Source organism: Acinonyx jubatus, chromosome C1, assembly GCF_027475565.1.
Source record: "Acinonyx jubatus isolate Ajub_Pintada_27869175 chromosome C1, VMU_Ajub_asm_v1.0, whole genome shotgun sequence".
Lineage (NCBI taxonomy): Eukaryota > Metazoa > Chordata > Mammalia > Carnivora > Felidae > Acinonyx > Acinonyx jubatus.
Window position 1 is genome coordinate 50810884 of NC_069381.1, and position 144179 is coordinate 50955062.

The 144179-nt window shown below is 36.3% G+C and overlaps 2 protein-coding genes across 7 annotated transcripts; both read left to right on the forward strand.

The window, feature by feature from the left end:
- The first annotated feature begins 15160 nt into the window (after positions 1-15160).
- Positions 15161-106133, forward strand: ATG4C (autophagy related 4C cysteine peptidase). Of its 6 annotated transcripts, none has more exons than XM_027059003.2 (13): positions 15180-15318; positions 22667-22767; positions 38770-38826; positions 39371-39509; positions 55380-55463; positions 63455-63688; positions 66243-66573; positions 68551-68621; positions 71153-71289; positions 76819-76897; positions 77553-77629; positions 84916-85035; positions 104985-106133. In XM_027059003.2, exons 4-13 carry the CDS (start codon positions 39434-39436, stop codon positions 105150-105152), a joined length of 1377 nt encoding a protein of 458 aa, XP_026914804.1. In that variant the 5' UTR covers positions 15180-15318; positions 22667-22767; positions 38770-38826; positions 39371-39433; the 3' UTR covers positions 105153-106133. The 6 variants fall into 6 exon arrangements, with proteins under 6 accessions (XP_014934342.1, XP_014934343.1, XP_053070155.1 ...); XM_053214179.1 differs by lacking the exon at positions 22667-22767 and adding an exon at positions 16152-16296 and having other exon boundaries at positions 15200-15318; XM_015078856.3 differs by lacking the exon at positions 22667-22767 and having other exon boundaries at positions 15161-15318.
- LOC106980787 (U1 small nuclear ribonucleoprotein C-like) lies at positions 41634-43151 on the forward strand. The gene has a single exon (XM_053214181.1). It carries the CDS (start codon positions 42446-42448, stop codon positions 42923-42925), a length of 480 nt encoding a protein of 159 aa, XP_053070156.1. The 5' UTR covers positions 41634-42445; the 3' UTR covers positions 42926-43151.
- Positions 106134-144179: the final 38046 nt, after the last annotated feature.

Sequence of the window (144179 nt, forward strand, 5' to 3'; positions counted from 1 at the left end):
TGGGGCTCCATCCTTCAGACCGTGAGGTCATGACTGAGCCGAAATCAAGAGTTGGACGCTTAACTGACTGAGCCACCCAGGTGCTCCTGAAGCTTTATCTTCTATCATTTACCAAAAGGAAATCAAAATGGATCAAAAACCTAAACATAAAGAGAGAGAGAGAGAGAGAGAGACCTAAACGTAAGAGCTAAAACTTTCATGTTCTATCATCCTACCTTGCCAAAAAAAAAAAAAAAAAAAAAAATGCTTTTATAACAACAAACTGAAAATTTTGCTTAAATTTATGGTTTTATGTAACTGAATGTCATCCAAATATCACAGATGATTGAATTTACTATTGTACATGTTTGTGCATCCTGTTGATGAGCTGGCGATGTTTGAATTAGTAATAAAAGAAATATATACCTAATTCATAAATTGTTGCATGCTGTATTAGCTTGCAAGGGCTGCCATAATAAAGTACCACAAATTTAGTGGTTTAAAGAACAGAAATCTATTGTTTCACACTTCTGGAGGGCAAAAGTCTATAATTATTTGAATTCCAGGTAAACTACACAATTTTTTCCTGAAATGCCCTTTTTACATGAAAAAGTAAGTGGCAAACTATGTTTATTCAGACTTTGGCATCTGACAGAATTTTTTTCAAAAACGAATGAAGTGAACCTGTTACTTACTTCAAGGAAAACTATGCAGTATTTTTTGCTGATAATAAAATTTGAGATTTTAAGTGAAAATTAGAATGCAGGAGAACTAGTTAGTATCTGCCATGGTGAGCTTGTCAGCTCCCAAATACTTACAGACCTTTCTGACAAGAAAAGTGCACGGTAAGGCACATTCCCACCTTAAGGTTTTGTGCACAGCCTGTCTCCTGTGACCAGAATGCTCTTCCCTCAGATCTGCTTGCCTTTATCCTTCATCTCCCTTAAGTTTTCATTCACATGTTGCCTTCGAAATGACGTCTACCCTGAGTGTCATATTTAAAATTGTAATCCACACCTCAGGACTCTTGAGCCTCCTTCCTGTTCTCTATTTTTCTTCCTCCCTCCATCTCCAAAGGACTTATCACTTTCTAGCATTCTACATAATTCACTTATTTTATTATTTATTTATTATTATTATTTTTAAGTTTATTTATCTTGAGAGAGAGAACCAGTGGGGGAGGGGCAGGGAGAGGGGAGGACAGAAGATCAGAAGTGGGCTCTGTGCTGACAGCCCCAATTATGGGGCTCCAACCCACGAACTGCAAGATCATGCATGACCTGAGCCAAAGTCAGACGCTCAACTGACTGAGTCACCCAGACACCCCTATTTTTAATTTTTTTTAAGTTTATTATTTGTTTTAGTAATTTCTACACCCAGTGTGGGGTTTGAACTCACAACCTTAAGATCAAGAGTTGCATGCTTTTTCTACTGAGCCAACCAGGTGCCCCTATTTTATTTGTTGTATATTCTGTCTTAACCGACTAAAATATAACCTCCTTGAGAAGAGGAATCACTGTTTTTGTTCACTGATATAACCCAAGCCCCTAAAATAGTGCCTAGCACATTGTAGGCAATGCATACAGATTAATTAAATTAACAAATGTTTGTAATATTTTATGTTAATATATTCATAAAAAGTTAAAGATTATATATCATATTCTTAGGGTTCATTATCTTGATTGTATTATATATTTCCTCAATGCCTGAATTTTTATCAAAGACTTAGGTTATTTTAAAAATCAGAATATACATGTGCCTACACATGTACGTATATGTATACACATATATACAAAAGTGCTTGTATATGTATATGTGCACACACACATGCACATATATATTTAGCCCAGCCCAAATTACCTTCTATTCCAAGATGGAATTAAAAAAAGTTTTTTAATCTTTATTTATTTTTGAAAGAGAGAGAGACAGAGTATGAGCAGGGGAGGAACAGAGAGAGAGGGAGACATAGAATCCAAAACAGGCTCCAGGTTCTGAGCTGTCAGCACGGAGCCCGATGCGGGGCTCAAACTCATGAACCTCTAGTTCATGACCTGAGCTGAAGTCAGATGCTTAACAAATTGAGCCACTCAGGTGCCCCACCAAGATGGAATTTATTCTGAGGAATTTACTCCTCTTGTATGTCACAGTAAGACTTTGTGTCTTTATTTAAAGTCTTGTTCACACTCTGCTTTGTTTTATAATTCATCGTGTGTATATGTTTGTCTCCCTCAGTAGATTTCAAGCTCCTCAACAGCAAGAAAATGTCATGTTCACATAGGCACCTGGCCAATTCAATATTTACCCATGACTCAAAGATTAAACATTTTCAAAACTAGAGTATATTTATTTTGAAACTGGCATTTGTCACTCAATAGTACAAACTTCATGAATTTAAGTAAATAATAATTTTCAACTAAGCACTGGGACTTAATAAATATGATCCTTCCTAGCTTCTGTGTTTCTGTAGAGAAGTCAAAAAGAATAAATATCAGGAGGTGTTCTCTTGTGGCAGCCTTTTTTTTTTTTTAAGTTTATTTACTTATTATCGAGAGAGACTGAGACAGCACAAATGGGGGAGGGGCAGAGAGAGAAAATCTCAAGCACGCTCCGCACTGCCAGCTCAGAGCCCAACGTTGGGCTTGAACTCAGAAACTGTGAGATCATGACCTGAGCCGAAGTCAAGAGTCAGACACTTAACCTAATGAGACACTCAGGTGCCCCATTGTGGTTGCCTTTTTACTCTAAGATATATCAGTCTAAGGGTACCTGGGTGGCCCAGTTGTTAAGCATCTGACTTCGGCTCAGGTCATGATCTCATAGTTGGTGAGTTCAAGTCCTACATCAAATGAGCTTGAGCCCAGCTTCGGGTGAGCACGAGCCCCGCTTTCGGTAAAAACACAAGCCCTGAGGGAGCCCCGCTTCTCTCTCTCTCTCTCTCTCTCTCTTTCTCTCTCTGTTCCTCATGGGATTCTCTCTCTCTCTTCTTCCCCTTGCTCACTTGTGCCCTCTCTCTTGAAAAAAAAAAAAGTGTGTGTGTGTGTCTCTCTCTCTCTCTATAGTTTAATATAAACTACAGCTTTTGTGATACCAAGGTTTAATATTAATATAAACTTATTATTAAGTTAGTAATCCCTTTATATTTATAAAATAAAATACAGGTTGTAAATCATTTGTAAATGCAGCAGGAAGAAAAAACATAATTCAAAATTTCATCATCTAAAGGCAACTACTGTTGATATTTTTACCTGCATTTCTTGATATTTTTCTTCTAAGTGTTGTTTTTCATTTGTTTGTTTGTAAGAGTTGTGATTATTTTACCAACATAATTTTTTAGCCAGCTTTTTTTTCACTTGCCATTAGTACATGAAGCACATTTCCATGTTATTATGAACTATTCATAAACATTATTATTTGAATCTTCTCCCAGTTCAAAGTTTGAGACCTGGATTTTGGTTCAAGCGACAAACTGTCAGTATTAGACTCTTTCCTCTTTCTCCAGGTTCGCTGAATTCTCAGTGTCCTAGCAGCCAAAAAAGTTAACGATTTTCTGTTAACAGAGATAGAGATGGAGAAAGAGAGAGAGGGAGGGAGGGGAGATAGAGAGAGAGAGGCTTTATATACTTATTTATTTATTAAGTGTTTATTTATTTTGAAAGAGAGATAAATCGGGGTGGGGGGGAGGGCAGAGAAAGACATAGAATCCCAAGGAGACTCCATGCTGTCAGTGCAGAGCCCGATGCAGAGCTTGATCCTACGAACGGTGGGATCATGACCCAGGCCAAAATCAAGAGTCAGATGCTCAACTGACTGAGCCACCCAGACTCTCTGACAGAGGCTATGTTTAGATTCAGAAGAATCTGAAATTGGGTCTGGCTAAAATTTAAACTAACAGAAATAATGTTTATGAACAGTATTTAACTTGCTGTCTTCCTGGAAAGCAGTGTAAGGTAGAAAGAAGAGCATAGGTTTTTTAAAAAAAAAATAATTGGAAAAATAGTTAATTTTCATAAGAATGGAAAGAATAAAAAGGAGAAAGAAAAATGTGAATTTTGAGGTCATACTGACCAGAGTTCAAATCATCTAAAAGTTGAGTAATGTTAGAGAAGGCAAAGAGTATAATATTTACTGCCTAAGAGGTTCCAGGTACCTTAAACACATCAGTTATGCAACTAGCCCCAGGCAAGAGGAATCATTGTTCTATGTCCCCAAGCCTTAGAGGGCTGCATATATAATGTACCCACAAAAACCATACTAAATACACAAAAGTGTCTTTATCATTCTTTAACTGGTTCTCAGCACTAACTTAGTAGGATCTCTTACCCATAATATTTGTTCTCATGACTAATATTGTTAAGGCCCCAAGGAAATGATTCTCACATCCTTTGCCCTATATAATGCAACAGTGTTAAAATGCTGTAATGGTTTTGAATTTTGCTGGTGGTAACATCAAAGACAAACACTGTCTCAGGGTATGGAGAGGATGTGAGTGGTAAATGCTTAGGTAAGAAAAAAAAAGACAATTAACTTGTTAAATACTTTCTCTCAGAAAGCATGAATGCAATAGATTTTTTTTTTTTTGCAATAGATTCTTGAATAGCAAAGAACCATTTCACCATAAAGCTAGTCATTCACTTCCTTGCTTCAGTTCGTATTGCATTTTGTGGTTCCAAGGTACTTAAGAATTAACATGATACTTGCAACAACTGTATAAGGTGACTATGGTAGGTATTTTTATTTTTTATTTAAAAAAATTTTTTAACGTTTATTTATTATTGAGGGGCAGAGACAGAGCATGAGAGGGGCAGACACAGAATCCGAAGCAGGCTCCAGGATCCAGCTGTCAGCACAGAGCCCAATGTGGGGCTCAAACTCACAAACCAAGAGATCATGACCTGACCCGAAGTCAGACGCTTAACTGACTGAGCCACCCAGGCACCCCTATGATGGTAGGTGTTTTTAAAACGGCCTCCAATGATCCCTGCTTCCTTGTGTGTATGCCCTTTTGTAATCGTCTCTCCTTGAGTGTGGGCTAGATGGAGTGGATTGTTTCTAACATGTAGAATACAACAACAGTAATAAGATGCTACCTGTATGACTTCCGCGGTGGCTCAGTGGGTTAAGTGTCTGACTCTGGATTTCGGCTCAGGTCATGATCTCACGATTTATGGGACTGAGCCCTGCATCAAGCCCAGCATCAGGCTCAGCACTGACAGTGGAGAGCTTGCTTGGCATTCACTCTCTCTCTGTCCATCTCCCTTTGGTGCTCTCTCTCTCTCAAAATAAATAAATTAATTAAAAAAAAGATTCTCTCTCTCTGCCCCTCTCCCCTGCTCACACACACTCTCGATCTCAAATTAAAAAAAAAAAGAAAAAGAAAAAAAAAAGACTATGACTTCTGTTTTGCTGGCAAACTCTCTAGTGCTTCTTGGCTCACATGTTTTGAAGAAACAAGATGCTTTCTGGCAAAGAAATGAGAGTGACTATGACTAATAGCCAGTGAGGAACTAAGGCCCTTAGTCCAACAAAGAACTGAATCCTGTCAACAACCACTGAAATGAACTTGGAGGCACATTCTTCCCCAGTCATGCCTTCAGATGGGTCCATAGACCTTGGCCATCACCTTGATTACAACCTTGATGGACATCAGGAAGCAGAGAACCCAGCTAAGTTATGCCCAGATTACTAATCCCCCCAAATTGTGAAATAATAACTGTTGTTCTTTAAAACCACCAAGAAATGGGTAATTTTTAATACAGAATACATAATTAACACAGTGGCTATTTAGCATTTTGTAATTTGAAACATTTTTTGTTACTCTTAAGTGTGTGTGTATATGTATATATATCTATATATGTAGGTCTAGACATAAAAATACATTTTAATTAGCATAAAATGTGATTAGTGATGTTGAACATCTTTTCATGTGCTTATTGACTACCTGTACATATCCTTTGGAGAAGTATCTATTCAATTTCTTCGCCTATCTTTTAACTGGGTTGTTGTCTTTTTATTCCTGATCTGTAAATTCTTTACATATTCTGGATACTAGAACTTTATCAGATATATGACTTGCAGATATTTTTTCCATCCTGTGGACTGTCTTTTCACTTTCTTCAGAGAGTCCTTTGATGCATGAAAGGTTTTAATTTTGATGAAGTCCAATTTACTTATTTTTTTAATTAAAAAAATGTGTATTTATCTTTGAGAGAGACAGAGACAGAGCATGAGTGGGGAGGGACAGAGAGAGAGGGAGACACAGCATCTGAAGCAGGTTCCAGGCTCTGAGCACAGAGCCCGATGAGGGGCTTGAACTCACAGAGAGATCATGACCTGAGCTACAGTCAGATGCTTAACTGACTGAGCCACACAGGCACCCTTCAATTTCATACTTTTAAAGGCTGAATAATATTGCATTGTATCTATATACATTTTGCTTATTCATTCACCTGTGTATGAACACTTGGGCTGCTTCCATCTTTTAGCTATTGTGAATAATACTGCTATGACCAGGGTATACAGCATGAACTGCTTTTTGTTAGAGAGAAAAAAAACTTTCCCCAGAAGCTCTCTAGCAAATCTTCCCTCACATCTCATTGCCTGGAATTGTGTCACATATTCATGCCTAAACCAAGAGAAATGGGCCACAATGTTTAATTCGGGTCTAAACTTTAGGCAAATCATAATTTATGTCTTGTAGGGTTTGAGGAGGGAGTAGAACTCCCCAGAAGCTCTGGGCTGTAAGGAGGATGGGGGGTTCCATTATAAAAGAAGGATGTCGGGGCGCCTGGGTGGCTCAGTCGGCTAAGTGTCCGACTTCAGCTCAGGTCATGATCTCGCGGTCCGTGAGTTCAAGCCCCGCATCGGGCTCTGTGCTGACTGCTCAGAGCCTGGAGCCTGTTTCAGATTCTGTGTCTCCCTCTTTCTCTGACCCTCCCCCATTCATGCTCTGTCTCTCTGTGTCTCAAAAATAAATAAACGTTAAAAAAAATTAAAAAAAAAAAAAGGATGTCAGATGTACAGATGGCCAACAGGCACATGAAATGATGCTCAACATCGCTCCTCATCAGGGAAATACAAATCAAAACCACACTCAGATATCACCTCACGCCAGTCAGAGTGGCCAAAATGAACAAATCAGGAGACTATAGATGCTGGTGAGGATGTGGAGAAACAGGAACCCTCTTGCACTATTGGTGGGAATGCGAACTGGTGCAGCCGCTCAGGAAAACAGTGTGGAGGTTCCTCAGAAAATTAAAAATAGATCTACCCTATAATCCAGCAATAGCACTGCTAGGAATTTACCCAAGGGATACAGGAGTGCTGAGGCATAGGGGCACTTGTACCCCAATGTTTATAGCAGCACTCTCAACAATAGCCAAATGATGGAAAGAGCCTAAATGTCCATCAACTGACGAATGGATAAAGAAGTTGTGATTTATATACACAATGGAATACTACTTGGCAATGAGAAAGAATGAAATCTGGCCTTTTGTAGCAACATGGATGGAACTGGAGAATGTTATTTTAAGTGAAATAAGTCATACAGAGAAAGACAGATACCATATGTTTTCACTCATATGTGGATCCTGAGAAACTCAACAGAAGACCAGGGGGGAGGAAAAAGACCAGGGGGGAGGAAAACAGAAGACCAGGGGGGAGTTATAGAGAGGGAAAGAGGCAAACCATAAGAGACTCTTAAATACTGAGAATAAACTGAGGGTTGATGGGGGGTGGTGGGGAGGGGAAAGTGGGTGACGGGCATTGAGGAGGGCACCTGTTGGGATGAGCACTGGGCATTGTATGGAAACCAAATTGACAATGAATTTCATATTAAAAAAAAAATAAAAGAAGGATGTAAGTGTAAGCAAGTCAGTTATACTCTCCACTGCCAAGAGCAGTGAAAGTGACACACACAGGTTAAGGTGAATCTCAGATTTATATAGAATTTCTGTTTTGAAACTTTGAGGCTGGTGAACATACCTCATATTCCTGTCATCCTTGGTCATCATCTTCCTTTTTGTGTTCTCAGCTGTGCTTCCTTTCCCCTAGCCCAATCCTCTACTTTTCTCCCTCTGAAATCTTTCCATTCCTTCTTTCATGCTCTAATTTGCTAAAACCTAGTTCTCCTCATAGAATTCTTATTTCACATCATCCTGGTTTTAATGAATGCTGACTTTTCTCTGAATTCGGTCTCCCTGAAACTTTCTTGAATTTATGTGGGTTGGTTTTTTTTTTTTTTTTTTGGTCTTTTTGTTCTCACTTATTCATGCACACCAGGTCCAGAGATGAATTCAGCTTTCTCCTCATTCTGTAATCCTCTGCTCTTATGTAAAAATCCTATTCCCTGAAGAATTTCGAGACATTTGTATACACCATTCTCTACCCTACCTCACTTCTGGCTAGGAGCTTACATCTCTATCTACCTAGCTCACAATCTTATCCATGCCCATGTTTTTTTTTTTTTTTTTCAATTGTTATTTAAAGTTAATCACTCCTAAAGATATATATATTCAGCTCAAATCTTCCTCTTAAACTTCATATCTAACTGTCTCCTGGACATAGCCATCTGACAACTCTTAAGCATTCTTTTTTTTTTTTTTAAGATTTTATTTATTTATTTATTTATTTATTTATTTATTTTTATTTTGAGAGAGAGAGAGAGAGAGAGAGAGAGACAGTGCAAGTGGGAGAAGGGTAGAGAGAAGGAGAGAGAGAGAGAGAGAGAATCCCAAGCAGGCTCCACACTGTTAGCACACAGCCCGATGTGGGACTCAAACTCACTAACCGTGAGATCATGACCTGAGCTGAAATCTAGATCAGGACGCTCAACCAACTGAGCCACCCAGGTGCCTCTATTTTTAATTAATTTATTTATTAAAAAAATTTTTTTTAATTTATCTTTGAAGGAGAGAGAGAGAGAGACAGAGTATGAGCGGCGGAGGAGCAGAGAGAGAGGGAGACACAGAATTCGAAGCAGGCTCCAGGCTCTAAGCTGTCAGCACAGAGCCCGATGCGGGGCTTGAACTCACGGACTGTGAGATCATGACCTGAGCTGAAGCTGGACGCTCAACCAACTGAACCGCCCAGGTGCCCCTATTTATTTTTTTATTTTTTAAGTAGGCTTCATGCCCAGTGTGGAGCCCAACACAGGCCTTAAACTTACTGCCCTGAGATCAAGACCTGAGCTGAGATCTCAGATGCTCAACTGACTGGGCCACCCAGGTGCCCCTTGAGATTTTATTTTTAAGTAATCTCTATACCCAATGCAGGGCTTGAACTCACAATCCTGAGATCGAGAGTAGTATGCTCTTCTGACTGAGCCAGCCAGGCGCCCTAAGCATTCCTAATTCAACATCTAGAAAATCGGAAAACCAGAAACTTAGAAATCTTTCTTGATTCCTTCTCCTCTTCACACCTCTTCTTGATTCTATTATCCTAATATCTCTGACCAATTCTTTTTGCTCTTTCCTTATCACTATTTACTTCAGACTTCCCATTTTTTAAACTGAATCATGAAAACAATCGCCTAACTGTTCTTTCCAGCCCAAATCATTCCCTGTAATACCACAACCAGCAGCCTAAAATGTCATTCCCTAAATGGTTACCTATATAACCAGGTTAAACTCCAAGATTCTTATCACAGTACACAAGACCCGTTTAAGGAAATAGCCCCCGTCTGTCTTTCCAGTCTTGTATTGGACCATTCCCTCCCTCTCGTGTTCCAACTATAATGAATTTATGTTATTCTATATTGGTTGAGCCTCCCTCTTCTGCAGCTGGTTAATTTTTTTAAATTTATTTTTTAAAATATACATCCAAGTTAGTTAGCATACAGTGCAACAATGACTTCAGGAGTAGATTCCTTAATACCCCTTACCAATTTAGCCCATACCCCCTCCCACAACCCCTCCAGCAACCCTCAGTTTGTTCTCCATATTTATGAGTCTCTTATGTTTTGTACCTCTCCCTGTTTTTATATTATTTTTGTTTCCCTTCCCTTATGTTCATCTGTTTTGTCTCTCTTTTTTTTTTAAAATGTTTATTTATTTTTGAGACAGAGAGAGGCAGAGCATGAACAGGGGAGGGTCAGAGAGAGAGGGAGACACAGAATCCGAAGCAGGCTTCAGGCTCTGAGCTGTCAGCACAGAGCCCGACATGGGGCTCGAACTCACGGACCGTGAGATCATGACCTGAGCCGAAGTCCGACGCTTAACCGACTGAGCCACCCAGGAGTCCCCTGTTTTGTCTCTTAAAGTCCTCATATGAGTGAAGTCATATGATATTTGTCTTTCTCTGACACTAATTTCACTTAGCATACTACTCTCCAGTTCCATCCACGTAGTTGCAAATGGCAAGATTTCATTCTTTTTGATTGCTGAGTAATACTCCATTGTGCATATATACCACATCTTCTTTATCCGTTCATCCATCGATGGACATTTGGGTTCTTTCCATACTTTGGCTATTGTTGATAGTGCTGCTATAAACATGGGGGTGCATGTGTCCCTTTGAAACAGCACACCTGTATCCCTTGGATAAATGCCTAGTAGGGCAATTGCTGGGTCATAGGGTGGTTCTATTTTTAGTTTTTTGAGGAACCTGCATACGGTTTTCCAGAATGGCTGCACCAATTTGCATTCCCACCAGCAGTGCAAAAGAGATCCTCTTTCTCCACATCCTCGCCAACATCTATTGTTGCCTGAGTTGTTAATGTTAGCCACTCTGACAGGTGTGAGGTGGTATCTCACTGTGGTTTTGATTTGTATTTCCCTGATGATGAGTGATATTGAGCATTTTTTCACGTGTCGGTTGGCCATTTGGATGTCTTCTTTGGAGAAGTATCTATTCATGTCTTTTGCCCATTTCTTCACTGGATGTTTGGTTTTTGGGTGTTGAGATGTGTTGAGTAAGAAGTTGATGCAGTGAAGGTCAAAGAGGTTTTTGCCTGCTTTCTCCTCAAGGATTTTGATGGTTACCTGCCTTACGTTTAGGTCTTTCATCCATTTTGAGTTTATTTTGTGTATAGTGTAAGAAAGTGATCTAGGTTCATTTTTCTGCATGTCATTGTCCAGTTTTCCCAGCACCACTTGCTGAAGAGGCTGTCTTTATTCCATTGGATATTCTTTCCTGCTTTGTCAAAGATTAGTTGGCCATACAGTTGTGGGTCCATTCTGGGGTCTCTATTCTGTTCCATTGATCTCAGTGTCTGTTTTTGTACTACTACCATACTGTCTTGATGATTACAGCTTTGTAATAAAGCTTGATGTCTGGGATTGTGATGCCTCCTGCTTTGGTTTTCTTTTTCAAGATTGCTTTGGCTATTCGGGGTCTTTTCTGGTTCCATACAAATTTTAGGACAGTTTGTTCTAGCTCTGTGAAGACTGCTGGTGTTATTTTGATAGGGATTGCATTGAATATGTAGCTTGCTTTGGGTAGTATGGACATTTTAACAATATTTGTTCTTCTTATCCAGGAGCATGGAATCTTTTTCCATTTTTTTGTGTCTTCTTCAATTTCTTTCATAAGCTTTCTATAGGTTTCAGTGTATAGATTTTTCTGGTTAATTATTTTCATCATTTATCTCAGGAATTTCTCATCTAGGGTCCCTCGAATTGAGAGTAACTGACAATCCTTATTCTCTTAATACCTTGTTCATACCTCTATCATAATGTTTATCACACTGTATCATGGACCATAATTTTCTATCTGAATTCTCTTCATATTTCCAAAGTGCTGGGTATTTAGTAGGTATAACCTGTGAATATAGATCCTGAGCTGCATTTTAAGATGAAGGTTTATTTTGCAGCACTTGCTGAATGTGGTTATGAAAGGAGTAGGAAGATGGAATAATACTGCATTTAGGAGGGAAGCTGAGTTCACTGAAGTTGTTTTCAAAATTATGGGGATTCTGTGCATGTTTGTAGGTTGAGGTAAACAGGGCAGTGAAGAAAGAGAGGTTGAAGACGTAGGAGAAGTGACAGAAATAAGGTCATTTGAGAAGGAGAAAAGGTTTTAAGTTATCCTCAAAATAATTTTTTAGCTTTTAGAGGCCTACAAGTTATTTGTCTCATTAAGGGCTGAGTTCATTTTATCTAAAGATAATATCCTTGATCAGGGATTTATGTTACACATTTACTTATTAAACAGAACTTTCATCTTTACTTGGGTCCAGGAGGGAGATGGATAAAGAACTATACTTGGTAGAAGTTAAGGATTAAAAGTTCACTAACAAAAATCTGGAGTTGTATCACAGCCAATGCTACTAGAATGGCTGGTATATTTTAAAGGACAGTATATGCCTGGGATATGATGACATTTTGTAAAGGTCTTGACACTTAAGATAAATGTTGTTATATATACCCATACACAGCAGTAAATGCTTTTCATGATTTTTGAGTGTACCATTCTGATTAATCAAATATTATGGTTTTAATACTTATTATACAATCTGAATTACTAATGAAGAAAATGAAACTCAGATGTTAAAAATATCTTATATTAAAACTACACAGTATGAATGAAGAGGGAGTTTCAGGGCCTCAGATACCACAGTGAACTCCCACAACACTTATGGAGAGTAAGTTACTCTGAACAAAGTACTGTGTTAGAGCTAAGAGGGACACAGGTGTTTAAGATGTGGCTCCTGCCTTTTAGAATGTGTATTAGCTCTTGCAGAGTTATGATTAACTGAATGCATAAGTGATGTTTAAAAGACAACGTTACACATATTTTACTTCCCACTTTCCATTCTGATAAAGCTCTCTTATCTTATTTTCATTTCCCTTTTAAATCTTTCCTGTGCTTCAGAAATAGACTTTAGTGGCTAAGCAGAGTGTTTTGTCCCTAGCAGTACTCACTGTGTATTTGTTGAACTCAGACGAATATCTTGTATGGTTTTGATTTTTGTGTGCTTGGCAATTGGCTGAATTGGAAAGTCAAAGACACAGTTAAAAATGAGAAGGGAGGGGTGCCTGGGTGGCTCAGTTGGTTAGGGGTCTGACTTCAGCTCAGGTCATGATATCACAGTTCGTGGGTTTGAGCCCTGCATCAGACTCTGTGCTGACAGCCCAGAGCCTAGAGCCTGCTTCAGATTCTGTGTCCTGCTCACTGTCTGCCCCTTCCCTACTCCTGTTCTGTCTGTCTGTCTGTCTGTCTCTCTCAACAATGAATAAACATTAAAAAATTTTTTTTAATGAGGACATTGCTGAGTACTGCAGCTGCAAGAATCTCTTTTAAAAACCTACAGTCTGTTACATAAATTATGTACTCTTTAAACTTTTTTCCACGTTCATTTACACAATTGATCACTGAAACTGCTTTAGGATATGTATATCAATTATTTAGCATATTTTAAAAGCTTCCTTAATAACATCTTTAATAAGTGGATGCAATTTTGTATTTACTGCAAACAGTTATGAATAACAGATAACCTAATTATAGTTTATCATTACCTCTAATCATTCCAATGGAACTGTTTCTCTCATTGCATTCATATTGTTTTGGTGCATGAGTATGGAAAGCAGCAGATTGTTTTCTGTGATCATAGATTTTAAATATTTACTTGCTAGTGCTGCATAATTTAGCACACTGGAGTTTTGAAGCAGTTTGTATGGTAGTGGGTGCCATGTCCGTGTTACAGAATACAATTACCCTCTGTGACTTCTATGTGAGGTTACAAAAATGGTAAGTATTCTACTCCATTTTTCCAACCAATTAAAATCTGTTTTGCTGTAAATCCACAGAAAACCAATGTTAATGGTATATGTCAATTTTATTTTGTAAAATTACCACATAGTTTAAGGATTCAAGCATTGTTTCTCATGGCCTATTAGTGCAAAATATAAAAAATAAAATACATTCATTCTTGGTAATTCAAATCTTTATGAAAGTAACAAAAAGGCATACAGACAGCTTGTTCAATGCATGCTATCTGTCCTAAGAAATCAAAACAAAGTTCTGTATTTTAAAATATGGAATCACAGACTAATGAGGCAAGATAAGTCAGTTTGTTAAATCTAATAAATGTTACATTTATGATCTTGTGTAATTGGTCACTTGGTTGCCCTACCACATAACAGAAAATAAATAGTTCCAGTTATCTGTTTTTGTAAGAATAATGAAAATAATCCAAACCATTAATATGTTAAAAAAGTGAAAAACACTAAAAAAATGTTTATTTTTGAGAGAGTAAAAGGAGGGGAGGGGCACAGAGAGAGGGGGACAGAGGATCCAAAGAGGGCTCTGCGCTGTCAGCAGAGATGTGGGGCTCGAACTCATGAACAGTGAGCTCAGGACCTGACCTCAAACGACTGAGCCACCCAACCACCCCAAAAGTGAAAAACATGTTAAAATTTAATTTTTAACTTTCAACTCTTCAATCTGAAAGGTTTCTTTTCCCTTGTAGGTACATAGTCCGGTAATACAGACTGTTAATTTTTTACTCCCAGGTCCTACTATAATTTCCTATGCAATTCAGAAGCATGCCTGGCAGACCTTGTTCCAACGCAATCTTTCAGTACTGCAAAACGACCTAGGATTACACTTTGCAATACTTTAGTATTTCCCTCATACTCCTTATGAGTATGGATAAAAATTTCCATCTCATAAAAAGCCTTTATACCGTCCTGTGTTTCAATCCTTGAAAAATAAAAGGAATGTGGAAAATCAGCGCACACATTCCTTAATATTTTATAACTTTTTGTCTATCAGACTCAACTACAGCTTGGCTTAGACAACCTTCACAACAGGATAGAAAGGAATATATGTATCTTTATCAAAGTGAGGCTTGGTAGGAAGGTCTACATTATTACAAGAAATTTAGTGACTCCTCTGAAAACACATCTGGGATCTCCGGGTGTCAGGTGAAAACTGAAAAAAGAGGGGCGCAGTGCATATTGGGTCTTGTAGTTCCGCGCCGAAGGAGGAGGCGTGGTGTGGCGTTGCATGCTGGGAGTTGAAGTCCAATTGTTCAGCGGGAACTCAAAGCAGACACAATGTGGCTTGTCTATTAGAGACATTGCTTACAGACACATACTTTCCCTTGGCTCTGCGCTTGCCGTATTGGTGACCTAGGGGTTGGGATGGCAAAGAGCGGGAGAAAAGGGATGGATGAAGTGAGTGGGTCGTGGGCCTGTGGGTGGTTGATATTGCTACGGCCAATCAAAAGGATTTAATGCCCCGGAAGTGGCTGACATACTGGGTTCGAAAGGGAGGCCTTTCCTCTTACTACGGTGGCCGGGAAGCTCGGGATTCCTGTGGCTGCGGCGCTGAGGTCGGAGCGTCTGCGTGTGTGAGGGCTGCTTTTGGGGCGGCTGCTGCTAGAGCTGGAACACTTCCCGGGTTGGTGGCTCTTGCACATTTTTTACACCTTTCCAGTTCTGTTTCGGTGAGGGGCGACTTGAGCCTAGCGGAATCAGGAGAAGGTTGGGACTTAGCGTCTCTGGTACCCAAATGACCGGGTTTTGGGGGGACCCACCTTCAGTGGAGATCCTGTGACCAACCGTTTACGCTCTCTCAGGGATTTGGCACCTCCCTCATCTACTTTTTAGTGTAATTTGCCTTCTGACCTCTTGCCCTACCCGGGCTCCAAACCTAACTAACCGTAAGCCTTCCTGTGGGCTGCTTGTTCCCCACTCTCCTTGTGGCTTTTTTTTAGGTATTCCAGATACGACCTCTTGTCCACTACGGTATCACATCCGTTTAACTTGTTTCCATTAAAAAAGAAAAGGCATGAAAAAAAAAATTAGATTCTCAAGATCTCAATCTTACCATTTCTAACACCTTATCTCCTTTTTGGCCTTTGTTACTGCTGCAGACCTTAACACTCGCCTGAATATCTTAATGCCTTTCCATCCAGAAATTAACGTTCACTCTATTTGGTTCTTAGTCACCCTCAACTCTAACACCTTCATCTACGTCTAAGGGCTTCATAGGCTGGAGGTTCGAATACATTCTTATGATGACTGGTGAATGTGAGAGATTTCAGTGGTCATCTCAGCATGACTGCTTATTGGGTTTATAATTTCTTAACATTTTTTGGCTTACATTTTCATTTTGTGTTATTTTCCAAGAGGTTTGATGCTACCTTACAGTTAAAGTAGAATACTTTGTCCTACAGCTTTTTTGTATCTGAATTACTTAGGTGGGATTTTTCCGCCTCTGTTCCTACTCAGAATATGTGTCCCTACTGGAATTTGCAATGATTTTGTGTCAGTTAATGGACACAACGGAGTGCTCGTTCCTTCTTGCTTGCTTGTGATTTGTAATTAGATTACGAGTCATTGAAAGTACCCAGAGGGATTGGAAAAGCTTTGAAAGGTAAAGTCTATGTATGTTCCAACTTACAAATTAATAAAGCCTGTTTGCTGAACAAGGAAGATTCTAATTCTAAGAGTTTCTAATTGGTCTAGTAATCTGATATTATATTCAATTATAAATTAATTCTCTGTAAAATTTGGGGAATTGTTTAAAGTTAATAAGTAGTCAGTATAAGGAATTGTATAGTTTAGTAAAAAAAAGTTTAACTGATATTCTTTCTGTAAAATAGAATGCAAATATGTTGAAAAGTTTATTTGTTGTAATTGTTTATGGTATATTTTTATATATTTTGATAAATCTGGTAAAACAGCATTGTATACTATTCATTAATGTTTTGTAGACAGAAATTTTTGTACTTCCTGGCTTTATGGGGACTGTGTAGCTCAAATAAGTCTGCAGCTTTTCTTCTATTCTGATTATTGCACTATGGAAATCCTAACAAAACTTTTGTTCTTCTTTAAGCATTTAAATACAATCTGTATATGTCAGTAAAATATAAATATTAATACTTGTACCCTGTCAAATGGGAATTATTCCTAATCAGAAATGGTTTCAGTCATGCTTACAATTTGGAGCTAAATATATAATATTTCAGATGTAATTCACTCATAGAATTCTTGATTAGATAAATGTTAAGGGGCTAGACATTACTCAAACTTTATATTTTTCTTGAGATTTTATTGATTTAGTAGGCATTCACTGAATATGTCTTACTATTTAGCGATCATGACAAAATCATCAAAACATTTATTGAGAGCATCCTGTTGTTCTCAGCTCTGTAGTAGATGCTATTAAAGCATTACTGCACTTAATCAATATAACAACTTCGTGAGCTGCTGAATATTATTTACATTTAGCAGATTGAGAAACTGAACCTCAAAGAGTTCAAGTCATTTAGTCCATTTAGTCCAAAAGAGTCCATTTTGACTCTTCCCACTCAACCACAGCTGCCAAGATGTATTCTCTACCCTGGAATATATAAGGAGCATTAAGTCAGTAAGTATTTATTGAAGCAGCTGTTATGTACCAGATACTCTTCTAGGTGCTGGAAATATAACAGTGAACAAAAGAAACAAAAGTAAGCTCTTGGGGAGCTTACACTATAGCAGAATGTATGGCATGTAAACCTTGCCTTCAAGAAGGAGCAAATATAGCCAATATGCATTAGATTTTATGTATTTTAGAATGTTAAAGTTGAAAAGAGAGATTAGGAAAGATTTAATGAAGAAGATGGGATTTAATCTAGAACTAAAATAGTGTATATAGAATTGGTAGGTAGAAACGTGAAGAAAAGTGATTTTAGCTTGAGGCATAAAAATAATAAAATTCTGAATTGTAGGGGAGACAGAGGAGAGGGAGGGACAGATAACTGGACTGCTTTTCAGTAACTTGCACACACAAGTGCACAGTATTGGTTGAATTTGAAGCAAATGTTTAAGTGAATGAAGCTATGACAAGAGTTCAGATATGAAGCAAAGAGGGATTAGATAGATCTACTGTTATTATAGTGGGACTGGAAGACAGGAATGCATTTGATAGCTGTTGATGAAAGAACCAGTAGGTTCTGTTAATTATTAAATATTGGGAGTAGGGTGGTGGCCAAAGGAGAAGGGAGGCTACATTACCAAGTTTGAACTGATTGGACCAGGTGTGTTGTAGATTTATTTACTTATTTCATCAAATCATGAGGTTTTAGAAAAAATTCCAAGATACACCTTTGTTTATGAATCACTATGAAAGAAGAAAATATTGCCAATTAAACAAAGATCGTCAACTATAAGTTGTATTCATTTTCAGAGTTAAAATGTGAAAATGTGTGATCTAGAAATGATGAAATAAAATACTCCTTATAATGGTTGGTGGACCTTATAACCATTTTCCCCCCTGTTTATAAATAAACTTGAAATCTTTGACATGCATTCAGTTATTTAGCATTTATTTATTAACTGGGCACTCTTCTCAATCACAATGATGAAATGGCGAGCTTCATCACAGAACTACCCTCATAGAACTTACTGTGTAACAGGGGAGGCAGACATAAATCAAATGTTCAAAGATATTTAAAGTTCCAGCTATTGTAAGTGCTATAAGAGAGGACTTGATGTTATACAGAGGAAAAACTGTTTACAAAAAGGACAGCAGTGTGGATGGGAAGAGGCCAGATTAGAGATGATTATATCTTGGGCCAGATGGTGGTGAAGATAGAAGTGATGGATTTAGAGATATTTAAGAGGTGGAACTAGGTGATGGATTGGACATGAGGAAAGAGGAAGAGGAAGGTGCTGCCACCACTAGGTTTTTGGCTTATGTAACTGGATGGATAGTGGTATAGTTCACTAAGAGAACACTGTAAGATGACCAGGTTTGGAGGGACATGGTTTGTTTGTTAATATTTTCAAGGTTAATTGCTTATTCTTTTTTTTTCTTTTATGTCATTGTTTTAATTAAGTATATTTGAGGAAAGATGTACCTGAAATAAATTTTTTGTTTTTGTTTTTTTTTTTTTCTTGAGAGCAGGGATAAACTTCTAGATGAAAGCATGTTGGCATTCGTTTTGAATTTATATGTAACATATTCAGCCATATATATGAATAGGTAACTGAGTCAGTTATATATGATCTTTATTTTCACGTGGGATTTGGCAATACATTGGGCTTCTGGTTAAATTCTAGCTTTTTCATTCAGTTAGTGTATATGTAAATTTAAATGTGTATTTGGGAAGAAAGGCATGCTTTTGATTTTTCCTTGAAATGGCTCCTTTGTGTAATTTTTCATAAATTTTGAATCAGTACAGTTTATTTTTAAAATTTTACATTTCATAGTAAAGCAGTAGAAGAGCAAAGAGCATGGGCTCTGGAGTCAGACTGCCTGGATTCAAGATGTGTTTTGCTATTTACTAGCAGTATAACCTTGTAGTAGTTATTTAGTCTTACAAGCCTTTTTTCCTCTTAATCTGTAAGATGAGGATAATAATAGTATCTGTGTTACAGAGTTGTTAAAAGGATTAAATGATATATAATACATGCATAGGTTAACAAAATTACTGATACAGAGTTTGTGTTTATTTTTATTAGAGATATGTGGTCTGAGATTATCTGTATATCTGTATTAACATTTTAATTTTAGAGATCCTTGTAACTAATAGATCCCAATTGGAGAAAAAATTTGTTTGGCTAGTCATATTTGGATTTGGAATAAATATTACTTAGCATAGTTTTGCTAATTTATAATTGTCCTAGATGACTTACCACATGTCATCTTTTAAGAATTTTCGTCAGAGATTATGTTTAGTCTACAGCTATCATAGGAAACTAATGGTGGCTTGGTTTGTAATTACTTATTATTTGTTAGAATTAGTACTTTTATTTTTAGCCAAACCTTTCTGAACTTCATACTTGATTTTAGCACTTATGGATAGGATGAGTAAGTAGTTAGACTTAATATAGCCTGATCAGCTATATGAAAATAAATTTAATTTCCACCCTACTTTTTCTTCCAACTTTTTTCTTTTGAAAGTTTCAAACCTATAAAAAAGCTAAAAGAATAGTACAGCAAATATCTGCACATCTTTTACTTAGATTCACTAGTTGTTAACATTATACCTCATTTGTTTTCTCTCTCTCTAAATACACACACATGCATGCTTTTTTTTTTCATGCTGAACCATTGGAAACTGAGGTTGGAGACATCATGACACTTCACTCCTAAATTCTTCGCCATACATCTCGTATGAATTAGGACATTTTCCTACATAGCTATAATGCTGTGGGCACACCCAAGTAATTTAACCCTGATTGATATTATTTAATGTATAGGCCATATTAAAAAATTTGAATTTATCCAAATGTTTATCAGTAATCTCCCTTATAGCTTAAAAAACATACTGAATCCAACCAGAGATTATGAATTTTCTTAGTTGTCATGTTTGTTTTATTCTTCCTCCTTCCTGTTTTTTTTTTCTTTTAAGACCGACATTTTTTTTAATTAAAAAAATTTCTTTTAAAAAATATTTATTTATTTTTGAGAGAGAGTGACAGAGTATGAGTGGGGGAGGAACAGAGAGAGGGAGAATCCAAAGCTGGCTCCAGGCTCTGAGCTGTCGTCAGCACAGAGCCCAGCACAGGACTTGAACTCATGAGCTATGAGTTCATGACCTGAGCTGAAGTCAGATGCTTAACCAACTAAGCCACCCAGGCGCCCCTCAAGACTGCTATTTTTGAAGACTCTAGGCTATTTTGTTCTGTAGATTTTTTTATTAAAAATTTTTTTCTTAATGTTTATTTATTTTTGAGAGAGAGATAGAGTGCAAGAGGGGGAGGGACAGAGAGAGAGAGGGAGAGGCAGAATCCGAAATAGGCTCCAGGCTCTGAGCTGTCAGCACAGAGGCCAGCACAAAGCCCAATGAGGGGCTTAAACCCATGAGATCCCACCTATGAGATCGTGATCTGTGCCAAAATGAAGAGTTGGATGCTCAACTGACTGAGCCACCCAAGTGTCCCCCCTCCCCCCTTTTTTTTTCTTTTTTAAAGTAGGCTCCATGCCCAATGTGGAGCTTGAACTCATGACCCGGATCAAGAGTCACATGCTCTACCAACTGAGCCAGTCAGATGCCTCACTGTTACTCTTTTTTTGATGATTAAATTATCTCAAATCTGATTAGTCCCTTCAAGCCAGTTCCTATGGCCTTTGCATATATCCATGTTGGTATTTGGGCATATTCTTAATTTTTTGTACAAAAGATGTTCCAGGCTCACCTTGTATATTCCTTGCTTAAGACCTGGAGTTAGCCATTTTGCAATGGAGTCCTGGTTCAATTTATTGGAAAACAGTACTCAGAAACCAAGATTTGGGCATTGAATATACTCACTGCTACTGGAGTATCACTGCTTTTAGGCTCTTTAAATAAATGGACACACATGCGCGCGCACACACACACACACACACACACACACACATTTTTTAAAAGAAATCATGAATTTATAGGATGCTTTCAATTCGGATTCAGAACCACAGAGTTTATCTTCACCTTCTGTCAGTTCATATTTGTATCTCCCTTTTCCTACAGGGAGAATTCCGATTCAAAACTGTATTAATATATTTACCCATCTATCCTATAAAACATTTAAGTTAGTTTTGGAATTACTATACTGATACTCTCCAACAACAGATTTACCACTTAAAGATTTCTTTGCCATTTTATGTCCTTAGACTATATTCCACTAAAGATGTATAGTCAAATTATATGTTCCAAGTCATTTGAATTATTTTTTCTGTGATTATGTTTTCAATTTAAAATATAAAGTTCTTACTAAACTAATTTTTTGTAGACTCTGTAAGTTATCTAGTAAAATGACTAAAGTAGCCATAATAATTTAAAACTTTATCAATAATATATAGTTATAGGGAGCTCCAGAATAGTTATATCAGGTAGAAAATATGCAGTTTTTATCTTTGTAAGGCTGTAAACTTGTAGCTCTATTTTCAAATTGATACACTATTGTTTAAAATTAGGAATGATGAGAAAATGACATCAAACAATTCCATTTATAAGCCAAAACAATTGTGTTTGTGAACATTTTAAACAATGCTCTTCTTTTGAGTGATGATACAATTCAAGCATTAATCTTTAACAATAGACATAATTGTTGAGGGTACTTTAACACATTCCTAAGGAATATGGCTAGTGTTATCCTCATTTATACCCAGAATAGTAAGATTTATGTTATTTGTGTGTCCTTGGTCTTTGTATTTGAAGAGTCCCAGTTGTGACTGTGTGTGATATTTTTCATATGTGAATATTCTCATTGGAAAGGGGGAAAATATTTCTCTGAATAATTCTAACATTTTATATTTCTACTGTGAGACATACCATGTTCTGTCTTGATTTCTGGTTAGTTACAAACATCTTTCATATTAGAATGTAAGTTTAATGGGGTCAGGAACTGGGTTTCATGGCTCATTGTATCTCCCATGGTTCCTTATGAAAGTAACCAAATACTTGATGAATGAATTAATGTGATATTTTGTGTTTAAGTGAGGTATAATTATTAGTCTCAATAATATGGATGCACCTTTTTGTAGTAGAAGTAAACTAATGGACTTGGAAAAGGTCTTATCCATATTTACATGTTAAACCTCAAAATCACTGTGTCTGAAATTGAATTTCCCATCTTCCCCTTTAGCCTTCTCCTGTTGGGTTAACTGTTTCTGTTAATGGCATTATTATCCTCCTAGACATCAGACCTGAAATCTCAGAGTCACTTTAGTGTTTCCTGTATGTACGTATATAAACATTCATATATTTGTATGATGTTGGTAGTTCTACCATCTCACCTTGTTGCTTATATCTCATTTCTTATCCCCTTACCAGTATTCTGACTGAGGCCCTCATTAACACTCATATAGCAGTCTTCTGACTAATTGAAGAAATTGAGAATATTTAATGTGGAAAAGAGATGATGCAACTGGGAGGTAGGTGGGAGGGTATGGGAGGTCTTTATATGATGGGTTATCAAATGTAAGACAGATTAGTTTCAGAAGGCCCAACCAGGATCAATTGGTAGAAATTAAAAGGATACAGACTTTCGGTTCCATATGTCTTTCAGACAAGTGAAGTTGTTTAAAATGAGCTGGAATGGGGTGCCTGGGTGGCTCAGTGGGTTAAGTGTCCGCCTTCACCTCAGGTCATGATCTCATGGCTCATTAGTTCGAGCCCCATGTCGGGCTCTGTGCTGACAGTCCAGAGCCTGGAGCCTGCTTCAGATTCTGTCTCCCTCTCTCTCTGCCCCTCCCCAGCTTGTGTGCACACACTCTCTCTCTCTGTCAAATATAAACAAACATTAAAAGAATTTATAAAATGAGCTGGAATAATATAGTTATATGGATACTCTAGAATAGTTATGTTAGTAAAGAAAAATAGTTTAAAACACTATCAGGCTTTTAAATTTATAGCTCAGTACTTAAAGCTCATTAAGTACTGAGCGCCCTGTTTTGGAGGTGTTCCCTAGAAGCTGGGTGAATGCACTTGGCTAGGATGTTGTAAAGGAGATCTCACTGCTATATAGGTGGTTGAATATGATTAATGATTAGTGAGTGAGTTTGAACCAGACAGCAGGTTAGATTCCGGTGAGTGGGAGTGTTTTGTTTTGTTTTTTTAATTTTTGAAATTCACACATTTTCTTTCATTGTACACTGTAGGTTAGGAGAGATTACTGATAGATTGGAGTGCATTATGTGGGAAAAAATGGTTAAGAACTGTTATTAATATTACTACTCTCTGGTTACTAGATACTTGGTAAATTCCCTTTGAATCCTGAGATTCTGAAATCCTTCCATACTTGTAGAGGTTAGGTTAATTTTGTCGATTAAATGATTTGACCCTGTATGTTCCTTCTTATATGCAGACTACATATTTAACCGCTTGCAAAGTTGTATTTTGAAGTATGGAGGCTCCAACCATTCATAGTTACCCCAGACTTACAGACCCCAGAGGTTATGTGATATTATTAAAATTTATTTATCAAATTATAGTAAATATTTTATGTTTCTTAGAGATAAGATCAAGATGAAGTATTATATGATCTTAGAGATAAGATCAAGAAGAGCCAAGGAATACTTAAGGCAGGCCAAATATCATTAATACTTCTTACTATAATTTTCAAGTAAATGATTGAGGTCATTTAAACTCCTTATATCCTGTTTAGATTGTTATGATGATGACTTTACAGTCTGAACATGTACTGCACAAATGGAGGCTTTTGCCTGTAGGAACTTGATAGCAAGGCCACATTTGAGGGTAAATGAATGCTCAGTACTTAGTGTCTTCTTTGTAATTTTTAGATTTAAGAGAAGAATGCATAAGTAGTACCTTTTATTTGCGTTATCATTGTAAAGTAGCTGTGCATTCATGTAATGTTTTTACCAGGAGGGTGTGATCCCGAGGAGTCGAAAGAATGTTTGTAAGATGTATCCTTGAGGCAAAACTATCTTATTAAAAATGGGTTGTTGTTGTTGTTTTTTTACTATTTTTGATAGAGAAAGGGAGAGAGCATGAGCCTGTGAGCAGGGGAAGGGCAGAGTGAGAGGGTGACAGAGGATCTAAAATGGGCTCTGTGCTGACAGCAGAGAGCTTAATGCAGGGCTCGAACTCATGACCTGAGCCGAAGTCAGATGCTCAGTTGACTGAGCCACCCAGGTGCCCCTTTCATCCTTCTTTTAAAAGCCAGTTTCTTAATATGTGAGTCCTGCCCTTATTATATATCTGTTCCTTTTCTCAGTCTTTTTTATCCTTATCTCTTACTATCATCTACTTTGCCTAACCCTTAGCTCTGAAAGGGGACAATCCAAATAAATATTACCAGTGTTTGCCCTTTCTTCATATTGGTGACTTTTTAAAAGAAATAAACATGCTAGGTTTACAAACAACATTGTTAGACTACCAAGTTCAGTGTAGGAAGATAGAAGATTGGCAAATATAGGAAAAGAGGGAATAGAAATGGATACAGTAATTGATGTTTCTGCAAAGAACTGAGATGGAGGGCAATAAGAGAGCAGAGATGACAGACCAACATATTGAGAGACATTCAAGGTCAGACAAGGGATTAATAATTTGTTACTAAAAGTGCAAGCAGGTAGAAAAGGTTACAGTAGATGAAAACTTAGAATGGACCTCACAGTTCATTTTATTTGATGGTATAGCTAAAAGCACATAAAAATTCTAAATCAATATCTATATTTCATTTTGCTGCAGAATACCGTTTGGGGAAGATGCCCAAGCATACGCAAATCCAGTATATCTGCAGTGTTTTTGTCAGTTGTACTATGTGACTGAGATATATTCTGTAGAATCAGTTCCTGAAGTTCTGTCAGGAGCTTTTACTTGGCTTTAAATTCTCAGTGGATAAAATATTCTGTCTATTGCCATATGAGAGAGGCTGATTACCTTCATCTGCCCTTCAAGGGCATTGATTTGAGTACCCTTTACATTTATCAGTTTATAATTTATCGACTGTCTTAATGCATGGTTATGGTTAGAAAAGTGACTCTCTAAAAATGACATCTGGGTCTCAATCGATGATTTTCATATCAAGGGTTGTAGCTCTGCTTTGCAAAAGAACTCTGCTTAGTCTTCACTCTGCTTTTCACATAATTAACAGTAAAGTTTAGGAATAAACCTCATCTGATAGCTTTATGTTTACTAAGATAAAATAAAATAGAATTTTCTCTTCTTTACTGCTATTTTTTAATTAAAATGGATTTGTCAGAATGTAAGTAGTGAACAGAAATATGGGAATGATGGATGGTAAGATTTATTGTAGTATGCACTAATAAAGTCTACTTGAAAAAAGTTACTTATTTCTCTAAACTTCAAGAAATAAGTATAAATCCCTTCTTCACAGTGGAAATTGGGAACAGTGTTATTTTGATGGTTTTCCAGACTGAGGCTCTGACAACACTACATAAAATAAACAAGAATTTTGGCATATTGTTTTGATCACTGCAGCAGTGAAACCAGGTATTTTAGATAACAAAAGAGATTGAAATATAGATAATGAGTAAATCATCCCTTTATACCTGATAGAATGAATTTTAATTAATTTTTAATTTTTTTTAAAAATTAGGAAAGTTTTTGGAAAGGGAATTTGTGGGTGAGGATAGTTTAGAATTTTGCAGTGAGACTGCTGTCAAAGTTCATTGTGGTTTTATTTATTTATTTTTTTGCTCATTTTAGTTAAACTAAAAGTACTGTTTGTCTTGCCTTTCCTTGGCTTATCTCACACAGATGTAAAAAAGACATTTTAATAGACTCAGTTATTAATTTATTCCTTTTCCTCTTTCCAAATCTATTATTTTAAAGAGAAACAAAAATTATGAATTAACTAGGGATTTCCTCTAATTCATTTTATTCAGCCAAAACTGCCATAGGGAATTATATTGAGGAAGTTAAGTTTTCTACGTGACTAAATAGCTGAGTGTGATGTCTTTAAGAACTGGAAAAATAAAATTGTTTATCTTAAAAAGGAAAAAGCACTCTGTCAGCATTTTATCTTTCTTACAGTCTGCTTAGGAATTTTGTAATGGAATGTCTTCTCTGTAGACTTCTTAGTCAAGCAATTTCAGGCACATTTGTAATGTTCTGTATTCAATTTTTAATGGGAGCATTTTTTTGAATATTTTGTTAATTTAAAATGGGTTCAATATAAACAGTTTGAATAATAAAGTACAAAAAATTAAGAAAATATGACATTTCATCTCTTAGAGAGTTCTACATTTAGTGTGGACTTCTAGACATTGTTTTTCCATATTTTGTGTTGTGTGCAATTCTATATACATATATAATACGCATATAGATGTGTAAATTGCATTTATACTATTCTCTCTTCCTTTATCTCTATATAAATTTAGTAAACTTTAACTTTTTAGGTTCGTAGCAAAATTGAGCAGAGTTCTTACATTACCTCCTGTCCCACAAAACACAGAACCACAAACCCCCCACCCCCAACCAACATCCTGCACCAGAGTGGTACATTTATTACAGTCAAACCTACAGTCACATATCATTATCACTCCAGGTCCATAGTTTATATATTAGGGTTCACTTTTAGTGTACATTGTATGGGTTTGGATAAATGTATAATAACATGTATCTACAACTGTAGTATTCTAGAGAATAGTTTCTAAAAATCTAAAAACAGTTGCCTAAAAATCCTCTGTGTTCTGCCTATTCATCTTTACGCCTACAGCCCCAATCTCTCACAAACACATATATTTTTACTGCTTCTGTAGTTTTTAAAACATTTTAAAAAAATATTTATTTTGAGAGTGTGTAAGAGAGAGGGCATGAGAGTGAGGGAAGGGCAGAGAGAGAGAGACAGAGAGAGACAGAGAGACAGAGAGACAGAGAGAGAGAGAGAGAGAATCCCAACTAGGCTCCACACTCAGCATGGAGCCCAATGTGGTGGGACTCCCTCTCATGATCTGGGAGATCAAGACCTGAGCCGATATCAAGAGTTAGATGCTAAACCAACTGAGCCACCCAGGTGCCCCTACTGTTTCTGTAGTTCTGCCTTTTCCGGAATGTACAGTTTGACATACAGTGGCCTCTTAAGATTGGCTTCTTTCACTTAGTAATATACATTTAGTTTTCTTTCATATCTTTTTATGGCTTGATAGTTCATTTAGGTGCCTGGGTAACATTCTTTTGTCTGAATGTATTATAGTTTATCTGTTCACATACTGAAGGAGATCTTGGTTGCTTCCAAGTTCCAATAAAACTGCTATAAACATCTGTGTGCAGGTTTTTGTGTGGATTGTTTTCATTTCATTTTGGGTAAATACCAAAGAGCACCATTGCTAAATCATATGCTAAGAGTATGTATAGTTTTGTAAGGAGCTGCCAAACTGTCTTCCAAAGTAGCTGTAACATTTTGCATACCCATCAGCAATGAATGAGAGTACATATTGCTTGACATCCTTGCCAGCATTTAGTGTTATCAGTGTTTTGGATTTTGGCCATTTTAATAGTTATGTAGTGGTATCTCATTGTTTTAATTTGATTTCCCGGATAGCGTATGTGGAGAATATATTCATATGCTTATTTTCCATCTTTGGTGAGGTGAATCTGTTTAGGTCTTTGGACCATTTTAAAATTAGGTTGTTCATTTTCTTATTGAGTTTTAAACATCTTTGTATATTTTACATAGCACACTTTTATCAGATGTGTGTTTTCCAAATATTTTCTCCCAGTCTGTGGCTTGTCTTTTCATTCTCTTGACATTGTCTTTCACAGAGAAGTTTTAAATAAAAAAAATTAATATTTATTTTTGAGAGAGAGATAGAGATAGAGAGAGAGAGGCAGAGAGAGGGAGACACAGAATCCAAAGCAGGCTCCAAGCTCTGAGCTGTCAGGACACAGCCTGATGTGGGGCTTGAACTCACAAACCACAAGGTCATGACCTGAGTGGAAGTCAGATGCTTAACTGATTGACCCACCCAGGTGCCCTGAGAAGTTTTTAATTTTAATGAAGTCCAGTTTACCATTTATTTTTTTTTAAGGGTTTGTGCCTTTGGTGCTATGTCTAAAAAGTCATTGCCATACTGAAGGTCATTTAGGTTTTCTTCCATGTCATCTTCTAGGATTTTTATAGTTTTGTGTTTCACATTTAGGTCTACAGTCCATTTTGAGTTAATTTTTGTAGAAGGTGTATGGTCTTGTCTAGCTCCTTTTTTTTTTTTTTTTTTTTTTTGCATGTGTATGTCCAGTTGTTCCAGCACCATTTATTGAAAAGACTGTCTTTGCTCCATTGTATTGCCTTTACTCCTTTGTCAAAGACCAGTTGACTGTATTTATGTTGGTCTATTTGTGGGCTCTCTATTCTGTTCCATTGATCTATTTGTCTATTTATTTTGCCAGTACCAATAATGTCTTTGTCCGATTTTGGTATTGGGGTAATGCTGACCTCATAGAATGAATTAGGAAGTATTTTATCTGCTTCTACTGGGAGAGATTGTAGAGAATTGGTACAAATATTTGGTAGAATTCAACAGTGAAACCATCTGAGCCTGATTTTTTTTTTTTGGAAGATTATTAATTGTTGATTCATATTTTTCTAATGGATATAGACCTATGTAAATTGTCTACTTGTGTGAATTTTGGCAAACTGTCTTTAAAGGAATTGCTTCATTTCATCTAGGTTATCAAATTTGTGAGCATAGAACTGTTCATAATGTTCCTTTATTGTCCTTTTAATGGCCATGGGATCTGTGATGATGTCCCCTGTTTCATTTCTGATGTTAGTAATTTGTGTGTTCTCTCTCTCTCTCTCTCTCTTTTTTTCTTAGCTAGCCTGGCTGTAGGCTTGTAGATTTTATTGATCTTTTCAAAGAATCAGCTTTGGTTTTGTTGCTTTTCTCTACTGATTTCTTTCTTTCTGCCTTAATTTTTATTATTTTTTTTTTTCTGCTTACTTTAGACTTAATATGCTCTTCTTTTTCTGATTTCCTAAGGTGGAGGCTTAGGTTATTGTTTTTAGATCTTTCTTCTTTTCTAATATATGCATTCTCAATGCTATTAATTTCCTGTAAATTTTAAGGGAATTTTGTGGCATATCACAAATTTTAAGTTGTATTCTCATTTTCATTTAGTTAAAAACATTTCTTAATTTCTCTTGATGTTTCTTATTTGGCCTTGTGTTATTTAGAAGTGTTTTGTTTAATCTCCAAGTATTTGGAGATTTTGCAGCCAACTTTCTGTTACTGATTTCTAGTTTAACTCCATTGTGGTGAGAACAAATCTATGGTTTCTATTCTTTTAAATTTGTTAAGAGGTGTTTTATGGCCCAGAATCTGGTCATTCTTGGTGAATATTCCATGTGAACTTGAGAATAATGTGTAATCTATTTTTGTTGGGTGAAGTAGTCTGTCAATTATGTCCAGTTGATTAATGGTCTATTTACTTGTTTTTAAAATGTTTATATATTTTTGAGAGAGAGAGAGAGAGAGAGAGAGAGAGAGAGAGAGCGAGCGCAAGCGGAGGTGGGGCAGAGAGAGAGGGGAACAGAGGATCCGAAGTGGGCTCCATGCTGACAGCATAGAGCCCGATGTGGGGCTCAAACTTGTGAACCGTGAGATCATGACCTGAGCCAAAGTCTGAGGCTTAACTGACTGAGCCACTCAGGTGCCACTGATGGTGCTATTTAATTCAACACTGTCTTTACTGATTTTCTGCCTGCTGGACCTGTATTTCTGTTAGAGGGATGTTAAAGTCTGTAACTGTAATAGAGGATTCATCTGTTTCTTCTTACAATTTTATCAGTTTTGCCTCACATATTTTGATGCTCCCTGAATATCTTTTTATCATAATAAATATAGATCTATATCATAATATGCATATACCATAATTTAGTCATCAGCAGATGTTTGTGTCTATTAGCACACCAGTGTGCTAGCTATAAGGATATAGTAGTGAAGAAGACACATTCTTTGCCCTCATGGACTTTATTATTTGAGAAATAATTATGTAAAATGCTTGTTTCTTCAGACTCACCAATTTAATCTCTTATGATGATGAAAAAAATACGAAACTCCTTTAATGTGCATTACTTAGATTTAGTAAGTTTGAAAATATTTTTCTGTGTTTATTGGCCTTTTTCTTTGGAATGCCTGGATTTTGGGGGGGGGTGTGTTTTTTCCCCTTATTGATTTATAGGAGCTCTTTGTGTATTAGAAACATTCATCCTTTTTCTATGTAATAGATATTGAAGTTTTTCCTAATTGAGGAATTGTAATTTAACCTAGTTAAAGTTCTTTTTCTTCTTCCTATATTGAAATTTTCATTTTTATGTGATTACAGTTTCCTTTCTGATTCCTAGTTTTGTATACCAGGCTTAGAAAGTCCGTTTCTTCAAGATTGTTTAAAAAATTTTAATTAACACTTCTCTGGCGTATAAGCACATGTGCCAAGTGTGTGCATTTGTGTTCAATTCTTTAACTTGTCTAGAATTCATTATCTGTGAGGTAGCTTTATTAAACCAGCTAGCTTATTACTCTAGCACTGTTTAGCAAATTAGCCATTTTTTCAATGATGTGAAATATTTCCTATGTTATTTCTTTTCTCCCTATTATGTTTTATTCAGTGTCATCCTTTGCTAATAATAATAAATTTAACTTTTAGTAAACTTTAATTACTCTAGTTTTTTTAAATGTTTGTTTATTTTTGAGAGAGAGAGAGAGACAGAGATCGTGCACAAGTCGGGGAGGGACAGAGAGAGGGAGACACAGACTCCGAAGTGGGCTCCAAGCTCTGAGCTGTCAACACAGAGCCTGATGTGGGGCTCGAACACACAAACTGAGATTATGCTTGAGCTGAAGTCAGATGCTTAACTGAATGAGCCACCCAGGTGCCCAAATTACTCTAGTTTTGTAATGTGTTTTAATAGTCAGTCAGGCAAATCCTCTCCTTATTTGGAATTTTTGGTTATTCCCTTTTTTAAAAATTTTAAAATCTTTTTATTTAGATGTAACTTTAAACTTAGAGAAAATATGCAAGAATAATAATAGTACATAAAACACAACTAAAATCCTTTACCCAGATTAATCTTATATATATATATATATATATATATATACACACACACACATACATATATATACATACATACATACATACATATGAAATTATTTTTTGGAACCATTTGAGAATAAGTTGTATTCATTGTGACCATTTATGTCTAAATATTTTATTGTAGATTTCATAACAATACTACTGTCATCTAGTTAGATCTGTCAATCTAATACCTTTTATAATTTTATTCCTTTTCTCAGAAGCAGGTATTACATTTAGCTTTTGTGTTTCTTTCATCTCCTTTGATGTGGAGAGATTCCAAGCCTTTCTTTGTCTCACACGACACTGACATTTTTGAAGAATATAATTCTCCCTCCCCTTTTGAAATACATTGTTCCTCATCTGGGGTTAGAGTGATGTTTCCCCATGCTAGATTCAGATTTTGCATTCTAGGCTGGACTACTGTATTTGGTGTACTCTTCTCAGGACTCCCCTCTGAAGGCAAAGAAAAGCCATCTGTTCCACGTTGGCAAAGTAATTGTTTAATAGACATTTTTACTGAAGTATAATATACATACAGAAAAGTGCACAGGGGTGCCTGGGTGGCTTAGTCGGTTAAGCATCCAACTCTTGATTTTGGCTCGGGTCATGATCTCATGGTTGTGAGTTTGAGCCCATGTCAGGCTCTGTGCTGTCAGTGTGGAGCTTGCTTGGGATTCTCTCTCTGCCTCTCTGCCCTTCCCTTGCTCACGCTCTCCCTCTCTTTCTCTCTCTCTCTCAAAATAAATAAACTTTTAAGAAAGTTAGAAAAATACACAAATAATAAATAATAATAAATGGATAGCTCTGTTATCACAAAGTGATCATACCTGTAATTTCACCATAAAGATTTTAATAGAACATTAGCACCCCAAAGCTTACCCTTGTGTCTCCTCTTGGTCACTCCTTCCTCTTTCCCCTTTTCTGAAGGTAATCTCGAATCTGACTTCTAATATAGATTAGTTATGCCTATTTTTGAACTTTTAGAAAGGGATACATATATGTGTGTGTGTGTGTGTGTGTGTGTGTGTGTGTGTGTGTGTGTGTGTGTTGTTTGGCTTCTTTAGCTCAGTATTATGTTTGCAAGATTTATTCACATTGTTGATATAGTTGTAGCTCATTCATTCTCAATGCTATATAACATTCCATGTAAAAAATGTACCTTTGGGGCATCTGGGTGGCTCAGTTGGTTAAGTGTCAGTTTAGGTCATGATCTCATGGTTCATAAGTTCAAGCCCTGCATTGGGGCTCTTTGCTGTCAGCACAGAGCCTGCTTTGGATCCTATGTCTCCCTGTCTCTCTGTCCCTCCCCTGCTCATGAGACTCTGTCTTTTGAGAGTATTTTTGAGAGTATTTTTTACATACTGAAAAAAATATATACCACAATACATCCATTTCACAGTTGATGGACATTTGAGTTGTAGCTTGGAGCTATTAAGAATAGTACTGCTATTAACTAACTAGAATTTAAATAGAAATTTGAAAAAAAAAGAAGAATACTGTTATGAACAGGTTTACACATACGCTTTATTGAATACATGTATGCATTTCTGTTTGGTATATTCCTAGAAGTGCAGTTTCTGGGTCAGAGGCTATGAGTATGTTCAGCTTTAATAGATATTGCCAAACATTTTTGCAAAGTGGTTTCGTTAATTTTTAACCACACCAGTAGTGTATGAGTTCCTTATACATCTCTCTAACACTTGTAGTTTACTGACTTTTTAAGATTTAGCCAATCTGGTGTGTCTGTAACACAATCTCATTCTGTTTTCAATACATGTTTTCCTTTTTAAAGACCTTTCTTAGGCATATTGACCATTTGGTCATCCACTTATAAAATCATAAGTGTCATCCATTTATAAATAGAAAGTTCCTGTTCAAGTCTTTTGTGTATTATTCTACTCATTTTGTTATTGACTTATAGGAGGTCTTTGAATATTCCATTTTTATTAATTGAAATATTGACATACATAGTTTCAGGTTGTACAACATTGATTTAACACTTTGGAAAATAATCACCACCATAAGGCTAGTTGTCTGTCACCATACAAAGTTACAAATTTGTTTTTCTTATGATGAGAACTTTTAAGATTTACTCTTAGCAACTTTCAAGTATACAATACCATATTATTGACTATAGCCACGAATGCTGTTCATTATATCCCCACTGGATATTTATTTTGTAACTGGAAGTTTGTAATTCTTAATCCCCCTCACTCATTTTGCTTACACCCACACCTCCTACTCTTTGGCAACTACTGTTTTCTCTATGAGTTTTGTTTTGTTTGTTTAGATTCCACATGTAAGTGCAATCATACTGATTGCGTCTTTCTCTAACTTATTTCACTTTGCAAAATACCCACAAGGTCCATCGATGTTGTTGCAAATGGCAAGATTTTCCTTTTTTATGGTTGAATAGTATTCCAGTGTGTGTGTGTGTGTGTGTGTGTGTGTGTGTGTGTGTGGTGTGACTTCTTTATCCATTCACCCATTGATGGACACTTACGTTGCTTTTGTATCTTGGCTATTCTAAATAATTCTGCAGCGAGCATACAGGTGTATATATCTTCAGTTAGTATTTTAGTTTTCCTTGGATACTCAGAAATGGAATTGTTGAATCATATGGTATTTCTTTTTTTTTAATGTTTTGGTGAACCCGTATACTGTTTTCCAAAGTGGCTGAACCAGTTTACATTCCCACCAGCAATGCACAAGGGTCCCTTTTCTCCATGTACTCACCAACACTTGCTATTTCTTGTCTTTTTGATAATAGCCATTTTGACAGGAATGAGGTGATATCTCATTGTGGTTTTGATTTGCATTTTTTTGATGATGAGTGATGTTCATGTGCTTGTTAGCCATCTGTGTGTCTTTGGAAAAATGTCCATTCTGATCCTTTACAGGTTTTTAATCCAATTGTTTGATATTTTGTTATTAAGTTGTATGAGTTTTTAATATATTTTTGATATATACCCTTTATTGGATATATGATTTGCAAACATTTTCTCCCATTCAGTAGGTTGTCTTTTTTTTTTTTTTTAACGTTTATTTATTTTTGAGACAGAGAGAGACAGAGCATGAATGGGGGAGGGTCACAGAGAGAGGGAGACACAGAATCCGAAACAGGCTCCAGGCTCTGAGCTGTCAGCACAGAGCCTGACGCGGGGCTCGAACCCACGGACCGTGAGATCATGACCTGAGCCAAAGTCGGACGCTTAACAGACCGAGCCACCCAGGCGCCCCTAGGTTGTCTTTTTAAAAACAATTTTTTTAATGTCTATTTATTTTTAAGACAGACAGGGACAGAGCATGATCAGGGGAAGGGCAGAGAGAGAGGGAGACACAGAACCCGAAGCAGGCTCCAGGCTCTGAGTTGTCAGCACAGAGCGCAACGTGGGGCTTAAGCCTGCAAGCCATGAGATATCATGACCTGAGCCAAAGTCGGATGCTTAACTGACTGAGCCACCCAGGCGCCCCCATTCAGTAGGTTGTCTTAACATTTTGGTTGGTTTCCTTCACTGTACAAAAGCTTTATAGTTTGATGTAGTCCCAGTTGTTTGTTTTTGTTTTTGTTGTCTTTGCCTTTGGAGTCAGATCTGGTTATTCCCTTTTTATAGCATTTTGATTTATACTACTTTCCAATATGGTTCAAGGGATCATCTTCCAAAATCTTCTCTGCTCTAAAGTTAGTATTCTTAGAAACATCCGTTTAATTTTTTTTATGGATATAAAGTGGGTTTCTGTCTTTATAGAAGATTGGAATTCAATTTTAGTTACATGAAAGTAACTACCATTGACTCTTGAACAACACAGGTTTGAAAGGCATAGGTCCACTTATACATGTATTTTTTTTTTTTTTTCGTAAATACAGTACAGTATTATAAATTTATTTTCTCTTTGATTTTTTATTAACATTTTTTTCTAGCTTTATGTAAGAATATAGTACATAGTGCATGTGACATACAAAGTGTGTATTAATTCAACTGTTTATGTTATTGGTAAGGCTTTTGGCTGACAGTAGGCTATTAGTAGTTACATTTTGGGGGAGTAAAAAATTATACATGGATTTCTACTAAACAGGGGTCAGCACCCAGCCCCTGCATTGTATATCGTTCAAGGGTCATCTGTATACCAAATTATTAAACCAGCAACAGCTTAACGAGTTTGACCTTATAATTATAACTTAATTATTCTCATCTACCCTCTGTATGGTGACAATAAAAGTATTCTTATAGGATAAGTCAAGGATATGTTCCAAAAATGTTTCAAATGTTTCACATTTGGGGGTATAGTTATTCTGAGTGAATAATCTATAGTAGCAGGAATTTTGAGGAAAAATAATAAAAGAACAACTTCACAATTTATTCTGCTCTAAGTTCCTTTAGGTTTGAAAGTTTCTCATTAATTTCTGAATCTGTCACAGCATCTTACCTTGGCTATTTATTTTTTACTAATTTATTTAGGAGTGATTAAGATACAGACTTACCTCATACAAAATGTCTCACTTTGTCTTCATGTTCCCCCCACCCACTTTAAGGCATTAATTTTACATTCTTGCCAAAGACTATCCAGAGTATCCCTGGTAACCAGTGTTGTGAACTATTTGAACCAAAGTCTTCCCCATGGTCTACTTTCTTTCTGACTTAGAAAGAAAATACATGTATGTACGTTATCTTATTTTAAACATTTGAATTTAGAAGATTCATGGTTGGTGGCTTTTTAACAATAAAAATTTTAAATTCTAAAAATTACATATGTTCTTTGTATAAGATTTGAAAAGGTGGACAATAGTGGCATAAAAATAACCACATAGAGGAGTGCTTGGGTGGCTCAGTCGGTTAAGTGTCTCTTTTATTTTTGTTTTTGTTTTTGTTTTTGAGAGAGAGGGAGGGAGAGAGTGCAAGGGAGTGAGGGGCAGAGAGAGAAAGAATCCCACAAGGGACAGAGAGAGAGAGACGGGGAGGGGGGAGGGGGAGAGAGATAGGGGCACCTGGGTGGCTCAGTCAGTTAAGCGTCCAACTTTGGCTCAGGTCATGATCTCACAGCTAATGAGTTTGAGCTCTGCATCGGGCTCTGTGCTGACAGCTCAGAGACTGGAGCCTGCTTCAGATTCTGTGTCTCCCTCTCTCTCTGCCCCACTCCCACTCACGCCGTGTCTCTTTCTCCTTCAAAAATAAACAAACATTAAAAAAAATTTAAAAAAAGAGAGGGAGAGAGAGAAGCAGGGCTCATCCGAATAGGAACTGTTTTTACCCAAAGCAGGGCTTGTGTTCACCTGAAGTGGGGCATGAGCTCACCCTAAGTGGGACTTGAACTCATGAACCTTGAGATCATGACTTGAGCCAAAGTCAGATGCTTAATGACTGAACCACCCAGGCACCCTAAGTGTCTGACCCTTGATTTTGGATCAGGTCATGGTCTCACGGTTTGGAGCCTTCTCTCTGCCCCTCCTCCACTCTAAATAAATAAGTAAATAACCATCCACACACAATTTTACATCCAGAGAAACTTGTCAATTTTTGATGTGCTTCTTTCTAACTCTTCCCCTGTCCCTTCCCCAGCCAGTACCGTATGATGCATAAAGTTTTAGATTCTGCAGTGTTTCTCCATTTTCACAAACTTTCTGAAGACATTTTTAATGGATATGCATTCCATCATGTGGATGCACATTTTATAAACCTTTCTTCTTGCTTTTCCAAATTTTGTTAAATTATGCAATTTTCTGAAGGAAAATTTTTCTTTCCTTTTCTATATTCTAGTTGTTAGTGAAAAAATGTTCAATTGACAGAGGTTTACAGCTTGTAGAAGTGCTACTAGTGATATACCTATATTTATTAATTTATCAGTACACTGATTCATTTAATAAACATTTTGAGAACTAGTCACATGCCAGGCAGAGCTTACGGATACTCAGAAAGTTGACCATCTAGTGGAAGAGGTAAGAAGTAATAACAATTCAGTATGATGAGTCCTGTGATAGAGGAAGACATAGGATCCTGTAGGAGCTAAGAGCAGGGACCCATCTAATTTGAGATACAGAAGTGGGGAGAAACCTTACAAGTCTTATAAGAGGAGGTGAAACTTAAGCTGGGTCTTAGGGACTCAAGATAATAAGGTAGTTAAAAAGTGAGAGTGAGCAGGAAGACATTCTAGGTGAAGGGAACAGCACATGAAAGGTGTGAAGTATCAGATAGCATGTCCAATAGAAAGCTTTCATATTAATATTAAAAATGGCTTCAGTATATGGTACATGTGAAGGAATGGCAAGAGAAGCAGCTAAGAAAGAGGGCAGACATAATTTCTTGAAGGGCCTTAAATATCATTCTCAAGGCTGAGAGTGTAAACATAATCATGGCAAAGTCCTTGAGGAACGTGTTTGTAGCTCTACTTTTCATTTATACATCAGCAATGCTCAAATTAATAGCTCTCACTCTCTAAGCTCCTGATCTATATATCCAGCTGCCTAGTTGGCCTCTCTAGAATATAGTTCGAATGTAAGCTCCATGAGAGGAAGTATTTCACTGCTTTAGTCCTAAGCTGTATCTGCACTGCCTTAAACAGTACCTGGCAATAATTTATTGAATAATTAAATAAATGTTAGAGACTCATGTATCTCTCAGAGGCATCTCAAACTACATATAAATCAAATTTGTGATCTTCCTCCTCTAGCCAGATCCTTTGTAATGTTCCCTATTTCAATGATTATCACCATTTATTTAGTTTCACAAGCCAGGAACATGGGTATATCTGTTGGCATATCTGTTTTTCTTGCCTTCTATATTCATTTAATTGCCAAGACATTGAAGTTGTGACATATTTCCTTATATGTCTGTTTCCCTCCCTCTTTACTGTTCCAGCCCAGGCTATTATCATCTCTTTCCTAGTCCTGTACAATCCTAGGAAACTCTAATTCTGTACTCTTGTCCCTTTTCAGTCTATTCTTTGTGCTGGTCTTAGAATCAAGCCCATAGAATCAGATTCTGATATTTCTGTTTGAAACCAGTTTTTCTTTGGATAAAGAACAACATTCTTAACATGGTCTACAAGGCCCTGTGTGCTCTAGCCCATGTCAAACCTTTGGCTACATCTCAAGTGCCTTTTCTGGACTATCCATGTCTAGTCACATTGGCTTTTAAAAATTTTCCAATGGACCATGCTTTCTCCTGACTCCACTGTATAATGAGTAGCTTTTAGTACATGTTATAAAATGGAACATCTACTGTTAAAGAAATAAATGTATCAATACTTTTGAGGAGATATTTATTACCCTAAAAGAGCACTGTTCTGTGCAGCATTGTTTTCTTGAAAAGTAAACCTGTGAATTATTGTAAATAAGCACAAACATGTTAAAGTATAATTTGTTCCTTTTTCAGATTATATCACACATCTCACCTTTCCCTCAAGTCAGTTATAAAGCAAGTACTTACAAGGTACATTTATTCTTATTTTAAAGTAAGAAAACATTTTCCGTTGTAAATTTAAGCTATTGTTTTAAATGCTGCAGTATTGAGATAGGAAGGAAATGTAGGAAATGCCTTAAAAAACAAAACAATTCGGTTTTATATGAAAGTAGTGACTTAATTAGAATAGTGACTTAAAGCCTCCATTCTGAAGATAGCTGTCATTTCTTCCAAGATTTAAAACCACCTTCTCTATAATAAATAAAACAAGTTGAATAGTCTCACAAGCACCAAAGCTGAGTTGTTTTACTAAGCTAATTCATTGTTCTTAATTGTGAGCACCTGGAGGAAATTATTGTTTGGTTTTGTATGATAATTTTTATTGTGTATTTGGTATTAAATGTTTCTGTAATTAAAATATTTATAGAATATATTGTATTCTGTTATGGAAAATGAGAAACTGGTTTGCTCATTTGTAGTTCAAGTTGTATATAATCAGTTAAGTAACTTTAGCAGGTATTGCACCATATGATATATATTCATTACTGATATTTCTTTAATTTTTTTCTTTTAGTCAAAAGATTAAACTTTACAGAAGAATGCAATCAAGTGATGGCTTTTTCTTTAGAATTTGAATATGGAGGCCACAGGAACAGATGAAGTTGACAAGCTAAAAACTAAATTTATATCTGCTTGGAACAACATGAAATATAGTAAGTGTCATGATTTAAAAATTATATAAATCCAAGGAAATATTTGAAGATGTATATCATCTGCCTTATAAAGTCATTGAAAATTGGTTGAGGTTCTCTTGAATGAAATATTTCTGTAAGGAATGTAAATAAGAACATATTCAGAAGAAAGAGCCAAATATCATCATAAACATTGCCTAGAAACTTAGGCATACTGTGTGGTCCTTTTTCCTTTAAACATTCAGAAGCAAAAAGAATTTATTTAGGTGATGATAATACCTCAGGTTTTCAGACTCAGTTTTAGGCAACTGTATGTATAAACTAGGAAGCAAGCAAAATAAACCTTTGAACACACCAAGCAGATATGTTCACACACCAATACCTATGAATTTCTCTCAGACCCTTGTGTTTAACCTTGGGTTTGTGAACAAAGCCATTAAGGATCATATGGTGATTTTAAAGCCCACCTTGGACTAGAAACAATGTGGAGAAGAAGAAGCTTTCAAAGATGGAGAAATACTCAGCAGAACCAGCTTCAACCAGGAAGAAGTTCAGATCCATAAAATAGGAATGATAACATTTAAAAAACTCCCTTTATAATGCAGATTCAGGTAGGGGAGCCAAGATGGCAGAACAGCATGGAAGTTTTTTGTGTATCTCGCGTCCATGAAATACAACCAGACCAACACTAAACCATCCTGCACACCTAGAAAACTGATCTGAGGATTAACACAACAATCTGCACAACCTGAACCACAGAATTCAGCGGGTACATGGCGCGGAGAGGTGAACTGGGGGAGAGAGAAGCCATGGAGGGCAGGAAGCCACTTTTGCTTGGGGAGAGAGGATGGAGCTGGTGGGGGGGGGGGGTAGCGGAGAATACAGGAAAAGCACCCCTCCCCAAAAGCAGCTGGAATGTGAAAATTGGAAACAGCTGCAGGGACTAAACTAAAAAGGGAGAAATGAGAAAGGAGACAGGGGAGGGTTTAAATTCCATTAAGACTGTAAACGGGAGCACAGAGTCTGTAACTCCACAGCTCAATACCTGGTGGTGGCTCTGGTGGGAAGGGTAAATCCCCAGGAGCAGAGTGGGGTCCAGGAGGTTCTCAGGCCACACTGGGAGAAGTGGTTCCATTGCTAGAAGGACATTTGGTGGAGGCTGTGAGGTCACCTGGTCCCAGCAGACCCCAGAGAATGGCCACATTCGCTGGTGCTGGAACAAGGTCGTTAAGGGTGAAGACTGGTGCCAGATGTATTGTGATTTCCCATAATCCCTGAAATGCTGCTGCTACACTATATCACGAACTTTTTCTGGGGCGGGCTGGCACTTGGCTGCAGTCTCTGGGCATCGGCAGCAGCACGGTCCCGTGAACATTCCTGGGCGCAGCTGGCACCTGACCATTGCTCGGTGAGACCCTCCGCAGAGGGGTGGAACGGGTTAAAGCTGCAGTCCCTCAGAATTAAGGGGCCAGGGAAAACAGCCACATCTGAGACAAAACTCGGGAGAGAGGTACTACCTGGGGTTTGGTCATGGACTGTATAAAAGCGGGGAGTGGACAAAAGCTGAAGACAAAGGAGGGGTGTGTGATTGTTGATCAGGGAGAACAATTCCTATACTAGAGACTGGGTAGCTGCCTGACGCCACTTTCACTGCTCCCATGCATGCACATATGCACCTGCAAACGCCACAACAATCCACCCCAGTAGGCTAGCAACGCCATCTAGTGGAGAACAGAGGAACAGAGCTGTTACACTAAGCCCCGCCCAACTGGGCCAACCTCGCTCTTCAAGAACACAAGTCTCACTGCCTGCTTAGTTTATGGAAATAAACTTCTAGGGGAAAATGAAGTAATTTCAGTCGTATTTCAGTCTGTCAGCATGTCCAACTGTTCAATTTTCTTTTAAAAAAAATTTTTTTTCTTCTCTTTTTCATTTCTTTTTCTTGAATACAGAAAGAAAAAAATCATTTTTATTTTCAATTTTTATTAAAAATATTTTTCTTTAAATTCTTTTCCTGTTTTTTTGCTTTTGTGTAAATTTTTTCAAATTCTATTTTACTTCCATCATTTTATTTTAGTCTACTTCAGTGTATTCACTTTTTCAAATTTTCAAATGATATTTTTTCTTTTTTCTCTTTTTAGTTTCTCTTCTTTTTCTTGAATACAGAAAGAGAAAAAATTCATTTTTATTTTTAATTTTTATTACAAATGTTTTTATTTAATTTTTTCTACTATATTCTTTACTTTTGTGTAAATTTTTTCAAATTCTATTTTACTTCCATCATTTCATTTTACTCTACTTCAGTGTACCCAGTTTTTAAAATTTTCAAACAATTTGCTTTTTTTTTCTTCCCTCCCTCCTTTTTTCTCTAATCTATGAAGCCACTTTCAACACCCAGACCAAAACACACCTAGGATCTAGCATCATTTATTCGATTTTTTTGGTGTGTGTCTTTTTAATTTTAATATTTTTTTAATTTTAATTTTTTTTAATTTTAATTTTTTCTACTTCATTAATTCCTTTTCTCCTTTCAAAATGATGAAACGAAGGAATTCACCCCAAAAGGAAGAGCGGGAAGAAATGATAGCCAGGGACTTAACCAACACAGATACAAGCGAGATGTCTGAAACAGAATTTAGAATCACAATAATAAGAATACTAGCTGGAGTTGAAAATAGATTAGAATCCCTTTCTGCGGAGATAAAAGAAGTAAAAACTAGTCAGGATTAAATAAAAAATGCTATAACTTAGATGCAATCACGAACGGATGCCATGGCAGCAAGGATGGATGAGGCAGAACAGAGAATCAGTGATAGAGAGGACAAACTTATGGAGAATAATGAAGCAGAAAAAAAGAGGGAGATTAAGGCAAAAGAGCAAGATTTAAGAATTAGAGAAATCAGTGACTCATTAAAAAGGAACAACATCACGGAGTGGCCAACAGTCTGCAAAGCAACATGCCTAAGTTTTATTGTGACTACTGCAACACATACCTCACCCATGACTCTCCATCTGTGAGAAAGACACACTGCAGTGGTAGGAAACACAAAGAGAATGTGAAAGACTATTATCAGAAATGGATGGAAGAGCAAGCCCAGAGCCTGATCGACAAAACAACTGCTGCATTTCAGCAAGGAAAGATTCCTCCTACTCCATTCTCTGTTCCTCCTCCTGCAGGGGCGATGATTCCATCTCCCCCTAGTCTCCCGGGTCCTCCTCGCCCTGGTATGATGCCAGCATCCCATATGGGGGGCCCTCCCATGATGCCAATGATGGGCCCTCCTCCTCCTGGGATGATGCCAGTGGGACCTGCTCCTGGAATGAGGCCGCCTATGGGAGGCCACATGCCAATGATTTCTGGGCCCCCAATGATGAGACCTCCCACCCATCCCATGATGGTACCCACTTGGCCAGGAATGACTCGACCAGACAGATAAGGAGAGACAAGAACCTCTTTATATCCATTTTATATTACTTGTTCTACTTCACCAGGAGATCATGGTGCTGTGACTCTGGGTGTTTTCTAACAGCATGACAAGGAAGACTTGCTCCCCCTTCCTATCAAACAGAGAATAGTTTTTGCAAGGGAGTAGTGGGACAAAAAAAAAAAAAAAGTAATTTCCATTTGTATCATGAAATGTGAAAATAAAATTGTCAACTATTTTAGTTAAAAAAAAAAAAAGGAACAACATCAGAATCATAGGGGTCCCAGAAGAGGAAGAGAGAAATAGGGGTAGAAGGGTTATGTGAGCAAATCATAGCGGAAAACTTTCCTAACCTGGGGAAAGACACAGACATCAAAATCCAGGAAGCGCAGAAGACTCCCATTAGATTCAACAAAAAGCGACCATCAACAAGGCATATCATAGCCAAATTCACAAAATACTCAGGCAAGGAGAGAATCCTGAAAGTAGCAAGGGAAAAAAAAGTCCTTAACCTGCAAGGGAAGACAGATCAGGTTTGCAGCAGACCTATCCACAGAAACTTGGCAGGCCAGAAAGGAGTGGCAGGATATATTCAATGTGCTGAATCAGAAAAATATGCAGCCAAGAACTCTTTATCCACCGAGGCTGTCATTCAAAATAGAAGAAGAGATTCAAAAGTTTCCCAGACAAACAAAAATTACAGGAGTTTGTGACCACTAAACCAGCCCTGCAAGAAATTTTAAGGGGGACTCTCTGAGGGGAGAAAAGATGAAAATATAAATAAATACCAAAAGCAACAAAGATTAGAAAGGACCAGAAACTCCAACTCTACAAGCAACATAATGGCAATAAATTCATATCTTTCAGTACTCATTCTAAACGTCAATGGACTCAATGCTCCAATCAAAAGACATAGGTAACAATGAATAAGAAAACAAGATCCATCTCTATGCTGTTTAAGAGACCCACTTTAGACCTAAAGACACCTTCAGATTGAAAGTAAGGGGATGGAGAACCATCTATCATGCTAATGGTCAACAAAAGAAAGCTGGAGTAGCCATACTTATATCAGACAGTCTAGACTTTAAAATAAAGACTGTATCAAGAGATGCAGAAGGGCATTATATCATAATTAAGGGGTCTATCCACCAAGAAGACCTAACAATTGTAAATATTTATGTGCCAAATGTGGGAGCACCCAAATATATAAATCAATGAATCACAAACATAAAGAAACTCATTGATAGTAATACCATAATAGGAGACTTCCAACACCCTACTCACAGCAGTGGACAGATCATCTAATCAAAAAATCAAGGAAACAATGGCTTTGAATGACACTCTGAACCAGATGGACTTAACAGATGTATTCAGAACATTTCATCCTAAAGCAGCAGAATATACATTCTTCTCCAGTGCACATGGAATGTTCTCCAGAATAGACCACATACTGGGACACAAATCAGTCCTCAGCAAGTACAAAAAAATCAAGATCATACACTGCATATTTTCAGAACACTATTAAACTCGAAAGAAAAAATTTGGAAAGGTAACAAATACTTGGAGACTGAAAAACATCCTACTAAAGAATGAATGAGCTAACCAAGAAGTTAAAGAGGAAATTAAAAAGTATATGGAAGCCAATGAAAATGATAACACCACAACCCAAAACCTCTGGACCGCAGCTAAGGCAGTCATAAGAGGAAAGTTTATAGCAATCCAGGCCTTCCTAAAGAGGGAAGAAAGATCTCAGATACACAACCTAACCTTATGCCTTAAAGAGCTGGAAAAAGAACAGCAAATAAAACCCCAAAGCAGCAGAAGACAGGAAATAATAAAGATTAGAGCAGAAATTAATGCTATCAAAACTAAAAAACCAAAAACTAAAAACTAAAACATTGAACAGATCAATGAAACCAGAAGATGGTTCTTTGAAAGAATTAACAAAATTGATAAACCACTAGCCAGTTTGATCAAAAAGAAAAAGGCAAGGACCCAAATAAATAAAATCAAGAATGAAAGGGGAGAGATCACAACCAAAACAGCAGAAATAAAAACAATAATAAAAAAATATTATGAGCAATTATATGCCAATAAAATGGGCAATCTGGAAGAAATGGATAAATTCCTAGAAACATATACACTACCAAAACTGAAACAGGAAGAAATAGAAAATTTGAACAGACACATAACCAGTAAGGAAGTCGAATTAGTAATCAAAAATCTGCCAAAAAACAAACGTCCAGGGCCAGATGGCTTTCCAGGGGAATTCTACCAAACATTTAAGGAAGAGTTAACACCTATTCTCTTGAAGTTGTTCCAAAAAATAGAAATGGAAGGAAAACTTCCAAACTCTTTCTATGAAGCCAGCATTACCTTGATTCCAAAACCAGACAGAGACCCCACTAAAAAGGAGAATTATACCAATTTCCCTGATGAACATAGATGCAAAAATCCTCAACAAGATATTAGCCAACTGGATCCAACAATACATTAAAAGAATTATTCACCACAAGCAAGTGGGATTTATACCTGGGATGCAGGGCTGGTTCAATATCCACAATAAATTTGATTCATCACATCAATAAAAGAAAGGACAAGAACCATATGATCCTCTCAATAGATGCAGAGAAGGCATTTGACAAAATACAGCATCCTTTCTTGATAAAAACCCTCAAAGAAGTAGGGATAGAAGGATCATACCTTGAGATCATAAAAGCCATATATGAATGACCCTCAATGGGGAAAAACTGAGAGCTTTCCCCCTAAGGTCAGAAACAAGACAGGGATGTCCACTCTTGTCACTGTCATTCAACGTAGTATTGGAAGTCTTAGCCTCTGCAATCAGACAACACAAAGAAATAAAAGGCATCCAAATCGGCCAGGAGGAGGTCAAATTTTCACTCTTCACAGATGACATGATACTCTAAATGGAAAACCCTAAAGATACCACCAAAAAACTGCTAGAATTGATTCATGATTTCAGCAAAGTTGCAGGATATAAAATCAACGCACAGAAATCAGTTGCATTCCTATACACCAAAAATGAAGCGACAGAAAGAGAAATCAAGGAATTGATCCCATTTACAATTGCACCAAAACCCATAAAATACCTAGGAATAAATCTAACCAAAGAGGTGAAAAATCTATACACTGAAAACTATAGAAAGCTTATGAAAGAAATTGAAGAAGACACAAAAAAATGGAAAAAGATTCCATGCTCCTGGATAGGAAGAACAAATATTGTTGAAATGTCGATACTACCCAAAGCAATCTACGTATTCAATGCAATCCCTATCAAAATAACACCAGCATTCTTCACAGAGCTAGAACAAATCCTAAAATTTGTATGGAACCAGAAAAGACCCCGAATAGCCAAAGCAATCTTGAAAAACAAAACCAAAGCAGGAGGCATCACAATCCCGGACTTTAAGCTATACTACAAAGCTGTAATCATCAAGACTGTATGGTACTGGCAGAAGAACAGACACTCAGATCAATGGAACAGAATAGAGAACCCAGAAATGGATCTACAAATGTATGGCCAACTAATCTTTGACAAAGCAGGAAAGAATATCCAATGGAATAAAGACAGTCTCTTCAGCAAGTGGTGCTGGGAAAACTGGACAGCGACATACAGAAGAATGAACCTGGACCACTTTCTTACACCATACACAAACTCAAAATGGATGAAAGACCTAAATGTAAGACAGGAAGCCATCAAAATCCTTGAGGACAAAGCAGGCAAAAACCTTTTTGATCTTGGCCTCAGCAACTTCTTACTCAACACGTCTCTGGAGGCTAGGGAAACAAAAGCAAAAATGAACTACTGGGACTTCATCAAAATAAACAGCTTCTGCACAAGGAAGGAAACAATCAGCAAAACTAAAAGGCAACCAACAGAACGGAAGAAGATATTTGCAAATGACATATCAGATAAACGATTAATATCCAAAATCTATAAAGAACTTATCAGACTCAACACCCAAAAACCAAATAATCCAGTGAAGAAATGGGCAAAACACATGAATAGACACTTCTCCAAAGAAGACATCCAGATGGCCAACCGACACGTGAAAAAATGCTCAACATCACTCCTCATCAGGGAAATACAAATCCAAATCACAATGAGATACCACCTTACACCTGTCAGAATGGCTAACATTGCAACAACAGATGTTGGCAAGGATGTGGGGAAAGAGGATCTCTTTTGCATTGTTGGTGGGAATGCAAGCTGGTGCACCCATTCTGAAAAAACAATATGGAGGTTCCTCAAAAAGCTAAAAATAGAACTACCCTATGACCCAGCAATTGTACTACTAGGTATTTATCCAAGGGATAAAGGTGTGCTATTTCAAAGGGACACATGCACCCCAATGTTTATAGCAGCACTATCAACAACAGCCAAAGTATGGAAAGATCCCAGATGTCCATCGATGGATGAATGAATAAAGAAGATGTGATATTTATATACAATGGAGTATTCCTCGGCAATCAAAAAGAATGAAATCTTGCTATTTGCAACTATGTGGATGGAACTGGAGGGTATTATGCTAAGTGAAATTAGTCAGTCAGAGAAAGACAAATATCGTATGACTTCACTCATATGAGGACTTTAAGAGACAAAACAGATGAACATGAGGGAAGGAAACAAAAATAATATAAAAATAGGGAGGAGTACAAAACATAAGAGACTCATAAATATGGAGAACAAACTGAGGGTTACTGGAGGGGTTGTGGGGGGGCAGGGATGGGCTAAATGGGTAAGGGGCACTAAGGAATCTACTCCTGAAATCATTGTTGCACTATATGCTAACTAACTTGGATGTAAATTAAAAAAAAAAAAAGAAGAAAACACAAAAATAAAATTAAAAAAATAATAATGCAAATTCAGGTAAAACACAATGGACAGTTGGCTCTTGCTCACTGGAAAGCATGGCCAGCTAAAGGCCATGTTAGACAGTTACAACTTGATAATAAAACATTGCATTTTGAAGACTATGAGCACTGATTTTTTAAAAATTGAGATATAATATACTAAAAAAATCATCCTTTTATGATTCAGTGGTTTTTAGTATAAGATTGTACAACATCATCACTAGCTAATCCCAGAACACCTTTATCACCCCAAAATGCAACCCTGTACCGATTAGCATCTACTCCCTGTTCCTCCCCACCGCTTCTCTAGCCCCTGGCAATCACCAGTCTATTTACTGTCTCTATGGATTTGACTGTTCTGGACATTTCATATAAATGGCATTATGCAACTTGTGGCCTTTTCTGTCTGACTCCTTTTGCTTAGCATAATGTTTTCAAAATTCATCCATATTGTAGCATGTATGTATCAGTACTTCATTCCTTTATATGACTGAATAATATTTAATTGTATGGTCATACTACATTTTCTTTACCCATTTATTATTTGATGGACATTTGGGTTGTTTTTGAATTTTTGGCTAATATGAATATTGCTGCTATGAACATTGTGTAAAAGTTTTTGTGTGAACATATGCGTTCAGTTCTCTTGGGTATATACCTAAGAGTAGAATTGCTGGATAATACATTAACTCTAATTTTAACTTTTTGAAAAAGTACCAAGCTGTTTTCTAAGGTGGCTGTACCATTTTACATTCCTATCAGCAATGTTTGAGGGTTTGAATTTCTCCACATCGTCAACAGCACTTTTTATTGTCCATCTTTTTTATTGGAGCCATTCCAGTGGGTACGAAGTATCTCAGTGAGTTTGATTTGCATTTCCTTGATGAATAATGATATTAAGCAACCTTCCATATACTTACTATTTGTATATATTCTTTGGAGAAATATCTATTTAAATCCTTTGTGTATTTTTTAATTGGGTTATTTGTCTTTTTATTTTTGAGCTTTATGAGTTCTTTATATGTTCTAGATAGAAATCCCTTAGCAAATATATGATTTACAAATACTTTCTCCCATTTTGGTGTTGTCTTTTTACTTTCTTGATAGTGTCCACTAGAGCACAAAACCTTCAAATTTTGATGAAATCCAGTTGACCTATTTTTTCTTTGGTTGTTTGTGCTTGTGATATCAAATTAGAGAAACTGTTGTGTAAATCAGAATCATGAAGATTTATACCTGTGTTTCTTAAGAGTTTTATTTTTTTAATTAAAAAAACCTTTTTCTAGGGAGAGAGAGAAAGCGAGCATGAGTTGGGGAGAGGGGCAGAGGGAGAGAGAGAGAATCTTAAGCTCCACACTAAGTGTGGAGCCTGATGAGGGATCCTGGGATCATTACCTGAGCCACAATCAAAGGTCAGACGCTTACCTGACTGAGCTGCCCAGGAACCCCAAGAATTTTATTAATTTAGCTCTTATATTTAGGTCTTTGATCCATTTTGAGTTAATTTTTGCATGCGATGTGAGGTAGAAGTCCAACTTCATTTTTGTATGTGTCTATCTAGTTGTCCCAGCACCATTTTTTGAAAAGACTGTTCTTTCTCCACTGAATGGTCTTGATTCCCTTGTCTAAATCAGTTGACCACAGATGTAAAGGTTTATTTATGGACTTCCAGTTCAATTCCATGTATGTACACATCCATCTGTGTGCCAGTGCAACACTCTCTTAATTACTTTAGCTTTCTGTAAAATTACAAAATTGGAAAGTGTGATTCCTTCAACTCTGTTCTTCTTTTCCAAGATTATTTTGGCTATTTTGGATGAATTTTTGATCATCTTAACAATTTCTGCAAGAAATCCAGTTGGGATTTTGATAGAGATTTTAGTGAATCTGTAGATCACTTGTACAGTATTGCCATATTAAACTTCCCAATCCATGGACATGGGATATGTTTCCTTATATTTAGGTTTGTAATTTTTTGTTTCAATCATGTTTTGTCGTTTTCTACTTATAAAGCTTGTTAAAGTTTTTCCTAAGTATTTAGGAAAGTATTTATTTCCTTTTTTGTTAAAGTTATTCCTAAGTAGTTTATTCTTTTTGATGCTATTTTAAAGTGAATTGTTTTCTTTCTTTAAGTTTATTTGTTGCCAGTATATAGAAATACAGTTGCTTTTTGTAATTTTATCTTGTGTCTTGTAAGCTTGATGTTCTACTTTATTAGCTCTAATAGTTTTTTTTTTTGTGATTCTTTTGGATTTTCTGTATGTAAAGATCATGTCATCTGCAAATAGAGGCTTATGTTCTTTTTAAGCCATTTAATTTGGTGAATAGGTTATGTGATGAAGGTTTCATTTGTAAGTTGAAAATTGTCATACAGGCACTAGATAACCCATTTTTATTTTACTATTTTTTTAAATACAAATCACTTTTATTTTTAAATGTTTATTTATTTATTTTTCAGAGAGAGAGAGAGAGTGTGAGCAGGGGAGTGGCAGAGGAAGAAGGAGGCAGAGAATCTGAAGCAGGCTCTGAGTGCTGTCAGTGTAGAGCCTGATGTGGGGCTTGAATTCAAGAATCATGAGCTCATGACCTGAGCCAAAGTCTTAAGCTTAAGACCTAGGTGCTCCTAGAATAACCCAGTTTATCAGTATCCTAGGAATTGTTAAACTATTATTTACATATGTGTTGTTTTCCTTATCTAGATACTTAAGTGGCCATCATAAAATTATTGTAATTTCTAATCTCTGAAGAACAGATGGTTTAAGGTGACTAAGTGTTCTAGATAGCTTCAAGTTATGGACTAGTATTTTTGTTTGATTTTATTGGTTGAAAATCTCTCTAAAATGTTTTCTGTATTTTCCTTGCTTAGAGTTTGTGTAGTATGGGTGGTACAGGAAGGACTAAGATTGATTGAGCATTTACTAGCATTAACAAAAATTTTTTTAAATGTTTATTTATTTTTGAGAGAGACAGACCATGATTGGGGGAGGGGCAGAAAGAGGGAGACAGAATCTGAAGCAGGCTCCAGGCTCAACTGTCAGCACAGAGCCCAACACGGGGCTCGAACCCATGAACTGCAAGATCATGACCTGAGCTGAAGACAGAGGCTTAACAGACTGAGCCACCCAGGTTCCCTAGCATTTTGTAGATGATTTATGTACCTTATTTAAATCTCATATCTTTCTGAGATGGATATCTTCCTGAGATTTTTTTTTTTAATTAGAAAACTGAGATTAACATATTTGTGGTCACATATCTAGGTAATAAGTCATGAAACTGGTGGTATTCAAATCCAGCCTCCCTGTTCCTCAGTCTTGCTCTTCTCTGAATATAGTGAACATAATTTAGGATTATTTTTTTCAATGTCAATATTATGAAATGATGAAGATGGAACTAGAAATGGCATAGCACTTAAGATTTAAAAGACTCTGGACCTTACTTTCTTGAAAAACTGCTTAATTTTTGCTTTCTTCTCCCCTCTCTCCTTTTATTTACCTGACTTCATGAGGTGTGTAAACTTGACTTCCTTTTTTAAAATGGTTAATATGTAAACCATCCTTCTTCTGGGTGTTTCAGATCCTCCCAAAAATAATTATCATCTGTTATTTCTACATTCTTTGGCTTGTTTGGATCTTTTAAAGCTTTGTGGTTTTCAGGTAGCTGACTTAATGGACTATAGGTTTTTTGTAACATTCTGTTTATGATTGCTATTCTCCAAAGATCGTCCTTAGTAAGGATCTTTAATCATACTTGTGTTGTCTCTTTTCTCATTGAATCTGGGCTGGACTGTGCCTCATATTAACCAATAGAATGAGAGGAAATGAGGCTGTGTCAATTCTAGGCCTGGCCATTAAGAGGCAACTTCTGCTTGCTCTGATTTGGAGCTCTGAACTGTTATGTCACCACTTTAGGTACTCTGCTGGAGAAAATCACATGGAGAGACCACATGATGAAGAAAGGCCCTGAGATGATCTAAGAGAGAAAGCATCAGCCAATTCAGTGTCTCAGTTGAGCCCCTCCATCTGATTTCCACTACGTTAGACTTAGCAGGAGAACTGCTCTGTTGAGCCCAGTCAATCCACAGAACTGTGTGATACAAGAAAAAAGTTGTTTCATGAGATAAAAACAGAGAGGGAGGCAAACCATAAGAGACTCTTAAATATACAGAACAAACTGAAGGTTGCTGGAGGGGAAGTGGGTGGAGGGATGGGCTAAATGGGTGATGGGCATTAAGGAGGGCACTTGTTACGATGAGCACTGGGTGTTGTATTTAAGTGATGAATCATGGGAATCTACCCCTGAAACCAAGAGCACACTGTATACACTGTATGTTAGCTAACTTGACAATAAATTATATTAAAAGAAAAAAAAAATTCCTTCACCCCAAAAAGTTTCTTCAAGCTTCCTTCTGGTCAATGCTCACCCCTCACAGACAGTCACTGCCCCGTTTCAATTTATTTAATGGCTTGTTTGCCAAATTTACTTACTTTTCTTAACTTACTTAGTTTTATTTAATTAGTTTTCATTTGAAATCATAATGACATTTGTCTCTGTCCCACCTCCCTCTGCTATAAACTGAGACTTAAAGGTAAACAGTAGGGGAGATTAAGATACAAAATAATATATTCTTCAGTATGAAGAATTCTGGTGAATATATATTTTTCAATATGTATAAGAAGAACTTATTAATATACTTTTATTCATGGCTCCTTCCTATACTCCAGGCTCTGTTATCCCATGTCTCTATGGATTTTATATCCTTCATTTTTTGTCTGTGTGCCATGGTATCCTGGTTCAGCATCAACAAGCTAGGGTAGAGGTAGTTGTGTTTCTTACAATACTTTTATAAAGATAAAATGAAAACTGGTCAACTAAAACCAAATAATTAAAAGAAAAAAAGAATATTCTATAGACTAGTCATTTGGCATACTGGCCTAATTCAGCTTTGACATGCCTGTGGAAAAAGAGAGGGAAATGGCTGGGCCTTATGAGAAGTCCTGAGCTTTCTTATGTACCTAGCATCATGGAGTATTAAAATAAGTCAGTCTATTATGAGGGTTAGGTCCTGCCAGGATTTGCACAGGAAGTGTAAGAGTGAGAGAGTATGCACCATATGAGTCATGGTTGAGCTTTAAAGCACTGTAAATCTGTGCTCAAGTAAAATGTGGATCCTTGCAATGCCCCAGGCTCTTAAGAATCAGATTCACAACTTCTCTTTTCTTGAGGAAGGATTGGTGAATGGTAAGAGGGGGTAGGCAGAGGCTAGAGCATAGGGAGAAAGAGAAGTTCCTCCTTGAAGATTGTTTCCTTTTACTTGAAGTTTTTTTTGTGAAGTTCTTAGAATTTGCTTTAGAAATATTGCCTTTAGAGGGGGAGGGGGTTATTACTATTTGGGAGTTAGAATCATTCTGGTACAGTACTAACAATTCTAATAGATAATGTTTGTAAGGTGCCTAGCCTAGTTCCTGGTATAGAATAGGATCAGTAAATACCATTTTCCCACTGGAGTTCAGAGAAGAGCATCAGAGCCAGGTGGGAAAAAGAAAAACTGGCTTAGAAGTGCACACAGGAGGGTGTGGAACCTGCTTAAGATTCTCTTCACTTCCTCCCTCTGCTCCTCCCTGGCTCACACTCATTCGCTCTGCAAACACACATACACACACACACACACACACACACACACACACACACACAAGCTGTAAGAAGTAGATAGGCTCATATTGGGGAGGATATTTTTGTCATGGGATAGTATGAGCCAAACAGCAAAGCCCACTTTGAGTATAGGTGAAAAGTAGTGGAAAAGATGACTGTAAATGTAATTTGTATCATATTTTGGAATGTCTTTAGTATCACTGAGAAGTTCATAATAAATCTGTTAAGTAATGAGTCACTGAGGACGGTTTTTGAGCAGAAGAGTTACCTATTTAAAGCTGAGCCACGGGGAGATTAATTTGGCAGTGACATGTGGCATATGCTAGAATGAGGAAAAACTGATGGCACAGAAACCGTTTTGGAGAGTACTGCAGCAATCCAAGTAAAGGAAAACCCGATTCATATATTTATTTGCGATTCTTTCTTTTCTCTAGCAAATTCAAATACTTGCATCATCTTTATTATGAATACATATTTCTATTTCTTTTTTGTATTCATTTGTATTAAAGTACTTTGGGGAGCACTTTTGTAAAAAGTCACTTATTTACATTTTCTAAAAACTTTTCAATATAAATGACAGATAGTCTACTTAAGAGTAGACCTAAGTCTGTTGGCTCCCAATTTCAGATTCTTTCTGTTTATATGCTCTTGCATGTTAGGAGCTGCTTTTAAGTCTATCCTTAGCAGTCAGGAATTTCATATACTTAGGAATACTCAGGAATATAATGGGCAAGTGTTTTTCTCAGGAAATTAAGAACTATTAATGGCATCATAAAAAAACCAAGAGGATAGATGCTATAGTTTCGCAGGAATAAAACTTAAAGAATTTGCAAATGTAGTTGGGAATTGGGGATTTGGAGGTGGAAACGGAAATGAGGATCTCTGAAAGCTCTATTCACTATTTTCAGACATCCTCAGGTGGCTGAAATGATGGGGTTATACATTTACCTAGGAAACTTCAGGGATTCACATTTATCACAAGCAGTAGTGGACTGTGTTACCTTTTCCATAAATTACTTCATTGGAATACTCAATTACTTTAAATATTTTAATTATCTAAAATGGAAGGAAAGACAAGAAATTGGTAACATTTGTTGCATGTGGGAAAAAGAAGTTAATGTCAGAGAAACTGGAGTAGAATCTGTACTGTTTTTTTTTTAAAGTAACTTTTGTTTTTTTAAAAATATTTATTTATTTTTGAGAGAGAGAGAGCGCGCATGTGCGCACAAGTGAGGAGGGTCGGGGGGGGGGGGGGGAAGAGGATCCCAAGCAGGCTCTGCACTGACAGCAGTGAGCCCTAAGCAGCCTCTAACTCATGAACTGCAAGATCATGACCTGAGCTGAAGTCAGATGCTCAACTGACTAAGCCACCTAAGGCACTCCTATACTGTTATTTTATTTTATTTTTTTTTGTAATCTTTAATTTTTACTTGAGAGAAAAGAGAGAGTGCGCATAGGGGAAAGGGGCAGAGGGAGAAAGAGAGAGAGTCCCAGGCAGGCTCCACACTCAGCGTGGAGCCTGATGTGGGGCTTGATCCCACAGCCCTGAGATCACGACCTGAGCCAAAGTCAAGAGTTGGACACTCAACCAACTAAGCCACTGAGGTGTCTCCAGAATTTGTACCTTTTAAGTTTTATACCATAAGATCATTGTGGGGAAAAAAAGAACATTGTGACCTGTTTGAAAATAAATTAAAATTAAGTTCTTTTCTTTCTCATGTTCTTTACATGATGGAATGTGTTTAAAATACTTAACTGTATTTGAAGGTAGCATAAACGACCTGTATTTTCAGTTCATTGTCCATATATTTTGCATTCTTGCAAAAAACTGCATGTTCATAGTTTAGAATTGATGATTTGAAATAAAATAAAATAAAATGCTACACTTTTAGCCTGAAATCCTTTAATTGCAAAACTGTTTTTCTCTTTTCTTGTTTAGGTTGGGTGTTGAAAACAAAGACATATTTTAGTAGAAATTCCCCTGTATTGTTGCTTGGAAAATGTTACCATTTTAAATATGAAGGTAAGTGCTAAATTTGTAACCATTTAAAAATCTTTGTATTCCTTCATTGTGTAACAGTTTTCATTGTTTTATTTCCAGATCAATCTACTTTTGGCATATTTTTTTTTGTTTTTTACTTCTTTTTTATTGTGGTAAAATAATAACAGAATTTACCTTCTTAATAATTTTTTTATATTTATTTATTTATTTATTTTGAGAGAGAGAGATGAAGAGTTCTGGAGATAAATGGTGGTAATTTTATTAGCACAACATTGTGAATGTATTTGAAACCACTGAACTGTATGTACACTTAAAAATTATTAAGTGTGCATGTATGTGTGCAAGAGCGAGAAAAGGCAGAGAGAGAGGGAGGGAGAATCCCAAGCAGGATCTGTGCTGTCATCATGGAGCCCGATGTCAGCATAGAGCTTGATCCCATGAGCTGTGAGATTATGACCTGAGCCGAAATCAAGAGTTGGATGCTTAACCAACTGAGCCATCCAGGTGCCCTATACCATCTTAATAATTTTTTTAAAAAACTTTAATGTTTACTTATTTTTGAGAGAGAGAAAGAGAGAGAGAGAGAGAGAGAGAGAGAGAGAGAGAGAGAGAACGAGTAGGGGAGGGGCAGAGAGGGAGGGAGACACAGAATCCAAAGCAGATTCTGGGCTCTGAGCTGTCAGCACAGAGCCCAATGCAGGGCTCGAACCCACGAACCATGAGATCACGACTAGAGATGAAGTCGGATGCCTAACAGACTAAGCCACCCCAGTACCCCAACTTTTTTTTCTTAATGTTTTATTTATTTTTGACAGAGAGTGAGTAAGGAAGGGACAGAGAGAGAAGAGAGACAGAGGATCCCAAGGAGGTTCCACACTGTCAGCACAGAGTCTCATGTGGGGCTTGAACTCATGAATTACGAGATCATGATCTGAGCTGAAATCAAGAGTCAGACCCTTAACCAATTGACCATTCTACTTTTTATGCCTCTGTTTTGGCATATTTCTTTTAAGAACCTGTATTTTATGTAACACATAATGTACTGCCATATGGTTTGGGTTTCTAGTAAACTCTTTGAGGATGAGAATCATGACCCCTTTTGTTATATCCCTCACAGTTTTAGACTTATGAGTGTTAGTTAAATATTATTTGAATTGATATCATAATATTTTTTATCAAGTTTTCTGATGATAACTTTAAAGTATATGCTAATATGAATGGACATTTTTCCAAAGAAGACATCCAGATGGCTAGCAAACACATGAAAAGATGCTCAGTATCACTCATCATCAGGGAAATACAAATCAAAACCACAATAAGATACCACCTCACACCTGTCAGAATGGTTAAAATGAACAACTCAGGAAACCACAGATGTTGGCAAGGATGCAGAGAAAGGGGAACACTTTTGCACTGCTGGTGGGAATGCAAACTGGTACAGCCACTCTGGAAAACAGTATGGAGGTTTCTCCAAAAATTAAAAATTGAACTACCCTATGACCCAGCAGTTTACTAGGTATTTATCCAAAGGATACAAAAATGCTGATTCGAAGGGGCACATGCACCCTAATGTTTATAGCAGCACTATCAACAATAGCCAAAGTATAGAAAGGGCCCAAATGTCCATCAACTGATGAATGAATACAGAAGATGGTATATATACACTGTGGAATACTATCTGGCAATCAAAAAGAATGAAATTTTGCCATTTGTAACAACATGGATGGAACTAGAGTATATTAATGCTAAACGAAATAAGGCGGTCAGAGAAAGACAAATACTGTATGAATTCACTCATATGTGGAATTTAAGAAACAAAACAGATGAACATAGGGGAAGGGAAGGAAAAACTAGATAAAAACAGAGAGGGAGGCAAACCATAAGAGACTCTTAAATGCAGAGAACAAACTGAGGGTTGCTGGAGGGGAAGTGGGTAAGGGAATGGGCAAACGGGTGCTGGGCATTAAGGAGGGCACTTGTTGGGATGAGCACTGGTTGTTATATGTAAGTGATGAATCACTGGGTTCTACTCCTGAAACCAATACTATACTGACTAACTTGAATTTAAATAAATAAGTTAAATGAAAAAGATTGAGAAAAAGAAGTGTATGCAAATAATTTAAAGTATCACCTTGGTTAACCTGAAAATGGTAGATTTTCCAATTCTTTTTTTTTTTTAAGTTTATTTATTTTGAGAGAGAGTGAGCATGATTGGGGGAGGGGCAGAGAGAGAGAAGAGAGAGAGAATCCCAAGCAGGCTCTGCTCTGTCAGTGCAGAGCCAGATATGAGGCTCTATCCCATGAACTGTGAGATCATGACCTGAGCTGAAATCAAGAGATGGAGGCTTAACCATTGCCCCAGGCGCCCCAGATTTTTGAATTCTTTAAAAAAAATTTTTTTTTTAACATTTATTCATTTTTGATGGAGACACAGAGTGTGAGCAGGGGAGGGGCAGAGAGAGAGGGAGACACAGAATCTGTAGCAGGCTCTCGGCTCTGAGCTGTCAGCACAGAGCCCAATGCAGGGCTCAGACCCATGAACTATGAGATCATGACCTGAACTGAAGTCAGATCCTTAATCAACTGAGCCACCCAGGTGCTTCCAGATTTTCCAATTCTTAAGGATGTTCTAATTTCTGAAATTATTGACTTATTTTGATGTTTCTGAGTTTCTACATATGCCCATCCTTTTAATAATTATATATTTTCTTTTAACAATTTATGTCACTTAATGAATGCCTTCTTTGTGTTAGGCATCATGCTAAGCTCTTTGTGAAGTGCCTTTAATTCTTTAATTCTCACAGCAAGCCTACAAGTTTGATTCAAGTATCTTATGAGTATGAAACAGGAGCTTAGAGAAGTTAAATAATTTGTCCAATGTCACACAGGTATTAAATGGCACAGCTGTAATTTAAACCAAGACTGTGTCTCACTTTACTCCTGGCTTTTTTTCTACTATACGTCTGTGCTTGGTTTTGTGGGTAGGAGTATGTGTGTGCGTGTGTGTATGTGTGTGTGTGTGTAAGACAGAGAAGGAAAGAATGTGTGTGAGAATATGTCATTATCAAGGCTTTTATTTTTGGTTGACTTATTTTGGCATCTCATTTATCAGCAATTTTCTAAAGCCTTGTAAATGTCTTGTAATGATAACAGCTAACATTTATTGAGTATTTATAATGTGCCAGGTAGTATTTCAAGTAGTTCACATGCTTAACTCATTGAGTCCTCACAGCACTCTTTAAAAAAAAATATTTTTTTAATGTTTATTTATTTTTGAGAGAGAGACAGAGTGTGAGCAGGTAACGGGTAGACAGAGAGGGAGCCACAGAATCCGAAGCAGGCTCCAGGCTCTGAGCTGCCAGCACAGAGCCCGACACAGGGCTTGAGCTCATGAACTGCAAGATCATGACCTGAGTCGAAGTCGAACACTTAACTGACTGAGCCACCCAGGTGCCTTGAGAAGTTTTTAATGTTGATTCCATTTTCAAAAGGGTCAGAAACAGGAAATATAAAATCATTAGGGACACTGAGATAATGGGGTTTTGTTTTTGGCATAAAAGGGCTAACATTGGGAAGAAGCAAACAGTGAGTTCACTCATATGAGTTCACTCATATGTGGAAATTAAGAAAACAAAACAAATGAACAAAGTAAAAAAGAGACCAAAAAAACCAGAATTAAATACAGAGAACAAACTGATGGTTCCCAGAAAGGAGGTGGGTGGGGAGGGGGGAGTTGGGTGAAATAGGTGAAGGAGATTAAGAATACACTTATTGTGATGAACACTGAGTAATGTATACAATTGTTGAGTCATTATATTATATACCTGAGACTAATAGAACATCATATATTAATTATATTTGAATTAAAAATTAAGTAAATAAATAAAAAATTACTCATAATGTATTTTTCTTGTCAAGTACAATTTTGTTATCCTCCTTAAAGGGGTATTCACAGGGGCTGGGTGGCTCAGTTGGTTGAGTGTCTGACTTCGACTCAGGTCATGATCTTGTGGTTTGAGAGTTCAAGTCCTATATCAGGCTGGCTGTGGTCAGTGCAGAGCCTGCTTCAGATCCTCTGTCCCTCTCTCTCTGCCCTTCCCGCTTTCCCCTGCTTGCACTCTCTCTCTCTCTCAAAAAACAAAAACAAAAACAAAAACAAAAATGGTGTATACACAGGGTTTTTATCTTCTCTGTAAATGCACAACTCATAATTTCAAAAAAATATTTAATATAAAATTATTAAAACAATAAAAATTCACTATTTGTAATAAATAATACAGACCTAAGCATCCAACTTTGGCTCAGGACATGATCTCATGGTTTGTGAGTTCGAGCCCTGCATCTGGCTCTCTACTGTCAACATGGAGCCCGCTTTGGATCCTCTGTTCCCCTCTCTCTTTCTCCATCCTCAGCTCTCTTTCTGTTTCAAAAATAAACAAACATTAAAAAAAAAAGAAAGAATACAAAGAAGAAAAATTTTTCTTCCATTGGATTCTGTCATATCTGTCATATATCCTATCTTTGTACTGAAACAGATACATGCTACTTTAAGGAGTAATAGGTGAAGATAAGGCCAACATGCTGAGATTTAGCAGAGTGAGACGATGAGTAGAACAGGAGTCCTAGATGTCACAGAGGCACTGAATTAACCAACCTAGAGCCATCCCTACATAGGACTTCTGTTTGTGTATGGTAATACATCCCCTTATTGTTTAAGCTATTTTGAAATGCATCCATTAGCAACCTTTCTAATTTGGTCTACTTCTGTAGTTTTATAGCAGCCTGTATTTCTGCTTCACCACAAATATCATAATGGGATTAACAACTTTTATACTTTTGTTTAATGTTTCTCATCTGCTGAACTGTAAGCTCCTTGAGAGTAAGGACTGTGCCTCTCATACTTTCAGTGTTAACTCCAGTGCCTGGTGCATAATAAGGCTCTCAATAAATATTTGTGGAGTAAATTAATAATCTTGTTCATCACATCCCCTATTAATGAATACTTAAGTTGTTTCCAACTTTTTATTTCAATAAAGCTACATTAAACATCCTTATACATGTGTTCACACATGCAGAGAACTTCTCTATGATAAATATTTAAATTTACAACCTCTTATGAGAAATTTGAGAGTACTTAGAAAAATTGAAAATATATACATTTTAGGACCCAGCAATTTGACCTTTAAATATTTACTTACTTTATCCCATATCTGATAATTACAAGAACTGTAGTCTTTGAGGATTCAATTCACAATTTTTTTTACTTATGATTCTCATATTAGCTTGTTTAGTTGTGATAGTCAGCCTTGACTGAACCCTCAATGTTACTAGCGGTTTTCTTCTATTTCTTTTATCAGCTTTCGTTTCATTTTTTTGTTGTGGTTCTTTGAGACTTTGTTCATAAAGCTCTGATCTCATGTGTCTCCAGAGCATCATAGAAAACAAAAGCAAAGCAAAGCAAAACAAAACAAAACCTTCTTCCTTTGGCTCCATTTATCTTACATTCACCTGACAAATGTTTATTGCACATCTGCTATGGACTGAACTCTGTACTAGGTGCTGAAGATTAAGGGGTGCATAAGATAAAATATTCCTTCTCCTGTAATATACCTGAAATTTGGAAAAGGGTAAGATATAGATAAATATTATAGATATAATTAATTAAGAAAATTAAGAAAAGAGGGGCGCTGGCGTGGCTCAGTCAGTTGAGCAGCTGACTCTAGATTTCAGCTCAGATCTGCAGGGTTGAGCCCCAAGTTGGGCACTGCACTGACAGTGTGGAGCCTGCTGGGATTCTCTCTCTCCCTCTCTCACTGCCCCTCCCCTGCTTGTGCATGTGCTCTCTCTCTCAAAATAGACAAACATTAAAAAAAGATTGTGAAAAGTCAGAAAGTGGAATAGCAGAGGTAGTATTATTATAGTGGAAAGTCAACAGGACAATAAAGTTCAGTTAGTACTAGCAATTTTCCAATAATATTCTGAGTAAATTTTAAATTTAGAGTAAATTTAGAGTAATTTTAGAGACTAGGTTTTTAAAAATATTTATTTTGAGAGAGAGAGAGAAAGTGAACACATGTGGGAGAAGGGCAGAAAAAAGAGGGAGAGAGAATCCTAAGCAGTCTCTGCACTGACTGCGCAGGGCCTGATGTGGGTTTGATCTTATGAACCATGAGATCATGACCTGAGTAGAAATCAACAGTCAGATGCTTAACCCACTGAGCCACCCACGTGGCCCAAGACTAGATCTTAAAAGAATAAAGAATTAATTACTTCATCAAGGTAGGAGATTAGGAATTATGTTTGGCAAGCCTCAGGATGATGTGTGAGTTATGTACTATTGTGTCAAATTTCAGACAAATTTGAATGTCTCTAAAGTAGAACTTTTGGGGGCACCTAGGTGGTTCAGCTGGTTCACCATCTAACTATTGATTTCAGACTCATGGTTTGTGGGTTTAAGCCCCTAGTCGGGCTCTGTGGGGGCAGTGCCGGAGACTGCTTGGGATTTTCTCTCTCTCCTTCTCTCTCTGCCCCTCCCCTGCTCCCGCGGTCTCTGTCTCCTTTTGTAAGTAAGTAAAAAAACGTAAACAAATTTTTTTCTTTAAAGTAGAAAGTTTGGACATATTTGTAGTGCCATGTTCAATTTCCATGCATTTTTATTTGTAATTAACTTCAAACTCAAATATTGAGAGAAATTCATTGATATTGGGGGCTTGTCAGTCATTCTTTTTATTGTCACTGAAACTGTATGCCACAACTTAGCAACATTAATCTGAGTATTATGAAGTTTAGGTGATTGTAATTTTTTCAGAATGAGTTTAAAGAGGGATAGGTGAGCAAGGATAAAGAAAAAAGCATGATAAAATTGCTTTAATATCCTACAGAAGGGCATTGGAAATTGAACTCCTTGGAATTGAGAGTTTAGGCAGATTTATCTATCCACCTGTCCACCCACCCAAACCAAGCAACATTTATTAGGATTTACTTGTGTTATGTAGTGTGCTACATGTTGAGGTTGTAAACATGACTAAATATACTCTCTAGGAGTAATCAAGGAATGTCAGTTCATTTTGAGAGAGTAATCAAGGAATGTCAGTTCATTTGGAGCACTAGTGTTTTGTAGATTATTGGGCAAACAGTAACTGTAGTTTTCACATAGAAATTCTGTTTTGGTTTTTTTTAAGCTTATTTATTTATTTTGAGAGAGACAGAGAGAGTGCGTGCATGAACAGGATAGGGACAGAAAGAGGAGGAAGAGAGAGAGAATCCCAGTGCGGGGCTTGATCTCACAAACTGTGAGATCATGACCTGAGCTGAAATCAAGAGTCAGACGCTTAACCAACTGAGCCACCTAGGTGCCCCTCACATAGAAATTGTATTACAGACAATCAATTTGAAAAGGCCTTTTAAAATGACATATGTGGGTGGCAGCAGTTTTTAAAAATTGTATTTCAACATGAAAGGATAACTGTATATTTAGGAATTTTATATTCTTACTCTTTAGCTTCTTAGTTTTGATTTTATAATTTGAGTATAAATATTCATGGCAATAAATACAGTGTGCACATTTTATTTGATTTTAAGAACCAGCTTATGTGATTATATTCATTTTACATATTGACAAATCATGATATTTTATTTGCAAATCTCATTTTAGAAAGCACTAATATCTACATCCTGAGCCAAATGAGGCAAAAAGAAAAGGTATTTTAATATTATCCCCTCATAAAAGAGTTGATTATATTCAGAATATAGGGTATTATTATTAACAACAATATTACTGATGATACTTTATATTAGCTAGTTCTAGAGTGTACAAGACATTTCAGCATCCATTCTCATTTGGTTTTCATAATAGCCTGATTAGGCAGAATAACATTTATCTTCATTTAAATTGAAAAAAAAAGTATTAGAAAAATTATAATATACTTCCTATCTTATGGACAGTAAGGGAACATAGTATCATTACTGATTTTTCTTTGCATATATTTAGACTATATATTTTTATTTTGTAGATGAAAATAAACTGTTACCTGCAAGATCAGGATGTACAATAGAAGATCATGTAATTGCGGGAAATGTAGAAGAATTTCGTAAAGATTTCATTTCAAGAATATGGCTGACCTACAGGGAAGAATTTCCTCAAATAGAAGGCTCGGCTTTGACAACAGACTGTGGTTGGGGCTGTACATTAAGAACTGGCCAGATGCTATTGGCTCAAGGACTCATACTACACTTTCTTGGTAGAGGTAAATCAGATCTCTGTTTTTGGAGGGATTTTTGTTTGTCTTCTTAAATTTGGACTCCAGCTTGTAAACTGCATAAAATTTACTTTGGTTAATTTCTTGACTCCCTTGTTTCTTCTAAAAGTTGTAACTAATCTAGCATATTCCATCTTTACTGAACTAAGCTAGGTATGACTTATACATAAGTATAAGTTTTTAGTAGTCTTTGGAGTTTGTTGTTGTTATTACTTAGTTCTTTTTGATTGAGCTCTATGGATTATCTCCAGTTCAATAAATCTTGGGCAGGTCAATACAGTGACTTTGAGCAGATAGTTGATATTTTTATATTATTTAAATCTTATATTTAAACTGGCTTATTTTCTCTCTATATATCAATAATGCTTTAAAATATTTTTATCTTTAGAAATATGATAATAATCAGTTAAACTGATTAGGCATATTCTTAATAAGGTCATCCTGCTTATATTATAGTCTCAAAAATGTCACTGATACTTAATTTACATATATCTTTTTAAAAATGTGCCACCTTTCTTACCATTTGTACTAGTCCATTTTTTATACTTTGTACATTTGTAGGAAGATTTTAGTTTATGATTTTAGGCTATCATACATGGTTATTGCTAAGTGTTATCATATTTTAAAAGTGTTAGACAATTTCCCTGTAATGCATGGCAAATATTTGGTAACCTTTCTGTAGGGATTATTGATGAGATTATTTAGAGAGAATGTTTATTCAAGAGTGGTATGGATAATACACGGAAAAAGAATTTTTATAAACTTCTCTGGGATGATTTATTTGTAGTCGTATGCAATCAAGGGCAAGAATGGGGATATTTTTCACAGTCCTGACTATTTCTCTGAATCTGTGCCTCATTTTATTAAAATTACACGTATTTGGGGCGCCTGGGTGGCTCAGTCGGTTGGGCGGCCGACTTCGGCTCAGGTCAAGATCTCCCGGTCGGTGAGTTCGAGCCCCACGTCGGGCTCTGTGCTGACAGCTCAGAGCCTGGAGCCTGTTTCAGATTCTGTGTCTCCCTCTCTCTGACCCTCCCCCGTTCATGCTCTGTCTCTCTCTGTCTCAAAAATAAATAAACGTTAAAAAAAAAAAAATTAAAAAAAAAATTACATGTATTCTTGGAATTGTCTTGTCATTAAAAACAGTGAAGTAGTGAATGTAGTTGATTTTGGGGGGAATCTTTGATCTTTAATGACTTCCATTTGTTAACTTTTCATTTACTAGAGTATTGATGTTATGCCCTAAACAATGACTGAGTTATTCTTTTTTTTTTTTTTTTTAACATTTATTTATTTATGAGAGACAGAGAGAGAGCATGAGCAGGGGAGGGGCAGAGAGAAAGAGAGACACAGAACCCGAAGCAGGCTCTGGGCTCCGAGCTTTCAGCACAGAGCCTGATGCAGGGCTCGAACTCACAAACCGTGAGATTGTGACCTGAGCCGAAGTCGGATGCTTAACCAACTGAGCCACCCAGGTGCCCCATGACTGAGTTATTCTGAAAGGACTATATGAGGAAAAAAAAAGAAAGAAAGAAAGAAATCTAAAACTTCCATGGTTAGGCTTCTATTTTAACATATGATCAAAGAAAAATCCCCTTTCTGAAGTTATTCTCTCATGAACGTTAGTATGTTTATTGTGCCTTGGGTTAGTCAAAACTGGATATCTGATAAGCAGTACTGGTAAGGAGTACAAGAGTCTTCATTCCATTTCAGCACTGTCAAAGAAAAGAAAAGAAAGAAAAGTATTTTTCCAGAGTTGTTTATTTGTATCTGAGTTTACTATTTTTTTCTCTTTCATTTTGGTAATTTTTCCTGATCATATGTAATATATTCCCATTTTAGAAATTTTGGAAACAACAGAAAACTCCAGAGAATAATATTACCACTCAAAAGTAAACATTATCAATATTTTGACATACTTTCTGGGCTCATATCTTCCTTCCTTCCTTTCTTTCCTTCCCCTTCCTTCCTTCCTTCCTTCCTTCCTTCCTTCCTTCCTTGAGAGAGAGAGACAGAGCATAAGAGGAGAGCCAGAGAGAAAGGGAGACACAGAATCCAAAGCAGGCTTCAGGCTCTGAGCTGTCAGCACAGAGCCTGACGCAGGGCTCGAACTCATGAACCATGAGATCATGACCTGAGCTGAAGTTAGATGCTTAACCAACTGAGCCACCCAGGCGCCCCTAATATCTTTGGTTTTTTAAGCAGATTTTTGGAATATAATCTACATAAATTCACTCATTTAAAATGAACAATTCAGTGGTTTTTAGTATGTTTACAGGGTTCTGCAACCATTACCATAACCTAATTTTAGGATATTTTCATCATCCTGAAAAGAAACCTCACACCCTTTGGTAGTCACTCCCAATACCCTGCTTGCCATGTGCAACGACTAACCTATTTTTTGTCTCTATAGCTTGCCTACTTCTGAGTTTACTAGTGTAGTTTAGTAACCTATATGACTTTAAATGCGACATACTTATTTTAGTAGAATTGTTAAAATCTGTTTAAAAGATCTGAACACCTTGCTTTGGAATTACTATAGCTTGGACCTGGCCTGATGCTTTGAACATTGAAAATTCAGACTCTGAATCATGGACTTCCAACACTGTAAAAAAATTTACTGCATCATTTGAAGCATCACTTTCAGGGGAAAGAGAACTCAAAACCCCAGCAGTTTCTCAGAAGGAAACAATCAGGAGATACTCTGATGATCATGAAATGCGAAATGAAATTTATCACAGGAAAATCATCTCTTGGTTTGGTGATTCCCCTTTGGCTCTCTTTGGTTTACACAAACTAATAGAATATGGAAAAAAGTCTGGGAAAAAAGCTGGAGACTGGTATGGACCAGCTGTGGTTGCTCACATTTTAAGGTAAAATTGCATTAAAATCTTTCATCTTATGACAGAGGTCCTTAGGCTCAGAGATACTGATTTTTTGCAGCATGTGTGTGTGTGTGTGTGTGTGTGTGTGTGTGTGTGTGTATGTATATATGTATATATATGCATATATATATATATATATATATATATATATATAATTGGACCTTTTAAAGTCTTACTGTATGAGAATGTTCATAAGGGAGCTTTCATTTGCTAATAGGGAAAAAACAAGACATTGGAACTCTAGTTATATTTATCTATGATAAATTTTTTTCTTTATATCTTTTTTCTTGTATCATAGGTATAGATATCCAGGGTCTCTTTCTAACCAGGTTTTCATTAGACTACCTTATTGGAATGTTCTAAAAACTAACAACTCTTTCAACCTTGGAACATGCATAACATTATAGTTTTTTTTTTTTTTTAATAGTGTAACCTGGGGGCTGTAATGTACTGATAGTGTAATGAAATGTCAAGAGCTAAAATTGATGTTTTCAGCATTTCTTTGCACACATCAAATTCTTGTGAATTGTAAATGTATGGGACTATTAATATTATAATTATACCATAGTAAAAGTAAAGGGTCTGTGACATTCAGAGTAGTTAGAAAAAAGTAGAAAGTCAAATTTCACTATACCTCAGCTCAGCTTTTTAGTGCCATTTATTGGATACTGCTTAAATTTTTAAAAGAAAACTGGCTTATTTGTTGTGTGTCCCATTATTGTTGTAAGTGCAATCATTAATATGTTATCCAAATATAGTGTGTTTATGCAAATATAGTAAATTTAATCTATTTATAATCATATATAAATTTGAAATTATTATAAAGTTTCTTGCATATTAACAGGCTTTTATATTTTATAGGCCAGATGCTTACAATTGGAAATGTATTTGCCTAAAGTTATTAAATGTATTGTTAATAATAATATCAAGTCCTGCTTGGTGTGACATTTATAAAAGCATAATCATAAGAGCTTAGTTTCTACTCTTCAAGATAATATGTTCTATACCCCAGGGATTAAACACTTTTTCTGTAAAAGGCCTGATGGTAAATATTTTAGGCTTTGCAGGCTATATATGAGGGCTCTGTTGCCCATTTTTCTTTTCTTTTTTTGTTTTACAACCCTTCACAATTGTAAAAACCATTCTTAGCTTGCAGGTTGTATGAAAACAGGCCACAGGTTGTATATGGTCTGAGGGCCATAGTTTGCCAATCTCTCTTCTAAATTAACACAAACATACAAAATAAGGCATGTGAAGTTAAAAAATTATAAAGATACAGTTAAATAAAAATTTTTATGTTTCTTCAATGTATGTAATTTCCTTTTAAAGATATTATTGTGACTTTTTTCATATGTGCACCATTGAGAACTTCAATATTATATTGAACTTCAATATTATACTTCGAAATATTTTTCAATCTGCAGTTTTACTTACAGAATTCTAAGGCTCAAAATTAGGAAATTCATTTGTTCAAGTTATATAAGTTTTTGAATGAAGGGGGAAAAAGTCATGCTATTTAAAGAAAGGAAAAAACTTTCCAAAGTGTAACAGAGGACAGCCATACAGTAATTCACTGCTAGTCAGTAATGTTAGTTAATATGATGTAAACCTTGAAGCATATTGTAATACTCTGGTTAGAAAATGTTTAATACAGCCAGGTGAGTGGTTGAGAGACATCCTTTTTGGGGGGCAGGGTTTACAGCTTTACACCCAAGAATTTTTTTTTTACAGCTTTGGTAACTTCTATTTTAATGTCCTTTGAGTAATTTAGTGTAACACTCTACTTTGAAAAGACTGACCTGATTTTTGATGCCATTCAGATGATAGTTTTGAAAGCAGACACTAAATGATAAATATAGGAAAGTAAGGAAAAAAAATGATGGTTTTCTTTCCCCTTATATTAACTTTTTAGTGATTAACTGAAAATATTAGGCTTTTAAAGGATGATACTTGTTGTTTTCTTAGAAAAGCAGTTGAAGAAGCAAGACATCCTGATTTACAAGGAATAACTATTTATGTTGCACAAGACTGTACAGGTGAGGGATGTATATAATTCTAATTTTTATCTGTTTATTTGATTATACTTTTTAATTTAGACATAATTGGCATATAATATTATATTAGCTTCAGGTGTACAACATAATGATTCAAATTTGGATATATTGTGGAATGGTCACTACAGCAAGTCTAATTAACAACTGACACCATACATAGTTACAAAATTCTTTTTCTTGTGATAAAAATTTTTAAGACCTACTCTCAGCAACTTTCAAATATAACATGGTATTATTAACTTTAGTCTCCATTATATTCTCATGACTTCCTTATTTTGTAGCTAGAAGTTTGTACCTTTTGACCTCCCCTTACCCATGTCACCCTCCCCTCACTCCCTATCTCAGGAAACCAGCAATCTGTTCTCTGAAGGAAAAACTCATTTCCTTGGAGTGTATATTAGTTCAGAAGAGTCTGAGGTAAGGATGGTCATGTGTGTGCTGCCTCAGAAAAATTAGAGAATTTAAAGGTTTATAATTAGAAGCCATTACTGAGTATTTGTGGAGAGTAAGATGAAAGAATTAAAACATGGAAAGAACTATTGTTGCACTTTTGTACCTTTGGTTTAGATTGACTATGGAGATAGAGAAGCTACTGAACAGAATTTGATAACTCATAACCTAAATTTGGAATTTAAAGGGAAGAACTGGGGCACAAGTGGCAGAATTTGTTAATCAGCTAACTGTGCAAGAGCAGAAGAGTTTGATTTTCTTCAACCAGGGAGTTTGAAGAAAGCTTTTTTGTTGTTGAACAAAACAAAATAAAGTTTTGTCTATATTTGGTTCTACGAAATCTTCCCATTTTCTCTTGAACTATCCTATTTAGGCTGTCATACCCATCACTCTACCCAAGCTGCTCTCATCAATAATTTAATCTTGCTAAATCCAGTGGTCACTTCTCAGTCCTCACATCACACAGTCTGTCAGCAGCATATGATACAGTTGACCACTTTTTCCTCCTAGTAATGTTTTGTTTCCTGAGTTTCTAGAATGCTACTCTTCAAGTTTCCGTCTATGTATCCACTCCTTCAGTCTCCTTTGCTGGTTTTCCTTATCTCCCTGATCTCTGAAATTGTTGTGCTCAGCCTTTAGATCTCATCTCTTTTGTACACAGATTTGAATTCACCAGGTCTCATGGCTTTATAGGACCATCTATATGCTGTCAACTCCCAAATTTATAGGACCTCTCACCAAATCCAGGCGTTTATATCCATAACTGCCTATTTATCCTCTCTGTTTCCATGTCTAATAGATAGCTGAAACTTAGCATGTCTAACACTGACTTACCGATTATCCTATTTTTTCCCTTCTTATAGTTGTCTATGTCTTTGTAAATGGCACCTCTCTTACTCTTTTTACTTATACCAAAACCATTCAAATCACCTGACTCCTTTTTTTCCCTTTCCCATCTTGCATTTAACATATTAAGGAGTTCTTTAATTTACTGATCACTTTTAATCAGCTCCATATGACCAACCCATGACCATTCTCTATCTTCACAATGACTACCTTTGTTTGAGCCACCATCATTTCTTGCTAGATTTCTGCAGTTGTTTTCTTTTTATTTTTTTAATGTTTGTTTATTTTTGAGAGAGAGAGAGAGAGAGAGAGAGAGAGAGAGAGAGAGAGAGATTGAGGCAGAGAGAGGGAGACACAGAATCCAAAGCAGACTCCAGGCTCTGAGCTGTCAGAGCTGAGCCCAACATGGGGCTTGAGCTCACAGACCACAAGATAATGATGTGAGCCTAAGTTGGACACTCAACCAACTGAGCCACCCAGGCACCCCTCTGCAGTTGCTTTCTAACTGTTTTCTGTGCTTCAGCCCTTACCCCTACAGTCTGTTATCAACACAGGAACCACACTGGTAAAGTGTAAGTCAGATTAGGACACTCTGTTTCTAAAAAACTCTTCAGTGGCTTCCCATCTCACTCAAAGTAAAAACTGCAATTTTTACAATACCCCTTACTAACTTCCCTCCAGAGACACAGGCCTCTTGGTCCCAGAGCATGCTGGCTATGCTTCTGCCTTAAGGCATTTGCATTGGCTGATCTCTATACCTGGAATGCTCTTCCCCCAGGTATTGGCATATCTTGGTTTCTTACTTTGTCTTGATCTAAATGTTATATTTTTCATAAGGCCCTCCTTAACCACCTTATTTTAAATACTCCCCCCACTTCCTGTTCATTTTTCTCCCTTTGTTTTTCTTCAGAGCACCCATCACCATCTGACATATCTTATATTTTACTTATTTACTGTTTCCTCATATTAGAGTATATGCTCTATGAGGGCAGGGATTTTTCTCTTTTGCCCATTGGTAAAGCCCTAGTGCCATAGTAGCTACTTGATAAGTATCTGCTAAATGTATAAATAGGGTAGACATTTTTTTAACTCATTGAGACCTTGATGGTGATATCAGAGATTAGATGACTGGCCAATGAGGGGGGGAGGGACTAGAGTAAAAATGTTTCTGAAAATCATTTTTATAAAATGTAATACATATTCATTATTTTTCTCAGTTTATAGTTCTGATGTAATTGATAAACAGTGCACTTCCATGGCCTCTGATAATACAGATGACAAAGCTGTTATTATTCTAATCCCTGTTAGACTTGGTGGAGAAAGAACCAACACCGACTACTTAGATTTTGTAAAGGTATGAATAAGAACTAAAAATTTTTTAAGGCAATGCTAGCTAATCTGAAAAATACAGAAGGTTTGCAATCTTTTTTCTATTAAATGGGTAGTGATGATTTTATAGTTGTAGATTGTAAAGCTTGACATTAGAGATTTTAAATTTCAGTATTGCAGGATCAGATGTGATTTGAAGAGTATCATGTTCTATGACCAAGTGAAAAGCCTTTTAATCTTTTTGTAGCTAATCAAGGAGACACAGATGCACCAATAATTGTAATATGTGATATGTCTACAGTTCCCATTATCCCTCTATGTGATTGTTAAAAGAATGTACCTTTGTTTATAAAACCCACATTAAATTGTTTCAAGATAACAACTGAAACAAAGTGAGTTTTCTATTACTGCTGTATTATCTCTTAATTTGTTTCCTGTGGCACCATAAGGTGAATAAATGGGATGACTCTTTATATAGACAGAAGTGATAAAGATCACATGGGGGAAGGTTCCATCTTTGGTTTCTTTATATTAACCAGTTAAAAATCAGTTCTATTTGAGAACATATAACTCTTTTCTCCAAATGAACCTATTGTTATCTAATGTTGTTTTGTTGTGGGCATCAACACATTCAGTTGTCACAAAACTTTAATTTAAAACTTTTTTTTTTTTAGTATACTTGACACACAATGTTACATTAGTTTCAGGTGTACCAACATAGTGATTCAACTTCTCTATATGTTCTGCTATGCTCACCACAAGTGTAGCTTGCTTCTGCAACCATACAATGCTGTCATTGACTATTCCCTGTGCTGTGCCTTTTGTGACTGTGACTTATTCATTCCATAACTGGAAGCCTGTATCTCCCATTCCCCTTCACCCATTTGACCATCTCCCCTACCTCCTTTCTCTCTGTATTTATAGGTCTGATTCTGCTTTTTGCACAAAACTTTACCTTTTTAAAACAATTTATTTTAATATTTTATTTATTTTTGAGAGAGAGAGAGTGTGTAAGTGGGAGAGGGGCAGAGAGAGAGGGAGACACAGAATCCAAGAAGCAGGCTCCAGGCTCCAAGCTGTCAGCACAGAGCCTGATGCGGGGCTGGAACTCATGAATGGTGAGGTCATGACCTGAGCTGAAGTAGGATGCTTAACCAACTGAGCCACCCAGGTGCCCCAAAACTTTACCTTTTGAAATACTTACTTTTGGATAAAATTATAGTATTTTATATTATTTTCATAGTTTTAATAAAGTTTCTCATCTTTTCAAGGTCAGAGACGGAATTCCTCTTTGAATGGAGTGTTATGGTATATAGTAATCTTGAAATCTAAGTTTCAGTAATGGTTTGTTCCCCACGTAAAGCCTTAGGGTCCATGTGTGTATGAGTGGAACATGTGTCTTCACTTTAGACTGTGCTACTTCTAAAAATCTAGAACAGTTGTTGTCAATATATGGGATATGGAAGTTTTCTAGCTGGTATACTGGCTTTTCCTAATAGTTATTAAAATTTTGCAGGCATACATGTTACCAATAGTACTAATACTATATCGAAAATATATGAATCTGTTAGATAGAATCGGGGTTTTAATTTCTAACACGTGGGCTCTTTAGTAGAGTTAATGTTAGAATGTGGGAAGGTATGAACCATTTCATCTAGCAAATCTATTAAGGGTTTTGGGACTTTTGGCATGTTGCCATGTCTCAGTAGGTTGTAACCAAGTCTGAACTGGATGGATTCCCTCTGCCTTTTCCACGGCCATGAAAAGATTAGAAACTGAGGCAATCTTGGAACTGACTCCTTTGGTCAAACCCCTATTTCTGTTGGAATGGGCTGCAGATGGCTTCAAGGCATATTTCATCTGGCTGCGAGCTTTGCTACTTGGTGCTATTAATATTTTTTATCATTCAATCACATTGAATGATTCAATGGAGTTTGTAGTGAAAAAAACCGTGGTTAACTGTTAAAGTGATCCTCAGAACCCAGCATATAGGAGTTGCTCAACAACTAACTGGTTAACTCTCATATTTCTATAACACTTTTAATACAGATACATTTCATTTTGCCTTCAAAACAGCTAGGAACTATTTGTCTTTTTAAAACCGAGAAGACTGAAGTTAAATGATAAGTTTAAGTTCAGACAGTAAACTGGTAACAGACCAGAACTTTTGTTATTTGTATATTTTCCCTAAAATATGGATTTTTAAAAATGTAATATTTCTTTGAGCTTCTACCAATTAAATTTATACATAGTCCACTAAAATAAGAGAGCACTGACTATTGAGACATTTTAATTTTTCAATTATCAGCAAAAAGTGGCCGAGATGGCTGAGTGAAGTAGGCTGGATGTTAGCTGTTATGTTTGCTTAAGGGTTGGTTGGGTCAAAAGCCAACATGACAACTTGTCAAGAGGCATTCACTTGGAAGTGAAAAAATACAGTGTCTGACAGTCCTAAAAGAAGAAGAATCTTCCTCTTCTTCCTCTTCTGCTCTTTTTTCTCTTTCTCTACCTCCTCCACCCCCATTCCACTCCTCCCACTCCATCTCCCCCTCTTCCTCCACTGCCTCCTCTTTTGTCAGCAGTTGTTATTTTTTTTTCCTGCCAAACCATTGTACATGATACTCTCTAAAATTCACCCCTCAGTTCTATTTTCCAAATTTATTAATCAAGGTAATTCCAATCTTTCAGAGATGGTACCATCCCCTGCCACATTCTGTGAGGAGAAAGAAATTTGGTGTGGTGCTTCATCAGCTCTTAGCTCGGGAAGTTTACTTATTTATTTATATATATTTTTAAAGGACCTGGAATGGGAAAATCTAATATGTTCTCCTTCCCCAGCAAGACAAATTAGGACTTTTCTTTTTGACTGATTACTTCAGTCTTATTTATTGTTTCATGGGTACAGCTCAATAAATTCTCACCACCAGATAGCTGTGAAGAAGCTTTTTTAGGGACTGAAAAGTGTTGCAGGTTTCCAGAGATACAGTCTCTTCTGTGTAATGGCATTCTAGTTCCTAATCTGCCTCTAAGTGTTTATTGCTAAATCTGCTCTAGTCTGTTGAAAAGGAAATATAGATGTCAGGAACCAGAGTCTTTATTCCATTACTTAGGATCATTGCTGAGGAGAGTTATGGATGATTCTTGCTATATACTTTTTTCTTTCTTTTCTCGGCTATGAGGGACTTAGAACTTTCACTTCCTCATGGCTCTCTGTGTCAGAAACATTGTGTGTCAGCTGATCAGATTGCCTCAAGTTGAAGTAAGGCACTCTCTAAGGGTTTTTATTTGAGGGGAAAGCGATAGAATAATAGACTATTCATGGAATAATAATAAAAACAGAATAACACTTTATTGTTTATTTTCTTTATAATTTCATCTTATGTATTTGTTAACTCTAAATTAATTTTAACCTATAATATGCCTTCTCTGTTTCATTTAACTTTCTTAGTTGCAGTTCTCCTTTCCAATTTTCACATGGCTGAAAATATACAAAGTTGTTTTCTCTAAGAGGGTTATTTATAACAGTGAGGACCTAGGCACAACTTGAATGTTCAGAATGGAGATTTTAAGGCACATTTGGCTATCTTCATAAAATAGAGTATTTTACAACCATTAAATCTTACACTGAGATCTATATTTATTGATAGGAAAAGAGGTTTATGACGTAATGACTGACCAAACTTCTAACAGCATGTGTAGTGTGATGCCACATATATAGAACTGTATTCATAAATCTCTATGTGAATATACACAGATTGAGTTCAAGAAGGTGTTCCCGAAATATTAATAATGATAAGCTCTGAGTGTCAGGGTTTGGGGAAATTTTTACCTTTTAATATATATTCTGTGTGTTTTTATTTTTTTACAACAACCACATTTTTTTTAATGTTTATTTATTTTTGACACAGAACACAATTGGGGGAGGGGCGGAGACAGACAGAGAGACACAGCATCTGAAGCAGGCTCCAGGCTCTGAGCTGTCCGCACGGAGCCCGACACCAGGCTCAAACTCACCAGCCATAAGATCATGACCTGAGCCAAAGTCGGATGCTTAACCAACTAAGCCACCCAGGTGTTCCACAACAATCACATATTTTTAAGAAAATAATTAAGTTAAAAATACTTTATGGTTTGATTACTTGTTAAAGGGAAAAAAAACATTGGTTCATATATATTTTTTTTATTAAAATTTTTTTTTAATGTTTATTTATTTTTGAGAGAGAGACAGACAGAGAGTGAGCAGGAGAGGGGCAGAGAGAGAGGGAGACACAGAATTCGAAGCAGGCTCCAGACTCCAAGCTGTCAGCCCTGACGCAGGGCTCGAACCCACGAGTGGTGAGATCATGACCCAAGTGGAAGCCAGACATTCAACTAGCTGAGCTACCCAGATACCCCAGTTCATATACTTTTTATTTTTATATCTTCTAGATATAAAAACATCCTGTCATTTAAGAGAAGGAAAGCATAAATATTATTTAATACTTTGGGGTTTTATAATATGCATCTTATCATTATTAGTCCTTTATAAGTTTAGAATACATGATATATAGATATAGATATAGATATATAGATATAGATATAGATATACACACATACACACATAATATAGGCTAAAATATTGACAAGACCTTATTAACTGATTCCACTGGCCATGTTTTTTAAAAGGTATAGAATTATTTGGCCCAGGGGCACCTCAGGTGGCTCAGTTGGTTGAGCATCTGACTCGATTTTAACTCAGGTCATGATCTCAGTGTTGTGGGACTGAGCCCTGCATTGGGCTCCATGTTAAGTGTGGAGCCTGCTTGAGATTCTCCTTCTCTCTCTCTCTCTCCTCCTTTCCTCTGCTTTCTCTCTCTAAAAAAAAAAAAAAAAAAAAAGGATTATTTTGCCCAGCTTAAATAGAGTTTTACACTTAGAATACATGCTGAGGGGCATACTAAATAATTGACTGCAGTATCCCTGATATTTTATGATTGGTAAATAAAATTGGCTTTAATAACAATTATTTTTTGCCTTAGATTATATTGTTTTCATTTTATCTTATTCTAATAAATTTATGAAATAGCATAAAAATGGGTCAAATGAATGCTGTTGATTAGTTTGGGATTCTAAGACTTGAAGTTCAGTGAAAATAGTAATAAGGTCTAAGGAGTATTTCTAGTATTTTAAAAGCTTGATGAAAATACTATATTGATCATGATAAGGCTGCAACAGCTAATTGAAAGGGCAAGTGTTTTGGTTTTGGTAGGAACTGTATTGCCTTTATATGGTGACCTTATTTATTTCTGTATCTGGTACATAGTAGTTGTTAATGTTGTTGAGTGACACACTGATCAGAACACTTGATTTACTGTTGAGTGATTTAAAGAAAATGGAAAATAGTGTTTGTAGATAAAAGGATTTTAGAATATGGGGCATATGTAATAAAAATAAAACTGGTGGTGAAAAATTTGGGAACTATGATACGTACTAATACTGCTAATACAAATTTGATTGTTTTGAATAATTATCATTTGCCTCATGACTCTAAATCTGTATTAATTTCTTTTGACAGGGTATTTTAAGCCTTGAATATTGTGTGGGTATTATTGGTGGCAAACCTAAACAGTCATACTACTTTGCTGGATTTCAAGGTTAGTGATTTAATAAAACATTTTTATTATTGTTTTCTTTTAAAAATCAGAAGTTAATTTAGGATCACTGGAAACAGGATGATTAACAGACCAAAATGAGTACCTTATAAATTCATCAGTCCTACCATAGCCACTCATTTGTCATTTGGTCCACAACATAATTGGATTCTGTAAAATGTATGTTTAATTTCTGTTATTGCATAAACAGGCATAATTTATTGGTTTCACTAAACTTGAAAAGACATTGCTGCTACATTCTGACAGTTGCTATTTACATATTTACTTTTTACCAGTTTTAGTGGTGCTACTTGATGATAAAATGACAAGCAATATGTTCTTCCTGTCAGGATAAAGTAGTGCAATACATTTTTCATATGCAAACTGTAGAATATAATTGTGTGTTTGTGAAAGTAATTTTATCACCAAAAATTAAATGACAGTCTCATCACTTTATAAAAATTCTGCTTATACAAGCATATTTGATTATGCAAAAGTTAATCTGTCCTGTGCAAACCTATGTTTCAGTCAATGAATATCAGTCTGGCAAGCTGTTACTCCCAGGTTTTTTTCAGCTATTCTACATAGAAATTGGATTGTAAGCAGTGTAATAATAAGGTGTTTTTTGAATTACTTGTCTTCTGTTTTGTCCTTGTAGATGACAGTTTGATTTACATGGATCCTCATTACTGCCAATCTTTTGTAGATGTCAGCATAAAGGATTTCCCTCTTGAGGTACTATGGATAAAGAGCTGGTACTATTTTCTTACCATATGAAGCAAACTCAAATTATTTAGAGATGTGTTAGACAGTTATGCTTTTCTGGTATTACAATTCCAAGTTAGTAATATTTTACTGATTTATAAAACCATAATCCATACACTGGTCAAAGGTTAAATAATTTGTTGCTGAATTTTAATTTATGACATACTTTCTTCTTCATTTATCTTTGTCTCTGACTTGTTAGGTACCTTAGTCCTACCAAAATAAATGATCAAGCCTCCAAGTAATTTTGTAGATAAACAGCTGAATATTACTCAAGAATTTAAAATGTTAGGCATGTTTTAAAAAAAGACAGAGCGGGGGGAGAAAAAGATGATGGAGTTGGTTTAGAATAACAAAGTGACTTGTGACTATCTGCTAACTTATTTTATGTATAATTGTTAAGTCTTAGTCCCTAGTTAAGTTTCTCCAGAGCTTAGTTGGGTTTCTACTAATTGTTTCAGCTCTCATTTCTTAACATATTCTTTTCCTTATGTTGGTCATTTGTGATCCAGTGTTTTATTTTTTAATTTTATTATTTTATTTTATTAAAAAATTTCTTTATTTATTTACTTTGAGAGAGCAGAGAGAGTGCGAGTGAGGGAGGGGCAGAGAGAGAGAGAGAGAGAGAGAGAGAGAGAGAGAGAGAGAGAATCCCAAGCAGGCTCTGTGCTAACAGCACAGAGCCCAACGTGGGGCAGGAACTCACAAAACTGTGAGATCATGACCTGATCCAAAATCAAGAGTTGCATGCTTAACTGACTGAGCCACCCAAGCACTGCTAAAATTATTATTTTTAAAAATATTTATTTACTTAGTAATCTCTATGCAGAATGTGGGGTTCAAATTCACAACCCTGAGATCAAGAGTTGCATGCTCTACTGACTGAACCATCCAGGTGCCCCTATTATCTAGTATTTCAATTTAGAAAATTTTGAGAGTGCATAGGTGAGACATGTAATTATTTCATGGTTTTGGTTCTTGTTTTCCCAGTTGATGCTTTTATAGACTTTTCAAATAATTTTAATCACTTAAGTGGCATGGATCACTAATTCTCAAAGGCTTGGCAAGTTAGAAATGTGGTTTAATATTTTGTTTTAGTAAGAGCTTGTTAGCTAATAATATCTAATATTTAAGGGATAGATTGTAAAAATAAACTGTAAGATTAGAATCTGGTTCTGAAAGATATATTATAAAACATGCTAGCATCTTTTGTAAACTATTACTTGAACTAAAGTACAAGCAACTTGAGGCCAGAGATTAAGATTTGCTTTCTGTTTTCTTCCTTCATAGTGTCTTGCATGTAAACCTTAATAAATATTTATAGATGACTTATTGATACTGTGGGCAACACAATAGAATTGTGCTATGTGAACCATGTTGTAATTCTCTTTCAGCTGCATTGTGGTCTTGTAGCACTGATTCCTATGTCTAAGTTACACAGTGTATCTGTGACTTGTGACTATCTGTGTATCTGTACCATATTAACTACTTAAAAAAGTAGACATTTGAAATTCAGATGGAAAATTATTCATAGTTTTCTAGTATTATCTAAAATAGGCAAATTAAAAGCTTATTAGTATTGACTATCTTGACCAGTAGAGACTATTCATCTGATATTTTGAGAGATTCCACAAAGAAGCCAGGTGAATGACTATCCTGGTTATGTCTACACCAGCAAGATTAGAAAGGCTGCAGCTCACTTTGGGAGGCAGGTGCAACACACTTCATGAGTAAGTCAATAAAGCTTGAAGTGGGGTGTTAGTAGTGGGAATGGAAGAGAGGGAATGATTTTGAGAGACTTTGCAAAGTAAAATTTGGTGAAATCAAGTAACTTCTGAAATGCACAGAAGCATTTATTTCTTATACATTGGGACACTGAGAAAGTGGGTTTAGATTTATATTTTTGAGATGCTAGAAGAGTATCTCAACCTGTCTGGATAATTCCTCTGGACAGTTTTTCATTTTTCTCAGTTCAGGCATTTGTCTTAGGCTATTTATTGAATAGTATCATTTATTTTTCTATGAGAGTATAATATAAAAACTACAGCAAGTTGTCTATCTTTGTACAGAAATAAAATTTCACTTTTTGCTTTTTATCATATTTAAGCTTAAAATGCTCCAAGTGGAGATATTATTAATCATCCTTGCCTTGGTATGTAGGTTGTTGTATGTATTTATGCTATTGACATTTTGCAGTTGGTTGGTGTAATTATATGAGCATTCTAAAACCACCACCCTTATACCTCAATTATTAAAATTATTATTTTTATTATTAAAAATTTTTTTAATGTTTATTTATTTTTGAGAGAGAGAGAAAGAGCACAAGCAGGGGAGGGGCAGAGAAAGAGGGAGACACAGAATCAGAAGCCATCTCCGGGCTCTGAGCTGTCAGCACAGAGCCCGATGTGGGGCTTGAACCCATGAATTGTGAGATCATGACATGAGCCGAAGTTGGACGCTTAACTGACTGAGCCACCCAGGCGCCCCTATTAAAATTATTTTTAAAAGCATGTTTATTTGGTCAGTACTTGATTTTGTAGACGGAGAAATTAAAATCTTAGCTCTTTTATCCAACACCATGTAAAGAATCACTGGTAGTCTTGATATTTTGTGTGAGTGCCTTGAATCCAACAGGATTATGAAAATTTAAGAAAATAGTGTATCTGAGTATTTGACATTGAAGAAGAGATTTAGACCATATCTTTTGTTGTTCTTATGGTATTGAATGCCAATATATGTAGAGTTGAACTTTAAAAATTTTGAAGCCGAATCAGACCAAGTATTTTTCTTTTTTAAACTACTATTTACTGAGTTCTTTATATGTGCAAGGCACTGTCCTAAGTACTATAGTCTTCTGTTGAATTTTTTTCTTTCCTGTGGTTCCAGATGCTTTGCTTATGTATATATTTGTATGAATTTTCTATTCTTTTTTTTAAGTTTACTTATTTATTTTGAGAGAGAGACAGAGACAGACAAAGAGACAGAAAGTGTGCATAAGCATGCTCATGCAGAGAGAGAGAGAGAGAGAGAGAGAGAGAGAGAGAGAGAGAGAGAGAATCCCAAGCAGGCTCCATGCTGTCAGCGCAGAGTGATACAGGGCTTGATCTCACGAACTGTGAGATCATGACCTGAGCTAAAATCAAGAGTCGGACACTTTAATGACTGAGCCAGGCAGGAGCCCCTAATTTTCCATTCTTGTGACACCTTCTTATAAAATATATTCTTATGTATTAATTTTTATATTAACTTTGAAAAAGAGAATTCCCCTCATCTTTATCTTCACTGAGTTTTTAACATTGTGAAGTGAATGTGAAGTAGTCATGTATGTATATACGTCTATAATTTTCATTTAGAGAATGGGGTTTAAAGGAGCAGCATGAATTACCTTAAGGAAAAAAGTTGTGTAAAAACAAGTTGAAATTAGAAGGGAATGAGAAGAACTCAAATGGGCTTTTGCAGTTAGGGTATGTTGAATTGTGGGTTCCCAGTGGTTCAGGCAGAGTATCAATTGTTGGGATGAGAGGACTAGAAGATACATATTTTCATTATTATATATATAAATATAAATATATACATATAAATATATATATATTTATGTGTGTATGTATTTAATAAGATTTCTTAAACCAGAGACTGTTGTGTCATGTTATTTATGATACACTTTCAGAATGACTGGTGCTAACTCTTACAAATAACAAATTCTATTCTATTATTAAGGCAATATTTGGTTACTAAATATTAATATTCTGTTAATAAGGCCTTATAAATAGATGTATTAGTCTATTGTGATTCCTGGGCCCCCAGTTTCAAGTTTCAGATTTTAGGAGTTCCATGCAGTAGTGGTTATTTTAATCTATCCTAGTAAATTCAGAGAATAGTGGCATTAAAGCTATGAGAATGATGTGATGTGATTAGACAGATGGATGAGTGAATTCATCAGTGAAAGATGTACCCTTTATGAATTACACATGTGAACTGCATATAGTAGGAGGTGCTTTGTAGTAAGGGTATTCTCTAACTCAGGAAGCTCCATCTAAATCACCAGAATAGCATAGCTACACCTAAAAGTATTTGTTTCAGTATCATTTGTATGTTTAGGTAGGAGAGTCCACTATTCCAAAAACTAAGCTTAGAACAGTGCCCGGCATTTAGTAGATGCCTAATAACTATTTGTTGAGGCAGTGAATAAATAATGTATTAAAAAATGAAATAAATAGGAATTGACTCACCATGACTAGTTTTTTCAGAAACGCATTTCATTGTCACAGAAGTATGTATAGCAAATACTCCCTAAAATGTGTTTGTGAAGTAAAAGGTGCTACTCTTACCAATCATCAGAATTTTAAAAATTAAAAAAGAAATCGTAAGTACAGAGCTGAAAGAATTATCACAAAGTGAATACAGCTGTGTAATGAATGCCCCTTGGGAAAATATTTTAAAGTCTAACTTGTTCGGTGACAAACAAATAATTCTGAATTATAGGTTAATGTTAGTTTGACTTCAGAACCTTCTAAGGTGAACCAAAAAACATAACTTTAAGTTTTAATGGTATAAAATGCCTCTTTGTGATACGAGTCCTAGTACTCATATAGTGACACCCAATAGCAATTTCATTTTTCAGTGATCAGAGACTTATATCTGTGTTTTTGTGAATAATTTAAAAAGTTCTTTGTAGATATCAAAACAACCATGAATAACAATATAGTGTTTGTCATTACTGTCTATGATGACTGAGGCAATACAGTGAAATTGCACTAAGCCTATTAGGTTTAGTCTTATTGGTTCTTACATGAAAATAGTAACATAGTGTATGTAATGTAGGACATCCTTGTAGTTGAATTTAAAAATCCTTTGTTGGACCGTGTACAAACTTTTGGCCCTTCTTACTTATCCTCAAGTAGTAAAAACTAAATACACATTCTTTATTATTGGCTTTGTAAGGAGTTGGGTAAGTGACTATTTTTAGATACCTTGTAGGTAGAATATCTTTTTGTGACTATGACATAGAGCTATCTGTGCCTTACACACAGACTCCTTATACTCCTGTAGTTAACTTATTGTTAACTAACACATTTATGTAGCTCTTCTGTGCCTCTCTAGATCTGTTTTCAATAAAACAGATAATTAAGCAGGTGAAACAGTTTTGGAAAATGTCCAACTAAGACAATACTTGTTTTGACTGGTACTCTGGAGGTTCCAAAGGTTGGATCTCACTGTATAAAGTAAGTATTAGGGGCGCCTGGGTGGCTCAGTAGGTTGAATGTCTGACTTCAGCTCAGGTCACAATCTCATGGTTCATGAGTTCAGGCCCTGCATCAGGCTCACTGCTGTCAGCTCAGAGCTGACAGCATTTTGGACAGCATAGAGGATATTTGCATATCCTCTAGTGATAATATGGGACTCTAATTGGATCACTAGGATATATGGGGAGAGGAAAGAGTGATTTTGACTGATTCACCATAAACAAATTTAGAAGCCTATGTTTTTCTGTATTTTAATAAATAGTTTAAGTTAAAATCCCATAGTTTTAGGCATTAAATGTAGGGACATTTTCAGTTTATGAGTTCAGATTCAGCCTTGATCATTTCTTAATTGAGCTGGTTCTTTAATCAAAAAATATAAAATACATAACAAAGAATTTCTCACACCCATCTCCCATCTGCCCAGTTTTTCTCTCTCCTCTAAACTTGGTATATCCTTTTTTTTTTTTAAGTTTATTTATTTATTTTGAGAGAGACAGAGACAGTATGAGCAGGGGAGGGGTAGAGAGACAGGGAGAGAGAGAATCCCAAGCAGGCTCTATGCTGGCAGAGCAGAGCCTGACACAGGGCTTGAACTCATGAACTGTGAGATCATGACTTGATGATCTCATCAGTACCACAAACCTGAACTGAAACCAAGAGCTGGATGCTTAACCGACTGAACCACCCAGGCACCCCAATTTTGGTTACCCTTGCAGAGTTTATTTATACAAATGTAAACAAATGTGACTATATATATATATATATATATATATATATATATATATATATACACATATATACTTATGGTCCTCCTTTTTTTACATATAACCTTTTTTTATACATACAAAAACAGACTTTGGTGGTAGCATCAATGATTTTTAAGGGCAAGACCTCTGAGCATTCAAGCAGTTTAAAAAAAAATCTTTTAAGCAAAGCACCAGAATGTGGTAATAAAAAAAAAAAAAGATTGGAATGATTAGCTTTTTTTTTTTTTTTAGAGAGTGCATGCAATTGGGGCAGAGGGAGAGAGGGAGAGGGAGAGGGAGAGGGAGAGAGAGAGAGAGAGAGAGAGAGAGAGAGAGAGAGAGAGAGAGTCTTAAGCAGGCTCCATGCCCAGCACAGAGCCTGATATGGCTCAAATCTCATGACGCTATGATCATGATCTGAGCTGAAATCAAGAGTTGCTTTACCAACTGAGCCACCCAGGTGCCCCTGGAGTTATTAGCTTTATATTCTACCCTTTTCTTTTGTATTTTCTGAAGATCCCAGACTCTACTAGTTAGCCATATCTCACTAGCAAGAGTAGAGAGGCTAGAGCAGCCTCCCTAGCCAATTTATCTCTGTGGCACTGTGACTACATGAGAAAAAGTGAAGTGACAGGAAGACTGGTAAGGAGGATAGCAAGGACCATTATAGAACAGTTTACAACTGTGTCCCGTACAGGAATAAACAAGAACTTAAGTAGAAGAGTGAGTTGGAAGAATATGTAAGTGTGTATGAATTGTGTCAGATGCTAAAATTCTCAAGTTGACCTATTTTCATATCATTATGGAACATTTACATGAATCTGTGTATTTGTTTACAATGTCTTGATATCCTTATTAAAAGGTTTTCTAACATTAAAAAATCTCAAAAAACAGGCTTAATTGAACTTTCATAGAAATAACTAACTGAATTCTAAACCTTGTGCTAGCTTATGTATGTCTTTTTCAGTGGCACATTTTTCTTCCCTTCTGCAAGTGTTCGAAATGCATGCCATTTTTGACACACTTCTTTTCTTCTGTGGAATGGCACTAATATCATATACGGTGGAGATTTGGTAAACTGAATGTAAATAAAGCTTTGGGGGGTGGAAAGGACCATTTTCATAGGATAGACTAAAGCACTGTTCCAAAGCATATTTATAATTTTGAGAAAAGTTAAATGGCAAATTTTAATTTAAGTAATATCTTGTATATACTGAAGTCCATCAAATAAAACTAAATTAATCCTAAAGAACTTTTAAAATTACAGACATTCCACTGCCCTTCTCCCAAAAAGATGTCATTTCGAAAAATGGATCCTAGCTGTACAATAGGATTTTACTGTCGAAATGTTCAGGACTTCAAACGAGCTTCTGAAGAAATCACTAAGGTACTTTTATTTAAAATATTATATTTGTAAATGACCTAATTTTTATTAGAGATAGCCTATCAGAGGACAGAAATCTGTAAATTATTCTTTTGTAAAATTTCCCTTTGAATGTTAATATTATCAGGAATATTGTGAACCAGAAAGTAAAACTACTTGGGGACTCCTAGCCTTTGAGACTAATAAAACCAATTGGCTGAAAGTATCAATTGCCCCACTAGGTGGCACTGTTGAAATAAAAATCCCTTCCCAAACTGTAGCCATGTGCAAGCAATTAGGTTATATTTTATTTGAAGAGGATTTTAAAAGGGCAATACCTTAGGGGGTAGAAAAAAATTAATGAAGTATTTGATCAAGCCAAATTGTGCATTATTTCTTGTTAGTCCAAGTGCTTCTTTGATTTTTTTTTAAAGAGAAATGGTATTTTTGGATTTCTCAGAACTGCTTTATTAAATGAAGTGTGTTGTTACCTTCCAATAAGCTTGTCTAATCTGATCTATTCTACTTATAGGGTCTTTGAAATAGGTTTATTTAACTCCTTCTCATTACCTTTAAACTTTAGCTTTTTTTTTTTTTTTTTTTCTTTTGGTCCTTGAGTACTGCTGCTAAAACATAGAACCTTAAGGTCTGTCTATATTTAGTACTTTAGAAAATAAAAAAGATTACTTACTTAGGAAGCAAGCATAACTGGATGGCTGTCTTTATTAGTATCAGTAGTTATAGGCTATAATTTTATGGTAAACAAAACCAATATTAGAATCATTTTTGGAAATTTTTAACTTGAGCTCAGGTATAGTAATACCTCATTATTGCTTTAACTTCCAGTTAGTTTTATTCTGGAAAATGGACACAGTGGGCTGAAATTTGATCTTTACAATGTAAAAACATAATGAAAAAGTTAAATAAGAAGTTTCATATAAGCGAAGAGTAGTTTACTTGACCTGCCATGTAAAAGAGGAAAATTAACAGGTACATGACAGAAAAGTGAATGAGGAGAGAAAATGAGACACAGGGGAACTTTACTTCTCATTTCTCAGAATTGTTGTCTTTTCATTCTCCTTTTTTAACCCAGAAGGCCAAGTGAATGTAACAAAATGTGTATTCTCCATTTTCCCCCTCTTTCATTACTTGAAGTTAGTATATACACTTGTATATTTTTGTTTGACAGTTCTGTCTTTATAAAGTACCATGTAAAATATGTGCTAAAATACCCCAATCCAGGTGGTATTGTAATAGAGATTGAGGTTGACCATCATTTCCCATTAGAAAGTTGTGTTTTTGTTTCCACTAGTTTGTTTTCTATCCAGGTGAAAATAAGTACGTTTAGAACAGTAAAAGTCTACTCCTGGAATAGAAACAAACCGAATTATTATTACCAAAGTGAAAAAACAAGATTCACAAATGAGTTACATGTTGATATTCTCTGATTAAAACTGATACTTTTTGTGGTTTATATACACATACATACCTATTTATATCTATATTATGGTTTTTACATGGGAAAATACTTAGAAATTATTGTTCATGATGCATCAGAGTAATTATGCAATATTAAAGCAAAGGGAAGCAATATTGAAATATCATGTGGAAGTACTGAGAATTTTGGTAGAGTCCATTAACTTTCTTTTAATAACAAGGTTGTTTCTTAACTTAATAGTTTTTTGTAGTAGTGTCAAAAACTCTTGGTCGATTAATAACCTGATCATTTACTTTTGCTTGGAAGGTTGCAAATTAAGTAGTTTTCCTTCTCTTCTTAAAAACTGAACTTGGTGTTTTTTTTGTTACACTGTTATTTTTTTCTCTTTAAAAATTAAAACAATTTAAATTATTTGATTCAATACAGGATATAATGTCAGTTGTCTCATTTTGAAAATGAAGCTAGGTAGCCTAGATTCTCATGTTTAATTTGTAATGCGGTATGAATATTCTAATGCCTTATACTACATGATTTTTAAAGTGTTAATAAAAATTGTGAAATTAATTCACTGTTTAGCAGGGCTCAGCCCAGCAAGTATCTGTAACTACCATGTTGAAAGGATAAAATGACCAAGCCATAATCCCTGCTTTTCAACAGGTCTAAGGCTTCTGCCCTCGAATAGCATTTATAGGCCAGGAGAGAGAGAATAAGACAGGTAGACATACATTACATTGAATATGATAAGCACACATACAGAACTAGAAATAAATTGATAGCGGAAGGAAGGATGTTGAAATGAGAGCAATGTCACATCCCAGTCACAGTTCTTTACTGTGATGGTGATATTTAATTTGGGCCTTAAAGTGTAGGCTTAATTTCTAATGGCTTATTAAGTAGAAGGAAGGGTGCTTCAAGCAGAGGAAATAACAGGAGGAAAGGTATTGGAAAAGGAAAATGTAGAGCTCTTCTAGAGAATGGCAAATAGTCCAATTTGTTAGGTGCCAAGGGTACACGTAGGGTAGGATTTCTGTCTTCTGACTGCCTAAATTAGGATCCTATATGGCTTGGGAGTCTCCAGTTCTAGCAAGCCTTCCAAGTAGTCTTGTACACCAAATTTGAGAACCACTGGTGTTAAGACAGTACAACCCAAAGTGTATACTTGATGTTTTTAGGTAGCACCAGGGTAAATTATCTTAATATTTATATGTTTATTTATAATCATATTAGAAAATTATAACTGGCATTTTAAACATGGTTTCCTATTAATTAGTGATTTGTAAAAGGTTACTTAAGTTAAAAACTATGAAAAGAAAAATAATCACTAATTATAACAGAGATGGCATACATAACAAAAATAATGAAGGAGGCATATATATGTGCAAGGCTTGAGAAACACTGCTACAGGAAATAGCAAAGGATGAGGCTAGAAAAAGAGGTTGGAATAATATCATGGAGAGTCCTGAATGCCAGGCTGAGGTTTGTACTTCAGCAGTATGTTGATTTTATTGGTTTTTTAAATTTCAAGCATACAGAAATACAGAGAATAACTTAATAAATACCCATGTGCTACCATTGAGCTTAAGGGGAAAAAACCCATATATAATTGAATTGTATTAACTTTCCCCAATCTTATTCCCTTCCTTCCTTCCCAGTGGTAATTACTATCCTAAATTAGTATATAATACTCATACTTTACATATCCATAAACAATATATTTTGCTTTGTATGTTATTAAACTTATCATTAATGGTATGTTTATATAAAAATGTACAGATCCTGCAACTTGCTTTTTCATTTAATAGTGACTTAGAGATTATATCTGTATGTCTTGGTGTTGCTTATTCCTAATTGCTGAGTAGTAGTTTTATTCAAACTGTCTTTTGTTGATGGTCATCTAGCTTGTTTCAATTTTTAATTACAAATAATGTTTATAAGAATATTCTTGTCCATATCTCTTCATGTATGTGTAGTACTTTAACTGGAATTATGTTAAGATACTCTAGATATGCTGGAGTGGAATTGCTGTGTCACAGGGTGTGCATATTTTTAGATTTGTCAGATATTGTCAAATGCTCTCCAAAGTTATCATACCAACAGTACATGAAAATTTCCAATGCTCCATATTACCACTTGATATTGTACAACTTTTACGTTTTTAACCAATCTCATGTCTATACATAGTATCTCTTTGTAGCTTTAATTTGTATTTCTCTGATTAATAGTGAAACTGAATGTCTTATCAAAGTTTATTGGTCCATTGGTTCCTCTTTTGTGAATTTCTTACTCATTTCCTTTCTCTAATTCTCTATAAAGCTATTGGATTTGAAGGAAATCAAATCAAATTTATAATTCTGGATACTATCACTTGTTGGCTCAATGTGTTACAGATATATTCTCGTAGGCTACTGTTTTCACTTGTCAATGATATCTTTAATTTTAGTCAAATTAGTAAATCTCTTTCATTATGGGTTTTGAATTTTCTATCAAAGAAATGTGTAATAACCAAAGTCATAAACATATTTCTTATATTCTCCTACATTTCTTCTTTTTTTTAATGTTTATCTTGATAGAGGGAGAGCTAGCAGGCAAGGGGCAGAGAGAGGGGGAGAATTCCAAGCAGGCTCTGAGCTGTCAGCACAGAGCCCGACGTGAGGCTCAAACTCACAAACCATGAGATCATGATCTGAGCCAAAACTAAGAGTTGGCCTCTTAACCAACTGAGCCACCCAGGAGCCCCACATTCTCCTACATTTCTTCCAAAAGTATTAAAAGTTTTATGTTTCACATTTAGAACTTGTATATGTCTTAAGTTATGTATCTTTTTTTAAAAAAACATGGATAATTGGTTCCAGCATTCTTTATTAAAAGCCTTGCTTTGTAGTGCCTTCTTCAAAGACTTGGAGGAAGACAGAGCTGTAGGATGGGAGAGGAAGCAACTATTTTGAGAGAGTTTGTGAAAGTAGAATCTGTAAGACCAAGCAGCCACTGGGACTTGAGGGCAAGTAAAAGAGAGAGTCCAAAAACAAGTCTGCTTTGCAGACTTAACAGACACTTAAATAAGTGTCTAGGAGAAAAAATTAATTGCTGTTAATATGGTAATTCATTTAGTCAACAAGACATTTGAGTGCTCTCACTTCTACCACTCCACCAAAACTCCTCTCAGGGTCGCTGATGCCCCCCACATTGCTAAGTCTAGGGGTCCTATCTTAGTCTTCATCCCACCTATCCTAACATTTGTATCTGTCATAGCTGAACACCCATTGCACCTTTGTACACCCTCTTTATTTGGCTTCTACAACCACTCTCTTGGCTTTTCTCATTCTTCACTAGTTTTTCCTTCTCAGTGCGCCTTTGTCTGCTCTTCTTCCCAGTCTCTTCATGTTGGAGCACTGCAGGACTTAGTCTTTAGTTCTCATGTCTTTATCTTAGTGATCTCATCTAGTCATATAGCTTTATCAATTATAAGTCAGTTAAGACCAAGATCATATCTTTAGTTTCCACCTCTTTCCATTCATAAATTGTATATGTCCAGCTGCCATTCAGCATCCCTTGTGTTGTCTCATGCACATATCCAAAATCAAATTCCTGATCTTTCTTTTCAAGCCTATTCTTTTTTTTTTTTAATGTTTATTTATTTTTGAGAGAGAGAAAGCATGAGTGAAGGAGGGGCAGAGGGAGGGAGGGAGACAGAATTCCAAGCAGGTTCTGTGCTGTCAGCGCAGAGCCCGATGTGGGGCTCGATCTCATGAACCATGAGATCATGACTTGAGCTGAAATCAAGAGTCAGATGCTTAACTGATTGAGCCACCCAGGCACCCCCCTTTTCAAGCTGTTCTGCTCATAATTTTCCTCATCTCATTTAAGAGCAAATTTATCCTTCTATCTGATGAGGCCAAAAGCCTTGGAGTTATCCTTACCTCCTTCCTATCTCTCCTATCCTAGAACCAATTATATGTTTAATATATATCTAGAATCAGACCACTTTTCATACCTCTACTGCTACTATAATGGTCAATGGCCTAATTTGTTTCTAAGCCCCCTTCCCCGAACCTGTTCTCAACTCAGCAGCCTTGCTGATGTTTTTAAAACTTAAAGCATACTACTCTTCTCCTCAGAAACCCGCACTGACTTTCCATTTCACTTACAAGTAAAACAGTTCTTACCATATCCTCCAAGGCCTCAGATGATGTGTGTCTCCATGCCCCACCCTCTTACCCTAACCCCTCATGTCTTACTCTGCCCTCTTTCATTCTGTTTTAGCCATGTTGGCTTCCTTGCAGATATCTAACCTAATAGGCAGGCTCCTATCTTAGTGCCTTTGCAATGGACTGTAATGCTTTTTCCCTCATATCTGCAGGACTGATTCCCTTGCTTCCTTTAAGTCTTGGCTCAGATGTCTCCTTAATGAGGCTTAATCTGACCACCTTATTTAAACAGTTTTCCCTACCATTCCCTCTTACCGTGTCATTCTGTCTTTTTCAAGGCACTTACTACTTTCTAATACACTATATAATTTACCTGTTATATTATTACTTATTATATAGATGTATTATATTATATATTTACCTATTATATTTATTATTATCTGTATTCCCCAGTGGAATATAAACCTCACAAGGGCAGGAATGTTTTGCCTGTTTAGGTCACTGATGTATCCCAAACCTTCTAGAACAGTGCCTGGCCCATAGTAAGTATTCACTGAGTTTGCTGAATGACCATCTAGGATTGGGTTTGCAATGGTGAACAAGAAAGCTGTAACTCCTGGTTTCATGAACTGATAGTCAAAGTGGACAAAATAGACATTAAATCTACAAATAAATGCATAACAAAAATGTTAAATTCCGTTAAAAATATAGTTTATAGGCAAGGAAAATAGGAAACACAATTTAATTTGGGGAGTGAAAAAACATTTTATATGATATACTCATTGTATTTTCCTTAAGGTTCAAATGAAAGTTTTATTTGGTCTATGAAATCTGCCCTATTTGAATCTACCACACAATTAGTAAAAATCAGCAAGAGAATAGTAAGGGTCTTCCTACTATAATGAACTTAATTGTTAGAGTTTCATGACTTGCTTTAAGAATGCTTCAAAACCTTGAATTGGGAGATGAAATGAGCAATAGAGTTTGGCATGATAGAGACAGCAGAATTTCAGATAGAGTTAGGAGTATCTTTTATTTCACTGAAATGGTCAATCATGGAATCTCTGTGGATAAGGAGGCAAATGGACTAGAAGAATTGAGAGAGGTGGAAAATTTTAAAGTCAGGTGAATTTGATGAAGATACACTGGGAGTGCATCTAAAACAATCCCTCTTGGGGCACCGGGGTGGCTCAGTCAGTTAAGCATCTGATTTTAGCTCAGGTCATGACCTTATGGCTCGTGAGCGTAAGCCCTGTGTTGGGCTGTGTGCTGACAGCTCAGAGTCTGGATCCTACTTCAGATTCTGTGTCTCTGTCTCTTTCTGTCCCTTACTGGCTCGTGCTCTGTCTCTGTCTCTTAAAACTAAATAAACATTAAAATTTTTTTAAATGTAAAAAAAATAAAAATAAAAAAAAAATACAAACCAACCATCCCTCTTTCATCTTCCACTTCTTTAGACTTCAGCATCTCTATGGCATAGTTCTATTTAATCCTGTCTCTGACAATCCCCTCCCTCTCTGTCTCTAAGTAGTTAATCATGTTGTTAAAATCTTTCATGTCCTTTTTGTTCCTGCAGAGTATGTAAGATATGTGATAAAAGTTTCCAACTGTAATTGTGGGTCTGTCTCCTTTAAGTTCTGTTGCTTTTTGTTTTACATATTTTGAGGCTATGTTATTAGTTACATACAAATTTAATATTTTAGGTCTTAATGAATTAACTCTTTTGTAATTATATGACCCTCTATCTCTAGTAATATTTTTTCCTTAAAGTCTATTTTTGTGCTTTGTCATATATTTTAATCCTACATATATTTTAAACTCCACAAAACATTTTGTTTTAATCATTATTACCCTTTCTGATGACCTTCATTCTTTCGTGTTATTTTGTTTCTTTCTGGGATCATTTTGCTTCTCTCTGAAGAATTTCCATTACTGTTTCTTCTAGTGTTGTTTGCTGGTGATAAATTCTCTCAGTTTTTGTTTGTTGATTATAACTTTATTATGTCTTCATTAAAAAACTGAAATAAAAGCAGTCATACAGAAAAGTTGTAAATATGGTCCAAATAACTTTTTCCTGAGCCACTTGAGAATTAGTTGCCAACACGATGCCCCATAACCCTTGAAAAATTGAGTGTGCAATTCCTAATGACAACTATCAAAATCAGGAAAGTAGCATTGTACATTATTACCATATAATTCTCAGAAACTATTCATGTTTTGCTAACTGTCCCAGTAATGCTCTGTATAGTAAAAGGCTCCAGTTCAGAATAATGTGTTACATTATATATATAATGTGTTTTATATATATATATATATATATATATATATATATATATATATATAATGTGTTACATTTATATATACTGAATTTTTAAAAATCTAGGATAGTTCCTCATCTTTCCTTGACTTTCACATGACCTTGATTGTTTTCAAAGATTATGGGCACTTTTGTTTTTGGCTTTATTTTTACAAGATACTTTTGATAATTTTATAGATTATCCCCTCAATTTGTGTTTGCCTGATGTTTCCTCAGGATTTTTCAGATTATGCATCTTTGTCAGGTGTATCACAGAAGTGATTCTGTGTGTTCTTACTGCATCCTAGTGGTTGGCACATTATTTCAATTTGTCTTTTTACTGATGATGTTAACTTTGATCAGTTGATTAATATCTGCCAGGTTCCAGTCTGGCTTCCACATACTCAGTAGACCAGGATGACTTCTCTGACCCTGGCATGGATGCCTGTTTTGTCCAGCTGCATCTAGTGGCTTTAGAAATGAATTGTTTGGGAGGGGAAGGAATGATGAAGAGGTTGCCTTCATTATTGAAAAATATTTTTGCTGCACAGAATTCTATTTTAGCAGTCTTTTTGTTCAGTACCTTAAAGATATTTATTCCATTGTGTTCTGGCATTTCTTTCTTTTTTTTTTTTTTTTTTAAGTTTTTAGTTATTTTGAGAGAGAGAGAGAGAACAGGGGAGTGGTAGAGAAAGAGAGAGAAAAAATCCCATGTAGGCTCCGCATTGTCAGCATGGAGCCTGATGCGGGGCTTAACTCATAAACCTGGACCTGAGCCAAAACCAGCTGAGCCACCCAGGCGCCCCCTGGCTTCTGTCACTTCTTGATATACATCCCCTAAGATTTTTACTTCTCAGGATTTTCTTTTTCTTGGTTGCTTTCAGCTGCTTTCTAAAAGTTGCTTTATCTATTTTTTTTTTCCATTTCTTAATGATTGTTGTTGGTGGCATGGTTAATCTCATCATGGCCTTCTAAATAATTATATTTATAAAATACTTGTTTTAATTCTTTCCAAGTTGTAAAATATAACTGTAAATAAACAAATCCATTTTAAAAATCCTAACATAAAATTAGTTTTATTTCATTGGAGTTTTATCATGAGTACTCTGTATAGAAAGGAACATGGCATTACAGTTTTATCTTAAATCCATCCAAAGAAATTTTACACTAGCAAATTATAGAAGTAAAGTAAAATAAACCAAATGAAAAGAATTTGGTTACTCTATAAATGGCAGCTGCACTACTCTGGTTGTTCAGTCTAAAAACTTGGAATCATCCTGAATCCCTTGCTCTGTCTCACACCCCATGCCCAATCCAGCAAATTCTATCATCTTTCCTTTACAATATATTTAGAATTTGGTTATTTCTCACCATTACCATTATTACCCTGGTCCACGAGCATATCTTCCTTGGGATTACTGCAGTGTCTTCTTAACTGATCTCCCTTGCTTTGTCTATACAGTATCTTTTCCAAACAGCAGCCTGAGTGATTTTGTTAAGATGTAACTAACATTGAAAAAAATTAAAAAAAAAAGTAACTAACATTGTGTCACTTTTTTTTACTCAAAATCCGTTGCTTTCTAACTCATTCAGAGCAAAAGCCCTCAACTCTTCCAGTGACCTGTTAGGCCTTCTTATAAGTGGTAACTCCCTCTACCTGCCTTACTTCTCTAATCTCTCCCTCCACCTCTCTCAAGTCCAGCCCCACTGGCCTCTTGAAAATGCTAGGTGTCCTGTTTCAAGGGTTCTGCTTGTTTTCCTGTGCCTGCAATTCTCTTCCTGCAGATATCCTCATGGTTCCCTCCTTCACTTCTTTCAGGTCTTTACTCACCTGTCACCTTCTTAGCCCTTTCCTGGCTACCCTTTCTTTATGTAATTGTTACTTCCCTCTTTCCTTATTTTTCTCCTTAGCATGTTAATTTAAGTACACACACACACACACACACACACACACACACTGATATACCATCTATAAACACTTTATGCATATTTAATTTATTTACCACCTTTCTACTTTACTGGACTGTAATCTCAGGAGTATTTGCTGGTTTTGTATATTATTGTTTCCCCAGTGCCTAGAAATTGCCTGTCATATTGGAGGAATATATAAATAGTTGTTGAATGAAGGAATGAATTAAAGAGATTTTGTTGTAAGTTTGTTTTATAAATTAGCAAGGAGCTCACTAATTGAATTATAGTAAATCCAGTATATTTTCACATATTTCTTCTGTTGTATTCTCTTCTTTTTTAATGGATGTATTATCTCTTATCCCCAAGGAAATTAATTATAGTAATTTTGAAATTCTTCTGCTTCTTTTGCTGTTTCTGTTTCCTTCTGGATCCTTGTTTTTGTTTCAGCTTTAATCTTACAGTTCTCCTTTGGATGCCTTCCCTTAAATAACTGCTATGTGTTTATACTTAAGAGTGAGGCACTAAAGAGGTGAGAAGTTCGGTGTGTTTGAGCATGGCTTGTTAGCTGATGATTTTCATAGTAGGGTGATCAGGTGATAAGCTTGCCTTTTCGTTGGGTGACCTCCAAGTGTTAGTAAGGGCTAATCTTTTCTCTAGAGTTGCTTCATTGTTTTCAGAGGGGAGTTCTGTCATCTCCCTGTGGAATGCATGTTGCTTGTGGTGCTCCAGTACCGAGATGTGAAGGATACTGAAAACCCTGTAGTTTAATATTCTAGAGTCTCACTTAATTCTTTAGCTTTTAGTCATCACTGTGCCTGGTGTACTAAAAAGGCCATATCTTTATTCAGTTTTTCCAAAGAATAAACCTTTATTTTGCTATGTGTAGGATGCCTAGTGTGGAGCAGAGAAGGGGGTTGTGAAGAGGGACCTGAGAATTGAGTCTATATATAGGCTTTCAGTGAGTTTCCTTGTTTTCAGTTTTGTGTCTCACCTTTATTTTTGTGCCTTTATATAATCTTCCTCTCCGAGTTCTGTGGGGTGAAATTGCTCACTTTGATAAATATCCTGCCATCACATCTCTATCCCCCCTGAAATTAGATACCTCCTCTGCTCTGTTGATGTAGATTATTGTTATCTTATCTCACATCCCCTATTCTTCCTCCTTTTACTTGTTTTCAGTCTAAAGATAATTATAAAGAAAATACTCTTATTTAATGATAGCCTTACTACATGATAGTACTGATGCTTGAGACCAAAAAGTCTCAAATAAAAATATGAGTATTAGGAAGTTAATCGTTTGATTGTGGAATGGATGTCAACACAGGAAAAAATATTTACAAGTGGCTAGTTGTCCTCTAGCTACAGAACAAAATTTATATTACAGCCATTGAATCCTAGATATCTAAGAGATCTTAGAGGTTATTCAATCCAGAGCTAACATTTGTGGAGTCCTTACCATATGTTTGATACTTGGTATACATTATCTCATTTAACCAACACAAAGCTGAGGGAGGGTACTGTTATTCCCTGTATACATGAGGAATCTTATGTCAGTAACCTTCACAAAGGCCAAAACTAATAAATGGTAGTGCTGAGATTCAAACCTCAGACAGTTTAACTTAAGAATACATGCTTATAAGCACTATTCTATAGTTTCCTATTTATATATCAGTCCACAGGTTCCACACAGTTGACTCGCTAGTCCTCATTTCAGCTAATAGTGAGCTAATAATTTCTTTGGAAGTCTTTTTAATTTTTGGACAGACCTCTGTTGTTAAAAAAGCATTTCTTATATTGAGTTAGAATCATTCTCTATGTGACTTTTACTTTTTCATCCCACAAAGTAAGGGAGTAAGTTTGCTTCCTCTTCTAGAACACACACTCCCATTTTCTCCAATGGTACACAATTTCTCATACCCATTGCTATTTTGGTAAATGTCTTTTTGTAAACACCTTAGAGTGTCAGATTTATGTTGATGATTCTATTTCCTTTCCTTCTAGTTCTGTATTCTCCAAGTGAAATCTGCAGGATATTTTTCTTTCATAGGTCCTTTTTACTTCTGGGATTTAATGATAAGAACTCTGATTTCTTTGAAAACCTTCAGGGACTTATTATTTAATTGAGAAGACATGAAAGGGATATTAAGGATAAATGACTACAAAAATATATTTGGTAAATGCCAGAAAACTAATATTATGATAATAACGACAATAATAGCCAACATATTAGAGGCCAGGTAATCTTCTGGGTACTTTACATATGTTAACTGATTTAATCGTCTGATAACAACTTTGTGACATAGATGTTATCAATACTGACATTTTGTAGCAAAGGAAAATGAATCCATCTAGTTAAGCAACTTGCCCAGTTCAGATAGTTTGAAAGTACTAGCCAGGTTCTGAGCAGAGACTAAGTTCCATAGTCCATGTTTGTAATCTTTGTGCTATATGAGACAATTCTGTAGTACTTTAGAGAAAGGTATAATCACTTCAGACTGAGGTTCTTGGCAGTGGAACTTGGGCTGGAACTTTGGGGACTAATTTTCTATGGTCAGAAAGGAAGCATGAAGGAAGCATGAGCAAAAACAGTATAGTAGAATGTTATAGGATGTTTATGGTAGAATATTATGAGGTAGAATGTTTAATGTGACTAACAAGGGCCTGGGTGATCTTGCTCTTGTATACCAATCTGTCTTCCTCTCTTCCCCTACCCTTGACCCAGTCTAGCCTTCTTTCTATTCTTTCAATGTGCTGAGTGTACTGGCATCCTAGTCCTTCGTATGAGCTGATTTTTCTACCTGGAGTGCTCTTCTACTAGAACTCTTACATGTGACTTGTTATTGTCATTTGTGTCTTGGCATAACCTTTTCTGACCACACAATCTACAGAAGCCTTCAAATGCTTCCTTACCACATTACCCTGTTTTATTTTTATCATGGTTCTCCTCTTGAATGGTATATAAGCACCATTAGTTACCTGTTCAATATCCACCTTTTTTTTTTTTCCTGCTAAGAGAAACCTGATTTTATTTGGGGTAACAGTGTACCTACTTAAACTTGGTCTCCCTTCTATTTAAGCACAGTTTGCCCAGTGAAATATAAGCGGGTGTGTGCTGGGAAGTTTCTGGGAAGATTTCTGCTCTTCTGATGAAATGGTAGATATAGATGTGGTTCTGTCACTCCCCCTTATGTCTACCCGTCCCTGCCTTGAATGTGAATTCAACACCTGGGATTTCAGCAGTACTTTGTGATCACTAGGGAAAGGTCAAGAGAATTGTAGAAACTGTTTGACATCAATTAACCAAAGCCAGCAATCAGACTTTCATGTGATAAAAACAATTTCTATTACTTAAAGCCATTGTTGTTTTTTATTTTATTTTGTTTTTTGTCAGTTGGCAACAAAAACAATTCCTAATTAATATGCATGATGTTACCAATGATAGAAACCTAGAGAAGTCTAGAAGGGAGCTAATTTTGGGAGGCAGAAATGGTCATTTTATTTTGATATATCAGTTTGAGCTGACATTGCAGCATGCATCTACTTACTGTAGGAGGCGGTATAGTATAGTGGTTATAACAGAACCAGAACACTTAGGCTTACATCTTGGCTCTATGAGTTTCTAGCTACATGAACTTGCACAAGTCACCTAATTCCTCAATATTTCAGTTCCTGCAACTGCAAAACACGGATAATAACAAAGCCTAACAGAGAAATGGTTGAAACTGAGAGTAGATAATATTTGTAAGAGAGAATATAGGATATATAGAGAAGATAAAGGATCAATAATTGATTAATATCTGCACTTTGGGATGCAGGAATAAGTAGAGTCAATGAAGAAGGAGATAGAGAAGAAATAGTTCAGAAAACAGAAGGAGAAACAGGAAAGTAAAATATTACAGAAATCTAGGGAAGTGAGTATTTTCAGAAAGAACTGCTTATCAGTGTTGATCGCTGTAAAAATATCAAGAGGATAGGAACTAATAAAAGTCTTTTATTTGAGGACTAGAAGAGTGTATCTTCAGTACAGTGAGGGGTAAAAGTTGGGTTACAGCAATTTAAGACTAAGCAGTGAGAAGACAGAGGAATGAGTATCACATGCACATTTAACTTACTTCAGTTCAACTACATGAACTCTTGTAATACAACAGGAATGTATTTTTCCATGTGTACTCTTTATTACATGCTATAGACTGTAGCGTATTGTACATTAATACACGTTACAGAATAGGGTTGTACATACAAAACCATGCATAACACCCTTTAAACAGTTTAAAGGCCTTTTGAAGATAATTTTGACTATATTGATTTTGACTATATTTGATTTTCACATCATGGGCTGACTTTGGAACCTAACCACTACATAAAATGTCGCTCCACTGTGAATACAGTGGTGAATACAAACCACAGAGGTCTAGACTGCTCTGTACTGGGCAAAGTTGTACAGGTGTGGTGGTAGAGGCTAGAGGTAAAGGTTTTGGCCTGGGGAGAGGTTTTGGCCGGTTCTATTTCTGTTCTTCCTTATATCTACTAGCATTATGAACGAAGAAATTGCTTAACTTCTGTCCTCTAGCTTTTTCCTTTGTAGATTTTGAGACCTGTCAAGGTAGCACATAGGAAAAATATGATAAATTATTTGACCTCTTGAAAAATGATTTGCCTTTTAGATAATAAAGCCGCTTCAATGTATTTTTGACTATGTTATCAAAATACAATGAAGGACTTGCCTATTCTAAAATTATTGTTGAGCAAACCACTGAATTCCCTTTTGAAAAGCAACTACGAGATAGTAAACTCAGTTATCTTCAATTAAAAAAATTTTTTTTCAAAGTTTATTTTTGAGAGAAAGAGACAGAGCGTGAGCAGGGGAGGGGCAGAGAGTGAGGGAGACACAGAATCAGAAGCAGGCTCCAGGCTCCGAGCTGTCAGCACAGAGCCTGACGTGGGGCTCAAACTCACGAACTATGAGATGATGACCTGATCCAAGGTCTGACGCTTAACTGACTGAGCCACCCAGGCGTGCCTTAAATTTTTTTTTTTTAAATGGTTTTATCCTACCCAAACAAGAAATACATGTTATAAAGTTTGGAAATGAGAAGTATAAAAAAAAATCACCATGAAGTCTTTCCTTTAGAGATACTATTCTGTTCTTTATCCATCTAGTCTTTTGAAAACATGTATTTAAGATTTTAACATAATTGAGATGAAATTTTATATATAGCTTTATATCCTGCTTTTTCTCTTAATGTTATATAGTATTTCCCCAAGTTACTAAATAATTTTTGTTATCTTTTATTTTGTATAGTATATCAATTGATAATACCTCATGTCATATAGATAACCTAATTCAGAATTTTTTTTCATGTAAATTTTATGTTATCCATTATGAAGAGACTTTAAGGTTTTGACAGTGTGTCCTTTCTTGGACTATAAAAGAAGAAAATGAAAGTTTTGACTTTTGATAAAAGTTTTTAGAATTAAATTTTCAGTTTTTAAAAAATTTAAACCCAAGGGGCGCCTGGGTGGCTCAGTCGGTTAGGTGTCCAACTTCGGCTCAGGTCATGATCTTACTTGCAGCTTGTGAGTTCGGGCCCCACGTCAGGCTCTGTGCTGACAGCTCGGAACCTGGAGCCTGCTTCAGATTGTGTGTCCCTCTCTTGCTCTGCCTCTCCCCCACTCATGCTGTGTCTCTCTCAATAAACAAACATTAAAAAAATTTTTTTTTTAATTTAAATCCAAGTTAGTTAACATATAGTGTAATGATTTCAGGAGTAGAATTTAGTGAGTTACCACTTACATATAACATCCAGTGCTTATCCCAACAAGTGCCCTCCTTAATGCCCATCATCCATTTAGCCCATCCTGCCACTCACCTCTCCTCCAGTTTGTTCTCTGTATTTAAGGGTCTCTTACGGTTTGCCTCTCTTTCTGTTGTTATCTTATTTTTGCTTCCCTTCCCCTATGTTCATTTGTTTTGTTTCTTAAATTCCACATATGAGTGAAATCATATGAAACTTGTTTTTCTCTGACTTATTTCGCTTAACATAATATACTCTAGTTCCATCCATGTTGTTGCAAATGGCAAGATTTTGCCACAAAAAGATTTCATTCTTTTTGATCATGGAGTAAAACTCCATTGTACATATATATATACCACATCTCCTTTATCCGTTTGTCAGTTGATGGACATTTGGGCTCTTTCCATAATTTGGCTGTTGATGCTAGTGCAGCTATAAATATTGGGGTGCATGTGCCCCTTTGAATCAGCATTTTTGTATCCTTTAGATAAATACCTCATAGTGCAATTGCTGGGTCATAGGGTAGTTCTATTTTTAATTTTTTGAGGATCCTACATGCTGATTTGGTGATTGTTTCCTTTGCTTTGCAGAAGCTTTTTATCTTAATGAGGTCCCAATAGTTCATTTTTGCTTTTGTTTCCCTTGCCTCTGGAGACATGTCAAGTAAGAAGTAGCTGCAGCTGAGGTCAAAGAGTTTGTTGCCTATTTTTTCCTCTAGGATTTTGATGGTTTCCTATCTTACATTGAGGTCTTTCATCCATTTTGAGTTTATTTTTGTGTATGGTGTAAGAAAGTGTTCCAGGTTCATTCTTCTGTATGTCGCTGTCCAGTTTTCCCAACACCATTTGCTGAAGAGACTGGCTTTTTTCCATTGGATATTCTTTCCTGCTTTGTCAAAATTAGTTGAATACGTTTGTGGATCCATTTCCGATCTCTATTCTGTTCCATTGATTCATGTGTCTGTGTTTTTTTGTTTTTGTTTTGTTTCTATTTTTGCCAGTACCATACTACCTTGATGATGACAGCTTTGTAATATAGCTTGAAGTCTGGAATTGTGATGCCTCCAGTTTTGGTTTTTTCAACATTACTTTGGCTATTCAGGGTCTTTTCTGGTTCATACAAATTTTAGAATTGTTTGTTACAGCTCTGTGAAGAATGCTGGTGTTGTTTTGATAGGGATTACCTTGAGTATGTAGATTGCGTTTGGCAGTACCAACATTTTAACAGTATGTGTTCTTCCAATCCATGAGCACAGGATATTTTTCATTTGGTTGTGTCTTCAATTTCCTTCATAAGCTTTCTATAGCTTTCAGTATATGGACCTTTTACTTCTTTGGTTAGGTTTAGTCCTAGGTATTTTATGGTTTTCAGTGCAATTGTAAATGGAATCAATTCCTTGATTTCGCTTTCTGCTGCTTCATTATTGGTGTATAGAAATGCAACCCATTTCTGTATGTTGATTTTACATCTTGTGACTTTGCTGAATTCATGTATCAGTTCTAGCAGTTTTTTGGTGGAGTCTTAGAATTAAATTTTCAAATCAACAGTTATTCTTTTTAAAAAAAACAAGTCTGAAAAAACGTTCTTGATGTGGTATGTAGGAGCTAGGAAAAGTGTTTGAAAGGCATGTTTTTAAGTGACTGAGGCCTAATGTCCCAATAATTCCTTATTAGTTTATCTCTTTTTGTTGTTGTTGCTGTTGTTAAGTCGTCTTGAGAAAGTAATTTAAATCCTTTGGGGCTCAATTTTCCTATTTATAAAATGAGAGTTCAGTAATTTCTAAAGTTTCCTTTGGCATTTCCATATTTATTTACCCAATATATATTTTTAAAATAGACTTTTTTATTTTTAATTTTTTTAATGTTTATTTATTTTTGAGAGAGAGAGAGAGAGACAGAGCGTGAGTTGGGGAGAAGCGGTGGTGGGGGGGGGGCAGGACACAGAATCTGAAGCAGGTTCCAGGCTGTGAACTCTTAGCACAGAGCCCCACATGGGGCTTGAACCCATGAACCGTGAGATCATGACCTGAGGCAAAGTCAAGATGCTTAACCAACTGAGCCACCCAGGCACCCCAATAGACTTTATTTTTTAGAGCAGTTTTAGTGTCATAGCAATGCTGAGTGAAAAGTACAGAAGGTTTCCATACACTCCCTTCCCCCTATCAACCACCCCTCTTCCCAGACATTTGTTACAACTGATGAACCTATATTGGACACATCATTATTATCACCCAGAGTGTATAGTTTACATTAGGGTTCATTCTTGGTATTGTACATTCTGTGGTTTTGGACAGAGGTATAATGCTGTGTAGCCCCCCTTACAGTATCATACAGAATAGTTTTCCTTCCCTAAAAATTCCTTATACTCCACCTATTCATCTCTTCCTTCCTATTAATTCCTGGCAACCACTAGCCTTTTCCAGAACATCATATTGTTGGAATCTTAAAGTTTGTAACCTTTTCAGATTGGTTTCTTTAACTTAGTGATAATGCACTTAAGGTTCCTCCATGTCTTTTACGGCTTGATAGCACATTTCTTTTTAGTGCTGAGTAATATTCCATTGTCGGGATATACCACAGTTTATTTATCCATTTACCTACTGAAGGACATTTTTGTTGCTTCTAACTTTTGGCAGCTGTGAATAAAGCTACTGTAAATATCGTTGTGCAAGTTTTTGTGTGGACAGAAGTTAAATTTTCATTTGAGTAAAACTTTAATATATTTTTCAGTTGATAATTTTTAAAAATATATTAAGTAAATTGAGAAAAGTTAGAAAAATTATAATTGTCAAAATCTGAATCAATAAATATGCACAAGGGGGCTTCACAGTGCAAGTGGGTTTACAAATAGTAGGCACATTTTATAATTAAAGAATAGAGGGCTCCTTTCTGACATTTTGCCCTGGGTCACAGATTTGAATCATGGTTGATGAGCAGCTAATAAACCCAAATGACTTCTTTATTGATCTTGAAAGAAAGGATGAAGAGATGATAATATTAGCTTTGTTGTGTTGATTTGAAAATGATACAATGATACCTGCCCACTAGATACTGGACTTTTTACAAGTGACATTAAATGAATATAAAATGAAGACAATTTTGGACTGTATTCCAGCCATTGGCTGGAGGTGAAAGAGGCCTGATTAAATGCCAGATTCCTCTGTCTCTTATTTTCATTTTCTGCATTTTTCCTTCTTTTTTTGTAGAATGTAAGTAAAATAAATTTGAACGATGTATACTTTAGGAGTGTAAGAATTATAGGTTATGATTTTCATTATATCTAGTTTTTCTAAGTACTTGTTTTTAAATGGTTCATTTCCATTCAATTAAAAATGTATTTCATATTAACTGTCTCATTGGAATATGTTTTAAGTTTAACATTGTATCTGTATGCTAGGGCTATATATTTATTTTAGCCACGTTTCAAGAGAATCTATAAATGCAATATATAAGAATTTGATGATCCTGCAGTTGAATATTGACATTTGGGAGAATTTAGTTTTTACCCCTGAAATTATCCTTTAGAAACATATTATAATTAATTGATCATGATTAATGATGTGTAAGTACTGTTGATATTTTTTCAGCATTCTCTAATTCACATAAACTTTTCAGAATCCTTATAGATCCTGGTTATCTATAGAAAAGTTTATTTCTGTCAAAAAATGTCATCCAAAAATTTTTATTCATTTTTAATGAAAATTGTTTTAATTTTTTAATTAAATTTGTTTCACAGAAAGATTTAAAGTGGTTTAGAATGGGTGTTGGATTGTTAACGAGTCCCACATTGACAGAGGTTATAAAGGTTGTTGGTATCCCCACAATTCCAAGTATTACTTCCTTCACTTCTGAATTATATAGTTTTAGAAGGTAATATGTAAGGTATGGATTATTGCTATTTATGAGAACACTGTATTTCATGTTTACTACATTACTGCAGAAATATTTTTTCAACTATGTGATTCTGAAAAGACTAAACTTAATTTTTAAAAATAACTTTTTATTATAGCTTTTGGTCAGTTTAACAATTCTCTGAGGTAAGGAGACTGGGTATCTTTTGCCCCATTTTGTAGATGATTGGTAGAGTAATTTTGTCCAAGTTCACATCAAGGTAAGTTGTAGAACTGAGATTAGAATGGACCTTGTGACTAAGTTTAATGGTGTTTCTTCTGTGTAAAGGTACCAATCTTTCACAGTATTTTACTATAGTCAGGGATACCATTTTGTTTCATTTTCTGTAAGCCAGAACAGTGAAACAATGGTACTAGATAAGTGTAAGTGAGAGAAGCTAACAAGAGAGACTCAGGGCTAGAACATTAGATTTCGTCATGTGGTCCTACTGTACACTCTTGCATCCAATAAGGGATTTTTCTGTACTTTCTGTTACAGATGCTGAAAATTTCTTCTAAGGAGAAATACCCCTTATTTACTTTTGTAAATGGTCATTCCAGAGACTATGATTTTACATCTACTACAACCAATGAAGAAGACCTTTTCTCAGAGGATGAAAAGAAAAGATTAAAAAGATTTAGCACAGAAGAGTTTGTCTTGCTCTAAAGATTAGTGCATTTGTGCTTGGTGGGAAGAATTCCTTTGAAGGGGAACAATGAAGAGAAACAAGTTTACTTGAAACTGGCTTATTTTCACAAATATCTTAATTTTGTATGTTCTTTTAAAAAAGAACATTTGGAAATACACAAGTTTTAAAGATATTTTTTTGAAGGAGAAATGATTTAATGAATCTTGATTTCTAATAAATATCAAGTGATTCTGGCTGTATTCCTGTTTCCTAAGATCTGCTAACGATAACTCTAACTTAACTGCGAGCCTTCCAGTCTTCAAATTCTTCCACCTGAGGCCACTAGTCTCCTGAAGGTTTTGTGATATAGGCCCCCAAATTGGGATCACCAAATAGGTTCAAAAGCTTCAGTTTATACTAACAATCAGAAGACCAGAGAATGAATCTTCAGTGCTGCCTAGCTTCCTGATATTAATGCAACCAAAGGAAACTTATGGATGTATCTTGATATATTAAATAGCAATTGTTAGCTATGATATGCATATAATTATATCAGTAGAATTGTAAGTTAATGTAATACTTAGCAATATGATTTTATAATGGCTCCTCATTTTGCTTGCTATTGAGACTTCTCTGAGGAATATAAAGTATTGGTATTCCCCAGAAATTTAAAGGTTATGTTATTAATAATAACTTATTCCAATCAAATCAGATAAAGGCAATTTTATATGATTAGTGTTTGTTTCCTATTCCAAAACTGAAATTTTATGGGAATTCTACTTACTGTGGAGTTTCTAAATCTAAAAATAAGTACTAAAAAAGATACCAGTAGATGCTCCTCTATGTGGTTTTTGCTATTTGTATAAATCAGTGTAGTGGTGTTTAGAAGCTGAGGCTATCTATAAGGTAAATCTGCCTTAAATGTATTTTATGTTACTGAAAGGCAAATTTGTGCTATAAAAATATGAGTTATTATTCAGCCAGAATTATATACTGTAATAAAGATGTGAGAACATGAACCTTTGTTTTGGTTTTAATAGGATTGTTTTAATTCTTTAATTTGAAAAAAATCATTGTCTGATATGAAGTCTATTTATTTATAATGAAAGCAAATAATATTGTTTCTCTGAAAGAAAAATATTAACTTATTTTATGGAGTTTTCATGCTTCAGTGTGGAAAGGTGACTTATAAAGACATAAGATTGTGTATCATTTAAAGTCATTGATCTCTTCTATCAGAAAGCCTATTTGTTAGGTTTAGAGTTGCATGCAAAACTGAAACACAGGGTGGGCAGATTGCTTTAGTATGCCTGACGAGAGAAATCAGGTTTGGCATTTCCCAGTGAGGACAGTTTACTGAATTGATATAAATAGCCTGAAATCTAAAATTTTCCTTTACTCCAGATAAAATCTGGACAAATCAAGTCCAGTACTAATTTTCCTAGAATGTCAAAGCAGTACTAGGAATAAGAAGCCAGTAATATGCCTGATTTTATGTACTGCAGTTGTCTTGTCTAAATTATTGCAGCTTGTTTTTTATACACACGTGCAGTAATCACAGGATTTTACAACAAACACATCAAATGAGAGTGCCCATACCTTCAAATGAGTCAGAACCGATTATAAGTATTCTCTTACAAGAACTATATAAAAGTTTGACTTAAGTATAGCATTCTGTTATTTTCTCAGCATATTCGGGGATCATTTTTAAGTAGGATTTTGGGATGAGATAAAATCACACCTGGCCAAAGTTGAGATGAGAGGAGGCAGAAACTTCCTTTACATTGAATTATACTGAAGATACTCATAATCTGTACAGCCAAAACAACCCAATCTTACAACAGTCATCCCCATGACTGAGAATAAATGTACAGAAATCAGAAATGATTAGAATATGCACATATAAAGTATTCAACAATGTGTATGAATGAATGCATGCATTCTGAAAATTGGAATAGGCTGACTGACCTATCTTGCCTGTTAATTCAACATCAGTTGAGAACCAGCCAAAAGTTGTACTAATCTTTTATTGGAAAGGCAGCAACAAAACTACATCATTAGATTTAGAATAGAGGTACTGTATATTCTGGTTAGACTTTGTTTTCAACACAGATTTCATTTCAAGTTCTGACAGCCAGTAAACTCAGTCAATAAAGCTTATGAATGATCTCTTTCAGCGTGGAATAAAGGAAAGTAAAAAAAGATAAGATACTAAGATCGGTGTACTGTTAAAATTATGATAGTTGGATCTTCCATTTGGACATCAATATTAAGATACTAATTTTACCATTAACATTTCAAAAATGAATTTTTAAAATTCTTAATGTGACTTTTTTGATGGTGAAGGTTTCTTTTCTCTCTTCCTGGTAAGATTTGACACATTGAATCCTCTTTTGTCAATGTATTAACCACCAGCAGGCAATGTTGAGAGTCATTTGCTGAATGAGTGAATGAAAAGATCTTTTACAGTACAAGTCTATCCAAAAGGATTTCCCCGAGGTATCCATTTTTCTGTTTTTATATTAAATTAACCCCATTAAATCTGTATTAGTGAGATGACAACTGTATAGGATTAAAAATTTAGGTCACTTTTGTGTTCTGTTAACCTTAGACATTGTCCAAGGGCAAGCATATCCAAAAGTATATATGTTAATTCCATCTTGTTTTTAGAAGAATTAAAGAAATAAAACAGCAAAAATAACTTATCCGCATAATCTATACAGTGTTAGGTCAGAAATCTTAATTTTTTTAGAAATCAAATCATTACTTTCTATTATTCCATGCTGGAAAGCACTCTATTTCTGGTCAACTCATACTATTCTAGTTTTATTTTTTATTAAAAAAATTTCTTTTAATGTTTATTTACTTTTGAGAGAGACAAACAGAGCATGAGTGGGGGAGGGGCAGAGAGAGAGGGAGACAGAATCCGAAGCAGGCTCCAGGCTCTGAGCTGTCAGCACAGGGCCCGATCTGGGGCTTGAATTCACAAACCATGAGATCATGACCTGAGGTGAAGTCGGACGCTTAACTGACTGAGCCACTCAGGTGCCCCAATACTATTCTAGCTTTATTTCCCCCTTTTCTTTGCTAATTATCTTGGAACTAGGAAATTTTTTGTTTTCATGCTTTATCACAGATTACCTTCAACTCTTTTTTTTTAACTATATATATATTCATATATAGGCCAAAAACTTAAGAATTTTCCAGAAACAAGAAAACAAGAGGAAGAATAGATAATGAGAAAACACTTTGAAAATACTAAATAATTATATGAATTTCTACTGAAATAGAGGAAGAAATTAGGATTTAATAGAGAAATATGAGCAAGATGTCCAGAATATACTGATAGAGGCAATTTCTCTGAAAGGATTAGGGAATACTATTTTCTATAAAAAGAGCAAATTTCTTAACAAAAAAATTTAGGAGAATAAATATCATGTAATATTTATAATAGCCTCAATATTGTCAGTCACTACAATTCAACAGTACTATATTCAGTTGAGCATTTAGAACAAATATTTTGAGATAATTAAACAGGTGAAACATGAGACCAGGAAAAACTGGAACCATCCCATCTTATTCTAAAATATAAGTTTTACATCATTTTATAGTTTGAATCTTAACTGAGTTTAGAAATCTTAAGCATTTTTGTGTGGTTTTCATGGTTACATAAAGACCTTCTCCTTGCCTATAAACTTTGAAAAATATTATATTTTGAGTATTGCAGACACATTTTTAAATTAGCATTTGCCTCTCTTTCTTTTTTATAGTCTTTATCAACATTATTGGTGGCAAGCAATGGCCCAAAACATTCAGCTAGTTATAAAATTTCACTTATTCTCTCACAATAACAAAAATATATTAAAAGTGGAGAATACATGTTTGTTATTAAGTAGGAAAATTACTGTGCTACTCTCTAACCAACTCCTCCAGAAACTTAGAAACTCAGTCTTATTTATTTATTTATTTATTTATTTATTTATTTATACTGAAGTATAGTTGACATACAATATTTTATTGGTTTCAAGTACAAAACAGTGATTCAACGTTTATATACATTATGAAATGGTCATGATAAAAGTATAGTTACCATCTGTCACCATAGAAAGTTATTGCAGTATTATTGATTATATGCCCTACGTTGTACTTTACATTCCCATGACTCATTTTATAATTGGAAGTTGTATCTTTTAATGCCCTTAATCCCTGCACACCTGTTTGTTCTCTGTATTTATGAGTCTGTTTCTGTTTTGTCTTCTTTTTGTTTTTTAGATTCCACATATAAGTGAAATCATAACGTTATTTGTCTTTCTTTGATATATACACACATATATATGTATCACATCTTCATTCATTCATCTATTGATGGACACTTCTGTATTTTGGCTATTGTAAATAATGTTGCATTGAATATAGGAGTGCATACATCTTTTTGGATTAGTGTTTTTGTTTTCTTAGGATATTACCCAGAAGTGGAATTGCTAAGTTGTACAGTATTTCTATTTTTAATTTTTTGAGGAAACTCCATACTGGTTTCCATAGTGATTGCACCAATTGATATACCCACCAACAGTGCAGGAGGGTTCCCTTTTCTCTATGTCCTCTCCAACACTTGTTATTTCTTGTCTTTTTGATACTAGCCATTCTGACAGGTATAGAGGTGATAATCTCATTGTGTCTTTTATTTGCTTTGTCCTGATGATTAGTGATGTTGAGCACCTTTTCATATGCCTATCAGCCATCTGTATGTCTTGGAAAAATGTCTATTCAGGTCCTTTGCCTGTTTTTGTTTCTGTTTTTGTTTTTTTGTTTGTTTACAGAGAGAAAGAGAGAGAGCATGAACACACACGCATGGGAGGGGCAGAGACAGAGGGACAGAGAGAATCCCAAGCAAGCTCTGCACTGTCACCATAGAGCCCAATGCAGGGCTTGAACTCAGAAGCTGTGAGATCATGACCTGTGCTGAAATCAAAAGTCAGACACTTAACTGACTGGGCCACCCAGATGCCCCAATTGCCCATTAAAAAAATTTTTTTTTAGTGTTTATTTATTTTTGAAGGAGACAGAATGAACAAGGGAGAGGCAGAGAGACAGGGAGACACAGAATCCAAAGCAGGCTCCAGGCTCTGAGCTATTAGCACAGAGCCCGATGCAGGGCTCGAACTTACAAACTGTGAGATCATGACCTGAGTCAAAGTCGGATGCCCAACAAACTGAGCCACTCAGGCGTCCCCCAACTGCCTATTTTTTTCATTGGATTGTATTTTTGGTGAATTATATGAATTCTTCATATATTTTGGATATTAATCCCTTATCAGATATATTGTTTGCAAATATCTTCTTCCTCCATTCAATAGGTTCCCATTTTGTTTTGTTTGATAGTTTCATTCACAGTGCAAAAGCTTTTTAATTTGATGTAGTCCCAGTTATTTATTTTTGCTTTTGTTCCTGTTGCCTGAGGAGACAGATCCAAAAAAAAATATTGCTAAGAGTTTACCAAAAAAAAAAAAAAAAAAAAGTTTACTGCCTATGTTTTCTTTTAGGAGTTTTATGGCTTCAGGTCTTACATTTAGGTCTTTAATCCATTTTGAATTTATTTTTGTGTATGATGTAAGAAACTGATCCAGTTTCATTCTTTTGAATGTAGCTGTCCAGTTTTTCCAGCACCATTTATTGAAGAAACTGTCTTTTTCCATGTAATAATCTTGCCTCCTTTGTCACAGATAATTGACCATATAAGTGTGAGTTTGTTTCTGGGCTTTCTGTTATGTTTCACTGTTCCATGTGTCTATTTTTGTTGTTGTTGTTCCAGTACTATACAATTTTGATTACTACAGCTTTGTAGTATAGTTTGAAATCTGAGACTGTGATACTTACTGCTTTGTTTTTTCTCAAGACTGCTCTATTGGGGATATTTTGCGGTTCCATACAGATTTTAGGATTATTTGTTCTAGTTCATTGAAAAATGCTGATAGAGGTTGCATTGAATCTGTAGTTTTAACAATGTTAATTCTCCCAATCCATGAGTATGATATGTATTTACATTTATGTATGTCATCTTCTGTTTCTTTCATCAATGTCTTAAATTTTTCAGAGTACAGGTCTTTCACCTTCTTGGTCAGATTTATTCCTAGGTATTTTATTCTTTTTGATGCAATTGTAAATAGGATTGTTTTTTTAATTTCTCTTGATGATAGTTAGTTGTTAGCATATAGAAACAATAAATTGCTGTATCTTGCAACTTTGCTGAATTCATTTATTAGTTTTAATAGTTTCTTTGGTGAAGTCTTTAGGGTTTTTTCTATATACAGTATCATTTCATCTGCAAATAGTGGCAGTTTTATTTCTTCCTTAGCACTTGGATGCCTTTTATTTATTTTTCCTGTATGATTGCTGTGTCTGGGACTCTCAGTACTATGTTGAATAAAAGTGGCAAAAGTGTGCATTCTTGTCTTATTCCTGATCTTAAAGGAAAAGTTTTCAACTTTTTACCACTGAGTATGTTAGCTGTGGATTTGTCACATGTAGCCTTTATTTATGTTGAGGTATGTTCCCTCATGACCCACTTTGTTGAGAATTTTTATCATAAATGGATGTTGGATTTTGTCAAATGCCTTTTCTGCATCTATTGATCATATGATTTTGTTAATGTGGTGCATCACATTGATTGATTTGCCAATATTAAACCATCCTTGCATTTCTGGACTAAATCTCACTTAACCATGGTATACGATCCTTTTAATGTATTGTCAAATTTGGTTTGATATTTGACATTTGATATTGTTGAAGATTTTTGCATCTATATTGATGAGGGATGTTGGACTATTGAGTGTGAGTGTGTGCATGTGTGTGTGCGTGTGTGTGGATGTGTGTGTGTGTGTGTGTGTGTGTGTGTGTCTTTGGTTTTGGTATCAGGGTAATGCTGCCCTTGTAGAATGAATTTGGAAGTGTTCCCTCCTCTTCAATCTTTTTTGAATAGTTTGAGACGGACAGATATTAACTCTTCTTTAAATGGTTAGTAGAATTCACCTGTGAAGCCATCTGGTCCTGGACTTTAGTTTGTTGTGAGTTTGCTGATTACTAATTCAATTTCATTACCAGTAATTGGTCTGTTCAGATTTTCTTTCTTCCTAATTCAGTGTTGGAAGATTGTATATTTCTAGGAATTTACCCATTTCTTGTATGTAATCTAATTTGTTGGCATATAGTTGTTTGTAGTAATTCCTTAAAATCCTTTGTATTTCTGTGGTGTCATTTGTAACTTCTCTTTCATTTCTGATTTTGAGTTCTCTCTTTTTTCTCTTGGTGAATCTGGCTAAGGTTTATCAATTATATTTATCTTTTCAAAACCAGCTCTTAGTTGCACTGATTTTTTTCTTTCTTTTTCCTTCTCCTCTTTTTTTTTTCCTTTGTCTCTATTTCATTTATTTCCACTCTGATCTTTATTATTACCTTCCCTATGCCAACTATGGGCTTTGCTTTTTCTTCTTTTTCTTGTTCCTTTAGTTGTAAGATTATTTATGAGATTTTTCCTGATTCATGAGGTAGGCTTATATTGCTATAAACTTCCCTCTTAGAAATGCTTTTGTTGTGACCCATAGGTTTTGGAACACTGTGTTTCCATTTTCATTTGTCTCCAGATATTTTTTATTTCCTCTTTGCTTTCTTCATTGACTCATCGGTTGTTTCATAACATATTTAGCTTCCATCTGTTTGTATTTTTCCTAGTTTTTTTCTTGCAATTGATTTCTAGTTTCATACTGTTGTGGTTGGAAAAGATGCCTGATATGATTTCAATCTTAAATTTATTGAGACTTGTTTTCTGGCTTAACATGATCTATTCTGGAGAATGTTCTATGGGCACTTGAAAAGGATGTGTATTCTGCTGGTTTTGGATGGAATGTTCTGTATTTATCTGGTAAGTCCATCTTGTCTAATGTGTCCTTTAGAGTCACTGTTTCCTTAGTGATTTTCTGTCTGTATCCATGCTGTCAAGGGGGTCTTAAAGTCACCTACTATTAATGTATTACTTTGTTTCTCCTTTTATGCCTGTTAATATTCACTTTACATACTTATATGCTTCTAAGTTTGGTGCATGCATAGGTATTTACAATTGTTATATCCTCTTGTTAGATTGATCCCTTTATCATTATGTAACGTCCTTCTTTGTCTCGTTACAATCATGTTACAACAATCTTTGTTTTAAGGTCTGTTTTGTCTGAAATAAATAGTGCTACCTTGGCTTTTAAATTTTTTTTCATTTGCATTTGCACAAAATATTCTTTTGCATCTTTTTACTTTCAATCTGTATGTGTCTTTAGGTCTGAAGTGAGTCTTTTGTAGGTAGCATAAAAATAGGTCTTGTTTTTTTTAATCCATTTAGTCACCCTATGTCTTTTGATTGGAGCATTCTGTCCATTTACACTTAAAGTAATTACTGATAGGTATGTACGTATTGCTATTTTATTCATTGTTTTCTGGTTGTTTTGTAGTTCTTCTCTGTTCCTTTTTTATTGTTCTTTTCCCTTATGATTTGGTGATTTTCTTTAGCGTTATGCCTGGATTCCTTTCTCTTTATTACTGCATATTTACTATACGTTTTGGTTTATGGTTACCATGAGATTCATATATAACATCCTATGTATACAGAAGTCTACTTTATAATTTTTTTTTAACATTTATTCATTTTTGAAAAGCAGAGAGAGCATGAATGGGGGAGGGGCAGAGAGAGAGGGTGACACAGAAACAAAAGCAGGCTCCAGGCTCCAAGCTGTCAGCACAGAGCCCAATTTGGGGCTTGAACTCACGGACCGTGAGATCATGACCTGAGCCAAAGTTGGCCGCTTAACTGACTGAGCCACCCAGGCACCCCCAGCAGTCTACTTTAAGTTGATGGTCATATAAGTTCAAACACATTCTATTTTTTTTAATATAAAATCTCAGAATAGTTGTTAATGTGTATTGAGAACTATTGAATTTAAAACTGCAGGATAAACAAATATATCATTTTTTTTCAAGTTTTTATTTAAATTCTAGTTAGTTAACATATAGTGTAAAATTAGTTTCAGGTATAGCATTTAGTGATTCATCACTTATATACAACACCTAGTGCTCATCCCAAGTGCCCTCCTTAATACCCATCACCCATTCCCCTGCCCACCTCCCTTCCAGCAGTCTTCAGTTTGTTCTCTATAGTTAAGAGTCTGTTTTATGATTTGCTTCTCTCCACCCACCCCATGTTCTTCTGTTTTGTTTCTTTAATTCTATATATGAGTGAAATCATTATGGTACTTGTGTTTCTCTGATTGGCTTATTTTGCTTAGCATGATACTCCCTAGCTCTATCTACATCATTGCAAATGTAAGATTTCATTCTTTTTTTATGGCTGAGTAATATTCCATTGTGTGTATATGTATGTGTGTATATATATACACCATATCTTCTTTATCCATTCATTAGTCGATGGACATTTGGGCTGTTTCTATAATTTGGCTATTGTTGACAGTGCTGCTATAAACACTGGGGTGCATGTGTGCCTTCAAATTAGTATTTTTGTATCCTTTGGGTACATATCTAATAGTACAATTGCTGGATTGTAGGGTAGTTCTATTTTTAACTTTTTGAGGGACTTCCATACTGTTGAACACATTCTAAAAGCACTACATTTTCACTTTCCCTTCTACGTTTTCTGTATATGTCATATTTTACATCTTTTTATTGTGTGCGTGCCTTAACTAATTATTGTAGATATAATTGATTGACTACTTTTGTTCTTAAAAATGTCTAATTTGGCTTTTTCTATGATCCATAAATTGGGCAGCATCCCATCTAGCAAGTAGAAAGGAGCTACTATTATAGTCTAATCATCATACTGACTTTACAAGTGGTTGATCCACTGCATTTACTATATGTTAGGTTTTACCATTGAGATTTTCTTCTTTCATAATTTTTGTTCTAGTTATGGCCTTTTCCACATTTCTTATAAATCTGGTTTAGACTGATGAACTCCTTTACCTTTTTTTTGCTTGGGAAACTATGTCTCCTTCAATTCTGAATGAAAATTATATTTCTTGGTTGTAGGTTTTTTCCTTTCAATACTTTGAATACATCATGCCACTCTCTTCTGGCTAGCAGTTTCTGCTGAAAAGTCAGCTGATTGTCTTATGGGTGTTCCCTTGTACATAACTAGTTGCTTTTCTGTTGTTGCTCTTAAGTGTCTTTGATCTTATTTATTTGGTTTTTTATTTTGAGAGGGAGAGAGCACACGAATAGGGAAGAGGAAGGTTCTGTCCAGAGAGTAAAGAATACTATAAAAATATTTAAAACAATGTAAAATGATTTTTAATCATACAAGCTTGACATGATCTTAGATGATATAGTTATAGCATTTCATAGGTATTCTTTATTTTTATTCTTTTATTGTCAAACATACACTTGATTGATTCTAGTGAGCATTTCATTGAAGCTAATCATTATTTCTGTCTGTATATTAATTACACCAAATTTATGAGACCTTTTAAAAAAATTTTAATGTTTATTTATTTTTGAGAGAAAGAGAGAGAGAGAGCAAGTGGGGGAGGAGCAGAGAGAGAGGGAAACACAGAATCTGAAGCAGGTTCCAGGCTCTGAGCTGTCAGCACGGAGCCTGACATGGGGCTTGAACCCACAAACAATGAGATCATGACTTAAGCCAAAAGTTGGATGCTCAACTAACTGAGCCACCCAGGTGCCCCTATAGGGGAGAGAGAATCTTAAGCAGGCTCCATGCTCAGTGCAGAGCCTGATGCAGGGTTTAATCTCACGACTGCAAGATCATGACTTGAGCAGAAATCAACAGTTGGGTATTCAATCAACTGAGCCACCTAGGCGCCCCTCAGATTCTTTAATTTTTGACATTTTAATTATTATGTGTCTTGGTGTGGATCTCTTTGGGTTCATAATTGTCATAGTATTGAGCAAACAGAAGAAAAGATTGTTTGGGGGATATACTATGTGTGCTCAAGCATATACTATGACTGTGTATATAATTTATTTATGACTTTCAGGCGGGTTTATGTTAGTATTAGCCTGAAATCTTTTACCAGCTGCTTCCTAACTTCCACCTGAAATGCTCCTCCAGAAACAGAGCTACTTAGCAGGCAGAAAGGCTCAATGATTTTAAAATCACAGTTGGTTGGGGGTGCCTGGCTAGCTTAGTCAGTTGAGTGTCCTACTTCAGCTCAGGTCATGATCTTGCAGTTCATGGGTTCAAGCCCCGCGTCAGGCTCTGTGCTGATAGCTCCATGCCTTTGGATTCCGTGCCTTGCTTTGGATTCCATGCCTCCCTCTCTCTGCCCCTCCCCCACTCATGCTCTCTCAAATAAACGTTAACATTTTTTTAAATAAATAAAATCAGAAAAAAAATTTTTAATAAAAAAAAATCTAAAAAAGATTCTTTTTGCTTTTCAGCTTGGATAATTTCCACTACCCTGTCTTCCAGATCACTGATTGTTATACATCTTCTAATCTGCTATTGACTCCCTCTAGTGTATTTTTTGTTATTGTATTTTTCAGTTCTGAGTTTTTAAAAAAAAATATATCTCCTTTTTCTTGAAGTTCTCATTGTGTTCATCCATTCTTCTGCCAAGTTGGGGGAGCATCTTTATGACCATTACTTTGAACTCTTTATCAGGTAGTTTGCTTATCTCCTTTCTGTCTAGTTCTTTTTCTGAGGCTTTTCTTGTTCTTTTATTTGGAACATATTCCCTCATTTTTCCTGTCTTTCTATTTGTTCTATGTATTAGGTACGTCAGCTACAATTCCTGGTCTTGAAGGAGTGGCCTTACATAGAAGGCATTCTGTGGGGCCTAGAAGTGCAGTCCCCTCTGGTCAGCAGAACCAGGCACTCTGAGGGTGTCCCGTGTAGACTGCATGTGCCATCTTATGGCTACCTGAAACTGCCATGGGTGCACTTGTGGGAGGGGTTAGACCCAATGTGGCTTCCTGCAAGACCTGGCCACTACTCTTGTGGGCTTGCTGGTGGGCAGGGCTGTCCCCACCCTCTGGGACAGGAGCTACTTAGGAGGGGTGCTAGCCAGGGCAGGATGGGTGGGGGTGGGTCTGCAGGGGAATGCCTGGTTGGGGTGAGTGGTGCTAGCAAGGTAGATGGAGAGTGTCAAAACTAGTGCCCACTATTGTTGGCTTACACAGGAGGGCAAGGAAAATGACAACCACCAGTGCTTTTATTCCCAGAGAAAAGTTCCTACGGATCCTTGCCCCTCTAGCACTTGCCCTAAAATTAGTCAATAAATTGTCATGTATAGCCCAGGCACTTTTCAAACTGCTGCCTCTGTGCTGGGTCTTGGAGTGAGTGAGTTTGTGCACGGACCCTTTAAGAGCAGAGTCTTGGTTTCCTATAGCCTTCTAGTTCTCCTGGAGTTAAGCTCCACTGATACTCAAAGATCCTGGAGTTAAACTCTGCTGATTTTCAAAGCCAGATGTGATGGAGGCTTGTCTCTCTGGTGCAGGTCCCCAGAGCAGGCAGATGTGGGGCTTGAGCCCCTTGCTAATCAGGGAGGACCTCTGCACCTGTGATATCCTTCCCACTTGTGGGTTGCCACACTGGGGTTGTGGGTTCTGATCAGACTGCATCTCTGCCCCTCCTGCCCTTCTTGATGTGGTCTTTTAAAAAATATCTTTAGTTCTGGAAGAGCTGTTTTTTTAGTCTTATGGTTCTCAGAGAGAGTTGTTCTATATGTATTTACAGACTTGCTGTGTTGGGCGAGGAGGTGAGCTGAGGATCCTATTCCACCATCTTCAGTGATTCTTCTACTAGCTCTTCCCTTATTTTTTTAGGGAAACAGGGAGAGTGTGAGTGGGGGTGAGGGGCAGAGGGAGAGAGAAAAAATCTTAAGCAGGCTCCATGCTCAGTGTGGAGCCCAATGTGGGGCTAGAACCCACGATCCTGGGACCATGACCTGAGCTGAAATCAAGAGTCAGATGCTCAACTGACTTAGCCACACAGGTGCCCAGCTCTTCCCTTATTTTAAGTCAACAGTCCATATGCTGGATGTCATGCAAGAGTAAAACATAAAATTCTATGGAGACTCATCTTCCATTTAAGTCACTGAAAATTTAATAATTATAAATGTTTTGTATTTATATTTTATACTAATATAAATTAATAAGTGGGAATTCATGGGTTTAAAAAGAAGTTATTTTATAAGCAGGAAAGGTAAACAAAATTAGAAATGTGATAGGTAAATACAGCACAGCAAAGTGACACAGATAAAAAAATACAAATTAAAAAGACTTATAGGCTGGGGTGATTTAAAATTTGATGTAGGCATTGGAAGAAAGTAAATACTAACCAATGCCAGGAAGTGGATATGGGTGGCCATGTCACGCAACTTCAAGGGATACTGTCTTTGATGTATGTTGTGTGAATGGCACTACCTGGAGCCATACAATGTGGCATCCCTATAGTTAATATTTACATACTACTTGCTATTTACTCAGCACTATTGTGATCAATTTACTTGTATTAAATGATAGTTAATGAATCTAAGATGGGGAATTAGATCTGGGATTAAGGTAACAATTAGTCCCAGGACTTGGATAATCACATAATGGAGCAGGTGACAAGAGTTTATGGTCAGGACTCCAGTTAGTAATCAGAGGATTTTAATTAAGAGATGCACATATATATTTAAATTATTTCCTAAATACTTTAAGTAGATACCACAGGAAAAAGAAATCTACCTCACACTTCTGTTCTCAACATACTACTTTCTAGGGCACCTGGCTGGCTCAGTCAGTAGAGCATGCAACTCTTGATCTTAGGGTTGTGGCTTAGAGCCTCATGTTGGGTATAGAGATTACTTAAAAACAGAATCTTAAAATATATATATATTACTTTCAATTGTCGACATTCCCTTCTATTTTGTTTTCATGTTTACATTAAGCATGTTTTTTTCTAGGGTTGATTATTTTGAGAGCGAGAGTGCATGCATGCAGGTGAGTGGTGGAGGGGCAGAGAGAGATGTCTTATGACTGGTTCCTAAAACTGACCCACTGTGCTTGACCAATTTTGTGGCTACCAGTCCAAGCCTGTACTTAGAGGGGCTCTTAGTTATATATATATATGTTCCTATAAACACTTAAAATAGTTGAATCTGAAGGAACTGAACCACAGATGTTTCCAAACAATGTTTTGAGGAAGGTTTTTCCCAGAGAGTACAGAATACTATAAAAATATTTAAAATGTTGTAAAATGATTTTTAATCATATAATCTTGACATGATCTTAGATGATCTAGTTATAGCATTTCACAGATGCTCTTTATTTTTATTCTTCTATAGTCAAATATACAGTTGATTGACTTAGAGTCAAGTGAGCATTTCATTGAGGCTAATCATTATTTCTGTCTGTATACTAATTATATCAAATTTATGAGACATACATTTCTCACCATGAGTCTCAGCACTTTCATTTTTCTATTTTCAGGTCATGTTTACAAAATAAGGGGAAATGAAATGTAAAATCCAATACTGAATAAGCTGCTATACAAAAATTGTAACATTAGCTGGCAGGCAGCATCAGCTCAGAGCCCAAAGTGCTTCTTTGTCTGATGTTCAAAAGTCCAAATTTTCTAACATTGAAGGTGATTTAGGGGAACCAGATTACATATGTAAATCTAATGTCTTTTTGATTATTATCCTAGGGGGTGTGAAGTGGTATCTCATGGATTTTTTTTTTAAGTAACAGCTTTGTTAAGATGTAATTCACTCATTTAAAGTGTACAGTTCAGTGGTTTTTAATATATTCACTGAGTTGTAAATGATTACCACTATCAAAATCCAGAATATTTTCATTACTTTAAAAAGAAACCCTGCACCTATTAACTAATCTACTTTCTGTTTGTATGGATTTGCCTATTCCACACAGTTCATATAAGTGGACTCATACAGACGTGGCCTTTATGTCGGACTCCTTTCACTTAAGCATACTACTTTCAAGACTGGCATGCATCAGCACTTCATTCTTTTTTGTGGCTGAATAATATTCCATTTGATGGATATACCACATTTTGTTTATTCATTAGTTGATGGAGATTGGTTGTTTCTGCTTTTGGGTTATTATTAATGATCCTGTGAACATCTATATACACAATTTTGTGTAGACACTTGTTCTCATTTCATATGATTTCTCCTGGGTATACGTCTAGGGGTTTACTTGCATGTGGTACCTCTATGTTTAGCTATTTAAGGAACTGCCAAATTGTTTTCCAATGTGATGTACCATTTTACAATCCCACCAGCATTGTATGACGTTTCTAATTTTTCTACTTCCTCAACAACCTTTGTTATTGCCTTTTTCATTTTAGCTATCTAGTGTTTATAAACTGATACCTTATTGTGGTTTTTATTTGCATTTTCCTAGTGACTAATGATGTTGAGTATCTTTTCATGTGCTTGTTGGCCGTTTGTATATTTTCTTCGGACAAGTGTGTATTCAAATTCTTTCTTCGTTTTAAATTGGTTATTTGTCTTTATATTACTGAATTGTAAGAGTTCTTTGCATATTCTGGATACAAGTCCTTTATTAGATATATGACTTACAAACACTTCCTCCCATTATGTGGGTTTTCTCTTCACTTTGTTGATGGTGTCATTTGAAACACAAATGGTTTTAATTTTGATGGAGTCCAATTTATCTATTCTCTATTTCCTTGGTTGTGTCTGCTTTTGGTGTCATATTTAAGAAACCGTTGCTTAATCCAAAGTCACAAAGGCTTACACCTATACTCCTTCTAAGAGCTTGACAGTTTTAGCTCTTACATTTGATTTTTTTTTTTACTCATTTTCAGGTGATTTTTGTATAAGTGTCCATATTCCTTCTTTCACATATGGATATCCAGTTGTCCCAGGCACTATTTGTTGTAGACTATTCCTTCCCCATTGAATGGTCTTGGTATTCTTATTGAAAATCAACTGACCATAAATATGAGTGTATTTCTGGACTCCCAGTTCTATGCCATTTATCTATATGTCTATCCTTATGCCACTGCCACACTATCTTGATCACTATAGTTTTGTAGTAAAATTTGAAACTGGAAAGTAGAAGTCTTCCAATTTTCTTCTTTTCAAGATAATCTTGGAAGTTCTGAATTCCTTGTATTTTCATATGAATTTTAGGATCAGCTTGTTAATTTCTGCAAAATTTGTGTTCATTTTGTCAGTTTCTGTTTTTACAACATAAAGAGTTATGTTGTACTTTTACATTGTGTAAAATTGGCTCCAAATACCAAAGACATGTTTTTTTTTCAACGTTTATTTATTTTTGGGACAGAGAGAGACAGAGCATGAACGGGCGAGGGGCAGAGAGAGAGGGAGACACAGAATCGGAAACAGGCTCCAGGCTCTGAGCCATCAGCCCAGAGCCCGACGTGGGGCTCGAACTCATGGACCGCGAGATCATGACCTGGCTGAAGTCGGACGCTTAACCGACTGCGCCCCCCAGGCGCCCCCCAAAGACATGTTTAGAAAGGAATAAAACATGTAAAACACAGGTCCTATAGTTATGGTCATATCATAAAATTACAGTAGATTATGTTATATCCAAGCAGCAGCCACAATGAGTACTTTAAAAGTAAGACTGCCCATTATTCACTTGAAACTACTAATTTGGAAAAAAATTATGAATCTTTGTATTTAGGAAAAAACATATTCAATTTCCCTGTGAAGCTCCAGTGTTACACGGTGGAAATGACATTAATAAACTGGTTGAACTGTAGAGTCCAACTGGCTCTGCTCGAATTGTGACTTTAGCACTTACTAGCTACATGGCCTTGAGCATGTCACTTAATCTCATCTATAAAATAAGGATAAGAGTAATCATAACATTGGGCTACTGGGAGGATTAAGTGAGGAAACATGCAAAAACACTTAGAAAAAATGCCTGGCCCATAGTGAATACTCAGTAAGTATTAGCCTTTAAAAACTGTTGTCAAGATTTCCTTCATGTCTACCTTAAGATTTGAAAAGGCTTTAAGAGTATTGTGTGTGTGTGTGTGTGTGTGTGTGTGTGTGTGTGTGTGTACTGGCACTGGAGACCAAAATTTAGAGAGAAACAAAAAAAGAAAAGAAAAGAAACCCCCCACTCCCAAACCTCTTAATTCCATTCCAATATTGAATGTCTGTAGGCTGTACAGAATACACTGAAATAAAGTGACACTTCTGTCAGGGAGTTTAGGGATTTACTTAAAAGTGGGGAAAATACACAAAATCTCACACTTGGTAGGGGAAGAGAAGACTTAGAATAGAAGTTCTACAAAATAAAATTATATTTGGTTTCAAAAGAGACCTTGCATCTGGTTATGGGGGTTAAGAAAGTCTTCATGGAGGAAGTGGCATTTGAGATGAATCATAAAAGTCTGGTATGATTTATATACCAGTAGGGTTAAGGTAAGTATTTGGGCCAATAATGAAACTGCACAAAGATTCAGACAGAGGTCCATGGACATATTTTCCAAATGAAAGCAGGGTCAAGGTGGAAGGCCATCCCTAGAGGGTACATTTGAAATACATGTGGCTGATTTTGGTTGTTCTGCCCACAGAGCACTACTATTAGTGAGTAAGGGGATGATGATAAATATCCTGTGATGATGTGGACAGAAAAATGAATGATAAGAATTAAATGTTTATCAAGGGCCTATTACTGAGGGCCTGAAACCTATACTTATGTAGGTAGATGGATGCCTAGGAGAGAGACATGGGGGAAGGATACTATGAAGGAAGAAACAAAGGGTACAGAAGTCAGAGGAAGTGGGATTTAGTTCGAACACTAAAATGTGAAGATTTAAAATTGGAAGATGATTTCTCAAGCCCTCCCCTTAGAGTCTGTTTTACCGAGATATAATTCTATAGAGTCTGTGGATGAAGTCAGTGTATTTCAATGGGGCTGAAGAACAATAGTTCATTTAATGTAAAGGTTCTTAACTTGATGAACCCAGAAATAGAATTCAAGGGTCTATGAACTTGGACATAAAGAAATTACATCTTTATTTTCGCTAACATCTAACTGAAACACAGTATTTCCTTCCACTAAGAATGTAGGCAACGAAGTGCAGTAGGATCAGCAGTACCCAGGATTTTGTCACTAACAGAAATCATAAATATTTTCAAATCATAATTAATGCAGTTATTTGGAAATATCTACACACTGCTTTGAAATGATGGCAGGACTAGCTGCTGCTAGGACTTATTACTGGATTGATAAAGAAAAAATATATTACTATATGTCACAAACTTAAAAATATTTTAACAACCATTTTCCTTTGCAGCCATATATATTTCATTTATATAAAAATATTTTGAGAATGAGTCCATTGACTTCAACAGACCACCGGAGGATTTAGAGTGAGAAAGTGGGAGACATGGAATGATAGAAGATCATGAGAATGATGGTCAAGGCAAGGAGTTCAGGCTGAAGTCATGAGTTGGAACATTCTGAGTGTTTGAGTAGGAGAAGGTGTGAATGATAACAGAACCAGCACCTGGAAGTGGGAATGCAAAACTATCCCTCTGACAGGTTTAAATGGAAGGAGGAGTCTTTGCTTGGCGAGTTTAGAAATTCCTTAGTATTGTCAGGAAAAATAAATCTTTGAGTCAATGTGAAGAAACCGAGGACTGATGATTAGGATAACGATACCAATGGCAACAATGGCCATTTTGGGGGCACTTACTAAGTATTAAAATTTTTTTTTTTAATGTTTCTTTATTTCTGAGAGAGCGAGCGAACGAGCATGAGCAGGGAAGGAGCAGAGAGAGGGAGACATAGAATCCAAAGCAGGCTCCAGGCTCTGAGCTGTCAGCACAGAGCCCAATGCGGGGCTCAAACTCATGAATTGTGTGATTATGACCTCAGCCGAAGTCGGACGCCTAACTGCCTGAGACACCCAGGTGCCCCTATTAAGTATTTTATAAAATACTATATTTAGTTCAATCTTCACAATAATTCTGGGAAATTAGGTATTTATATTGTTTCCATTTTATAGATGAAGTAACTGAGGGTCAGATACGGTAACGTAATTTGCAGACCTGGGATTTAAACCTCTCCAGATTCCAAAGCCTGTTCTAGTTTTCCCTGTATCATACTGAGTTAGAGGTTCCAAAGGATGGAGAAGAAGGCGCAAGCAAAAATAGCACAGGGTGGAGGAGGGCTGAACTGCCTGGGGATGAAAGCAGGGCAGTTGTGGGAGGGAAGTCTTTGACCTAATATGGCCAGAATTTTGGAAAACTGGAATCAAAGACACAGGCAGTTCAGTTAGTAGACTTGACAGGCTGAGGAGATGAGATAGCACTTGACAGATTTGCTTATATTTTACTGGCATTAAGAACCAGGTTCCTGTTGTTTCAGAAACTGCGAGATAGATGGGAAGCTTATGTAAGATGTTCCCTTTCTCTCTTGCCTTTGCATAGTACATCCTGCCCACCCTGAGGTGAAGAGTCTGATTTTAGTAGCCTTATGAGGCAACATTTTGAGCCTTCTCTTCTTTGCCTGGCCTTCAGACCCCAATTTTCCAGAGACCGCAATTGAGAAAGAACCTTTTGTTACTGTACAATAAGAGGAAAACTCCCAGTGGTATTAAGCAGACTGAGGACTTTGCAAAATATAGCAAGTTCATGTCTGCTAATATGTTAAGTTATTTGGCCTCCCTAGTTTAAGTAGTGATTTGTTGTTTTCATGCTAATACAAATTCTTGTATTAATAGGAGCATGGCCTGGGTTTCTTCATCCGCCTGGGAAAAAATTACTTGTTTGATGGTAAACAAAGAACAGAAGAATTGATTCACTGTCCTCATTTTTAAAAAAGATGGTATGAAGCAATAGTGGAATAATTTTAATTGTAACCCTCTAACACTTGCGATCAGTAAGATCATTTGTGTTCTGTTTTTAGGAAATGGAGTATTAAAGAGGACACAGTGCATTAGAAATGCAAAACATGACCGCATGTTCTCAGGATTTTGTCAGTGTTACATGAAAGAGCACTTGTACTGGGATGCTCAGCTCTGAGGGTATTCTCTGTTACAGTGTGTATTTACAGAGATGTATGAATATTTGATTAATGAGTCATGGTCTCTGGAGAAATTTAATAACTGTGTTGCTGTACAAAGCCAGGCCCTTAACTGTTAACACAGCTGCCAATAGTGTCATTGACACTGCAACCCTTTCTGAATCTAATATATTCTGTGGAGTAAATTCCTTGGTCAAAAAGGGATCTGTGAGAGACATTATTCAGTTATCTGTTTTGAACTTTACTCAATTTGCAGGCTCTGATTTGTAAAGATTTTTCCAATGAAAACAAGCAGTGATATGGAAACTTAAAAATGACCTTTTTAAAATGATTACTTTTCCCAGAAATTAGCTGAAAAATCATTGATAAATAAAAAGCAGTTGATTATCCTCTTCAAGATGATCTGTTAGGAATTTAGCAATAATTTTTGTCTTGCGCATCACCTAAGAAATATCCATAGGAAGTAGAAATCTGAGATGTATTCATGATTCAGATATAGATCTCACATCTTTTTGAATGTTATAAACTAAATTCATGATTAAACATAACTTAATGCTTTTTCAGGAATTATTGAAGGCTAATGTATCCCTTCATCTATTTTTTGTTGTTGTTTTTAATGTCTATGGAGAAATCAATTCTAACTTTCAAAGTTAGGTAGGTATTTTAGTAATGTTACCTCATTTAACTGCTTGAGTAACAGGGAGAAATGTCGAAAAAAGATAAATTTAGTGCAGGAGCTTTTGCTGGAAGCTGTAACTGCAGGTTAGAATTATCCATGCTATGCAGAATTTCCTGCAACACTTCTCCTTAGGGCCACAATGCATTACAGCAGACGTATAATGAAGCTGCTATAAAATCTCTGGTAATTAAGGGGGATTTGACAGTAATTGCAACAGTGAATCAACTTAATTATTACCTGCTTCAAAGAGAGCTAACCTGATGTTATAATCTAACCTTTTCTACTTTTAAAATGGGAGATTAAACAAGTATATGTAGCATTTAAGAACTAAATCTGTTGAGATAGAATTGTATTAATATACTTCTAATATACATTTTATGCACACGTACACATCAACTTCTCAGAAGAACTAGCATGAGGCTCTCTGTGATCCATTACAGTTATTTGGTCTGCTCTGGAAATTGAACCAAACCCATATCTCTGATTCAAGTCAGCTTCTCCTCCTCAAGCCACAGACAGAGCTTGACTGTGGTTTACCTGACTTCTACGACATAAAGGATACTTTCTTAATATTAGCATGTAAAGAAAAGAAACACCAAAATGATTGTTTAGATACACTAGCTCTTAGAATCTTAAATCCCATCAAAAGCTACAACCCAGCTGATAGGAAGGTGAAGATTTAGGATCATCTGAGAGCTCTTATGGAACTTGGAATATTCAACCCTGAGTACAAAGAACAAGATACCCAGGTTTCAGCCAGAGTTCTGTTTGTGGTAATGCTTCTTATAAACTGCCTCTTCTCATTTCCTATTGCTCCTCCCTTCCTTCTCACAGGAGTGAGAAGGTACCTTACCTTCTACCTCTATTACCAGGTACCTTAGAACATTTAATACCAGGTTCCATACTTACAGTTTGGCCTCCTCTCTGGCAAATTCCCCTAACCTCCTTTCTGCTTTATGCCTTGTGTATTCGTTGGCTTTAACTTTATGAATAGCCATATTAACTTCTGTAGTAATAGAAATATTGGAGTGTAGTCGTTTTATTTTGGAATGTGAATATTTTTGTATGGCTTTGTGTTTCCTTATGTAGAGACTCAATAAACTGGCTCATTTCACAGGGGATGACTGATTAGGCATGTATTTGGTACAGATTGGGGATGAGATAATCTCATCCTCTACCAATGCTTGCCACACTTAAAGTATACTCATATTAATGTGAACCAGAATTGATTCTCCGTCTAGGGCAGCAGGACCCCTGGGCAGACTTTGATCACTGATCTTTATAAGGTTTGTAAGATTTGTTGCAAATTCAGCCTGAATTCCCTGAAGTAAGATTGAGACCACACATTATATACCTTGTTTTCTAATGTTGCTTCATATCATTAACCAAATTCTCTCTCAATATAGGAAGCAAATAAGTATGATCAATAATTGAATAATGATTAGGAAATTAAGCAATGTGAGTTCTACTTTCAATTTGGTCATCGATTGAGTTGGAGCAAATTGTCTAGAACCTCTTTCTGTTTTATTTTTCTATCAGACTGAATTACAACTATCCCACAGGGATCCCCTAAAAGCCAATTTACTTCTCTGTTAGAAAACTTTCAACGAAGCAGAAACCGGCCAAAATAGTGGCCTTTGTAAAGGTAGTTAGAACAAACAAATTCCAAAGGCACCTATTTTGTGATCAAGAAGTCTCCCGTTCTGTGTGAATCATGGTTGTCTTTAGTTCATGCTCAGAGCTTTTAATTTACCAGGGATCAGTGATCTATATATGTAGGGTTTCTCCCTCTTATTTTTGTCTTTTAGATAGCTCAAATTAAAAGGCATGAAACTCAAACCATGTGACTACTACGTGATAAAAATGTAGCAAGACCAATGGTAAAGAAGTTGGAGCTGTTGGCCAGAGTAATAATCTTTTACTTATACAACTTTTCTGTTCACTTGAGATAGAAAGATGAACAAAATAGGCAAGGTTTCTGCTTTCCTGAAGCTCACACTTAATTGTAACTTATATTTACTGGGCTCTTAACTATTCTAGGCATTTTGTATGCATTATCTCATTTTTATGTCATAAACAGAGATCTGTGCTTTATAGGGAAGAAACTTGAGATTCAGAGATTAATCAAATAGCCTAAGGCTATGCAGCTGGTAAATGATTCATTCAGGATTCCACCCCAGATCTATTTGATTCCATAAATGGCTGAAACCACTAAATTTTGGAATTGTCTGTGGAATTAATGAACCATATGGTTCCTTTCCTAGATATTATAAATGAAAACTTTACCATCCCAAATATTTACCATATTTCACTATAATAATGCAACAAGGTAGAGAGCCCTAAGTTTTATTTTTCCTTGTTTTTTAACTAGATTTATGCTAAAATCCTGTTTCTGACTATACCCAGAAATTAGCAAGTTTTCATTAAGACCCTCCGAAATATAACAGAATTTTCAGTGACATCGTTTTCAATGTCAGAAACAAGAATCAGTGAGTTTTGAAGCTATTTTGCTCCATGCTAAAGCTATTATCCTCTCAATTCCTTTCAGATCTTTTCCACAAGCAAAACATGTACTAACTTCTTATGAACTTTATGAAGAATGGGTATCCATTTAGAGACTTGTATGGTAAAGACAAATTGTCATACTTCTTTGTTCCTATAGAATGATCAAGTAAAAAAAATTAGGATTATGCTTTCTGAGAAAAAGTTAATTATACAATCACCTCAATTATTCAGGGGTAGAATATTAGATTAAGGATATATTCATTCCTGCCTTGGGCAACAGAGAAAGACTTTTTAGTTGACACCAGCGTGATCACAATAAGAGATTGAGTGAGCTGGCATTACCTGAAAAATGACATACATCTTTGAAAGGTGGCAAAGTTTAAGGGACCTTAAAGATTATCTGGTCCATTGTCTTCTTTTTACAGATGAGGAAACTGAGGTCCAAGAAGATAAAATTACTTGCCCAAGTTACACACCTATATATGGCAGGGTTATGAGTTTGTTCTTTTAGCTGAGAGGAAATTTATTTTAAAGAGCTGATGTTTGGCAACTTTAATATAAAAACTGTAGAATGTCTACTGATGTCTTTAAAAAAATCTACTCTTCTTTAAGTAAATTGAGTCATTCTGTTGACTTTCAAGACCTGAGTCCTGAAAAGGGATGGAGTTCTTGTTACAAAAGTTGCCTTTCCTTTGGTGTCCAATTTGAGCACTGGTATAGACATTTGATGTTGAATGAAACTATAAAAAGAGAAAATAGAAAACTAATACCAGAGGAACCAGTCTGAGCTCCTTTTTCTTGGGTCACTTCTGTAAAAGGCATAGTGTTGACTGGCAGCTGGCATGACTTCAAAAGGAGGGTAGGACAGGAGAAGAAAAAGAAGGGAGATTTTTATTATAAAAACTGTTTTAGTTACCTATTGCCATGTGATACATCACCTGAAAACTTCACGGCTTAACCTAACAAGGATTTGTTGTTTCTGATGATTCTGTGGGTCAACTGAGCTCAGTGATGAGGTTCTTCTGCTCCACATGGTAAAAGCGGCAATTTCTTGGGTAGCTGCTTTCCCCTGGGAGTTTGCCTAGGCCTGGAACACTCAGGATGGTCTCTTATCTTCCAAGACCACTCTCCAAGTAACCACTCAACATTTGGTAGTCTAACCTGAATGTTTTTTTACAGCATGGCAACTGACTTCTAAGAATTCAAAAGCAGTAGCTTCTAGACGTTCTCAAGGGTTTGGCCTGGGATCTCACACAGCATCACTTGTAAGGCCAACCTAGGTTCAGGGGTAGAGGAAATAAACACCACTCACTGAAGGAAGAAATGGCCAAGAATTCTGTAGCCATTTTTAATTCACTACAATCTCAATTTTTCAGAATCCCAATGTTTCTCACCCAATCTTTTATCTTAACTTTCTTACCACTTTAATGTCTACATCAAATATTCAACAAATGCCAGTATTTCCTTAGCCTGTGCAATAACCTGTATCTTTCCTCAGCTTCCCACAAAGACAGAACAATTCACAGAGCTACATGATTCAGGAAAATACTAGGATTATGACTTTGTGAACTGCTAGATTTCAAAGATTACAAAAAGATCCCTAATTATTCACATTAGAGCTGAGGTAGATTTTCCAGCCCCTTCTACTTTTCAGGGGTGTAAAAACAAGGCCTCAAGTCCTAGGAAATTTATATTTTGGAATAAAAAGAAACATGAATGCATGAGAGTGAGCCAGAGAGAGAATTTTGGCTGGGCAGTTAGATGTGTAATTTGGTTCAGCAAGAAGACCCAATCCATTTTCCCTTTGGCTGCTTAATTCTAATTTCTCTAATAGAGTCTGAATTTAGAGAATCATCTTCTCTGACCAGGTACTCCTATGCCAGACCAACAGAAAGTGCCAAACTGCCTCAGCAGTGATGGCCAATTCGACATGGAGACATTGTAAAAATAGGAATGAGGGATCAGCTTTGATTTCCCTAAACTTTATTTTTTAAATACTTACAAAGGCACTACACACAGGCACTCCAGTCCGTTTTTCGGCTGAAAATGCAGCGATTGCACAGCTAGCAGGGCCCTCCTACTGAAGCATTTAGACAATGGTGGGAATGGGCGTTATGGAGTGGATTACACTGTAAAGACAGCAATGTGATTTCGAATCCCCTTTTCCCTGAAGGCACCAGCAGAATCACCAAGAGGCAGCCTATTCCCCCTCAAATGAGATACAGCAGTTTATCATGTCAGACTACGCCACGGAAGGTTAAGGCTATAGGGCTTCTGGCTGTCAGGAGCAGGATTTCATCTTGGGGCCCCTCAGGCCATATGGAGGAAGCCTAAAAAGTTCATTCTGCTTTTTCCATTGTCCAGCATCTTGGCTCCTTTCCCCACACTAGTGTCCTCTTGACCAACCTTATAGCTCAAATTCAAATCATGTGTACAAAATAAGCATCATAAGATTTTCCTCTTATCCATAAAGAGGAGCTTCCCAATTGTATCCACACAAATTTAGAAAAAAAAAAAAAAAAAGGAACGGATTTTTATTATATAAATTTTCATATCCTTTCACAAACTTAGAGAACTATCTTTTAACATTTGGAACAATTTTGTGAAAGGAATTTGAAATTGTTTCTGCCTAATAAAAGACATAATTGATGGAGGCAGAATCATGAGAGAAAAATATACATATGTAATTCTTTTGTGGAGCTACAATATTAAGATTCTGTTCACAGCTCCTATTAGAGTTCATCACTACCTATTTCAGATTTTGCACAGTAATTTGTTTCAGTGTAAAAATCTTTTGTGTCTATTTTCTGAATTGCTATGTTGTCTATAAATATTTAGTGATAATTCATGATTGGGTTGTATTTACCCCTGTAGTTATGTATTACAAATGAAACGACAGCATCTGCTGAAATTAAAAGTGGCCACATTTTCACTGGAGCTTAATTAAATGCCAAAATTTATCTACATTAACAACAAAGTAGTGAAATTTATTGATCAATTCACATGATATAAGTTGACAAATGGCTTAAGCAATTTCCATAATTTTCTACACGTGTTAAAATTTGTAATGAAAAAGAACACTATATTAACATTAAATGAGAAATGAAAGGGAGGTTTTGTACTGGGGCCAGTGCCCTGGAGCAGTGTACTTTGTTTTCCAGGCCCTGTCCAGGCTTGCTGTTTGAGCTGTGTACAGATGGGTCTCTGACAGTCCTACAGCTGTTCTCCTAATTGTCCATTAAGTGTTCTATTGATTCTCTGATTCAAAGTACATGTCTTTCAGCTCAAGCTATCGTGTGAAGTGGCAGACACATTCCTTGTAGAATGACAGAGCTGCTTGAAACCTAAAAATGTGGTCTGCCAGTTTCAATTGAGGATCCTGCTTTCAAAGGAGAAGGCTTGGTTAAAGGCGCTTTGTAATAGCTGGTTAGGTTTTATTTTCTAAACTTTTAGCATCAATCAATTAAAGCAGCAGCAGCATGAAGAGTTTTAATTCCTGGTTAAGCATGTACAGATTGCACCTGGCTGATTCAGGGCAGGGCAAGGGGATCAGTATTGCTAATAGAAGATCAGCCTTGTTTAGCTGTATGCAGATTTTCCCCCTGTGCACCTGACATGCGCAAAGTCATTTTCATTTGACTTGCAAGTTCACTTTTAGCATTTTTTAAAAAATTGAGATCATCTGCAATTCCAGATTATGCCAGTCAGAAGCCTGTTTAAAACCATCTCTCTTTAATCTGGAAAGTGAAAGATAAGATGCATATCTGTTGCGAGGACCATAAATCTTCAGAGAAACAAATAACCATAGATAAAACTGTAAAAGTTATTTAGTTCTCCACTGGAAGAGGTTTATTAATCTAAAATTTCCAGTCCACTGTGTCATGATTTGGTTAGCACTCTGTATCTCATTTTGTGCAACTGCACCTCAAGCCAAGAGCTGATCACTTCAGAGTTTTATCAGTTGTGTAGTTCAGGTATAATCTAAGTGCAAGGAATAAAACAAAAGCTGCTATCCAAAAAAAAAAAAGGTCAAAAACTATGGTTTAGGTCACCCCAAATAGTATTTGCTTTCTTGTCTTAATGAGATGACACATCTTTTACTATTTAGGTTTAGCTATTGGTATTTTGTAATATTTTAATAGAAAACAAGTCCCATTACGTAGTAAACTTTCAACTATAAATGAAATGAACAAATAATGTCTGTTGCCTCCTGTGTATCAGCTTAGTTAGGAGCTATCCCAATGGCCCTAATCACAGTTGAGGTTCTCTAGTGTGGTTTTAGTTATTAAATAAGTATTGAAATTCATCTAGATTTTCAAAGGGAAAAAAATCAAGCATACACATGTAAATGTGTTTAATGTATTAAATGCATATATTGAAATGTGTACAAATGAAAAATATGGATTATATTCAGGAAAACACTTTAAGGGAAGGATGAATTAAAAACTGCTCTGTTTCCCACAATTAACTGTTCATTCTTTTTTTTTTTTTTTTTTTTAATGTCTCCTTTGTATCTCCTCACAATAGCGCCTTTTGAAGAACACTCTTTTCCTCTCATTATTGTTGGGTAAAGGAGCATGGCCATTAAACTAGTGTTCCTTTTGTCAGAAGCAAGTGATTTGTATCCTTATGCTCTGTCTGAAGTATGCCTCTCTCTACTCTGACCCTCCCAGTCTATAAGCCTCCATGGTGTAGCGTCCTAAGTAGGAAGTGAGTTGCCTGCAGTAAGAGCTGTTGAAACAGGGAGACGGAATTGGAGTACTTTTAATTTTTTTTCTAGTGTAATAGATTTGGAATTTGGAAGCTTCAGGAGCATAATCTATTTGTTTTTAAAAATATTTGTTTTTAAATTACATAAAATACACGAGTGAATGCAACATATGGTATTACTACCATAATATGTGGTATTAGCTAATCTTAAATTAGGGATTTATATTTTTTCAGAATATGGAAGCTTCAACCAAAATGTCCTCTTACCAAAGGATGATAAATCCTCCCTATCTGCTTTTTCTTGGGAAACAAGTGAAAAATCTATTTCTAACATAGTAATATAGTATATATTGATACCTGCAAAACATTATGTGAATCTACTTAGACGCCAGCACTTTCAATTACACTGTTAGCCAGTTTTTTAAAAAGATTTTTAGAAGCTTTCAACTGTAGACTTTTGTCTTGTTGAATGAACTTCAGCTACACTAAATTTTAAGTAAATTTGTGATGACTGAGCAATATACATTGGCTGAGCTAGAATCCAATAACCCACAGGACAAATTAATTTTCAACAAAAAGGGCAGAAACCTCAAGTGCCATGAGTATATGGAGTCTCATTCTATCTCTCTGGAGCCATTTTTGCAAATCACTACAGCTATTCATAATCTAAATCAGTCTCCTTTAGCAGCAGAAAGATCTTTTTTCATGACAAAACAGAAGATGACATTCATTAGTGCCTAACTTGCATAAGCTACCTTAAATTTATTGGTGCTCTTCTACTTATCTGAGTAAGAATTCCTTTGTCTACAGCTATAGGAAAATTCCAGTTGTACTACTTAAAAATATAAATTGTCACTTTTATCAGAACTTTTGGCAGTTTACTTTATTTTAGAAGTAAAACTGGTGGTTAAGGTTTTAAGACTTCCAATGGGCGTTGTTTCAATCATATTTAATAGGTGCCTAGGATAGTAATAGGATTATGCATAAGCTTCTCTGCTGCAAAAAGAATCCACACTTCCATCCATGTACTGCTAGGGAGGTTTGTGGGGATACCAACCTCGGTGGTGGTAGATACAGCTAAACGCGTATTTCCTGCCAATTGTGGACAGACTTAAAACCACCCAGCCTGTTTGCTCTTTATATTATAGGGCTATGTGTGATTTAAAAAGAGGCAAAATGCTTATAAGGCATCATTTTGATATGTCCCATAAGCTGTTCTAAGCCTTTCTGCCTAAAAAAAGAGTCCAGCGAGTGGGGAACTTAGTCTTATATTATGCTCAAAATCTTCTGACTAGAGTCCTTCATCTGTTGGTTGAATGTTCTTTTCAGTTTATAGGAACCAGCCATGGATCCATCTGAAAACACTAAGCTGTTGCTATGTCATTAGGGCTGTGTTTTTTGCTTTTTGTTTCCTCCTACCATCACTCATGCTGGTTAAAAAGAAATAAAGAAAAACTGAATATACACTTTGCAGTGATGGTTTTTGTTAGTTTGTTTTTGTTTTTGTTTCCCTGATAATCAGATGCTTGGCCTGGTGGGACCATTAGGAGAATTACCCAGCAAGAGCTATTTTGGCAGGGCAAAGTGGCACTGTGGTGCATGTATCTATGTAGAGCAGGAGGCGAATGTGGATGTGACCTTGACTGAACCTGACTTGGCTATGGGTTGATAGCCAGATCTTGAAAGAATCTTTCACTAAAGCTTCTTAATTCTGTGTCTACATTGCATCTCTAATGCCTGGATTCACATTTTTATCTGTTGCTAGTTAGCATTTATCATAGGTGACAACACTGAGGCAAGCCTTGAATATGACCTGGAATGAAGGGAGCATGGAACAGTACCACAGTGGTGTGGCCCATGAATGGGAAGAAGTCTTGTACTCTGATTACAACAAAAATAAACAAATAGTTATTTCTACTGTGGGAATTGTGAGGACATTTGGGATTTAAGGGAGATGAAAAGAGAGAGCTACAGATACTTTCTAATTATGTATTTGCAAGGTGTTTTCAGAGTACTGATCAGCAATACTCTCAGATGTAACCGGGCTTGGCAAAGACTGTCAAGTGATCAAAACACCGTATCCAAGTTAGTGGGTCAACACGTAGAATGAAAGTTAAAAGTGACCACCCACAATAACATCAAACATAGAGTTTATTATAAATTTCTCATAACCTCCAAAAATATAGATACAGTAAATCAATGTGGGTAGAACCGAGTTTGGTCACTAGATCTAAAAAACAGGGCAGATGCCAGGACATGATTACCTGAGGAGAAAATTTACTGGGTGAGTTCTTGGAAGTTTAAAACATTTTTTAAATATTTATTTATTTTTGGGAGACAGAGAGATAGAGTGCAACCAGGGGAGGGGCAGAGAGAGAGGGAGACACAGAATCTGAAGCAGGCTCCAGGCTCTGAGCTGTCAGCCCAGAGCCCAACGCGGGGCTCGAATCCACGAAGTGCAGGATCATGAACTGGGCCGAAGGTGGACGTCCAACCAACTGAGCTACCCAGGCGCTCTTAGTTCTTGGAAGTTTAAGTCGCAATTGATACTTGGGAGATTTTTATCAACCAGTATCAACTGCCCAAAGCCTTGTGTAGATTACTAACTAGGTAATGCTCCCTGAAAAGGCAGAGTTGATTTTTAAAATTATATAAAACACTCAGCTAAAATTTCTTTTCTCCAGATGTATTCAAAGATATCCCTGAATGGTGGGCTCTGATCCTTGCTAATGCTTTACTCAGGTTTGGCCTCCATCTGATTGGTTCCAGAATGTAGTCTATCCCATTTTTATAAAGAGTAGCTATTTACTCTCCAAAATATAGACGTTAGTTTACAGATCTGAGCTGTTGAGGATGCTATCATCTTGTGAAGATGCAGGCACAGTAAATTATCCCTCTCTTCAGCACTAAAAACGAAAATAACGTGTCCTCTGAACAGGAAAGAGGTACTACTAATACCCTGGCAACAGAACACATACTATAATTATTTTTTCAGGAGATGAACTGTCACACTGAACCTGTATACAAGATATTTGTCCAAGGCAAAAAATTTAGCCTATGTCCACAAAACATAGTTGTTCTTGTAAAACTGACTGGTTCATGTCAAGGAATGCATTTTCAGCCCTTGGTATCAATCACTGTGATCTAAGCAATTGAGCTAACTAGGCTAGTCATGGTTATTAATTAAGCACCCATAAATTCTCCATAAAGATGGGCTTTTAAAGCCAATCAATGCCTTTTTCCTGACTTGGAACAAAAAGATCTATAGCAGATTAAGTCAAGGAGTAGGATCAGAAATAGTAGAAGTAACATTCTAGGGTGTTTTCTTTGCCATGTAGTCAACTTCCCATAAAATGTCTCTCTCCTATTTTCCCTATTTACCCAGGCAGGGTGTGCTCCAGAACCACGCTGCCTAGGTTCCAATGCCAACTCTGCCACTCTCTTGCTGTGCGACCTTGTGCAAGTTACTAAATGTTCCTGTGCCTCAGTTTCCATCTCTGAAGAATAACAGCAATCTCTATCATAGAGACTTGTTGAGAGTCCTAAATGAATCAACAGAGTTGGTGTCCACCTACTTCTCTTGTGTCCATGTTGTTAAATGCAATGATCAATTCTTAGTTTTCTTTTTATTTGGCCCATCGCACAATTCAGCACAGTTCATCACCTTCTCTTCCTTGACACTCTCTTCTTCTGGCTTACAAGATTCTTTGCTGTCCTGGCTTTTCTCCCCCTTCACTGCTCCTCCTAAAGTTCTCCTCATCTCTCTAATCTGTAAATGCTGGAATGCCCTAAAGCTTAGTCCTTAGTCTTTTTCTCTTCTCTTCAGTGTTTATACTCCTTTATGATTTCCTCCAGGTTCACAACTTCATAAATATCTATATGGTGGCAACTCTGCAGTTTATAACTCCAGCTTGAATCCCCCCTTAACTGTTTTACATCTCTAGTTCGTTATCTAGTAGGCATCTCATATTTAACACAAAGTTAAACTCCTGATCTCTCCTCCCTACGCCCACCCCCAAAAGCTGCCTCTTCCTTCCACAGTTTTCTGTCTCAATAAATAGCAATTCTACTATTGAGTTACTCAGGCCAAAAATCTTCAAGTCATCCTTGACCCCTCTCTCGCTCTCCCTCTTGCCTTGCATCAATTCCATCAACAAATCCTGCCATCTTTACTTAAATATATGATCTTGAAATATATATGTTAAATATAATCTCTCAGTACCCAATCACTACCATCCTGTTCCAAGCCTCTGTCATTTCCCACTTGGATTATTGGAACAGTTCTGTACTTCAGTCCTTGACCTCCTATGGTCCACTCTCAACATACCGAACAGAGAGATCTGTTAACAATCTGTCACAACCCTCAAATGGTGTCCCACACCACTTAGTGTAGAAACCAAAGTCCTCATAATGGTTCACAGGCCCTTTGTCTTCTGGTCCCTGGTTACCCTGCTGACCTCATCTCCACCTGTGCCCACCGCTCACTCTTCCTCAGCCACACTGGCCTCTTATTCCACAAACGTGCCAGGCAGGCTCTTGCCTTAGGTCTCTGTACTTGCTTTGCTCCCTGCTTGCTTCCTAGCCTCTTTCAAGTATTTGCTTACATATCACCTGCTCACTGATGTCTTCTCTGATAACCTCATTGAAAAGTGCTACCCCACCTTCCATACCCCTCACATCCAGCTCTTCCTATTTCCATTCTGTTTTACATTTCTCCATAGAATTTATCACCACCTGTCATTCTGTATGTTTTGTTTGTTTGCTGTGTCTTCCCCTACAGAATGTAAATTCCTAGAGAGCAGGGGTTTTTGCATGTTTGGTTTCCTGTTGGATTCCTAGCACCTAGAACAGTGCCCATAATATATTAGACCTCAATAAATATCTGCTGAATGAGTGAATGAAGTGCTTACAGTAGCTTTTACCACATAATGACAACTCAGTAAATATAAACTATTATTTTATTCCAATTATAAAGTTGTCATTGTGCATATAGAATAAGTCTAAGCAAAGAGTCTCCCTATGCATATTAATAACCATCTAAATCTATAAAGTTAAACTCCTTTATTATTTCACTTCAGCTTCAAAATATCCCTTCTGGATTACTGCAATGCTTAGCACCATACTTTGTACACCCTCAGTAAATGTTTGTTGAATAAAATGAATGGTTCCGTTTCTGAATTGAGAATCTCTCCTTCAGAATGCCAAGACCAGAAACCCAAGGTCTTTTGGGACCAGCTCCTCAATTAAACAGAACAATAGCAACAAAGGTGGGAGAAACTTACAGATTAAAATTTTCCCTTCTTCCATTCTAAGTCTTTGTTAGCCTTGGGTCTTTTTAATTTAATATTACTAGTCCATTTTAAAAGTTTAACTTTGTTTTTCACTCTAGAACTTGGTATTCATGTTGTACTATAATATGAAGTTCAGTATCATAGCAAATGATAGATACGTTCATGAAGATACCTTTCTCACGTCAGTTCAATGAATACAGAGATCTACTATGTACTAAACAGTGTGCTAAGTACTACAGATTTGTAGATGAATATTACTTGGTTCTGCCTTTCAGAAGCCCAAGAACAATGGAGAAGACAGACATGTAAATAATTGCATTTCAGTACAATGTAGTAAATGTTGTAACAGAACCACGTACAAAGGTAGAGACGTAGCAAATAGGAAGGAATGATTAACTTTGGGAGATCGTGTGAGACGGGAAGAGGTTAAAAGAAGGCTTCATAAAAGTTATATGCATGCAAAGCTTTTATGTACGAAAAAGAATAAATGGGGAGTTACTTTGATAAGTAAGGTGGGAGCTGGAGAGGCAGAGACATTTCAGACGGAGGGTGCAGCATACGCAAAGGCACAGAGATGTGCAACAAATAGTGTATGCAGAAAACTACAATAGTGTGGCATTCCTGAAACACCAAGTGTTGTGAGAGTAGGGGGTGGTAGTATGTGTGGGAAGTCACAGAACATGAGGCTGCATGGCTTTCCAAGCAACATTAAGAGTTGGTACTATCCCACATGGTCAGTGGGGAGCTATTCAAAACAGAAGCATGGCTCTAAAAACTATTCTGCCTGCTCTATAGATGGTGTACTGAAGAAGATAGAGTAGAGGTAAGGCATTTACTTAGGAGGCTATTGAAAAAGTCTGGGGATAAGATGATGATGGCCTGAATGAAGGCAGGGTTACTGGAGATGTGGAAGAAGAAAGGGCTTTTGAAATATTCTTAAGACTTAGACAAAACTAATTTGATTGATTACATTTAGGGGGCATGATGTAGGCAAATACCAATTTGCTTCATAAAAGTACATTTCCTGTTCCCAGATTCTAAATGAGTTGGAGCCTCATCATTTGCTGAGAAGGTATTCTGAGAACAGAAGCTATGGTAGGATTCCATACCCCACAGGCCTATGATAAAGTAAGGTCCCCTTGGGGTTTAACCTCCAGAATTAAATGGTTGATTTCTAAGGCAAAAATCTCCAACCTGGTCTCTAAGAGTTGGAGGGGGTCTCAGAGGTCACTTTGTCCAGGCTTCTACCTAATGCAGGAACCATTTCTGTATGGATGCTCCCAGACAGATCATGCATCCCCTTCCAGTCTGGGGATTTTGTCACTCTCAAAAGCAGCCCTTTCTACCTTTGAACAGCTCTATTAGAAAGCTCTACTCTTCACTGAGCCAAAATTGGCCTTCTATACTTTGGTTCTGGTGATATCCCATAAGGCTACACAAGTGTGATTCTTTTTCAAAAAGATGTCTTACTCGGGAATTAAAGATAATTTTTGGATCCCCCAAGTTTCCTCAGTTCCAGCTGCCCCTTATGGGACTCGATGTCTGTACCCCCTACCATCTTGGTTATGCTTCTGTGGACAAGCATGAAGTATCATTACTCCTCTTAGGAGGCAACACCAAAAACCTAACATAATACTGCACATGTGGTTTGGCCACAAATGCCAGTGGTCTGGACATGTGTTTTCATCAGTGTAGCCTGAGTGAGGTTCTTAGTTTTTTGTAGCAGTCAAATCATTGGCGCCTGCTGAGTTCTTGTCACCGAAGCCCCCCAAACTAAACCTTTCTTATCACATCTTACTCTGTCAATCCTGTCCAGTTCAGTTCATTTTTAAAATATATATGCAGGTGCTTTCAATAATAACCAAAGATGACGAATGGATAAAGAACATGTGGTTTATATATACAATGGAATACTACTTGGCAATGAGGAAGAAAGAAATCCTGCCATTTGCAACAATGTGGATGAAGCTGGAGGGTATTATGCTAAGTAAAATAAATCAGTCAGAGAAAGACAGATGTATGTTTTCACTCATATGTGGAACTTGAGAAACTTAACAGAAGACCATGGGAGAAGGGAAAGGGAAAAACAGTTTCAAACACAGAGGGAGGCAAACCATGAAAGACTTAAATACAGAGAACAAACTGAGGGCTGATGGGGGTGGGTGGGGGAGAGGGGAAAATGGATGATGGGCATTGAGGAGGGCACTTGTTGGGGTGAACACTGGGTATTGTATGTAAGCAATGAATCACGGGAATCTACCCCCAAAACCAAGAGCACACTCTATACACTGTATGTTAGACAACTTGACAATAAATTATATTTAAAAAAAGAATCTATGTGCAGGACTTCATATATATTCCTGTTAATTTTCACCTTCTTGGGTTCATAGACCCAGAGTTTGTCTGTGATAAAAGTTAACTGATCCAAGACTCAAAATGATCATATTAACTGTGCTTTCAGTTTTGTGTCATCTGCAAATTTGATTTCCTTGAGGTTTACCTTTAATTGCATCCCCTCCTCAACTTTATCTGTTTATATTCTTTTCCTGTCTTGATCTCCTAATCATAGAGGAGCTCAGGAACTCTGACCATTTTGCTGCAGCAGCTGACATGGCCCCCACACTCTGCCGCCCCTTAGCCTCTGTTGTTACTGCTACTCTCCTGCTGTCACCCCTGGTGATGCCGGCTGACTCAGATGTCTTTGGGGTTTGTCACTCCTCTGTTCACTGCTCACTCCCATACTGTTGCTGATGTTATCATTCATTTTACTTCTTGTCCACCTAGTACTTCTTGTGTTCTAACAGGCTCTGCACTCAGAAGGGGAAGCCCTCCAGCCCCAAGCATTGCAGTTCTTTAATTACACACCACAGAGGAAATCTTACCTTCTCTCTCTCTCTCTCTCTCTCTCTCTCTCTCTGCGTGTGTGTGTGTGTGTGTGTGCGCACGTGCGTATGTGTGAGTGTATGAATACCCCTTGTGGTGCAGACCCTATTTCTCTCACTCTATCTTTAGGTTTTTACAGACTCTCTAACTCTTTACAGGATTCCTTCAAGGCTGGGACAAAAGACAATGTAAGTTGTAAGCAACAGTCATAGGCTCTGTCGAGAGTTTGCTGTATAGTCAGTATTCAGTGCCCAGAGTAGAACACTCCAAATCTTCACTTCCCACCAGTGTCCCTGGCTTGAACTGGTGACCTTCCGCTAGCTACCCAAGGTGAATTCTACCCCCGCCCCCCCCACATTCTCTCCTTTTAGAGCACATGAGGAGTTGAAGAATATCCCTTGTCCTCTACCCTTGGCTAAGAGTCTTTGTCCTGGAAACAAAAATCCGTTTTAGCTCTACGTCCTGTTTTTGGAGTATTGCCTCTTCACTCAAACAGAATTTACATAGGTGATTGTAATGTGCCTGAATTCTGAGGCAGGTTCCCAGAATGCTCATGGTTCCCAATCTATAATACTCGCCACATCTCTTTTACTAAGGATGTGTGCCTCATCCAGCTTAAGAAACTCACATTTGGAGTTTTTTCTTTTCAGATCTGGTCTAGTCACCCTAGCAGTTATGACTTAACCTCTCAGCATAGCTTCCCCCCCCCATAAAATGAGAATAATACCTTTATACCTTAATTTTTTTTAGGGATCCAATGAACTACTGTATGTAAAATAATTTCACAGGTTCTAACAAACAGTGCAAGTATTATTTACTAGAATCATCCACTGTCCAATTCATCTATAAGAGTCTAATTCAGGCTGCTGGAAAATATGTGACCCGTGAAAGGAATAAAGTTAGTCCCTTGGGGGCTACAAGACTGTCACAGGGTCAGAATCGCCCAATTTTAGAGTAGGATGAGGCCGAAGAGATCATTTGGTCCAACCCCCTCATTTTGCTAATGAAAAATCAGACCAGAGAGGAGTCACAGACTTGCCTTGAGATTTGCTTGGGTCAGAGGATCTGCAGAGAAGTAGCAATCCCAAACCTGGAGAAGGCGAGGGGCTGGCCAGCAATCTGAAAATGGCCCTGCCTCTCCCTAGGTCAGGGACCTCTCATCAGGCATGATTTTTTTTTTAAACCTTGTTCCTTACCTTTGAGAGCAAAGTTGGGCTTCCTCAGGCTCACAGGCTCCTCAAAGACTCACCTGTGTCTTTTTATCAAATGGGTTTCCCAAGCAAACACAACCATGTTGTTGTTTGTGGCTCAGTCACTTTGCTGTGCTGGGAACGAAGGCTCCACTCTTGATCAGCCAGGGACTCCAGGGCCAAGTCTCTGATATATAGTGCGGGGACTGCAGGGCATCTGAGTTGTAACAAGAACAAGATGAGCTTGTGGCCTCGGGCTTGTAACCTGCTCCTCAACCCACACTTCAAAGAAAGTTATTACACAAGAGTTAGACTAAATCAAACCAAACTGCAATGTTTGCGCACTGTGGCCCATTTTCAGATCTTGTTGTATCTCACCACAAGTCTCTCGGAAACCCAGTTGGGAGCAGAACAAAACGATCCAATGATAATTTAGTTGTAGGTCTTTAAAAATGAGCCCAACTGATTTATTTTGAAATTTCAGTTAAGCATGATGTCAAGAAAATCTCTCTGGCTATCTATCATCTTTTTTCCTCTTGCATAGTCCGAGAAGGCAGAATAAAATTAGAAAATGGCTATTCACATGCTTCCCAGTTTTTGTTATAAGCTGATATTGTTACTAGAATATCAAAATGTTAAGATGTTTCAGTGGTAATTTTCTGCCCAAAGAACAGTCTTTATTATGCAATTTACTTTTTTGTTAGGAATGTTATACAGGTGCTATAGGAAGAGATATAGTAAATGATCTAAAGATATAATTTCACTTTGGTTAAACCTGCTACTCCCACCCACCTTTTCAAATCACAACAACCCGAAAGTATGAAAAATTATATTTTTTCTCTTGTAGCTTTGAACAGTGGATATGAGATCCATAAAGCTTTTGAATCAACAAAGAAATAAAACTTATTTGTATTTGTTGTTGTCTAGTGTTGAGTATGTGTTGTAGGATGGTAAAACTTCATATGGTAAATACGGTAACTCTCATTTAATTTAGTAATTGAACTATTAAAACCCATCCCTCTTGGCCATTCACCATGCATTTACTCTGTGGGACAGTGAGACTTTTAGAAAATCCTCCATCCAACCATGAGTCATTACAATGTCTCAGAACCATGGAGGGTTATGGCTGGGAGAGATCATCACATTGTATGAAGAATGGACTGAGACCACAAAGACAGGTGATTTACCCCAGTTCACACAGCCAGATCCCCAGGGCCAAGGCTAGAATTCAGGTTGGTGCTCTTTCTGCTTCTATTCCAGATGTGGCACCTCTCTTGTTAGATTGTGGGTAACAGAACAAAATCCAAAATCAAAGCATTTTGCGTGAGACAAACGTGAACTGTTTTATTGTAAACCCAAGGCCACTAAGTAAAAAAACAAAAAATAACAACAAAATAATCAAAGAAAGTAACCAGCCCTTATGGGTGGCATGAGAGGCTGCAAAGCCCAGGGAGAGCTATGATCTGCGGTTGAAGGTAAGAGGAGAGAAACACTCTTCTGGCTTCTGTGGACTGGACACACCCATGGTGCAGGAATGGAATATATTCATGGCTACCTTTCCATACTTCTATGTATTACTTCAATATTTGTGTGTCATCCTTAGATACCAGAATGAAGCTTCAAGTTGCTCTGCCTTGGAAAAATTAAAGACTGAGATGCTGCCCTGGTTCCTCACTTTCTGCCCTGTCCAGCACCTTGCCCCTTTCTGGGTAGGTGCTACCACTATCTGTCTTCTGAGGCAGAAGGTTAATC

What these genes read in the sequence shown, in the direction of transcription:
- ATG4C (XM_015078856.3), top strand. Translation starts at nt 39,434, where the DNA reads ATGGAGGCCACAGGAACAGATGAAGTTGACAAGCTAAAAACTAAATTT. An exon ending in ACTACACTTTCTTGGTAGAG is followed by an intron (nt 63,689 to 66,242) that starts GTAAATCAGATC and finishes GAATTACTATAG; the next exon opens with CTTGGACCTGGCCTGATGCT. An exon ending in CTTCTGAAGAAATCACTAAG is followed by an intron (nt 85,036 to 104,984) that starts GTACTTTTATTT and finishes TTTCTGTTACAG; the next exon opens with ATGCTGAAAATTTCTTCTAA.
- LOC106980787 (XM_053214181.1), top strand. Translation starts at nt 42,446, where the DNA reads ATGCCTAAGTTTTATTGTGACTACTGCAACACATACCTCACCCATGAC.